At 47.2% G+C, this 141,626-nt stretch overlaps 3 protein-coding genes across 9 annotated transcripts; 1 reads left to right on the forward strand and 2 right to left on the reverse strand.

The window, feature by feature from the left end:
• Positions 1-395: 395 nt before the first annotated feature.
• TMEM230 (transmembrane protein 230) lies at positions 396-10,096 on the reverse strand. Of its 7 annotated transcripts, none has more exons than XM_070052059.1 (5): positions 9,959-10,049; positions 7,821-7,941; positions 7,403-7,481; positions 6,105-6,227; positions 396-1,456 (listed from the first exon to the last, which is right to left on the reverse strand). In XM_070052059.1, exons 2-5 carry the CDS (start codon positions 7,838-7,840, stop codon positions 1,316-1,318), a joined length of 363 nt encoding a protein of 120 aa, XP_069908160.1. In that variant the 5' UTR covers positions 7,841-7,941; positions 9,959-10,049; the 3' UTR covers positions 396-1,315. The 7 variants fall into 7 exon arrangements, with proteins under 7 accessions (XP_069908160.1, XP_051702161.1, XP_051702162.1 ...); XM_051846201.2 differs by lacking the exon at positions 9,959-10,049 and adding an exon at positions 9,455-9,765; XM_051846202.2 differs by lacking the exon at positions 9,959-10,049 and adding an exon at positions 9,652-9,735.
• Positions 10,097-11,358: 1,262 nt separating this feature from the next.
• PCNA (proliferating cell nuclear antigen) lies at positions 11,359-16,085 on the reverse strand. The gene is made up of 6 exons (XM_017341762.3): positions 15,625-16,085; positions 14,682-14,779; positions 14,463-14,530; positions 13,394-13,588; positions 11,823-11,946; positions 11,359-11,743 (listed from the first exon to the last, which is right to left on the reverse strand). Exons 1-6 carry the CDS (start codon positions 15,843-15,845, stop codon positions 11,664-11,666), a joined length of 786 nt encoding a protein of 261 aa, XP_017197251.1. The 5' UTR covers positions 15,846-16,085; the 3' UTR covers positions 11,359-11,663.
• A 6,330-nt stretch (positions 16,086-22,415) lies between these two features.
• Positions 22,416-90,374, forward strand: CDS2 (CDP-diacylglycerol synthase 2). Its single transcript, XM_008256281.4, has 13 exons — positions 22,416-22,779; positions 69,447-69,583; positions 71,044-71,140; positions 73,502-73,599; positions 73,741-73,880; positions 74,958-75,016; positions 76,837-76,919; positions 79,401-79,488; positions 79,971-80,039; positions 80,846-80,998; positions 81,639-81,758; positions 82,690-82,793; positions 83,031-90,374. Exons 1-13 carry the CDS (start codon positions 22,723-22,725, stop codon positions 83,161-83,163), a joined length of 1,338 nt encoding a protein of 445 aa, XP_008254503.1. The 5' UTR covers positions 22,416-22,722; the 3' UTR covers positions 83,164-90,374.
• The last annotated feature ends 51,252 nt before the right edge of the window (positions 90,375-141,626 follow it).

Genomic DNA, 141,626 nt, shown 5'->3' on the forward strand with positions numbered 1-141,626 from the left:
TGATGATCTCACCCAGCCCCAAACTCTTGACATGCTGTCCAAACAGTGGTGCCCAGATTTCCATCTCCAGCTTAGACACCCTCCTGACCTCCAGATGCCCGTGTGTTGCGATGCCTCCCCAGCAGCTCACCTGCGAGTTGAGCAGACATCTAAGTGTCATCATAAAGCTGAATCATCTTCCCCCAAATACTTGCTTGACCCACAGCCTTCAGAATCTCATCTGGGATTCTCATTCCCCAGGTGCATAACCTCATAGCAAGACTGGAAAGCGGAGCCTGCCCCACCATGCCAGTTACCTAAAAACCAGAGTAGCTCTTGTATTGGGATCAAAGGTAGCAAAAAATCTTTACAATGTTTTCTGAAATATATTTAAAGTTAATTCAAAAGGTCTAGGATGGAGATTTGGACATTTTAATTTGTTTTGAAGTCACATTTTGCAAGCTAAGAAACAGAATCAACCCAAGGCAACCCAGCCTCTGCTAATGTTGGCTGAGTTTGGCCAGCATTAGCAGAATGGCATCATATAAGAGGGCAGCAACAGAGTCAGCAACTCTAAAGGGTAACCATTTATCCCTAGTTTTCATGAGGAAGCAGCCAAAAGCTCTTTCTGTAAAGGCATGATATACAAACATTCTGATCTATAAAGCACAGAATGGCCCCAAATTAGGTCAGCTGACTTACTGGGGAACCAAATCGTAGCTGGTCAAAGGCTGGTAAACAGATACTAAGTGTTTACATTCTGAAAACCTGCTGTGGTCTAAAAAACTTTCTGGCTGCTGTCATTAAGAAAAAAAATATGACAGATAGACCTTTCTTGGTATTTGATTTTGCCAAGGTCTTCCACTAGAGCATGAAGATAGAGATAAGTACCAGGGATATGATATCCAGGTATTTTAAAATAAATTACATAGTAAAAGGAAATTAGGCATACTAAATTCTTCCATTTGCTACAAGAACAAATTGGATGAAGACTACTGAAAAGAAAAGCTCAACTCTGAAGAGTGGGGGCAAACATTTTCCATTAAAGCACAACCTCCCGCGTTTCCAGGTAACACTGCTCTTCCTCCATGATCCGCATTCACATGGAAAAACTTGTCAGGAGCTTCTGCCAGGGCCAGGAGATGAAAAAGACAGCATGTCCTAATTAGCTAACTGTAAACTCAGTTGGCATTTTTGGAACAGACTCATGAAACCTGGCCATCGGCTGTTAAACATCTGCAAGCTGCAGAATCCCTTCTCCCTCAGCCAGTTTCTGCTCAGCAGCTCAGAGCTGAGTGCGGTCCCACTGTAACTCCTCTTCAGGGATAGGTGGGTGCTAGTCATCAAAGTCTGGAATGTCATCGTAGGAGTAACCACGGTAGCCTTTGGATGCATAGTAGGCGATGCGCAGGTGGTAAAATCCTGGCAGGAACACCAGAATGCCAATGATCAGCACGGGAATGGCCCGGTCTGCCCCCTGGTGGCAGAAAGAAGCAAATACATCAGTACTGGATGTCCTGGGTACACTCCATGGATTAATATTTTATAATTTTCTGAAAATTTTCATTGGGTAGTACACCAGAAGAAAAGGTTTATATCTCTTTTACTCTTGATCATAAATGGAAGAAAAATGGTTAAGTGCTAAAAATTATAAGGAAGAAAAATTATGCATTCTCATCCTGAGATGTACTTTGGTTTATTCCTCCTGCTCCTTTTTTAAAGTTCATGGTTGTAAACATACCACACTTCATGTCCTGTCTCTTTCATAGCAAGCAATGGCCAGCACCATTATAAGCTCTTCACAGGTTCAGCTGTAATGGTGTGCAATATTCCAATGAAATGGATATACCACAACTTTAGTTAGCTACTTCCAGCCACGCTGCTGGGCATATTAGTTCTGCAGTTTCTGGAATACATTATGTTGCAATGCATTTTTTTCCCAATAAATATTTTATAGACCTATAATTGTAAATACTTATGGGGTACAGAGTGATAATTCAATACATGTACCACAATAAACTTCTGTGATTTTCTTGGCCTTTCAGACTTTCTCTTTTTTTAAGATTTATTTATTTGAAAGTTTTAGGGGGTGGGAGAGGTCTTCCATCCGTTGGTTCACTCCCCAAATGGCCACAATAGCCAGAGCTGAGCCGATCCGAAGCCAGGGACCAGGAGTTTTTTCCAGGTCTCCCATGTGGGTGCAGGGGTCCCAGGACTTGGGCCATCCTCCACTGCTTTTCAGGCCCATTAGCAGGGAGCTGAATTGGAAGTGGAGCAGCCGGGACTCGAACTGGCACCCACACGGGATGCCGGTGTTGCAGGCTGGGGCTTTAACCCACTATGCCACAACGCTGGCCTCAGATTATTTTCTTGGAGTGGATTCCCAAAGCACAATTTACAGGTCAAAGAAAGAGGGCTGTGTTCAGACTCTAACAGAAGGGTTCCCATTCTGGGGGTGGGATGGTGTCTAAGAGGGCAGACTGTATTCATCCCTGTATCTACGATTGTGCATAATGAGCAACTGACAGTAAATGCGTTCAAAGAATGCATTTTCCTTTATAAAACTGTCTGCCTTGTTTCCTAGGCGTTGAAAAGATATATACAATTTATTTTCCCTATTCTTTCTGATTTTTCTCCATTGATTTTTTTTAAGATGATTTATTTGAAAAGCAGAGCTGCAGAGGAAAGAGAGAGAGAGAGAGAGAGGTCTTCCATCTGCTGGTTCACTCCCCAGATGGCTGCAATGGCCAGAGCTGAGCTGATCCGAAGCCAGGAGCCAGGAGCTTCTTCCAGGTCTCCCATGTAGGTGCAGGGGCCCATGCGCTTAGACCATCTTCTACTGCTTTCCCAGGCCATAGCAGAGAGCTGGATCGGAAGTGGGGCAGCTGGGACTCAAACCGGCATCCATATGGGATGCTGGGATTTTTTTACCTGCTACACCACAGCACTGGCCCCAACTGTTTTTTTTTTTTTTTTAAACATTTATTTATTTATTTTGAAAGTCAGTGTTATACAGAGAGGGAGAGACAGAGAGAGAGAGAGATCTTCCACCAACTGGTTAATTCCCCAGACAGCCCTGAGCTTCAGCGCCTCCCACGTGGGTAGCAGGGACCCAAACACTTGGACCTCTGCTGCTTTTCCCAGGCCATTAGCAGGGAGGTCAATCAGAAGTGGGGCAGCCGGGACTTGAACTGGCTCCCATATGGGACACTGGCTTCATAGGCAGCAGTGTTACCTGCTATGACATGATGCTGGCTCCTCTCCACTGTTTTTAAGTTTAGGAAGACTTCCTTATCCAAAGATTTAAATCCAATTTAAAAAATCTTTTAGTAAGGATATTTAAACAATGTAGATTAATACATTACCTAATCATTATAGTTTTGACTGCTTCATCCACAAACAGAAAAAGGAGTATTTACTTCACATGGTTATTGTAAAAACCAAATGAAGTAAGACATGGAAAGCAAGAGGTTCCAGGTGGTACAAAATGACTCAAAACATACAAGCTTACAACAGAGGGAAGAGAATTTAAACAGACTCCTTTGGGTCAAAGACAACGTGAACGAAAGATTAAGTCTGTGAGTCACAATCAACATACTTGAGGCTGGTTCAGAGAATTTTACATTTTCTGCTTCTTTATATCTTTGGCATGATTTTAACTAGCACATCCCTAATATAGTCTAAGAATTAAAAGAACTGCAGAGAAAACTAATAGTGCATTCAGCCTTCTTATATGCAGCAATACTACTGCTTTTTTTTTGTTTGTTTTTGGCTTTTTTTAAAGATTACTTATTTGAAAGTCAGAGTTACAGAGAGAAGTAGAGACAGAGAGAGACAATCTTCCATCTGCTGGTTCTCTCTCCAAATGGCTGCAACTGCCAGGGCTGGGTCAGGCCAAAGCCAGAATTTTCTTGATCTCCTAGGTGGATGCAGGGGCTCAAGTACTTAGGCCATCCTCTGCTGCTTTCCCAGGCATATTAACAGGGAGCTGGATGGGAAGTGGAGCAGCCAGGATTCGAATGAGTGCCCACATAGGATGCCTGCACCACAGACACTGGTTTAACCTACTGTGCCACAGTGCTGGCCCCTATGCTGTTATTTGGAAGCTATTGTATATGTAATGTGGAATAGGCAAGTAATTCTATGGATAGTATTAGCATTGACATATATAAAACAAAACAAAAAATATAAAATCAGGGGCAGGAATTTGGCCCAGTGGTTAAGAGGCCCATGTCCTGTACCAGAGTTTAAAACCTGCCCCCTGGTCCTGACTCTGGCTTCCTACTAACACAAACCATCTGAGGCTGGGGCGGGGGGGAGAGGGTACTGTGGGGAGCAACTCGGACTAGACTAAGTTACTGGAATTAAGACTTATTCTATGCATCTGCTCTCCCACAATATGGCGCTGGGAGAGGAGTAAACAGCTTCTATGCAGCTGCCTCCAGTTAGACCAATAACCTGCAGGAGCTGATCCTGCTCCTGATTGGAGGAGAGCAGTGTACTCGGCGTGTGGGTAGCAGAGTTGGGATTGGTGGAAGAGGACTATAAAGGAGGAGACAACATGCACCAGGAACATCTGAGCAGCCCCCGAGAGAGCCAGCCGGCGGTGTGCCGCTCCCCCGCGGAAGTGGGGAAAGTGGCAGGGGGAGCCGCCCTTCCACGGAGGTGGAAGGATCGGCAGCCCACCCGGGAAGGACCAGCAGCAAACCCGGGAAGGGCCGAGCAGACAAAAGAACAGCGCAGGGTTTAGTGTCGTTCCTCCGCGAAATGGGGGAGCGACAGGGTACCGCAAATAATTTGAGTTCAACCACACATGTAGATGTGGACTGAATTCTGTGCTCCTGGCTCTGGCCCTGCCCCAGCTCCAGCCAACATGGGCATCTGGGAGAGTGAACCACGGGGTAAGTGCTGTTTCTTTAAATAAATAAATAAATAAATAAAATTCTCAACAGTAAAATCATAAACATTTTAGGGGCTAGTATTATGGCACAGTAGGTTAAGCTGCTGCCTGCAACGTCAGCATCCCATGTTGGAGTGCCAGTTCAAGTCCTGGCTGCTCTGCTTCCAATCCAGCTCCCTGCCTTCTCGGGAAGGCAGATGATGGCCAGGGTGCTTGGGCCCCTGCCACCCACGTAGGAGACCTGGATAGAGGCCCTGACTCCTGGCTTCAGCTTGGCCCAGCCCTAGCTGTGGTGAAAATGAGGAATAAAATCAGCGGAGGGAAGCTTGCTTGGTCTCTCTGTCCTCTCTCTGATGCCCTGCCTTTCAAATAAACAAGTAAACAAACAGAGACTTGAAAAAAATTTTAAAATCCCCAATCTTTAAGTTGCATTTGAAATGTTGATATGAAAGTATTTTTCCTTGTTTCCTAAAGGCCATCTATTTTCTCTCGGTGAAAACTCCTAGAAACACTAACAATCTAACAGCAATGAGCACCATTAATGCCCAGACTGTGATCTGCAAATCTGAATTCCAATGGAAAGACAGCATGGCTCCTTAGAGAAATGGCTCTCATATCAGGAGCAGGATGCATGGAGGTGGGCCTGAGATAAATTGCTGATTTAGGAAGCCTGGAAGTTATCAAAGGATGCGGGTTTTAAGACCAAGTTTGCCTACCTGCTACCACCCACTTCATAGGAACAAAGGGAGAAATTTGTTGCTCGAAGGAAGAAAAACATGTTTTGTAACCAGAGAACAAAACATAAGAAAATCTTTTTGGGGCCGGCGCCATGGCTCACTTGGTTAATCCTCTGCCTGCAGCGCCGGCATCCAATATAGGTGCCGGGTTCTAGTCCTGGTTGCTCCTCTTCCAGTCCAGCTCTCTGCTGTGGCCCAGGAAGGCAGTGGAGGATGGCCCAAGTGCTTGGGCCATGCATCCGTGTGGGAGACCAAGAAGAAGCACCTGGCTCCTGGCTTCAGATCGGCACAGCGCTGGCCGTTTGGGGAGTGAATCAACAGAAGGAAGACCTTTCTCTCTGTCTCTTTTTCTCACTGTCTATAACTCTACCTGTCAAAAAAAAAAATAATCTTTTCTTTGGCTGTACTAGATATAAATATGAAACACTAGCGCTCTGGCTGCTACTTGATGGCCCTCAGACCTCAGCCCCACCGGACTGAGCACGTACCCCTTTGCTGATGTAGCCTGACAGCAGGAGAGAGCCAATGATAATCAGAAAGGCGCCGATCAGGAACAGCACGGTGGCGAGAGCGATGGCCTTATATGGGATCTTAGGAGGGCTTTTCTTAAACTGAAAGAGAAACAAAAACAAAAAAGACAACTCTCTGAGAACAATATGGAATTATGAAGGTTAAACATTTGAAAGCAGAGAGGATAATTAAGAACCAAACTGGATGCTGCTGTTGTCGTGCAGGATGTCCTACCACTCAGGGCAGCTCTGGGAGAGAAAGGGACAGGCAGGAGACGAACCTCTAGTTGTTGCTGTAACAGCCACTCAAAGGAGTCCCGCTGGAATGTCATCCTTTCCAGTTCTAACCGCACTCCACGGACCATTTATTGTAGCACAAGAAATTTTTTTTATGCAAAAGCAAAAACTACTTTATGGTCATTTGTTCACCAGATATATTTATTAAGTGCCTGGTACATGGATCGTGTACCATTAAATGGACATTTAAGAATGAACACTGTGCTACGGAGAAGAAAATTCATGATTTCCGGAGTTCAAAATTAAGTTAGCACACAAAGATTTCAAAAATGGGCAAGGAACCTGCCTTATGAACAAGCTTAATTCAAGGTTAAGATTCAGAGACAAACTTCCTGAGGTTTGGCTCATGGTTCCATCTGACCTAACTGGCTGGAAGCTATTCAGATCTATTTTTTCCTCTCCTTCAAGTGCAGGTCCACACAGTACAAAGAATAATTTATTTATACTTAAAAGGATATGTTCCTGTGACTTCCTTTTTAGTCCTAGTTCTACCTACAATATTCTGTCCTAAGAAGAAGTGGGCAGCCGGCGCCGCGGCTCACTAGGCTAATCCTCCGCCTAGCGGCGCCGGCACACCGGGTTCTAGTCCCGGTCGGGGCGCCGGATTCTGTCCCGGTTGCCCCTCTTCCAGGCCAGCCCTCTGCTGTGGCCAGGGAGTGCAGTGGAGGATGGCCCAGGTGCTTGGGCCCTGCACCCCATGGGAGACCAGGAAAAGCACCTGGCTCCTGGCTCCTGCCATCGGATCAGCGCGGTGCGCCGGCTGCAGCGGCGGCCATTGGAGGGTGAACCAACGGCAAAGGAAGACCTTTCTCTCTGTCTCTCTCTCTCACTGTCCACTCTGCCTGTCAAAAAAAAAAAAAAAAAAAAAAAAAAAAGAAGTGGGCAAAAAGAGATGCTATTTATTTTATAAATAATGCTCATGGAAGGATACAAACTTACAAATATGCATTGTTGTACTTACTGTTTGTCACAAAGAATACCTTTAATAAATTGGATCGCATGACATCAGGAAAGAAGGAAGATCCCCACAATCTGCTGGCTTTAGCAGTTAGTTTCTCCCTTAAAAGATGAACTGACTTTGACTAAAGTGTAAATAGACACGATCTTTTAAAAAAAATCCACTTAATAAAACATAAGCTGCTTATTTTTTGATAAATTAAATAAAATTAGCAACTATAGGGCTCTGGAATTACAACTATAAATTGTTAGAAATGGATAATAACAGAATCGGTTTCAAAGTGCCCTTCTGTGAGCTGTGGCTGCAAGATCTCAGAGCTGAGCTGCTTCTGCGGCTCCCTCTATAGTCCTGGGAGTTAGCAAAACCTCCACATGGAAGGTCTTCCTGGTAACTCAAAAGAAACAGGCAGCCAGCTCTGTCAGCCCCCTTTCTGCATTTACCTGAAGGTCAATGTAGCCATCGTCGGTGCTGGAGAGCCTTGAGTATTTCACTTTACTACTGGGGATTCCAGCAGCCAGGTTGGTGCGAGATGGCATCATAACACACTGACACAGCTACGCTCTGCAAACAAACAAAAAGCGCTGTTGTCTGTGAAATGCATGCTGGGGCACTGTGGCCAGTGTGTCCTGGGCTACTCTGCCACAGCGGCAATTCAGGTTTTACTGCTCTTCCAGTCTGACACCCCTCAGATCCCCTAAGTCATTCTCATTACATATCTACTCTGGGCGAGAAATTCACCAAGAGTCAGGCCACCGCTTGTCTTGCTGCCAGCGTTCTCTGCCTCCTCATTTTTCTAAAGTCAGATAGACAGCAGGTAGAAGAGGTGTCTTGAATCTGGGTGGACCTCACATCCAAGTCCACACTTTCAACCACCCTGCTACAGCCTGACCCATGCCGAGCTGCTTAGGAGAATCGATTTTCCTGTGATTGGCAGGGAGGCAGGAAAGGGTGGGGATAAAATAAATGCTCACACCAGCATGTTGCCGATTCCTCCTGGACGTAGCTTTGCTGCCAATCTGGACAAGCTCCTGGCTATCAGTACTATTCCAGTGCCTTCAGATTTGACTCTCTGCCCCCACCTTGCACACTGAACGACTTATTTTTCAAATTATGTTTGTAGCTACCAAAAAAAGTTTTATTGTTCAAGATATTTAAAGCAGATAGTTATGAAATCATGGGTATTTTGTCACCAGTTTGAGAAACGGGATATGATTTTAAAACACTGATTTTATTTTTATAAATTTATAATGTGTACTCTTTACCTCCATAAAGTGATAAACTTATATGAACAATGTAATTAAACCTATTTTGACCTCAAAGCTACTTTTATTCTGAAAGTAAAAATGTATCCTTAAAGAGAGAAAATTAAGTATTTCAATAAAGGTGACATAAAAAAACAAACAAACAAACATAAAGACTGCCCTTTCTCTGGTGTGTGAAGTACCACCATCATCACAGTAACGGCAATACTTACTCAGTCTTGGTTAGGTGCCAGGCACTGTTTTACACATACTTAATTCTGAAAATTAGCAGGCTGCTTTAAATGGCTTATAGGACAATGTAAAATAACTAGCATTGTGGGAAAAAAAAAAAAATTTGTGCTACGTGTTCATGTCTCTCTTTATCAATGACATCCTGGTCCAGAAACCAAGTATTGAGAAAATCAGAGTAATACTAACCTATATGCTTTTCTGGGAGGGTCAGATCTAACTGCATCCGTTTTTAGTGTTTTCTTCCTAGTTACATGATAGTCTACGCTCAGTTTTACAAGACTGAGTTCAAACGACTGGAGTGTGGGGGCATATCTGATTGGAGTGTCTTTAACTACTCGTACACCCATAACAAAGTACTTCAACAGCTCGCACAGCGCAGGGGGAGGGGAGCACGGATTCGGAAACAGCAGCACAGCACTGTGAAACTCTCTGTCCGGGTTTCGGCAGCCTCGTCGCCGGCCCCGCCGCAGCCCCGCCGCCCTCCGCACCCGGCCGCTCTCACAATCACCGAGGTATCACTAAAGCGACCCGCACAACGCGCTCCTACAGTCGCTACTTTCCTGCTCGTCTCCAGACCTTACCAGGGAGAGAAACAAGAACGGAGGCGAATTTGGACGTAAAACAAACAAAACCGGATTCTGGGAAGAGGCCAGGCAGGCCCGGGCGGGGAGCACGCCCCACGCCGGGGGCTCGGGGCTTGATTTCGGCCTGGAGCGCAGGCTTGGCCACGCCGACGGAAGGGCGCTTCCGTTCCCACCTCGCCGCACGCACGCCTTACCGGAGCGCCGCGCCGGGCCGCCCGCGCGCCGGGAGCTCGCCCACGCTCGGCAGCCGAGGCGCCCCAGGCCGCATGGCACTGCCCACCTAACGGCCTCCCCGCCCGCTCCGCCAGAGCGCCCGCGCCCCGCCGGAAGTGGGCGCGCCGGAGGTGGCGTCACCAGGAGCGACGTCTCACGCCGCTTCCTGAGCGCTCCCGAGCTCGCTTGGCGCCTCCCATGGGGTTTCGGGAGGCGGCGCAACCAGAACCAGTAGTCGTCCACGCACGCAGGGACAGACGGGTGGATACCGGGAGGGCCCCGGCCCACCTGGGTCATAGTCGGATGCAGGTCGAGCGCAGTGCGCGGGTCCTTCCCTGGCCCGCCTGGACCCGATGGCGTCCCCGGCAGCCGGAAGTCCAGCCTGTCGCGCCCTCTGGATGGACAGTCTCCACCCACTGCCCAGGGCCCTGTCCTTCCAGCCGGACGCGCCGACCAGGGCGGTGTCCGCCCCACTGCTGGTTACAGACGCACGTCTTGTAAGTCAGCCTCTCCTGGCCATCACGGGCCTTGCCCAGGAGGTCGGTCCATAGGGATGCTGAGCAGCATGAGCCGAGTAGCTTTTTAGAAAGATTAAAGTGTGATTTACACACAGTAAGGAACATTCCTGACGATGTAGTTCTGTCCCCGTCACCGGCCTAGATAAAAATATTCTCATCACCCAGGGGTCCCTGTGTAGTCAAGCCTGCCCACCCACAGGCACACAGTAGGTAATGGACACTAACTACAGAGTGGAGTTCTAAGGTAGTAAACTGGGACTCACTACGACTAAGTAAGCCACTTAACCCACCAAAGTGGACTGTGGAAAGGACTGTAATGAGAAAGTCACGGCCGGCACCGCGGCTCACTAGGCTAATCCTCCGCCTTGCGGCGCCGGCACACCGGGTTCTAGCCCCGGTCGGGGCGCCGGATTCTGTCCCGGTTGCCCCTCTTCCAGGCCAGCTCTCTGCTGTGGCCAGAGAGTGCAGTGGAGGATGGCCCAAGTGCTTGGGCCCTGCACCCCATGGGAGACCAGGATAAGCACCTGGCTCCTGCTATCGGATCAGCGCGGCGCACTGGCCTCGGAAGCCATTGGAGGGTGAACCAACGGCAAATGAAGACCTTTCTCACTGTCCACTGTCAAGAAAGTCACCCTCTGTATGGGGTATGTCAGTGAACTCACAGCACTGGGCAAATTTGACAGCTGTCCACAACCACAGGCCTTTTCACTTCTCTGGGTTGAGTCCCACACCCATGAACTGAAGCCATCTCCAGCCCTTAAGTCCCTAACAAGGCTACTCCTAGCAGAAGTTTGCGGACACCTGGGGCTCACAGACCAAAGCTTCCAGGACACCTGTAGTTTGAGAATTTAGTAGGGGCAGGTGTTGTGGACCAGTGGATTAAGCTACCATCTGAGACACCAGCATCTCAAGAGTGGGGGTTCAAGTCCCAGCTGCTCCACTTCCGATCCGGCTCCCTGGTAATGTGCCGGGGAAAGTAGAAGATGGGCCAAGTATTTGGGTCCCTGCCACCTATGAGGAAGTCATGGATGGACTTTCAGGCTGCTGGCTTCAGCATTTTAGGGAGTAAACTAGCATATGGGAGATCTAACTCCAATCTTTAAAAAAGGGTCTAATTTTAAAATATTAGGACACTTGCAAATGGTAGTTTCCAATAAAGGCACTGCTGTGTGGCATTTGAAATTCAGATAACTTTATTTAAATTGAAAATTATTAAAATTGCATTTAAAGAACGTTGTTATAAAAATCACGAGTATTTAAGTAAGGCAGAGTATTCCTAGGTTAACAAGACCAGATTTAACTTTGGACTTTATTCTTTAAACAAATTGTAGACAATGGAGGGAAACAGGTTATTTACAGAAAACAGTATCTACATATGTACTCAGAAAGGTACAAATTTGGTGAAAGACTTCAGTACACACTGGCATCTCCGAAGTAGTTCTTAGAGCTTCGTTTTACTTCCTTGGATTTAATGCCTAAGATCCTTCTTCATCCTCGATCTTGGGGGCCAAATAATACTTTAAATGTCCCATGTCGGCAATTTTATACTCAACAACTGAAAGAAGACAGGAAGAGTTAATTACATGCAGTACTACATGTTACCCACAAATCAAGGTTCAAATGTGTTATCTTACCAAGAGGTACATCTGCAGACATACTGAGCGTTACTGTAGGAGAAAGCGGAGTGGCTTTTGTAAAGAAGTTTAGGTACCTCAGTGCAAAAGTTAGTTGCACTGGCTCATTCATCTCTATGGTAACCTGTTAGAGAAAGATGAATCATTAAACAAGCTGCAATCTTAGTTTATAATATACATTTTAATTTGTATTGATCACTTCGGAAGGCGCTATGAAACAGTCTGGTAAGTTAAATCAAAAGAATGTAGTATTTAGCCATCTTTCCTATATGAACTGTATTTTAGTTGACCATTTCATAGGATATGGGAAAGATTCTCTTTAAAAAAAGTTTTTAATGAGTTTTTCAACTCTGCAAACCCTACCTAGGAAAGTGACTACTGGCGACTGTCAACATCACAAAATGATGTCCAGACACCTTGTGCCGCCACTAGGACCACCACTTATGAAGTACTCATGTTCTCCTATCCCGAAACAAGTAAGACCAAACCCCGAATAGCATCAAGCCTCTACAGCTGTAGTTACCAGTATAGAGCAAACACTAAAATGTTTAGGTTGAACACATATGGAAGCAATCTGCAAGATCCAGAACTGGAAAGTTCTGCGACCAGTTTCTTCAACAGAAAAGGGAACCAGGAGGTTGAAAGAAATTTAAGGGGTATAACAGCCAATTTCAATGTATGAACTCTACTGAAATGTCTTAAAATTAATTTTGAAAACACTGGCAGAAGTTTGGAATATAATTCAAGACAGATGTTTTAGATATTTAGGTTTTACACCTTCATTTAAACTAAGGAAGGACTATGCAGGCAAGGGACAGGAAAATACCTAACATTTACTGTAACCTTAAAATGCCAGACATTGTGCTAAGCACTTAGAATATGGCAAAAATTAAAATAATCCCAGGAAGATCTTTAATTGTTGATTTACAAAGAGTTTTAACTGATGCTCAGGCTAGCAAATAGTTTAATTTTAGTTGACCATATTAGCTCAAACATTTAAAAAATGCTTAAAAACATGATTGTCTACTTCTCTACCTTTAAAATGGGTTAAAATAGCAGCTACAACACATGTAACCATTATATATTAGCTTTATAAGAGCTCATACTAGCTAGACTTTTACCCCAACCACTGAACTGTCCTGTGTACATTTGGCATAAACAGAGTGAACATCTCCAGAAACCTAGGGGACAGATGCCTACTTTCCAAATCTTTTGGGAATTCCTATTTTAAACCCACAAAGCCACAGTTCAGTGCATTCCGTTTTCAGATGATTCTACACTGGATGGCACTTAGACATGGGCAGTTTACAAAGTATGCAGGAAATGGAATTAAAAGATAAGTTTTGGTGCAGTTTTTAATCCATGTAGTTTTCATAATACACATTTTCCATAAAATTTTGAAGATCCCTTAATGGGATCACTTGCAGATTTCAAATAGTAGCAATATTTTCAATTTTCACAAGTAACCTGGAATGCATTTTTATTTTTACCTTTCATAATTAACCTAATTTGTTGGACATTACAATTCTCCAAAATATTTGAGAAATGCTAAATCTAACTTTACTACTTACAGCTTCCTCTTCTTTATCAACATTGCTCGTTTGTGACAACTTAATGTTTCCATTTCCCAGTTCTCCACTGGCGGAAAACTTCACCCCATCTTTTGCACAGGATATTACAACGGCATCTCCAATATGGCTGAGGTCTCGGCATATACGTGCAAATTCACCAGAAGGCATTTTTACTACACAGCTGTACTCTTGTTCCTATAAAACAAACTTAACATTAACTGCTGGAAATCTGACATCCTCACTCTTAAGCAAACGTCTAAACTCAGATCTCAGGTTTTTCTGATTTCTTTAAAACATTACTAGAGACCAGTATTGTGGCACAGCAGGTTAAACTCATTTGCAGACACAGGCAGCCCACACTGTAATGCCAGTTCAAATACAAGCTGCCCTGCTTCTGATGCAGCTTCCTGCTAATAATGTACCTGGGAAAGCAGCAAACGATGACCCAAGTGTTTGGGCCTCTTTTACCCTTGTGGGAGACCTAGAGGGAATGCCAGGTTCCTGGTTTTGGCCTGGGCCAGGCCTAGGTATTGCAGCCATTTAGGGAGTGAACTAGTGAATGGAAGATCTCTTTTCATCTGTTTGCCACTTTGCTTCTCAAATCTTTAATTAAAAACTGGTTAGTATATGACTCACACTCCAACTAAAAGTAGTATGGCATAATAATCATACAAGAACCTCTTAATGATCCTCCAGAGCCAAATCAAGAGGATATTAGGGTTTCGAACAGTAGTGATGGGGCAGACTTAAAAGTGAAAACACATTATGCATTTTACATTTTAAACATTCCCAACAGCTGTTCTCATTTAATGGTGATAAGCCCACCCTTAATTAAAAAAAAGACGCACAGAGGCTAATGCAAGTAAGCACTCCACAGCAAAAAATGAATTCACCCCACAGTCAGTTTTAGGCTGCTACAGTTTAGTAAAATGACAACTGTCATACAAATATACAAATCTTGCTTTGAAAAAAAAAAAAGAAAATCTAGATATATAGGCAGTAGGCATTAGGTTATATTAACACATCTTAAGTAACTGATGACTATGTGCAATCAGAAGCTGATACTCACTGGAATTCCAAGCTGTTCAACATCTAAGTCCATTAATTTCATTTCATAGTCTGAAACTTTCTCTTGATCTACGAAAAGAAAGCAAATGTTAAGAAAAATGTTTTATAATCATGATGTAAATTTTTACGACCATCACAAAAAATTTAAAATTCTCACAGCTGAGAATCAAGAGAGATTTTAGTTCCCTATAGCATAACTCAGTACAAGGTTATGACTTACTTGGTGCTTCAAATACTAGCGCCAAGGTGTCCGCATTATCTTCAGCCCTCAGTGTAATGATGTCTTCGTTGCCGGCACATTTTAGTATTTTGGACATGCTACAACACACAAGATACGGTTTGCAATCAACACCATCTGCTCTAAATCTAGATTCCGAGCGCAATCAGGAGCTACCATGCCCACCCCTCAGGCTGTGTGATAGACAGGTGAGGGGAAACTGGCTGGAGGCTGGGTTCAGGGGTCCAGCACCATTCAGGAAGGCAACCCGGTCCTACTAATACTTAACACCGGAACACACCAGCAATTTCAGCTCTGGGTGTAACACATAAACAGCAGTATTTTGTGCACTGTAAATCCCTCCAGTGGGTTTAGTAAATTAGTGGGCCACGACGACCGTTATTAAGTGAGCTAACAAACCTGAAACACGCCCCACGCACTAGGAGTTATTTCTCTCGAGCCTTTTAAAACTTAACCGTATACACGGACCAGACAGGGAGCAGTCAGGAAGCTGAAAGCCAATGCCCCGGGGAAATGTCCCCAGGACAAATCCAGTTTAGGATGCTCAGTGCGACCGTGTAATAAAGACCCAGAAACATCATGTGGCCCAAGAAGGGTGACACAGAGCCACACGTTGCCACGAGAGCACGTAACAACGCAGTGCGAGTCAACACGACCACAGGTTTCCCCATTCCGGGCTGCAGAGCGCTCCGCGACAGGCGTTTTCCCGCCACCACTCGCTTTTGTGACGTTGGCGCGGAAAAGAGCCGGTTCGCGCGGCGGCCAGCGCGGGCTTTTCGGAACCGCGCGCTCCCCAGGGTCCCGCCTCCCGCCGTGGCAGGCCAATGAGAAGGCGCCGGTGGCCCACCCCAGCCAATGAGGGCCCGCCTCGAAGGCGCTCCCGCCAAGAGCCGGGGATGGCGGTGGGCCAGAGCCCCGGGCTTACCTGGTGAGGTTCACGCCCATGGCCAGGTTGCGGTCGCAGCGGTACGTGTCGAAGCCCTCGGAGCGCAGGGTGAGCTGCACCAGGGAGACGTGGGACGAGTCCATGCTTTGCAGGTTCACGCCGCCCGAGCTGATGTCCCAGCAGGCCTCGTTGATGAGATCCTTGAGTGCCTCCAGCACCTTCTTCAGGATGGAGCCCTGGACCAGGCGTGCCTCAAACATGGTGGCGGGGTCGCAGTGTCGCGGCTGCAGGCGAGTAAAGGAGAAAGTTCTGGCTGAAACTTCTTCGCGAGGCTCAGGACGAGCGGACGAATACAGCGGCGTGTACCCAAGACCCCCCGAAAGACGACGACTGGTTCGCAGCGCCGGCTACCGTTTAATGCCGCCGCGTCTGTAAGCGCGCGCTCTCCGCCCCTGCGCCCCGTGTTAAGGCGTCACGACGCTTCCCCGCCCACCGGCTGGGCGGAAGGGATCCTGAGGACCAATCGTGTTCCTGCTCCGCGCAAAGCCCGCCCCCGAAAGGCAGTCATTGGAGGCTGCTGAAGCGGGGGCGGGGCAGGCGCACAGCGCGCCTTCGGAGGCCGACAGGGTGACGCACTGCCAGCCGCCCCGCGTTTTTCTTAGTTCCTGGGGCGGACGCCAGACATGTCTGGGCGACGAAGCACCGGGTGACCGTCGAGCTTGGTGCGCTGTGTTGGTTTCTAAGCCTCTCGCTTTGAGGGGAGAATCACTGGCTCCCAGCACACACATACCAAGATCATATAATCTCTCAACTGTTTGCTGTCTACAGTTTTCTACACTTTCTTCTATAAAAAGATATTTAAAAAGAAATACGTTCACGTTCCAACAGAGTATGTCACGAACATCTTTTCGGTATTTACTTAATAAAGGTTCCGTAACGTCCCATGTATGCGACCTAATGACCAATTCCTGTTATTAAGAACACCTTTGGGCATTTGGGTGCTTTTGTGAGTTCAACTCCCTGAAGTAGCAGTGATGAATGAAGAGTATACTCATTCAGATAAATTACTAGTTGGCTTCTAAAGATCGTGTGTGTAAGCGTGCTCATCTCCTATGTTTTCTTGACTACAGATACTGAAAGTCTCATTTTTAAATCCGTGCTCAGTTGTGTGAAAAGTTTAGTGTTACAGATCGGTATCTTTCAAATGCTTGTATTTCTTGACGATGTGTGTGTGTGTGTGTGTGTGTGTTTAAGAGTTATTTATTTGAAAGGCAGAGTTATAGAGGCAGAGGCTGAGAGAGAGGTCTTCCATCCACTGATTCATTCCCCAGATGGCCACAACGGCTGGAGCTGCGCCAATCCAAAGCCAGGAGCCAGGAGCTTCTGGGTCTCCCATGCCAGTGCAGGGGCCCAAGGACTTGGATCATCTTTTACTACCTTCTCATGCCACAGCAGAGAACTGTATCAGAAGTGGAGCAGCCAGGACTCAAACTGGCGCCCATATGGGATGCTGGCACTTTAGGCCACAGCTTTACCCCCTTTGCCACAGCTCTGGCCCCAGATAGAAGATTTTATTTTAGGGGTCAATACTGTAGCATAGTGAGTAAAGCCGCTCCATGCAGTGCTGGCATCCCATATGGGCGACCCGGCTGCTCCACTTCCGATCCAGCTTTCTGCTATGGCCTAGGAAAGCAGTGGAAGATGGCCCCAAATTCCTGGGCCCACACACACACATGGAAGACCTGGAAGAAGCTCCTGGCTCCTGGCTGTGTATTGGCCAGGCGCTGGATTGACCAAGCTCCAGCTGCTTGTGGCCATTTGCGGAGTAAATCAGCGGATGGAAGACCTCTCTCTCTTTCTCCCTGCCTCTGTCTCTATCACTCTGACTTTCAAGTAAATGAAAGGATATTGAAAAAAAAATTATTTGGGGCAAAGATTTCAAAAATCCATTTATATCTGGGATCCTCAAAAAGCTTATGGAAAGTGTGTAGCATGTATTTCCATTTTTGCACCAAGATATATTTTAATATCATTTTGCATGATCTTTACTTACAGATTTATTTGAAAGACACAATGACACAAATGAACGCACTCAGGTCGTCCATCCGCTGGTTCACTTCCCCAATGCATACAATAGCCAGGAGCTTGGTACGCCATCCAAGTCTCTCATGTAGGGACGCAACAATCTGGACCATCAGCTGGATCAAAAGCAGGGGAGACAGGGCTTAAACTGGCACTCCAATATGGGCTGCAGGCATCTCAAGCCACGGTTAGCCTGCTGGGCCACAGCGCCCACACCCCCACGACTTTCTGAAGCACCCTCATCTATGAGAACAAATCCCTTGCTCATTTCTCTTGTGTTTTTTTTTTTTTTTCCCAATAGCATTTCTCCTTAGAAGCTTTGAATATCTACCTGTAGAATTCTTTAGCTTGTTGTTACCTACCTAGGTGTGGGTTTAGTTATCTTTATTTATTTTCATTGCATTTCAAAGGCAGAGAGACAGAGACCTTCCATCTGCCTGGGCCGGGCCAGACTGAAGCCAGGGGCCAGGAACTTAATCTGAATCTCTCACATTGGTGGTAGGGTCCCAACTGCTTAAACCATCTTCTGCTGCCTCCCAGGATGCATGAGCAGGAAACTAGAGTGAAAGTGGAGTAACTGGGTCTTGAACAGGTACTCTGATTAGGGACATGTGGTTTTAGTTTAAGTGGCAGCTTAACCCACTGCACTACAACATCTCACCCTTGGATTTATTTTTACTTATTCTGTTCAAAGCACTGAAGATTCATTTATTTCTTCAAGTCTAGAATATTATTAGCCATTAAGACGTGAAATATTGTCTCTTCTTACTCTGTACTCTTCCCCTGGAATTTCTAATTAGGCATATCTATTTGAGATTTCATCAATTGTAAAATGTATTGTTATTTTATGTAGCATAGCACAAGAAAGAAAATAGCATCTTTAAATGATCATATAATACTTTGTTGATTAGACTTTCTATTTTATAATTGTAAAATATCTTTGTGGATGTTAAACACATTTTTATCCTATATTACTCTTGTGCATATATTAAAAAATATATAAACAAAATCGAGTTAGGCATTCCTACTATTTCTCCACCTTCAGAGTTTCCTACTCAGTTGCTGACATTGCTGCTTTTCCATATAATGCCGTCTTCTGTCTGCTTAAGCGCTGTGTTGATGATGCAGTGTTTCTCAAGGCTGCTCCTCTATTGTGTCTGGAATTTTCTCCCAAGCCTTGTAAGCTTCGACGCTGGCACTTTCTTGCTTTATGAGTGGATTTCCTTTCTCACCCATCTTAGCGCAAAAACATAATCCAGTCTCATCTGTTTGGGGATATTTCCCTTTTTGGGGTCTGTTATAGTTTCAGCTTCCCTGAAAAAGATTTTTTTTTTGCTTCACTAATAACAAATGTTTAAGTTCTGCTACTCATTTTCAGAGTGCTACTCTTTGCTTACCTAATAGCATTTTGATTTAATGCTAAATCAGAGTGTAATCAGTTTGAAAACATTTTAAATGGCAGTTAAATTCCTCCCATGTAAGAATGTTTCCTACAGAATTATTAATAATTCTCATAAAATTGGAAGCTTTCAAGTCTAGCAAAATTCGCCTTTGGAAGGTAAATTATAGTAAATCTGTAAGACAGAATGCTACATGACTTTTAAAATAGCGCTTCATGGGGTGCAGCGGGCTAATGCTCTGGCCTGAAGTGCCGGCCTCCAATATGGGCGCTGGTTCAGGTCCCAGCTGCTCCTCTTCCGATTCAGCTCTCTGCTATGGCCTGGGATAGCAGAAGATGCCCCAAGTCCTTGGGCCCCTGCACCCGGAAGAAGCTCCTGGCTCCTGGCTTAGGATCAGTGCAGCTTCTGCTGTTGTGGCCATCTGGGGAGTGAACCAGCAGATGGAAGACCTCTCTCTCTGTCTCTAAACTCTCTCTGTAACTCTGTCTTTGTTATATCTTAGACACATTTGGGAAAATTAAGAAAAAAAAAAAGAGAAGAAGAAGAAACTTATCCCCACTCAGGCCTCATCTCCAGAAATTCTTCTTTGATTATTCTGGTGGGTTCTCTCCATTAGCATACCTTAGAAGCTGCCCAGATAATGCTAATGAGCAATCAGGACTGAGACCTGAGACACACTCTCACAGCGTGTGTGATTAATAGTTCTGCTTATAGCCACTTGTGCCCTCATGGAGACTATTAATGCTTTGAAAAAAGACCTTTGCTTGTTAGAGGATACTGACATAGTTTAGATGGAATGACTAATGATGTAAAAAGTAAGTTCACAGGAGTGCAGCTTTACATTATTTGGAGTTTACAAATTTTGACAATTCCGCATATTCCAGTCCCAATTCTATTTTGTTTGTCATCTTATGAAACTGAGTCAGAAGAGAACATTTGTCAGACTAAGAAGTAGAAAGGCAAATGAGGGATAAACCTGTTTTTGACAGTCCTTTAACAAATTTATTCCTTTTTTGTTTAAAGAATTGCTCATTGACAATTCTCTAAAGAAGGGAAATGACTATTCAGGGAATTGAAGAATTTTCATGCCATTTGTACTGTTTACTGCAGTTTTCAAGGATCAAGATGAGGGGCAGTGTTTTAATTATAGAATAATAATTGCAGCAATAGCTGCCTGCTTAGAACCTGCAGTCAGCCTGCATATTCTAGGGGACTAGGAATCCCACGTTAATGACCTCTGTTAACCAACATAGCATCTAAAACCAATGGAACCAACTAAGGAGTGTAACGAAAAGAAATTGCTGTCCCAACCCTGGAAGAAATGATCCTAGAAGACAGTTCACATAAGGAGCAACAGGGAAGATCAGGTAGACAGGAGGTGCAAAGTGATGGAAAGCAACAAAATTCTTATTTGGGCAAGAGGTGGAGGGAGATTTTAAGATTTCATTCTACAGTTGAGGGAAAGGTCTTAGAGCTGTCCTAAAAGCCCATCAGCATCAGCATGGCTTTCAGACATGTCTGAGTACCTGATCCCTGCTCTTCAGACACTGACTTCCGGGATGTACTTGTTCTGAACTCTGCCTGGGAGGGCTGAGCATGAGGAAGGTCACCACGGGTCTGTTTGAGGTCATTGTCCTTCGTGGCAATCACACAGGCATTCTGACATTGGTTTAGGCTGGGTTTGAAAGGAGACAGCTGAGCTTCTGAAACGGCTCTCAGGCTCACTCACTCCCATGTGAGCTTTCACAGTGAGGTGCGGCTCTGGCCACTAACACCTCCACCTGTTCCAGAAGATGAACTTTCAGGGCCTGCAGCTGATAAACCTTGAAGCTTCATTTACTCAAGAGGCGACCTGGGGGCTGGTGATGTGGCATAGTGGATAAAGCTGCCGCCTGCAGTGTCCGGCTGCTTCACTTCTGATCCAGCTCTCTGCTATGGCCTGGGAAAGCAGTAGAAGATGGCCCAAGTGCTTGGGCCCCTGCACCCATGTGGGAGACCTGGAAGAAGCTCCTGACTCCTGGCTTTGGATAGGCACAGCTCTGGCCATTGCAGCCATCTGGAGAGTGAAACATCAGATGGAACACCTTTCTCCCTCTCTCACTCAGCCTCTGCCTGTCTGAAACTCTTCCTTTCAAATAAAATAAATCTTAAAAAGCCAACTGCTCTCCAGGTCAGGAAGTGATCACTGACATTGGTCAAAGTGGTGGTCACAGGGTTTTCAGATTAAAGGAGTTTTCAAATTACCATCAGTATGTTGTTTACTTTTATCAATAATGAAAGACCATGTAGGACTCAAAAAGCAAACTTTCTTGTAATAAATTATGGCCCAAAGGGAGTGGTATCTTTCAAAACAAACAAAAACAAAACTGAAGTGTTTGGGCAATGTCGTTAAATAGGAAACAGGGTTCAGAGTTCAGTGCTCCTTCCAATCTATTTAGACTGTTACGGGAACATGCAAACATGCTCCTATAGAAATCAGGAATATCTGATGCCCTTCTCGAAATTCTCACTCCTTTCCCCAAAACGCACAGCTTGGGCCAAAACTGGTGATAGGAACTAGCAACCCCTCTGTGTGCAGATGTCTCTCTGTGTTAGACTCCAACATGGTGAAGGGTAGTTATCCTAACTTTGCATCCCTGACGCGGCAGTGAATCGGAGGCACTGAAGGCAGTGCTGGAACAGAGGCAGCCGTGAGTCCGGGCAGGCCACAGGCAGTACAGGACAGTAAGCAGGTTAAAGGGGGAGCTCGCTGATAGATATCTCCGCGTCCGGATTCCTGTTAGCTCGTTGCTGCCTAGCCGTGGGGCTGTAAGCGAAGTCACTTTCCCCTTAGGAGCTTCACACCCATTCAACAAGCACTTGGGACGTGTACTAGAGCAACTAAACAACCAAAGCTACGCCTCCGCTCCGCGCCTAACGCACAATCGGCGCTCCGTGCGTGATTGCTGGAGACCGCTTGGCGAAGCCACGCAGTCCCAAGTTTCCTTATCACGTGATTCCCTTCTCCTAGGCAGGCTGGCCGACCTGGGCTCTCCAATTAAGGCCGCACAAATGTCCACAGGTGTGAAAAGCAAGAGCCCTGGCCACTGAAGACCCGAAGCCGAGGGCCATGAGTACCAAGCGCGCGAGAGCCCTGGGCAGCGCCTCTAGCCCTCAGCAACCCGTTACCTTCCGGACCCCGGGCGTCCCGCCAGTCTACCACGGTCAAGAGGCAGCTCCCATTGGTTGATCTCGCTCGGAAACGCACGCCTCTTCCCGCCCCCTCACGCTGCCACCCAACGCTCGCCTCTCCGCTCCGCTCGGCTCCGCCCCTCAGCCCTGCCTCCCTGGCATATTCGCACCATTGGTGGATCTCGCCGGCTGTGATGGCGGCAGTGCGCGTGCGCGCTCGCTCCGAACCCTCTTCCCGGGAGGAGGAGCGAGCCAGCCGGGGCTGGGGCAGGCAGACCGTGCTCGGCCGGAGTGGAAGGGCTGCTGCTGGTGCGGCGGCGACGGTGCTGGGCGGGGCCGAGCTCCGGAGCTGTCGGCTCGGCTGTGGAGGGGCCTGTGAACCGCTGCGGAGCTGTAGAGCGCCGGGGCTGGACTGGGCCGGCCGAGAGAGTCCGCGCGCGCCCGCTCTGAGCTGCCCGCTCCGGCGGCCGCGCTGCTCACCAGCATGACGGAGCTGAGGCAGAGGGTGGCCCGCGAGCCGGACTCAGTTCCCGAGGACAAGGTAGCGGCAGCGTTGTGGTGGGCGCGGCCGGGCCGCGGCGGCCCCCGGTGGCCCAGCGTGGGGCGCGCACCTAGGAGTCGCCTCGCTGACCCTTTTGTCGCGGCCGGCGGCGGCCCCGGGCCTGGGCAGCGCAGAGGGTCCTCGGGGCCCCCGCGCGTCGCGGGTCAGCGGACCGGGGCCCGGGACAGGGCTCCGAGTCTACCTGGGGGGCGCAGGAAGGAGCACGCCGGGGTTGCGAGCAAGGCGGCTCCCTCGCAGGGCCGGTCGGGGTCCCTTAGCTCCCCGAGGCCTTCCTGGGAGGCGCGACTTAGTCTCTGCGCCCCCTGTAACATGTTATGTATTTATTTTGAGGCTGAGGGAGTCAAGACAAGGCCACAGGGCATTGCCTCCTGGGAGATCGAAATCTCTCCCGGGGAGTAAAAATCCGTTGGCTTTGAGCAGAGAGGTGTGTTGATTCACGCCGTGGAGCGGCTCGGCGGTCAGCAGGTGTTGCAGGGTGCACCTGGCCAGGCTTGTTTGCTGCGCCAAGCGTGGGCACTGATGGGGTAGAGGAGAAAGGTAAGGAGGAGGCCATCTTGGCGGGGACACAGGTTGTGAGGCGGGGTGAGGATGGGGAGCGGACTCCTCTCGTTTAGGGGGAAGGTGGGCAGGGGCTGATATTCTGTGGACGCTGGATGGCAGCGGAAGGGTTGGGACTTGGCGGTCGGATTGGTGCTTTTGTAGTTAGCAGTGTATTTGGAAGTTGATCTTGCCCTGGTGTGTGGAATACACTGAGGGAGCCTGGGCTAGGGTGATGGGGACTGGTTAACGCTGGGGGGTTGCCCACAGATGATGTTTTGTCTTAAAAATCAGAAGATCCTCCCAACACTCTGAATTTCTTACCTGCCTTGGGTAATTGGAGGGTCTGGCATCGCATTCTCACCTGAGCAGCAGTAGGCTGGACTTGGCGATCATTATTGCACTGTCCCTGTTGCCTTATACCAGACCCACAGCACCGACTTCTGTGGCCTGTACTTAGATCACTAGAAGAAAGGGGCATTAGGGAGACTTCAGGAAGCAAGTAGTGGCACCATGTGGTGATGGATGTCAACAGAGCAGTTATGGTTGGAAAAATGCTGTTTCAGATAGTTTTTTTTTTTTAAAGATTTATTTAGTTATTTGAAAGGCAGATTCGCAGAGAGACAGAGGGGTCTTCCTTCTGCTGGTTCATTCCCCAAATGGCCCCTGGAGCCAGGAGCTTCTTCCTGGTCTCCCATGGGGTGCAGGGGATCAAGGACTTGGGGCCGTCTTCCACTGCTTTCCCAGGCCATAGCAGAGAGCGGGATCAGAAGTGGAGCAGCTGGGACTTGAACTGGTGCCCATAAGGGATGCTGGCACTGCAGGCAGCTGCTTAACCCACTATGCCACAGCACTGGCTCCAATAGTTTTTTTTTATTTATTATTTATTTTTATTTTTTTGACAGGCAGACAGTGAGAGAGACAGAGAGAAAGGTCTTCCTTTGCCGTTGGTTCACCCTCCAATGGCTGCCGCGGCCGGCGCGCCGCGCTGATCCGATGGCAGGAGCCAGGTACTTATCCTGGTCTCCCATGGGGTGCAGGGCCCAAGCACCTAGACCATCCTCCACTGCACTCCCTGGCCACAACAGAGAGCTGGCCTGGAAGAGGGGCAACCGGGACAGAATCCGGTGCCCCGACCGGGACTAGAACCTGGTGTGCCTGCGCCGCAAGGCGGAGGATTAGCCTAGTGAGCCGTGGCACCGGCCTCCAATAGGTTTTAAACACCTTTTTTGTTTTTGCTGTTGAAGGTGGTTCATTCGGGAGAACCGTCCATATTGTTTTTTAGAACATTTTGAAGAAGATACAGGGCTGCGAGTGCAAATTTAGGAGTCTATTGTAGGGATAAGTCTATTGCCCTAGAATGTCTTGGTTCCTCTTGAAAGAACTCCCTGCTCATTCTGCGTAGCTGGTGAGAGTTCAGCTCTCTGAAGGGCGCTGTCATACTTGATGTTAATGGAACCTGGTGGGCTAGAAGGTGTGAGGAAGGAGAAAGAAGGTATGATAGCTGGTGGGCCGCATTTTTGAAAAGCTAGCTGTAATTATTAAACCTGGTTAGAAAAAAGTGCCAAGTAAGAACAACCTCAGGATTCTAAGGTGAAGCAAAGTTTTTAGCCCCCCAAGATAAAGTGTCAGTGATTCCTGCTTTCCTGTCCTGTGTTTTAGGTAGGGCTGGAGGAGCTGTCCAGCTAACGGTGCTTTATTAGAACTGCATTTACACTGTGTATGCAATTCTGTGACAGGATGCCTGAGGCTGTGAGGACTACTAGTTGCATGTCGTTACCTAAAATATAGCAGCTATGCATTCTATTAAGAACATGGTAAGAGAGGCCAGTGTTGTGGTGTAGCGGGTAAAGCAACCGACAGCAATGCCCGCATCCTGTGTGGGCACCAGTTAGAGTCTGGGCTGTTCAACTTCTGATCCAGCTCCCTGCTAATGGCCTGTGAAAAGCAGCAGGGAATGGCCTAAGTGTTTGGGCCACTGCCACCTCCATGGGAAACCTGGAAGAAGCTCCTGGCTTTGGGCTAGCTCAGCGCTGAGATTATGGCCATCTGGGGAGTGAACCAATGGATGGAAGATCTTTAACTCTTCTCTCTCTGTAACTCTGCCTTTCAAATAAATCTTAAAAACAAAAACAAAAAACACTAAAATTGGGGCCGGTGCTGTGGTGCAGTAGGTTAATCCTCTGCCTGCGGCGCCAGCATCACATATGGGCACCAGTTCTAGTCCCGGCTGCTCTTCTTCCAGTCCAGCTCTCTGCTGTGATCTGGGAAGGCAGTGGAAGATGACCCAAGTGCTTGGGCCCCTGCACCCACGTAGGAGACCCAGAAGAAACTCCTGGCTTCAGATCAGCTCACCACTGGCTGTTGTGGCCATTTGGGGAGTGAACCAGTAGATGGAAGATCTCTCTCTGCTTTTGTCTCTCTGTAACTCTGCCCTTCAAATATAAATATTTTAAAATAAATAAAGTGTAGTCACAGGGAAAGAGGGAGAAACAGATTCACTATCTGCTGGCGCATTCCCCAGATGACCACAGAGTCCAGGAGCCAGCAGCTTTATCTGGGTCTCCCACATAAGAGGCAGGGGCCTATGCACTTGGGCCATTCTCCAGTGCTTTCCCAGGCATGTTAGGAGGAAGCTGGACCAAAAGTATAGCATCCATGCCTATGTGGGATATCAGTGTTGCAGGAGGTGGTTTAACCCACCATGCCACAATGCCAGCTGCAATAATTAAAATTTCAAAAAGTCCAGTTTTATTCTGTTTTATAATCTGGGGGGGAGAACCTACTTCCATAATTTTGTCTTTTCTAATATCCTTGTGTTGGAATCATAGGATAGTAGAAATAACAAAACAACGATGTCTTTTTAGGGAAATGAATTGTGAAATAGGAACTTATTTCATTGTAGAAGAATCTCAAAACAATTTTAGGTCAGTTCTTTAAAAGATCTGTAACACAGTTGAAAGATTCCTGAAAATGTTAGTTGCTTAACTGCTGTGGCAAACTTGTCTTGTCAATAGACAAGCATTGGTATCAAAATAATCTGGAGAATGTGTTTGTTTATAAAGGTCTGAAGGTATTTTAGCATTTAGTTATATTTAGCATCCTAGAATGGAATTTTCAAAGCCAATTTCTAATAAAGGAAATGTCCTCCTCTGGGAACTGTGCTTATAATTTTAAAGTCCCAATGCACAATAAGGTTGCCAAATTAAGAAACTTGGAATTTCAGCTTTGGGAATTGTTCTCTTCCTGCCCAACCATTCCCCACCACCACCAAAATGGAGCTTAGGAGAGAAAAGAATAAAACTTGGGCCAAAAGATTGGCATCTGAAGATTTAGGATTGGCTTGGGATTTCAGGAGATTTTGGTTTTGGAAGTTAGATTGAAGTTTCTGTGGTTTTCTGCTTTACTTAGATGCTGAGGTGCTATTTGAATGAGAGCTTTACTGGTTTCAAGGTTTCCTTTCTAGGTAGGTGAAACTGTTAGGGAAAGGAAATAGTGACATCATTTAGAAAGGGTAGTTTAACTTTTAACTGAAGATAGTGGTTAAGATCAGGGCCTTAAGAGTCAGCTAGATTCATTTGAGCTTGGGCTGTGCCACTTATCAACTCTGTAACTTGGAGCAAGTCCCTTAAGTTGTATAAGCCTCAATTTGTCCATCCCTGAGATGGGGTGATAAAATTGCTTGTGTGTGCTTCATAGCTTATATGTGTCTCATAATAAGTGCCTAGGGCACACCTTATCACAGTATAATGAGTTAGCTGTTGCTGCTACTGGTTAAAGTCAGTTTTTTTTTTTTTTTTTTTTTTTTTTTTTTTTTTTTTTTTTTTTTTTTTACAGGCTGAGTGGACAGTGAGAGAGAGACAGAGAGAAAGGTCTTCCTTTGCCGTTGGTTCACCCTCCAATGGCCGCTGCGGCCGGCGCATCGCACTGATCTGATGGCAGGAGCCAGGTACTTATCCTGGTCTCCCATGGGGTGCAGGGCCCAAGCACCTGGGCCATCCTCCACTGCACTCCCTGGCCACAGCAGAGAGCTGGCCTGGAAGAGGGGCAACCGGGACAGAATCCGGCGCCCCGACCGGGACTAGTGAGCCGCGGCGCCAGCCTGGTTAAAGTCGGTTTTTATAGGCAAAAGCTTTAGTATTCACCTTCTAGTCTTGGAAAGTGATAAAATCTTCAATTTTTTTAAAAAAATATTTATTTGAGAGGTAGAATCACAGAGAGAGGGAGAGACAGAGAGCAAGGTCTTCTATCTGCTGGTTCACTCCCCAAATAGCAACAGTGGCTAGAGCTGAGCTGATCTGAAGCTAGGAGCTTCTTTGAGGTCTCCCACATGGGTGCAGGGGCCCAAGCACTTTAGTTATCTTCCAGTGCTTTCCCAGGCCATAGCATAGAGCTGGAACGGAAGAGGAGCAGCTGGGACTAGAACTGGCACCCACAGGGATGTTGGCGCTGCAGATGGAGGCTTAGCCCACTACACTACAGGGCTGGCCCCAAAATCTTCATGTTGTCTTTGAAGAAATTTCATACTCATCACCTTTTAAGGAAAGTTTTATAGAAAGGGCTTGGGCTTTTATGACCTCTCCAGTTCATTTTCTTGCTGATGGTTTCAGTACTTAGAATTAGTCAAGCTTTAACTGTTGAAGGAGCACTGGGCATTGCTGCATGTAATTCTCTTCTTTCATAGCACTCACTATGATATATTTTAGGGCCTTGGTGAATAATTAAAATAGTTTTCTGATAGCCTTTGAGAGTGAAATACTGAAATAAAATATTAAGAGCTATAACTCCCTTAGGTGTAGGAGGAATGCATTATTTCTTTCAAAAAAGTTTTACATCAAGAAATAATTTGGGATTTGAAAAGTCAGTAAACCTTAACTGTGGTTTCCAGATTTAATTAGGGAGAGGATGTGAAAAAGATTTTTCACATGACCCAGCTTTCATTTTTTTTTTTTTTAAAGATTTATTTATTTGAAAGGCAGAGTTAAAGAGAAGGAGACCCATAGAGAGAGACTTCATATGCTGGTTCATTCCCCAGATGGCTACAATGGTCTCCCACATGGGTGCAGGGGCCCAAGCACTTGGGTCATCCTCATCTGCTTTCCCAAGGCATTAGCAGGGAGCTGGTTAGGAAGTGGAGCGTTCAGGACTTGAACTGGCACTCATATGGGATGCTGGCATCGCAGGCGGCAGCTTGGCTTTGTGCCACAACACCAGCCCCATTAACAGCAGTTTAAATTTATTTGTGTTGATTAAACACTATAATTTTATTTGAAAAACTCAACTGCTTTTCAATTTACAATATTAGTTTTATTCAGAATGTTAACTTTGTTAAAATATTTTGTTTGCACAAATTAATATATTTTATTAGAAGAATTTAATATCTTAAAAATGTTCAGTTGCTTGCCTCATATGTTAGGATGAGAAGGGATACTGGAGGATCCTCAAGAAGAGGATGCCATGGTCCGGGAATTGAAGTTCCTTGCTTAGGGCCGCACAGCTGCTTAGATGCAGAATGGCTGAGTGTGTGAATGTATTCTGCTTCCTCCATCTTCTCATCCTGTTGCATAATGATGCCTTCAAGGGTACAGGATTAATTTACAGGTATTAAAAACTTCTATGTTGATTACCTTCTGGGGCAAAAAATGCCCAAGTATCACTTGTTTCCCTCATGTGGTTACAAAGTTAGAAAAATAGCAAGATATCTCTTTTACAATGTCAAATACAAAGGAAAACAAGCTCAAGAGTTGATTAGGTCAGATTCTCTGGGTTATTGTGTGACTGGTGATTTATGCACTTTGAAGCCCATACCTGGGCCTGGCCTATAAAGGAATTCCCCACAGGGTGCTTGGGCCCCACTGGCTTCTCTGAGCAGTCCAGGTGGCTGTGTAGAAGTGCTTTTTGGCTGTTGACCCTTGGTGTCAGGACTATGTGTCTGGCAGTGGTCATTCAGTATTCCACACCTCTCTGAGAACAGGGACAGTCTGTGGTTCTGAGGGAGGCTTGTGTGAGTGCTCGTGAGGATGAGATCCAGAACATTCTTTTTGATGATATATTTGTTTATTTGAAAGGCAGAGTGACAGGGTGTGTGTGTGGTGGTGGTGGGGGGGGAGCATGCATGTGTGCAAGCTTCCATCCAATGATTCACTCTCCAAATACCCAGAACAACCAAGGCTGGGCCAGGCCAAAGACAGGAGCCAGGAGCTCATTCCAGGTCTCCATGTGGATAGCAGGGACCTATGTACTGAGCCATCAACTGCTGCCTCCTGGGTACATTAGCAGGAAGCTGGATTGGAAGTGGAGTAATGGGGACTTGATTGCAGGCTCTCTGAGGAAGGATGTGAATTCAGTGTGACTTAACCTGCTACACCACATTGTGTGCCACTTTCTACCAGTTTCGACTCCCAGCAATCCATTCTTGTACTGATTTAAATAAATCATATAATTTTTTGGGCCAGCATTGTGGCATAGTGGGTAAGGCTAACAGCCTGCAATGCTGGCATCCCATATGGGTGCCAGTTAGTCCCAACTGTTCCATGTCCCATCCAGATCCCTGTTAATGGCCTGGGAAAGCAGCAGGAGGTAGTCCAGTTACTTGGACCTCTGCCAGCCATGTGGGAGACCTGGAGGAAGCTCCTGATTTTGGTCACCCAGCTGTTGTGACCATTTGGGGAGTGAACCAGCAGATGGAGGATATCTGGCTGTCTCTCCCTCTCTTCTCTCTAACTCTGCCTTTCAAATGAGTTTTTTTTTTTTTTTATCCTGTACTTTTGAATGTGTCTGAAAAAAGCTTCTAGGTGAATCTTTGTACCTAATTTCACAGTATAAATAATCATCTTTTAAACTGCTGGAAAGAGTATGAGTGTCCGTGTTTGTCTGTTTCATACTTTTCCATCTTTTCTCGAATCTACGTAGGTGGAACGTGTCCCCTACACGGCTTGGTAACCTGTTTTTTGTGCTGTGTCAGCCTCCTTGGCCTTCCAGACTGGCACCAGAGGTGTGGGGTGAGAAAATGCAGCCATTTGTGTATCATATGGCCTCTGGTTCTGAAAAGGGGCAGACACTGGTTGGTGACTGTTAGTTTTGCCAATCTCTTTGAAAGAATACTGGTTTGTTCCTGGCATGGGGCAGGGTTTCTGCCTTCCAAGTCTTGTCACGTGGTGGTTGCCTGGTAGTGGGAGTAATGAGGAGCCCTCCCCCAGGTGCCCATTAGCCAGTCACGGATCTTTGTTCTCATGTTTGCCCAATGGTAGAGATGGTATCAGGCCACCAGGTTGAGTGACCTCTTAAAGTTTATTATGTTATTTTGACTAGGCCATGTGTGGTTCAGAGTTTGAAGGGAACAAAGGGTATCCTGTGAGGCCTCTCCTCCTACCTGCTTCTCCCAAGAGGCAGCCCCCATGCCGGGCTGTGGTGCCCAGGAGCGCAGCTGTCTGTGTGGAGAGACTTGCCCTGTGCTGCTGAGCTCAGACATCCTTTTCAATTGCAGCCTGTGGCATCAGCTCTTTTGTATTAGGATCTCCAGAGGCCCAGCCTAGAGCTTCTCTGTAAAGGCTTTGCCGAGGTGGTTTTTTTTTTTTTTTTTTTTTTTTTTTTTGCCAGGCAGAGTTAGACAGTGAGAAAGAGACAGAGTTATAGACAGTGAGAGACACAGAAAGGTCTTCCTTCTGTTGGTTCACTCCCCTAATGGCCACTATGGTTGGCACTGCGCCGATCCAAAGCCAGGAGCTGGGTGCTTCCTCCCGGTCTCCCATGCGGGTGCAGGGACCCAAGCACTTGAGCCATCCTCCACTGCACTCCCTGGCCACAGCAGAGAGCTGGACTGGAAGAGGAGCAACCAGGACAGAATCCGGTGCCCCGACCGGGACTAGAACCCGGGGTGCCGGTGCCGCAGGCAGAGGATTAGCCAAGTGAGCCACGGTGCCGGCTTTTGAAAAAGCTTTTGGGACCTGGGATTTTTGGGCAACCCCTTCTGCTGCTGAGTGTCTGACATTGAGAAGACCTCTGCTATGGATGCTGGATCCATCAGAAGGTGACTGTCAGAGCCCTGTCCCCAAAGTCTGTATCCTGATAGTCCTGTGGATTCAGTGGTCCCTGAGACTTTTTAGGGACCCTCAGTGCATTCCCTCAGTCATCGTAAACTCATATGGCCTCAGATCAGACTCTCTTGCTTCCTTTGTTGACCCTCTCATGTGTGCGCTGTTGTAAACTCTGAGCTGAGTACCATCCCCAGCATTTCCCTGCACCTTCTGATCTATCTGCCCTTTGCACCTGTTAGCGTCTCTGGACCTCCCTGTGAGTTACAGAAAGGAGGATAGATAGAATTCTGTCCCCTTTTTCATCTTTTTTTTTTTTTTTTTTTTGACAAGCAGAGTGGACAGTGAGAGAGACAGAAAGGTCTTCCTTTTCCGTTGGTTCACCCCCAATGGCCGCTGCGGCCGGCGTGCTGCGGCTGGTGCACCATGCTGATCTGAAGCCATGAGCCAGGTGCTTCTCCTGGTCTCCCATGTGGGTGCAGGGCCCAAGCACTTGGGCCATCCTCCACTCTACTCCCGGGCCACAGCAGAGAGCTGGACTGGAACCCAGGGTGCTGGCGCCGCAGGCGGAGGATTAGCCTGTTGAGCTGCGGCGCCGGCCTCCCTTTTTCATCTTTTAAGCAGCCCCCCATCCCTCATGGTGCTTCTGTGTCACCTATGCTCTTGTTACTTAAAAAGCCTGAAATGTGCACTTCCTGTGTTCTGTGGCTCCTATTTGTACCTGTTTAAAAAAAAAAAAAGTTGAGACTAAACCTTGACTTTTTGAACTAATCGGGCGTTTAAATTGTTTTAAATTTTTTGCTATTGTGAAGAACACTATAGGATGTAATTCTTTTGAAAAAGCCTTTCTAGACACATGTTGTTTAGAACTGCTAACTCAAAAAGGGATGTATGTTTAGCCTTTTGATACAATTAATAGATTTCCTTCTGCAGTAACTTTGTAGCCTCCGTAACTGTATGAGTGTCTGTCTTTGATCTCTTTTCCCTGAAAAATTATACTGTATGCTCACTTATTTCTTGATTTTTTAAAAAAAATTATTCCTTAAATATCCAATATTCCTAAGTATATTCTTTCTCTCTCATCCTCCCTCTCTCTCTCTCTCTCTCTCTCTCTCACGCACACGCACACGCACACACAGTGCTGTTTCACTCCCCAGGTGCCCGCAACAGTTTGGTATGGGATATGCCTGGAACTTGCAGGTCTTCCAGGTGGGTGGCAGGGACCCAGCTGATTGAGCCATCATCTGCTGCCTCCCAGAGTGAGCATTAGCAGAAACCTGGATCAGAAGTAGAGGCAAAATTCAGTGCCAGGCACTCCGAATATGGGATGTGGGTATCCTAAGAGACAAGTTTAACCCACTGCGCCACAACGCCTGCCCTACTTGTTTCTTGATTTTAGGAGAGGTGTTCTAGCTTAGCGATCACAAGCAAACTCAGGAGCTGGGCTGCCCGCGTTACAGCCTAGCTCCACCAGTAATTTGCCTCGGTGTTCTCATGTGGACAACGGGGATCTGCCTTGTGGGTTTTTTCTGAGATGTTCTTAGGTCCTCACACATGAATTGTACCTTAGAGTAACCAAATAGTGGGTGAAGGAGAGTTTCTCCTATAGTGTAACTGGTACATGAGAGAGAGTATTCATGTTTTCCACGCCCCAGTGAATGAGTGGAATGTGGCAGTAAGCATCACCGCTGCTGCCGTCACAGAGACAGCCAGGTCCTGCGCGCCTCCCAGCGGAGCAGCCTTGTCAGAGACTCCTGTCTTGGCCTAATCAGGCTTTAGTGCTAAGTGCTAATTTATAACAAATGGAAGAGATGGAAGAATGCATTGAAAAGCACTACTGGGCAGATGAACAGGTTACTTTAGTAAGTAAAGGGTGAGAAGGACCTTTCCCTCCATTAAAAAAAAAAAAAAAAAAAAAAAAAAGAGATGGAGATACCCTGAGGGCAAAACCTCCCAGGTAAGATCCTTGAGGCAGATTAGTAATTCCTGGACCATATTTGGATTCTGATTCAATCTAAGAGAAAGCCTAGAAATTATTAGGTAAATTTGAATATTGGGTATTTAAGGAATTACCTTTTAAAAGATCTCATTAGTTCACTGTTCTTTTTTTTTTTTTTTAATTAATTAATTAATTAATTTATTTGAAGGGCAGAGTTACAGAGAAGCAGAGTCAGTCAGTCAGTCAGTCTGCTGGTTCATGCCCCGGGTGGCTGCAACAGCCAGAGCAGTGCCGATCTGAAGCCAGGAACCTGGAGCTTCTTCCGGGTTGTTCACGCAGGTGCAAGAGCCCAAGCACTTGGGCCTTTCAAGTAAATAAAATCTTTTTAACAAAGTCTCTATACATAGAGTACTAGCTATGAAGGAGAAAACAATTGATAAATTGAGTTATGTTTAAGTTAAGAACTTCTGTTTAGCCAGTGCTGCAGCTCACTTGGCTAATCTTCCACCTGTGGCACTGGTACCCCGGGTTCTAGTCCTGGTTGGGTGCCGGATTCTGTCCTGGTTGCTCCTCTTCCAGTCCAGCTCTCTGCTGTGGCCTGGGAAGGCAGTGGAGGATGGCCCAAGTGCTTGGGCCCTGCACCTGCATGGGAGACCAGGAGGAGGTGCCTGGCTCCTGGCTTCGGATCGTTGCAGCGCGCTGGCTGTAGTGGCCATCAGGGGAGTGAACAACGGAAGGAAGACCTTTCTCTCTGTATCTCTGTCTAACTCTGCCTGTCAAAACAAAACAAAACAACAAAAACTTCTGTTTATTGAACTATTAAGAGAATGGGCAGATATTTATAAAAATCATATTTTTAAAAGATTATTTGCAAGTCAGAGTTACACAGAGGAGAGGCAGAGAGAGAGAGAGAGAGAGAGGGAGTGAGGGAGTGAGGGAGGGAGGGAGGACTTCCATCTGATTGTTCACTCCCCAGTTGGCTGCAATGGCCAGAGCTGTGCCAATCCAAAGCCAGGAGACAGGAGCTTCTTCTGGGTCTCCCACAAGTGTGCAGGGGCCCAAGGATTTTGGGCCATCTTCCACTGCTTTCCCAGGCCACAGCAGAAAGCTGGATTGGAAGTGGAGCAGCCAGGTCTCAAACTGGCACCCATATAGGATGCCGGTGCTTCAGGCCAGGTGTTAACCCTCTGCGCCACAGCGCCGGCCCCTAAAAATCATATTTGACACAGGGCTTATTTTCAGAATCTATAAAGAATTAACTACAAATCAAGTAGATAAAAAAGACATCTCAGTAGAAAAATGGGTACCCCAAATGGTTAATAAACGTGAAAAGGTACACGATATCATTAGTTGTCAAGGAAATGCAAATTAAAACACAGGATAAGATATGATTGCATATCCACTAGAATGGCTAAAATCAAGAAGGATGAAGTGCTTAGAGTTGTCAAGCATGTCGATCAAATGGAACTTCCACGTAATCTGCTTATGGAAGTCTAAATTGATAGTAATCACTCTGGAAAACTGTTAGACAGTACTCACTGAAGTTAAATATACACAAACTATCTACATAAGCACCTCTTGGAATCCTTGGGGTCCAAAGACTGCTGCTTTATGGAACTGTGGGACTTGTCAGGGAAGACCGGGTTGAAGTAGTCATCGTCAGTGGGCATGGAAAGTGCTGGTGTGGACCAGTTGGGTGACCACTTCAGCTCTCAAGTGACCCAGTTTGGGTGATGCATTATGTGGTCACTCTAATGATGGGGCTGTGTCAGGCAGATCGTGAGATTTGGTAACTGAGATGATATGTGTATATTTTGATTTTCCTCCACGGTACCTGGTTCATTACTTCGGTAACTATTGTTATTTCCTAAGTGACTAGAATAATGTTGGGGTGTGTAAGGTCTCTAACCGGCCTTGGAAAGCAGTCTCTTCTCTCTCTAAACTTCTCCTACTCTCTTTTTACCTGTTCCTTTTCTCGCCAAGTCAGGTCATAGAAACAATTGCTGCTTTTCCCCAAGTGGATCATAAGAACCAAGGATACACTCTAATCTTCCCTGTTCTGTTTTGGAGCTGGCCATGTAGAAATTCTCTGACATACTTGGTCTGATAGGAGTAGGTCCTGAGACCTCCTTTTTTTTTTTTTTTTTTTTTTTTGACAGGCAGAGTGGATAGTGAGAGAGACAAGAGAGAAAGGTCTTCCTTTTTGCCGTTGGTTCACCCTCCAATGGCCGCCACGGCTGGTGCGCTGCGGCTGGTGCACCGCGCCGATCCGAAGGCAGGAGCCAGGTGCTTCTCCTGGCTGAGACCTCCATTCTAGAAGGGGAGATTGCCCCTTATCTGGAGGAAGGAGTGCTGCACACAGAGGCCAAGAAGAATCCAACAGAGACAAGCCTTTGGTTTCCCCACCTGGTCTGTGGACTAGATTCCACTTTTGTTGTCCAGACACATTTTGACACAGCTTTCCATGTTCTGATCATGCTTATACAATGAGGACTCCATAAAAACCAAAAGGCTGAGTTGGGAGAGCTTCTGGACAGCTGAGCATGTGGAGGCTAGGAAGGTGAAGGTGACTTCCATCCATGTGCTGGGAGGGTGGCACACCCCATCTGCTCAGGGCAGAAGCTGATGCTCTCTGCTCCCTTCAAAACCTTGCCCTGTGCATCCCTTCATCGGGCTGCTTAATTGTATCCTTTAGAATTTCCCTTATGTAAACCAGTAAATATATGTATACTGTTTGTGAGTCACCCTAGCAAATTGACTGATGGTGAGGCAGGAGCCTTGGGAAACTCAATTTGTAAAACCAGTTGGTCAGAAGTTCTGGAAGGCTAGACTTACTTGTGTCTAGGTCCAAAAGTGAGGGCATTTTTGGGGACAGAGTTCTCTGCCTGTGGGATCTAATGCCAGTTCTGGACGTAGAATGTCAGAACTGACTTGGATTGAGGACACCAGCTGGTGTCCATGGCCACAGCTTAGTTGCTTCCTTGCTGGTGCAGAGAAATCTCCGTGCCTTTTGAAGTCCTGGAATTCTTCCATGTTGATTGTTGTGTGCGAGCAGAGGAAGAGTGGTTTGTTTTTCCTGTAAGTGCAGTACCAGCGTCATCTCTGTTGGTGCCTCTGTAGGGCTTCCTGTGCTGGTAAGCGTTAATCTTCTGGGGACCATAGTGGGCGGACCCAGAGTTTGGAAGAAAACACCCCAGTAAAGCTTTGTAACATTAACATTTTCTTTGTATGGTGCTATAAAATGTTTTGTTAAACTTCAGGCTACTTTCTGAAAGCAAGCTCCTCATATTATCACAGAGTGTTGGAGATCACATATCCCTTTTGAAGTTTATTTTCCAACATGAGTTTTTAAAGAATTCTTTTAAAAAAGAGATTTATTGTATTTGAAAGGCAGAGTGGCAGAGGGGAGAAGGAAAGGGAGAGGAAGAGAAGAGAGAGCTTCCATTTGCTGGTTCCCTTTTGAAGTGGCTGCAATAGCCAGCTCTGGGACAGGCCAAAGCCAGGAGCCAGGAACTCTATCCAGGTATCCCACATGGGTAGCAGAGACCCAAGTGCTTGGACCTTCTTCTGCTACCTTCCCAGATGTGTTGGCCGGAAGCTGGATTGGAAGTGCAGCAGCTGGGACTTGAACCAGCACTCCAGTTTGGATGTCAGCATCACAAGTGGTGGCCTAACTAGCTGCAGCACACTGCTGCCCCTTCCCCCGCAATGATTGTTATCCTCTCCCAGTGTAATTTGAAATTCAATGTGAAACTGCCTACCTGTTTTGTTAAAAATGCTGAATGGAAGAGCACAGCGAGGTAAGCCGCTCCAGCATCCCATATGAATGCCGTTCCAATCTAGCTCCCTGCTAATGTACTTGGGAAGGCGGTGGAAGATGGCCCAAGTGCTTGGGACCCTGCCACCATGCAGGAGACCCAGGTGGAGTTCCAGGTTCCTGGCTTTGGCCTGTCCCAGCCACAGCCATTGTAGCCGTGTAGGGAGTGAACCAGCAGATGAAAGATCCCTCTCTCTCCAATAAATAAATCTTAAAAAAAAAAAAATTGAATGGCTTTTGAGACAAAATATACATCTTTCCTGCATAAACTGTGACTGAAATCATCATGTTGAGGATGATGTGCATATTTTGAAGGTTGTGTATAAAATTGTGTAGGTTTTCCTCCTAGGAAAGTGTTAACTGGGGAAGGTTTGTGGGTGTGCAGGCTTAGTCTGGTCCTCGCCTCTTCTGGCTGGCAGCACATCTCCCCTCCTCCCTGGTGGTGCCAGCACGGAGCCCCATTCAGTCACTCAGCAGTTGTTGTGCCTGACTCAGAGCTCAGTACTGCGATTTGATGCCCGGTGTGGTCATCCGAGCAGTTGTGAACGAGGGGCAGAAGGGAGAGGGCAGGGAATCCAAAATGAGCTTTCCCGTTCTGACCCAGAAGGAACCAGGGAGACACCTGGCAGCTTCTTGGCTCACCTCTGTCCTGAGTGGAAGTTCAACTGGAACCCTGTGTGTTTAGATGGAGCCTGTTGCTCAGTAGACTTCACTTCAGGTTGAGTGGATAGGGAGCAGAATCTCCAAATCCAGAATGAGCAGGGTACCACCATAGGGTCCAGTATTCACACTGGGAACTTAAATTAATCCTGATGATGTGTTCTGTGTATTTGTGCTGGGGGAATGGCCACGTACTCGGCAAATGAGTCAGTAGTGGAGCGTGTAATTTGCAGGGTTGCTTCAGGGTCCAGACCCTCAATTTCTGTTACAAAACCTAGTTCTTGCCTTCACCCACCATCCGGTGTGTCAGATATTGATTCAAAGCCTCTTTAGGGTTTCAGAGGGCAGAAGGCTCCTATTTCCCCCTCCCCACCCCCCTTCCCGAGCCTTCCTGAAGTACACTCTGGGCTACACTTTCTGTTCTATTTCAGCCATCTCAGCTCCTCAGTCCATTTTGTCATCCAGGAATTTGTTGAAACTGCATATCCACTGATGACCCCTGTCCCCTTCTATTTCTGTCTAAAGCCATAGTTTCATTCCTTACTGCACTCACTGACGTTCATTTCACTGGGATATTGGAGGTCTAAGCCATGGGCTGTGTCTGCTGTTTATAAAAGGAAGTTTTGAGTTTTAAGAAACCAAGCTGATTTTACAACATAGAAGCAGCTAGTTGCAACACTTTCTGTTTTCTTTCTTTTCTTTTTTAAAAGATTTATTTACTTGAGAGGCATAGTTACAGACAGAAAGAGGGAGAGACAAAGAGAGGTCTTATGTCCACAGGTTCACTCCCCAAAAGGCCACAACGGCTGGAGTTGAACTGAGGAGCTTCTTACAGGTCTCTCATGTGGGTATAGGGGCCCAAGTACTTGAGCCATCTTCTGCTTTCCCAGGCCATCACCAGAGAGCCATATTGGAAGTAGAGTAGCCGGGACTCGAACCAGCGCTCATATGGATGCAGACATTGCAGGTGGATGCTTAGCCTATTATGCCACAGCGTTTGCTCCTCTTGTTTGGCTTTGTTTTGGGTGGGGTGTGAGGTATTAAAAATTATTCTTCTTGATTGATGACATTTGTGAATTTTGGGCTTCTGCTCTTGGCATTATTAGGATGGGTAAGAGCTGGAATTAGGCATTTGGCTCAGAGGTTAAGATGCCACTTGGGCTGCCCACATCCCATATCAGAATGCCTGGGTTCAAGTCCTAGCTTCATATCTGATCAAGCTTCCTGCTAATGAGCACCCTGGGAGGCAGCAGGCGATGACTCAAGTACTTGAGTCCTTGTCACCCATGTGGGAGACCTGGATGGAGTTCTAGGTTCCTGGCTTCTGCCTGGCCCAGCCCTAGTTGTTGCAGGCATTTGGGCAGTGAAGCAGCAGATATAAACAAGTGTGCACACATTCTCTCTCTTTCAAATAAAAAAAAATTTAAAAAATTGTGTGGAAATGCCCTGAAGATTGCCAGAAATGCTGTTATCAAACATGGCAACTTTGGATTCAAATTATCATACATGCACCTTACATTGCCAAAGAAATATACTTTTCCTGGATGTTGAAACAATAACTTACCGTGGGCTGACTCTGGCACAGCCAGTAAAGCTGCCACCTGCAGAGCTGGCATCCCATATGGGTGTCAGTTCAAGTCCTGGCTACTCCTCTTCCTATCCAGCTTCCTGCTAATGCACCTGTGAAAGCAGTGGAAGGTGACCAAAGTGCTTGGGCCACTGCACCCACGTTGGAGACTTGGAGGAAGCTCCTGGCTTTGGCTTGGTGTGGCCCTGGTAGTTGTGGCCATTTGGGAAGAGAACCGGTGGATAGAAGAGATCTTTCTCTCTTTACCTCTGCCTCTCCTTCTCTGTAATTTTGACTTTGAAATAAATAAATCTTTAAAAAACAAAACAGTAGCTTGCTGGAGGGGAGCACAGGTATCCACAGGGCTGGGATTGAAATCTAGGTGTTGTGCTGCCTGAAATTCCTCACGATGATCCCATGTTAGGTCCTAGCAGCTTGATGGGGCTCCTTCTCCTAGGAAATGAATTAGTTATTTAAAAAATTTATTTATTTGAGTGGTAGAGTTACAGACGGAGGGAGACACAGAGGCGTTCCATTTGCTGGCTCACTTCCCAAATGGCTGCAACAGCAGGAGCTGGGCCGATCTGAAGCAAGCAGCTTTTCTGGGTCTTCCATGTGGGTGCAGGGGCCCAAACACTTGGGCCATCTTCTACTGCTTTCCCAGGCCATAGCAGAGAGCTGGATCGAAAGAAGAACAGCCGGGACTTGAACCAGCGCTTATATGGGATACTGGCATGCCACAGGGGGCAGCTTTACCTTCTACACCACAGTGCCAGCCCCATGAATCAGTTATTGATAAATGCTCTTCAAAATAAGAGATCTTTTTTGGAAAAGAGATGAAAGGATCAAGTTGAGAGGTGTAGTCCCGACTTGTTACATTTCTGAGGCTCACAAAGATTGGCCAGCATTCTGATTGTATCTGGCCTGTTTTGTTCCATGGCCTTAACTCTGAAGGCATGAGGCACAAGCTGTCTCTATCCCCTTCAGCTGTCACTGCTGCTGTAGTGAGGGAAGCTTCAAGATGTTCTGGGGCTTGCTTAATTGCCAATCTTTTGGCTCCTTTGAATCTCTTGCTATGATCTGGTCTGCCACAATCTGATCTGTGTTGTGTTTGGACTGAGGCTGTCCCCTCCTGTAGTCTGGGGAGAGTGAGGACCATGTGAGCCTTATCTTCTCTTTTCTCATAGGGATGTCATCCAGACACCCAGCTTTCTCTGGCACAGCTGCCATTCCATCTTCTGCCTGTACCCCAGGATTCTCTGTACAGAGAACTTTCAGTCTGCACCTAGTGCTCTGTTAAAAATACAACACTGGGGAGTAGCTATTTTGTTAACTTCTGGCAAGAACTGTTTCTTCCGGAGATAACAGCTTTTCCTTGGGACTTCTTACCATAAGTGACGTTATTATCGGGTGGGGAGTCGGGGTTGATCCTATTTGAGTCCTAGTGATGAGGCATCTTGTTTCCTAGATCTCCATTAATGGATTTGCTGTCCTAACAGATGACTCCTATTTCTCATTGGTCTTAAAATACCCAAAACACTAGAATGAGCCACCATTCAAGAGTTGAAGAGGCAAAGGCTTTTAGTGTCCTGAGGGTCAGATGGACAAGCGGGAGGTGGTTTGAGTGTTCTTCAGGGCACTTGCATTTCCAGGGAAATTCAGCTTCTAGCCTTCATCACTTGCCCACTGATCTCCATCAGCTTTGAGTCCACTGTGGTTGTGGAAGCTGGCCCTTGAGGAATATGGTGCAGCCTCCTGCATTCACTTGTGTGTGGCTTTGGGGCCCAGCTCTTTAGCACTGCCTGGGTAGGACCCGCTACAGCTGCTCAGGAAAAGGAAGGTGCCTGGAAGGGTGAGTCTGGGGTCTCCAAGTGTGACAGGGCGGCTTTGCAGGCCATGCCAGAGTCCGTGGGAAGCAAGTGAGCATGTCAGCACAGGGGAGTCAGACACTTGAGAATCCACTTTGTTCTTTTTTTTTTTTTTTTTTGACAAGCAGAGTTAGACAGTGAGAGACAGACAGAGAGAAAGGTCTTCCTTCCATTGGTTCACCCTCAAATGGCTGCCACGGCTGGCATGCTGCGCCGAACCGAAGCCAGGAGCCAGGTGCCTCCTCCTGGTCTCCTATGTGGGTGCAGGGCCCAAGCACTTGGGCCATCCTCCACCGCCATCCTGGGCCACAGCAGAGAGCTGGCCTGGAAGAGGAGCCACTGGGACAGAACCGGCACCCCAACGGGGACTAGAACCCGGGGTGCTGGCGCTGCAGGCAGAGGATTAGCCTAGTGAGCCGCGGCGCCAGCGCACTTTGTTCTTAAAATCTTGAAAGCAATGCTTGTTTTGTGGAAAAGGTAGAGGTGAAAGAAAGGTATGGGAAAATTTAAATTACTTTTCATTTCATTAACCAGAATATAACAATGTATTTGTGTTTCCTGCTAATCTTACCTGTGTTTTTAAAGTGGCTCCTAGGTATTCCTCTGCCTTTTAAAAATTGATCTTGGGGCTGGTTCTATAGCATAGTGGGTAAAATCGCCACTTGCAGTGCCAGCATCCCATATGGGCGCCGGTTCGAGTCCCGGTTGCTCCATTTCTAATCTAGCTCTCTGCTATGGCCTGGGAAAGCAGCAGAAGATGACCCAGGTCCTTGGGCCCCTGTACCCACGTGGGAGACCCAGAGGAAGCTCCTAGCTCCTGGCTTCGGATCGGCACAGCTCCAGGCGTTGCAGCTATTTGGAGAGTGAAGCAGTGGATGGAAGACTTTCTCGCTCGCTCTCTCTGCCTCTCCTTCTCTTTGTGTAACTCTTTCAGTTAATAAATAAATCTTTTTTTAAAAAAAATAGATCTTGGCAGAATCTTCTGTTAGACCCAGAGTGTTTTCCAGTTTTTCATTTTTATATAGATAATAATGTGATGAACATCTTCATAGAAGTGAGGTGTGTCTCCAGATACTTACTCTGGGTATTTTTCTCAACATGGAACAACTAGGTAAGAGATGGGAACCATTTGATTAAACACCTATAATACCTGTTTCCTAGGTACCTTTCCAGAAAGTACTTTTTCTTGACTACCATTTGCGTGAGCTGGTTTTCACCAGCCCTGGGCCACAGGGAATGTTATTCCTTTTGTCCATTCATTCAGTCTGATAGGACAAAAATGGTTTCTTAAGGCTATCTTATTTTTTGAATCATTGATTATTATCGAGATTAGTATTTAAATATACAGGCAGTTTAATTTGGTAAATTGTCTTTTTCCATGCACCTGTTCACATTTTTCTTATTGATGTGGAAGTTTTTTTTTTTTTTTTTTTTTTTTAAATTTTTGACAGGCAGAGTGGACAGTGAGAGAGAGAGAAAGGTCTTCCTTTACTGTTGGTCCACCCTCCAATGGTGCACCGCACTGATCCGAAGCCAAGAGCCAGGTGCTTCTCCTGGTCTCCCATGTGGGTGCAGGGCCCAAGCACTTGGGCCATCCTCCACTGCACTCCCGGGCCACAGCAGAGAGCTGGACTGGAAGAGGAGCAACTGGGACAGAATCCGGCACCCCAACCGGGACTAAAACCTGGTGTGCTGGTACCACAGGCGGAGGATTAGCCTATTGAGCCATGGTGCTGGCCAAGTGTTTTTTTTAATAGTCAAATTAAATGCTTTGGTGTATGCTTTTGGTTTTTCTCAATTTGTCATTTTTAGTGTTTTTTCATTTGAAGTTTTGTTATTTGGCTAAGCCTGTCAGGTTTTTTTTTTTTTTTTTTTTTTTTTTTACAGATTTTGAGAGGTAGAGTTACAGAGAGGGAGAGACAGAGAGAGAAATCTTCCATCCGCTGATTCACTCCCCAAATGGCCACAATGGCTGGAGCTGAGCTGATCGGAAGCCAGGAGTTTCTTCTGGGTCTCCCATGCAGGTGCAGGGGCCCAACAACTTGGACCATCTTCCACTGCTTTCCCAGGCCATGAGCAAAGAGCTGTATCAGAAGTGGAGCAGCTGGGATTGGAGCCGGCGCCCATATGGGATGCTGGTGCTGCAGGCGGAGGCTTCCCCCATTATGCCTCAGCGTCGGCCCCTGTCAGCTGTCTTTTGTATGACTTTGATAATTGGCTTAGAATGGGCCTATTTGGCTGGCGCTGCGGCTCAATAGGCTAATCATCCTCCTGTGGCGCTGGCACCCCGGGGTTCTAGTCCCGGTCGGGGCACCGGATTCTGTCCCAGTTGCTCCTCCTCCTGTCCAGCTCTCTGCTGTGGCCCGGGAGTACAGTGGAGGATGGCCCAAGTGTTTGGACCCTGCACCTGCATGGGAGACCAGGAAAAGCACCTGGCTCCTGGCTTTGGTTCAGCACAGTACGCTGGCCGCAGTGGCCACTCAGGGGTGAACCAATGGAAAAAGGAAGACCTTTCTCTCTGTCTCTCTCACTGTCCACTCTGCCTGTCAAAAAAAAAAGGGGGGGGGGCTATTCCTGCCCCCCTCCACAGTAGTTAACTGGTATGTTCTATTAGTATTTTTATATAATGGAATCTTTACACCATATGGAATGTACTTTACAATGTGAAGCAGAGATATAAATTGTGGTATTAGAGGATTTTTAAAAATGGTCATCTATTTTTCTTTCTTGCCAGTGTAATAGCTGTGGGCAGGGCTGGCTTTGTGATGGTCAGTGGCTCATTAGATTTCTCATTAGAAACCCAAGAGAACCAGAAGGTCGTGGTGTTGCTACATAGTCCAGATATGGAAGGTTAAATAAGTGTCAGCCGAGAAAGCCACATTCTCCAGAATCATCCATTGAATAGTAGGGAGAAACTGGGGCATTTCCAGATGTCTTGGGCTTTTTGGGCTATTGGCTACTGTAACAAAAAAAAAAAAAAAAAAAGACAGAAATGTGTTTCTTAGTGTTCTGGAGACTGAGAGTCTTAAAATCAAGGCACCAGCAGATTTGATGTCTGGAAAGAGCTCACTCTCTGCTTCTAAGGTGGTGCCTTCTTTATTGAAAAAATAAGCAAATGGAAAAGCTGGTGGCCTGGTATGGTCAGTTCAAGCTATGTCGATGTGTTGAAAAGTTGCATTGTAGCCCTTAAAAACTGTGCAAGTACTACCTCTTAATCCAAAACTCAAAAGTAGTTTTTTTTTTTTTTTTTTTTTTTTTTTTAAGATACTGCTTGCTTGAGGTGTCCTCAAATGATAGAAGGAAGGCACTCACCCTTTAAGCCCTTTTAGACAGTCACCCATCCTGGGGCTGGTGTGGTCGTTCAGCAGGGATAACACCTGTCGCCCGACGGGCATTTGATACGCCAGTTGTAGTCCTGGCTGCCTGTTGATGCTCCTGGGAAAGCAGCAGATGGCTTAAGTACTTGGGACTCTGCCACCCACATGGGAGACCCAGATGGAGTTCAGATTCCTGGCTTCAGCCTGGCTCACGTTGGCTGTTGTGGCCATTTGGAGAGTGATCCAGCAGGTGGGAGATTTCTCTGTCTCTCCCTCTCTGTAACTGCCTTTCAAATAAATCTTTTTTTTTTAAAGTGCCTAGAATTTATTAAATTAAAAAGATAGTAGATGGGAGGGTGGTTATGGGTGAGAAAACCGCTATAATCCAAAAGTTATACTTTTGAAATTTATATTTATTAAATAAAAGTTTTCTAAAAAAATAAAAACATACTGAAACTTTTAGCATGAAGAAATAAAACTAACTCTCACAGCTAAAAAAATAAATAAAAAATAGTGAAACCAGGTGGTTCAAATGCAGAAAGTTTGGACACAACACAGGATATCAGGCAAAAATCTAAATTCATAAAACTTTAAATGCCAAACGTAAATTTTTTCTCTATGGGTTAGTATATAAAACAGATAAAATTTAAATTGTATTCAGACATTTGAGTTTTCTGAAAAGTGCTAAACTACATTTATTTCCTTTACTACATTTAATTCAAAATTAAAACCAAGATTTAAATTCAAAGATCTTTTAAAATGCATACCAACGATGACATTGATTTAAACATTTTCACTAAGTTTTTCCCTGTACTGAGAAACTAGCTCTAGGAAAGGGGGAATAATGAAACCATTTCTTTCTCTTCATCTTTCGTCTGTAAATAATGCCACCCCACCTCGTGTTTGACATCTTTGAGAAGTGTCCTGTGGTCTTGGTTTCAGAGGCAGCCTTTATTGTTCATCATGGTGTCCTGTAGTTTCATTATTGGAAAGTCTTTGCACTGGTGTAAGAATTATCTTCAGGCAAAAGCTGTGCTTCACTTTTTTTTTTTTTTTTAAGATTTATTTTATTTATTTGAAAGGGAGTTACAGAGAGATGTAGCAACAGAGGGAGAGAGGTCTTCCATCCGCTGTACCCAAATGGCCGCCACGACCAGAGCTGAACCTATCGCCCACATGAGATGCCAGGGCTTTAAGCTGCTGCACCACAGCTTTACTGGATTTCTTTCTCTTGAGGGCTACGCAGGGAAAGAAGGCAACTTCTACATGAGGGCACCTCTGTAGGGGTAGGTCTCAAGTATAGTCGGGTAGCAAGAAAGTAGCATTCCTACTACTCAGGTGCGGGGTTCTCATCTCTAGTTCTCCTCTGTGGAAGGGCTATAGTACCCAGTCTCCTGTCCTTCTCTTCTCTTTACCCCCCAGTAACAGCATTTGTGTGGTGATTCAGTTCACAGCATATTCCTGTGCCTTGCCTCAGGGCCTTTAAGGCTTTTTTTGGACCTTGGTCCATGTAGGTAAATACACTTTATTCTGAGTCCTAATGCCAGCTCAGATGTGTTGTCACTTTTGTAAACAAACATCAGGAGGCAGTACTTTTAAAGTTATTTTTGAAAAATTTATTTATTTTTAAAGATTTATTTGAAAGTCAGAGTTACACACACACATGCACTCACACACACACACACACACACACAGAGGTCTTCTATCTGATAGTTCACTCCCTGATTGGCCACAATGGCCGGAACTGCGCCAGTCCAAAGACAGGAGCCAGGAGCTTCCTCCGGGTCTTCACATGGATGCAGGGGCCCAAGGACTTGGGCCTCCTTCTACTGCTTTCCCAAGCCATAGCAGAGAGCTGGATGGGAAGTGGAGCAGCCAGATCTCAAACTGGCACCCATATGGGATGCCAGCACTGCAGGCCAGGGTGTTAACCTGCTGCGCCACATCACCGACCCCAAAAGATTTATTTATTTGAAGGTAGAGTTACAGAGAGGCAGAGGCAGAGGGAGTTCTTCCATCTGCTGGTTCACTCCCCCAATAGCCCCAACGGCTGGAGCTGAACTGATCCAAAGCCAGGAGGCAGGAGCTTCTTCTGGGTCTGCCATGCGTGTACAGAGGCCCAAGCACTTGGAACATCTTCCTCTGTTTTCCCAGGCCATCACAGAGATCTGGATTGGAAGTGGAGCAGCTGGGACTTGAACCGGCACCCATATGGGATGCCAGCACTGCAGGTGGCAACTTTACCCACTATGCCACAGTGCCGGCCCCAGAAGGCAGTACTTACTATCTGGTACATTCAGAAACTTTCTGTTCTGTTCGATTCTTCTTTTTTGTCCAACAGTTTATTTCTTTGAAAGGCAGAGCAACAGAAAGAGGGAGGGGGAGAGAGAGAGAGAGACCGTCCATCTGCTGGTTCACTCCCCAAATGACTGCAACATCCAGGGCTGGGCAAGGTTGAAACCAGGAGCTGGGAACTCCTGGGTCTTCTATATGGGTGACAGGGACCTAAGCACTTGGGCCATCTTCCACTGCCTTCCAAAGTGCATGAGCAGGGAGCTGGATTGGAAGCGGAATAGCCAGGTCTCAAACTAGCACTCTGATATGGGATGCTGGTGTCACACACCTGCTATGCCACAACACCAGCCTCAAATCTATCTTACTCTGCTTTTTGTGTAAACGTTTTATTGAAGTGCAGCACACGTATAACGTTACAGAGACTTCTCATAAAGTAAGCACATCCTTGCAATCAACAGTTAAGACAGATAGTTCTGGGAAGACTCCATCGTGAGAGCCTCTTAGTGCTGTCCCTGCCCCGGGGTAGCCACTGGCCTGACTACTGGCACTGTTTTTTCTATTTCGTTAGTTATGACCCCCTGAATTGATCTCAAGACCAAATATGTCTTAACTCATGGTTGGAAAAACACAACTTTATTTTATCTTCCCAGTAACCCTTGAGAAAGGAATTGTTTGTTTCATCGATCAAAAAGTTGATGCCCAGAAGTGACTTGATTGCCCCTGAGGTCACCCAGCATTACTGCTTCCCTTTTCCCCTTATGTGACCCATACTTCTCCCCGAGGTGAGGAATGACTTGCTTTGGAACCTCAGAGGTAGCCCTTGTTGTTTTATGTCTAGTTTATCACTTCCTCTTAATGTTTTTTGCAAGCTTGATATTCATTATTAATGTAGCATTAGTGAAATCCTGATATTCTTAAGTACTGAGTGTGTTTTTGTGAATCTGAGTCAGATGTGTTTACTCAGTGTTCTTCAGGTTGTGTGACTTGCAATCTTCTATGACATTTGTCCTCTGGCCTCTACCTAATAGAATGAAACTCTGCAGGGCTGTAGGTGGTAAACAGGTGTCACAGCTCCCCACCCTGCTGACCTGTAGTTCCTCCCCTGCCTGTAGGCTTTGCCTGTGGAGGGATTTCTTTCTATTCCTTCGTCTTCGTCGGGCTCCAGAACAGCTACCTGGAAGTTTAAGTGCTGAGTGAGGTCACTTCTTCCAGCCAGCATCCCCGGGAGTAGATACTCTGAGAGCTGCTGAGACTGATGCCCAGACATTCCTGCCTGACCCCAAGGGCTCGCTCCAGCTATGAAAGTTCACTGGCTGCGTTAATTCTTAGGAGCCTCAGCCTTCTGGGTTTTCTGCCCTTAGTAGAATTCTTTGTGAAAGATGCAGCTTGGAAACACTGCCAAGACAATTTTTTGCAAAGCAGCATTGCAGGGCATGAGAATATAGCAATGACTAACCAAAGGCTCTTCCACCATGAGTTTATGTTGCAGTGGGGGAGACAGACACATGTGTAATCATTTTGGGTGGAAATGGTGCTATAAAGAATAAAGTACATGTTTCTTTATTTTTATTTGACAGAGTTAGACAGTGAGAGGGAGACAGAAAGGTCCTCCTTCCGTTGGTTCACCCCCCAAATGGCCGCTATAGCTGGAACTACGCCAATCCGAAGCCAGGAGCCAGCTGCTTCCTCCCAGTCTACCATGCGGGTGCAGGGGCCCAAGCACTTGGGCCATCCTCCACTGCCCTCCTGGGCCACTGCAGAGAGCTGGACTGGAAGAGGAGCAACCAGGACTAGAACTCGATGCCCATATGGGGTGCCGGCGCTGCAGGCGGAGGATTAGCGCAGGCGGAGGATTAGCCAAGTGAGCCACGGTGCCAGCCCCCCCCCCCCTTTTTTTTTTTGGCCATAGTATTTTGGCTTTCCATGCCTGAAAATGGTGGGCTTTTCAGCCATACCAGAATACCTTAAGTGCTGCTTCTGAGGTCAGAGTGCTATTTAAAGCAGTTGTCATTCTATGAGTCTGCTGTGTGGACTGCTTCCCATGTTGAAGCATTCCCTCCTTTTTAAAATTCTATTATTACCAGACACTCAGTCCTATCCATATGATCACTTTAAAACTTAAGATGCTATTTTTACCACCCAGCCTAAGGGGATTTGGGGTCCCAGGCAAGTTTTTTTTTTAAATTGTACCCTTAGAAGTAAGTTGGTAGGAATGTGTGCAGAACTATACAGCTTTACACTTACAAACTTTTTTTTTTTTTTTTTGACAGGCAGAGTGGACAGTGAGAGAGAGAGAGACAGAGAGAAAGGTCTTCCTTTGCCGTTGGTTCACCCTCCAATGGCCGCCGCGGTCGGCGCACCGCGCTGATCCGATGGCAGGAGCCAGGAGGCAGGTGCTTTTCCTGGTCTCCCATGGGGTGCAGGGCCCAAGCACCTGGGCCATCCTCCACTGCACTCCCTGGCCACAGCAGAGAGCTGGCCTGGAAGAGGGGCAACCGGGACAGAATCCGGCGCCCCAACCGGGACTAGAACCCGGTGTGCCGGCGCCGCTAGGCGGAGGATTAGCCTAGTGAGCCGCGGCGCCAGCCCTACACTTACAAACTTTATATACTTCATAACTACAACTCTAGGAACATGGTGATTCTTTTTTTTTTTTTTTTTTTTTTGACAGGCAGAGTTAGAGAGACAGAGAGAGTGAGAGAGACAGAGAAAGGTCTTCCTTCCGTTGGTTCATCCCCTAAATGGCTGCTACGGCTGGCGCGCTGTGCCGATCTGAAGCCAGGAGCCACGTGCTTCCTCCTGGTCTCCCATGCGGGTGCAGGGCCAAAGCACTTGGGCCATCCTCCACTGCACTCCCGGGCCACAACAGAGAGCTGGACTGGAAGAGGAGCAACCGGGACAGAACTGGCGCCCCAACTGGGACTAGAACCCGGTGTGCCAGCGCCGCAGGCAGAGGATGAGCCTAGTGAGCCGCGGCGCCAGCCCATGTTTCTTAATAGGAGGATAGCATTTGGAGTGTTAGCATCCTAAATGGTCTTCTAGGATGTGGTCCAGTTGGCTCAGAGAACAGATGTATCCTGACTCTGCCTAGAAAATTTCCCGTTACTGAAGGAAGCATGTGGAAATGTCCACAGACTTAGTCATTCTGTAAGATGCGATGAAACTGTTTAGGGCTTTAAACCTTTTAGGCTTCACTTGTCTACTTCTTCATTGTCTCTGGCACTGCATTAGCTGCTGTTCGGAAATACAGGTCATTATCTCCCTGGAGCTCATGGTTGCCCCTGGAGGCACCCCCAAATCTCTTAACCTTTGGGAAGGGCTAAAGTGCAGTGATTTTAGTCATAAGTTGCATTTATGTAACTGTGCCTATATGGTTGTCTTTCCCACAGAGGTGCTGGCAAGCAGTTTTCTAGGCCTTTTAAAAGGTTGATGAATTTGATTTGTTTGCAGAGCGGTCTTGAGCTTCTTACAGATTCAAGGTGAGACGCTCTGAAGGTAAAAGTTGAATAGGCACTCTCTGCTTTTGATTTTGAAATGAATGTAAATGGTCTTGAAATTAATGTAAATGTACATGAAAGCAAAACGAGTTCTAAGTGGGGGAGTTTCATACATCATTCTGTGGGACTTTGTCAGAAGAGAGATCAAGTTGGTGAGAAGGATGGAATTGTAGTTTTGTAGGGCTTTTGTAGCAAATGACCACAAACTGGATGGCTTAAAACAACAGAAATGGGCTGGTGGCTTGGTGCAGTGGGTTAAGCCTGTTGCCTGCCCTGCCGGCATCCTGTGTGAGTGCTGGTTTGAGTGCTGGCTGCTTTGCTTCCAATGAACCTGGGAAGGAAGTGGATAATGGCTCAGATACTTGGGACACTTGGATGGAGTTCCAATTTTTTGGCGTTGGCCTGGTCCAGCCCTGTACCTTGCAGCCTTTTGGGGAGTAAACCAGCAGATGAAAGATACTTCTCTCTTTTTCTCTGTAACTCTGCCTTTCAAATATTTAAGAAAACAAAACAAAGCAACAGAAACTTATTTTTAGTTCTGGAGGCTAGAGGTCTGAAATCCAGATGTTGGCAGGGCTCTACTGCCTGGAAGCCCTAGAGTGGGGGTGGAGATCTGTGTCTTGTTCATTCCAGCTTTTGGTGGCATTTCTTGGCCCTGTCTCCCTCTCTGCTCTCTTCTCTTGCTTCTGGTCTTTTGCCTTTTCTTTTTAGATTTAGGCTTAACCTACTATGCCACAGCGCCAGCCCCTTGCCTCGCTCTTACAAGGATGCATGTGATTGCGTTTAGGGCTCACCTGGTTAATCCAGGCTATACTTCCCCCTTCAGACACTGTAATTTAGTCATATCTTTTGCTCTACATGTGAGGCAGTATTCACAGTTTCAGGGGTTAGAAAGTGAATTTATTTGGGGTGTGGGCATTTTTTTCTTGTTACCCACAGACAGGAATCATGGAAGATTTTCCTTAATGGCTTTTAAGATAAGAGACTTAAAGGGCAGCGCTGTGGCTTAGTGGGTTAAGCTGCTGCCTGCAGTGCCAGCATCCCATATGGGTGCTGGTTAAAGTCCTGGTTGCTCCACTTCCAGTCCAGCTCTCTGCTTTGACCTGGGAAAGCAGTAGAAAATGACCCAGGTCCTTGGGCCCCTGCATCTGTATGGGAGACCTGGAAGAAGCTGCTGGCTCCTGGCTTCGGATTGGCCCAGCTCCAGCCATTGTGGCCATTTGGGGAGTGAGCCAGCAGATGGAAGACCTCTCTCTCTGCCTCTGCCTCTCTGAAACTCTACCTTTCAAATAAATAAATCAGTAAATCTTAAAAAAAGAAATGAGATTTAAAAGGATGAACAGGGAGGAGCAATGGGGGAGAGGAGGGCAAGGTGGAATATGTAATCAGAAACAAGGAATCATGTGGGATGAGCGGGGATGGGCTGCAGAGGACCTTGAGTGGGAATATTTGTGTGTAAGTCACCAGGGAAAACAAGTGGTGGAAGGGGCTGAATTGGCTGTGTGTGGAGAATAAACCAGAAGGAGGAATTCATGGAAAAACCAGTGAGGAGGCCAGCGCAGCAGACAGATTGAAAGCAGACGTCAGCAAGGGCATCAGCAGTGAGGACAAGGGGAAGGGCTGGTGAGGAAAGGCTCTGCACGGTGTGAGGATTGCTGGAGGGGTAGGATAGGGACTCATGGTGATGACGATGTTTCCCATGGGCTGTCTCTGGTAGATTGGAAGCTTGAAGGAAAGCAGGAGAACGAGTTAATGTGGATGAGAAAAGAGGGGAATAGTTTGGTTTTGGGCCCATTGAGTTTGAGGTACCTTATTGGTTGATTGAAATTCCACTGGAGCTTATGTATGACTAGTGTTAATCAGGGATGGGTCCAGGGAAGAGAGGCTGAACCTCTGTGTCAGCTCACAAAGGGTGCGGTGCCTTGAGGGTACTGACATTTAGGAGGTATGGAGAGGAAGAACTGAGAAGATGTGGTTAGCTGTACATGTGAAAGCCACTCAGGAAAACAATCCATTGGCTCATGTGACTTGAAAGAAAGGGAATTCTAGCATCAGGTCTGGTTTAATACAAGGGCCCAAAATGCTACCAAGTTCAGATCAGTTGGACAGTTTATTCCTATCAGTGATATTCTTCAACTGAGCAATATTTCCCTGCCTGTGGGTTCAATTCTTGGAGGTGGAAACGTGGGCTTTTGGTATCATAGATACGATCCATCACCCAACTGTTGGTGTTTTGGAAATTATTGGATACTATCTGCCCAAATTTAACTTTGTTATCCAATGTATAGTTCAGCCTAGTTCTATCATTTGCTCTGACTCGGGGGCTGTGTATAATGTCATCCAGCTTCTCCTTGGTTTCCAATATGCCCGGGAGAGGCATAAGACCCAGCTTCAGTTTCATGTCAACTCTTGATGTGCACACCCAGAACATCAAGTCCTGTTGGGACTGATCTAGAACAAAGTGCAAGACCATGAGAAAAGCTGTCACAACGAACTCATGTTTGGCTGAATTTATGTGGTGTCATAATTTGGAAATAATGCTTAATTCCCTTTCACTTCACGTATTAGAACAATTTCCTATTAACTAAATTTTTTTTTTTTTTTTGAGACTTAGAAACATCCATTGGTTTACTCCACAAGTACCTGCAGTTGCCACTGGGGTGAAGCCAGGAGCTAGGAACTCAGTCCAGGTCTTCCATGTGGGTGTCAGGGATTCAACTACTTGAGCCATCCCTTGTCTCCCATGGTCTGCATTAGCAGGAAGCTGGAGTCAGCAACTGAAGCCTGATATTGAACCAAGATACTCTGATGTGGCACAGTAACCAGTGTCCTGCTAGGTTAAATGCCCATCCGCAATATATTTTGACTTTTAGTTTTAGCATGCTTTAGTAAATATCTGGGGACAAGTTCTTTAGTTGAATACAACTGAGAGACATTGTTCATTGATCCACCAAACTTTGTTCTCCCTCCATCTCTTGACTTTCAAATTAGCTTTATTTTTAGGCTTTTAAATCATAGGAAGATGTCTGCCAGCAGGTAAAGTCTCATGGAAAAGGTCATGCCTCCCTCCTCCTGGCTCCAGAAGTACAAGAATTTGCTGTGATTGAGTCTGTCTTTACCTTGACCTCGTCATTTTGCTTAAGAGAGCACAGAGCACTGATTAATCAGGTCTAAATTATATGTCCATGCTGGGAGTTGGGGATGGGAGGAGCACCCAGAAGCGAAATAAGGGAAATCCAGTTGCTGAAAGGAGAACCAAAGCTGGGTAGTAAAACACTGAATGTCCAGTATACCAGGGGTCTGAGTGGGAGGGGAAATGGTGGTCACTAAGCAGGCATGGGTGAGTGCTGCAGAGATGGCTGTGAGCCTGGTGATGGATATCAGTTTTTCAGGTTCCACAGATGGGCTGAAGCAGTTCCTGAAATCCAGTATAGGCTGAAGCCAGGTTTGGGAAGTTTGAAGAGTTGGTGGGGAAGGGAGAACACATGGTGAGTGGGAAATTTTGTAAGCTGGCTTATAAGTGAAGAGAGAGGTGGACTGGTAGCTTGGGGTGGAACGGAGTCTAAACAATGGTTTTAGGACAGAAACATCTGAAGAGTGGATAAGATCTGAGAGAAAAAGGGTCGGTCAGTCAAGATAGTAGAGGGTGAGCGAGGATGGGTTGTTTGGTCTAGGAGGACTCTAGAAGACATGGGGTCTGGGTCACGGGAAGACAGGCCAGCCATGTTTTAGTCTGCTTGAGCTGCTGTAACACAATGCCATGCGTGGGTGGCTTTCAACAACAGAAATTTATTTTTCAGAGTCCTGAAGCCTGGGAAGTCAGAGATAAAGGTGCTGCTGTAGACCAGAGCCTGCTTCCTGGTCTCCAGATGGCTTCTCCCAGTGTGCTCACATGGGGGAAGAGGGGTTTCTCAGGGGCCTGTTTTATGAGGGCATCAGCTCCTGTCACCTGCCGGGGGCCCCGTCTCCTAATACCATCACTTTAGGGGTTGGTGTTTACTAAATGAGTCTTTCCGGGGGACACAAACATTCAGACTTCAGCATGCAGGGACTTCAGACAGAGCCTTGGCCAGGGCCCAGGCAATGGAACTGACCCAATCATTTTACTTCTTTCTGACAGAGTATGCTACGGACAGCCTTTCCGTCATAATTTAAAAGAACCTGAAATATCACACCAGGATTCTTCAGTCGCTTCCAGGTTACAATAGAAGCTGCATAGTTTTATATTTGGACCTTGGTCTCCAGGTCACTAGATGAAGTATCTTCAGCTTATAAGATAGGTAGACTTTCTATTAAAAGTAAAGCTTGTAAACCTTAGGTTGGCAGGTACAAACAGAACTAGTAGTTTCTTTCCCAGTTTCCTGTATTCACAACAGAATGAGAACACAGCACATTCCTTAGCAGCTGGCTGTTTGGGGGTACCACAGGAATTTGGTGCCTGGATGATGCGTGTGTCTCCCGAGGTGCATCTGTAAGTAGTAGTGACTGACTGTCAGGGATATGGGGTGTCCTGCAAGGAATGTTCTCCACAGCTGTGCCAGGGCCTCTCCGAGCAAAACCTAAAGGTGACCGTGAAGATGGACTAGGACTTTAATTCACACTACCTAAGCACAGGGGAGGCTGCGACACTCGATACTTTAACCTGTGTGGTAATGGAACAGAGGGATAGGCAGACTGCTTTGAAAATCAGATTGAGATTTTTGGGTCAGATACTGTAGAACAGAGAAGAATCAAAGAATGGCTCCTAACCATTCTGTGAAGGGTTGCCCCAGGGCACTGGGAAAGTCCTCCCCAGCTCTGTCCAAAGATGCAGGTCACCTGCCTGGGAAAACCTGTTGGAGCATGGGGAAAACCTCACGCTAACTGGAAGGATACTGCAGTTCCAAGTACATCTTTCAGGTTGTAGTCCATGTCGCAGCAGATGGCCTCTGGCTGTCCTACCCACTGCTCCCTTACAGCCTGTGGCAGCAGTCCTGCCTGCCTGCTGCTCCCTCACAGGGTGTTCAAAAGATCAACTCTGCTTGCTCTCTCTACTCTAGAAAACTCCTCCACTGCCCACGTTGGCATCAGTTGGGTGCTTCCTGCCACACATTCTTGCCTAATTAATTGAAGAAATTATGTTGAGTTTTTACAATTGTACAGTGTTAAAAATATAATTATCATAGTTTTTATTTTCCTTTGCTTGTTTTTTAATATCCATGTAGGCAAATGTAAGGATCTTCATAAGAGAGCAGATTTCAGGTTTTGATTTTTTTTTTTTAAAGATTTATTTTATTTATTTGAAAGAGTTAGGTAGAGACAGAGAGAGAGGTCTTCCATCCACTGGTTCACTCCCCAGATGGCCGCAACAGCCGGAGCTGTGCCAATCTGAATCCAGGAGCCAGGAGCTTCTTCCGGGTCTCCTACGTGGGTGTAGGGGCCCAAGGACTTGGGCCATCTTCCACTGCTTTCCCAGGTCATAGCAGAGAACTGGATGGGAAGAGGGACAGCTGGGACTAGAACTGGCTCCCATATAGGATGCCGGTGCTTCAGGCCAGTGCTTTAACCTGCTGCACCACAGCACCGGCCCCAAGTGTTTTGATTCTTGATTAACAGACCATCAACAGGTTGTGATGCCTGTACAGGTACCAAACTACATCTTTCTGAAACATGTTTCTTGTATTTTTTAGATTGTTTGCAAATGGGTTGACCTGAAAATCTGAAACTCAAAATGCTCTGAAATCTGAAACTTTTTATTTTTATTTATTTAAAAAAATTTTTTTGACAGGCAGAGTTAGAGAGACAAGGAGAAAGGTCTTCCTTTTCTGTTGGTTCACCCCCTCAAATAGTCGCTATGGCTGGCATGCTGCGCTGATCTGAAGCCAGGAGCCAGGTGCTTCCTCCTGGTCTCCCATGCGGGTGCAGGGCACTTGGGCCATCCTCCACTGCCTTCCCGGCCACAGCAAAGGGCTGGACTGGAAGAGGAGCAACCAGGACTAGAACCCGGGGTGCTGGCGCCGCAGGCAGAGGATTAGCCAAGTGAGCCGCGGCGCTGGCTATTTATTTTTTAAAAAGATTGCAACAGCCAGAGCTGGGCCATGCAGGGTCTAGGTCTTCCATGTGGGTGGCAGGGAACCAAGTACTTGAGCCAAAATCTGCTGCCCTCAGGCACATGAGCAAGAAGCTGGATCAGAAGGCAGAGGTGGGATTTGAACCCAGGGAATATGAGAGGGAATGCAGGTGTCCCAATGGCAGTTTAACCCACTGTGCCACAATGCCTACCTATGAAGTCTGAAGCTTTTTAAGTGCCCACATAATACTTAATAAGTTTTGGATTTTGGGGAACATGTTAGATTTCAGTTGGGGAAAGCTCAGCTGGTAAAGTCTGTGCAGATACTCCAAAACTCCCCAAATCTGAGGCTCTCCTGACCCTTCAGACAGAGGATACTCTGTGTGTATTAGAGTGAAAAAAAAAAGCAGCGACTTAGGCAAATCAACCTGAGTTTGTTAAACTGTTTCCCTGTTTTTATTTAAAAACCGTGGGTCATGTTTCTGTATAAAGTTTGTACATCTAGCAGAGTAAAATACTGACACATTGGAAAGAACGACATAAGAACTTAGAGGCCGGCACCGCGGCTCAATAGGCTAATCCTCCACCTAGCGGCGCTGGCACACTGGGTTCTAGTCCCGGTCAGGGCGCCAGATTCTGTCCCGGTTGCTCCTCTTCCAGGCCAGCTCTGTGCTGTGGCCAGGGAGTGCAGTGGAGGATGGCCCAAGTGCTTGGGCCCTGCACCCCATGGGAGACCAGGAGAAGCACCTGGCTCCTGCCATCGGATCAGCGCGGTGCGCTGGCCGCAGTGCGGCGGCCGCGGCGGCCATTGGAGGGTGAACCAACAGCAAAGGAAGACCTTTCTCTCTCTCTCTCTCTCTCTCTCTCACTGTCCACTCTGCCTGTCAAAAAAAAAAAAAAAAGAATCTTGGCAATTCAGTGTTCTTATGCTTTTTAAAAAGAGGAAGAAAATAATGCAAGCCAGAGTTTTCGAGTGATTGGTGTGCTTCTCTTGGTTTGTCTTTTAGTATGTTAGCTGTATGCAAGTGATGATGAAGCTGAACTGTTTTTACTGCTGCCACCATAGCCATCTGACGCTGCAGGAATCACAGCATTGCTGCTGCTGTGGAAAGCAGACAGAGCTGGGATCTCTGCCGAGCAAGGCCATGCTCCAGTCTTTTCTCAGGCTCGTGGCTGCAAAAGCTGTTCACGCTTGCTGTCAACAGGCTTCGAACCTGACACCTCGCTGTTGAAGACTAGATATTGTGGGTTGTTGAGTGGTGCGCAGCAAGCGGTGGGAGAAGTGGACTGGGATCCATAAATCGTCCCAAGGCCGTGAAGGTCATGAAGGAGTCTGATGGAGGAGACACATGAACTGATACACATTTAGTGAGGAAAACAGGTGGAATGGGGATGACGACGGGAGGAGCAGCTTGGAGGACATTGCACACGAGGAGGTAACTGAGATGAACCTAGTGACAAAGGAGACAGGAAGGACAGACTTGATGTGTTTTGGCTGTAGAACCAACAGGACTTGAGTCAGTTGTTCTTATTGAAAGGAACAGCTTACATAAACCATTGGTTTCAATCAGTGTGGTCATTCCACTTTGCCTTTCAGGTGCTGGTGTCATCTGAAGGCTTCTGTGGAGATGCAGGCCTGTGCCAGAAGCACCTGGCCCTCTTCCCTCCTGCTGCTGGGGAGAGTGTGCCGTTTATTACCCCTCCCCACCAGCCTTCTGACCCAATTCCAGAACTCTGCTCCCAAATAGTCATGTTGCGCATTGGCTTTGTCTGGAATTAAATGCTCTTTGTGAACCTGTCATCCTGGCAGAGGGGATTGGATTAAAACTAATCTGTCCAGGATACAATGAAGGAATGGAATGGATTTTGGGAGGGAGCAAACTGCAGTGTCCAGGACCTGAGGGAAGATGGGGAGAGAAGAATTAAACATGACTCACAGGTTTCTGGCAGATGCAGGGTATACATGGTGGTGCTGATCACCTGGCTGGCTAGGCAAGACTTCAGGATCAACACTTTTTCAGGCACCATAGAAAGTTCTGTTTAGAGATGATCTATTTGAAATGCTTGCGAGTACTTTCTTGTTGATGTTAGTAGGTAATTGGGAATATGGATTTGGCATTGGGTGAGAGGTTGGGGTTGGAGATAGAAATGTTGGGGTCATTGACCTGGAATTGGCAATAAAGCCAAGGGCTGATGGTGGTATTTAGGGAGAGAGTATAGTGGGTCCAGGTTTGAGCTCAGGGCCAGTCCCACGCTTTGAGATCGGGTAGGGGGAAAAACAGCACAGGAGACCAAGAGTAAATAGCCACTTGGTAGAGTGAGAACCTGGAGACTATGGTGTCATGGATATTTTAAGGAGGAAGTGGTTACTGAGAGATGTGATAAGATAAAGGCTGGACAATCCATTGGATTTGGCAGCATAGAGCCTGTTTTGTTTATTTTGTGTGTTTGAAATTGGAGATGCTTTTGTGTCCCCAGAGCCTGTGCCCACACCCTGAAGCCACATTGAGTTCTCAAGCTGAGGTAATGGATATTTGAAAGTCACTGTGGTTCAGCTGCCCAGGCGGTCCTTTGTTCATTGGAGATGTGGTTAAACCTCAAAAACTAGAATTGAAAACCTTTCCTTTCATCCTTGCAGAGATCACAGTCTGCCTTATTGGATGATCTTGATTTGAACTACACCCCCCCCCCTTTTTTTTTTTTAAAGATTTATTTGAAAGTCAGAGTTAGATAGATAGAGGAGAGGCAGAGAGAGAGACGGAGAGAGGTCTTCCATCTGATGGCTCCCCAACTGGCCACAATGGCCTGAGCTGCGCCAATCCGAAGCCATGAGCCAGGAGCTTCTTCCGGGTCTCCCACGTGGGTGCAGGGGCCCAAGGACTTGGGCCATCTTCTGCTTTCCCAGGCCATAGCAGAGAGCTGGATCAGAAATGGAGCAGCTGGGTCTTGAACCGGCGCCCATATGGGATGCTGGCGCTTCAGGCCAGGGCGTTAACCCGCTGTGCCACAGTGCTGGCCCCTCTTCTTGTATTAAAGGAACTTTTCAAACATGAGAGAGACACATTTTAGCCAACTCCTTTGTACTTACTATACAGGAAAGGTGTAAAAACACTTGATTTTTCCTTTCCTTTAGTGATTAAAAAAAGGCAACAAAAATTTGATGTCACAGCACCCATCAAAGATGGCTAGAGTGGTTTCTTACAGTTATCATTATGAAGTCAGATTTTCATGTGCTTGTGCTTAAGTCATTGTTTCTTATTTATTTTTAAATATTTATTTTCAGGGCCGGCGCCGTGGCTCAATAGGCTAATCCTCCACCTTGCGGCGCCGGCACACCGGGTTCTAGTCCCGGTTGGGGCGCCGGATTCTGTCCCGGTTGCCCCTCTTCCAGGCCAGCTCTCTGCTATGGCCAGGGAGTGCAGTGGAGGATGGCCCAGGTGCTTGGGCCCTGCACCCCATGGGAGACCAGGAAAAGCACCTGGCTCCTGGCTCCTGCCAGGATCAGCGCGGTGCGCCGGCTGCAGCGGCGGCCATTGGAGGGTGAACCAACGGCAAAAGGAAGACCTTTCTCTCTCTGTCTCTCTCTCTCTCACTGTCCACTCTGCCTGTCAAAAAAAAAAAAAAAAAAAAAAAAAAAAAAAAAATTTATTTTCAGTTTTTATTTGGAAAGCAGAGAAATGAGACTCAAACCAGGCATTCCAACATGAGATGTGGGTGCCCTAAGCAATGTGCCAAATGCTCACAATTTATTTTTAAAATTTTATTTTTATTCGAGAGGCAGAGCAAGACACACACACACACACACACACACTCACACTCACACTCACACACACAGACACATAAGACAGACATAAATATAGAGAGAAGTTTTCCATTTGCTGGTTCACTCCCCAAATACCTGCAACACTCAGGGCTGGGCCAGGCTGAAGCCAGGAGCCAGGAACTGCAATCCCTAGATTTTACATTAGTGGCAGGAACCCAACTTCTTGAACCATCACCTGCTGTTTTGTGGGCATTGTACAATGGGTTAAACCACCATTTAGAATACCTGCATCCCATATTGGAATGCCAGTTGAGTCCTGACTCCTTCATTTGCTCTCAGTTTTCTGCTAATACATCTTGGGATGCAGCAGATGATGGCTTAAGTGCTTGGGCCCTTGCCATCCACATGGAAGATCTAAATGGAGTTGTAGGCTATTGGCTTTGGCCTGGCACAGCCCTGATTGTTTTGGGCATTCGGGAATTGAACCAGCAGATGGAAGATATTACTCTGCCACTCTGTCTTTCAAATAAATTAAACATTAAATACAAGAAATGAAAATATCATAATTGTTTGGGCCATTAAAAAATATTCCAGTACAGTAAACAGCCCAGAACATTTGCCCACCTGTGGGAGCAGGAGAGGTCAGGACACAAGATGCTGGGGACATCAGCTGTCAGGGAACTGGGCAGCACCTCCTGGTTCTACTTCCTGACAAAAGGCTAGGGAGTACCCTGAATGCAGTTTCTTTTCCATTTTCTTAAATCTTTTGGCAATAATTGGCATACTCCCTTCTTTAGAGGAAACTGGGGAAAAATTACTTCATCCCACAGTAAGACTGAAGACTCATTTTTCCTTTGCTTCTAAATAGAGATGCCTAATTAGGGACCTGGTAATGGGAGGAGCTTTTCATTTTTGGTGACTTTGCCCTGACCCTGGAGGACAATGGGGAAACAAGTGATGTCATCAGAACCGAATGAGAGCAGAGCCTCTCAGGGGAGCTAGGTGATTTTTTTTCTTCTTGCTCTAGGAATCTCTGTTCTGCATTAAGTGATGTCTTGTGATGGAGGCTGGTACTTCCTGCTGCTGTTCTGATTATAGTTGTGTGTGTGTGTTCTTTAAGTATACGGATGCATCTATTCCAGAGAGAAAGCTTAATGGCCAGAGTGGGAGAGGGTGTGGGAGGATTCCTTTTCATTCCTTGTTAGGCACATTCTTGGTTTTACATATGAGACTGGCAGTTGTGAGGAAGGTGAGACCTGGTATAACTGAAGTTTGAATTGGAAAACCTTCACAAGAGTCCTCTTACTTGATTGAACTCTTTCTCAAACATACAAATCTCTATTTTAATGCTCCTATACTATTTAGGATATATTTGACCACAAATACGTATGAAAGAAGAGGAGATGAACAGGGGGACCACTGGCTACAACTGTGAAACGCCTCTTATATTGCTATTAAGAGAGCAGTAAATGAGAGTGGGCATTTGGCCTAGCAGTTAAGATGCTAGTTGGGACTTATTCATGTTGGAGTACCTGGGTTTGAGTCTTGGCTCTGCTGCCAATTCTGCCTTCCTGCCAGTGCAGCAAGTGATGGCCCATGGGGATGATCTCAATTGAGGTTGTGGCTTTATTGCATGAGAATTTTGTCTGTCTCTCTCTCTACCTTTCAAATAAATAAAAAATTCAAAACAGCAAAAATGTTGAATTGATGACATAAGCTAGATGTAGCCCAGGTGTAACTGCCATGTCAGTAAACCCTGGATTCTCCCTGAATAAGAGTCCGATGTGGTGAGGCCTGCTTCCAGTCATCTGTGTTCTAGGTGTCATGGCAGGTGCAGTGGTGAGGACATTGATTTGGCTCTGCTTTCACTGCAATGTGGTCAAAGGAGGAGACCCTGCGGTGTGGGGTATACATGTGAGGAAGGATGGGGTGGGGGCACACAAGCAGTTAAGGAAGGTTCCTGGAGAAAGGGATCTCTTAGAGGATAAATCAGAATTAGCTGAGAAGAGTGGTAGGTCTTAGAAGAAGGTGGTTTGCAGAGTGTTCTAAGCAGGAAAACATGAGCAGAAAAGCTAAAAGTGAGGGAGTACAACCTGTCTTAGGAATTGATTCTCATTTAGAGCAGCTACAGGAGACACAGCTAGAAGGGGCTTGTATGCCATTTGAGAGTTTGGAATTGTCCTGTGAGAGCTGGTGCTGTAGCATAGTGGGTAAAGCTGCCAGCATCCCATATAGGCACCATTCAAGTCCTGACTACTACACTTCCAATCCAGCTCCCTGCAAATGAGCCTGAAAAGCAGCGGAAGATGGCCCAAGTCCTTGGACCCCTGCTCCCACCCGGCAGACCTGGAAGAAGTTCCTGGCTCCTGGTTTTGAATTGGTCCAGCTCTGGCCCTTGTAGCCTTTTAGGGAGTGAACCAGCAGGTGGAAGATATCCCTCTCTCTAACTCTTTCAAGTAAATAAATTAATTAAAAACATTTATTTGAGAGGTGGAGTTACAGACAGAGGGAGAGACAGAGAGGTCTTCCATTCTCTGGTTCCTTCCCCAAATAGCCTCAATGGCCAGAACTGGACTGATTCGAAGCCAGGAGCTTCTTCCGGGTCTGCCGTACGGGTGTAATGACCCAAGTACCTGGGCCATCTTCTGCTTTCCTAGGCCATCAAATAAATGAATCTTAAAACAACAACAACAACAACAAAAACTGTCCTATGGGTACTAGGTAGGGTTTAGGACGAGGAGTGACCGATTAGATTTTCTGGGAAGTTCCTCTTGCTGCTCAGTGTCAGGAGTGGGAGTGAAATCTGGACTTAGAGGCAAAGTATGCTATTAGGCTGCTGCAGTACCCAGCGGAGAGATGGTGTTGGCTTGAATTAAGGGACTTGGGGGATGGGGAGTAGATGTGGCTGAAAGCTGCTTTGGAGGTAGAATTAAGCATGCTGATGGGTGGAGCTAAGGAAGAGGTAATGAGAGTATGAGATGTGTTAGTTTTTTAATTCATTTCCCCTGAACTTTTTTTTTTTAAGATTTATTTATTTATTTGAAAGGCAGAGTTACAGAGAGGCAGAGAGAGAGGTCTTCCATTCGCTGGTTCACTCCCCAGATGGCTGCAACAGCCAGAGCTGTACCTATCTGAAGCTAGGAGCTTCTTCCGGGTCTCCCACGCGGGTGCAGGGGCCCAGGAACTTGGGCTATCTTCTGCTTTCCCAAGCCATAGCAGAGAACTGGGTTGGAAGTGGAGCAGCTGGGACTCAAACCAGTGCCCATATGAGATGCTGGCACTGCAGGTGGTGGCTTTACTTGCTAAGCCACAGTACCGGCCCCTCTCCTCACTTTTTTAAAGTTATTTATTTTATTTAAAAGGTAGAGAGAGAGATAGAGGTGTCTCCCATTTGCTGGTTCATTCCCCAAATGCCTGCCAATAGTCAGGGTTGGACCAGGCCCAAGCTAGGAGCCAGGAACAATATTTGAGCTACCTGTCACCTGTTTTCCAGGTTGTTCATTAGCAGAAAGCTATATCCAAAGCAGAGTACCCAGGACTCAACCAGCCATTCTGATAAGAGATGTGGACATCCTATCCTAAGCAGTGCCTTAACCCACTGTGCCAAAGGATGTTTGATCTTTTGTTCTGACAATTGAACTCTTCAGATGTGGTTAACATTAGGAAGGGCTAGGAATACCTTTGTTATTATCAATACTGCACAGACACACACATACACATACATATTTATTCCAGTAGGATCTCAGACTTGGCTCTGAGAGGGATATTTGAGTCTCCGGTCCTTATTAAGGACCCTCCTGTCTCTGGCAATTTCTCTCCAGAGCCCTGTCTACTTGAGTGGGGGAGTTGACTGCCTGGACATCTGGCCACTGTCCTTGATTAAGAAAATGGCAGATATTTAGTAGAAAGGTTAGACTCAGAGTAATGGCTTTTCTCCAGCAGGAGGTTTGTAATTTGCATATAAAGCTGTGTAAGAAATAGTTTGTAGTATGTGTTACATATTAATGTTAGCCATCTCAAAACACACCGGACACTGGAGTAAGGGAAAAGGTTTATTGGGGAACACCCAACAGACCGGAGTGAAGGGGCAGTGAAGGAAAAAGAGAAAGTTTGAGAGAGCCAGAGGAGAGGGAGAAGAGACGAGAGGAGGAGAGGAGCCGAGAGAGAGAGCCAAGAGACCAGAGGAGGCTAGAGAGAGGAACCGAGAGAGAAGAGTCAAGAGAGAACCAAGAGAGCACGTGTTCAGGAACAGGCCCTTTTAAAACTTTGCCTGAGGGCGGGCAGGGAAGCTGGAGCAGCGAATCCCATTAGGATGGGGGTGGAGCCTGGCTCAGGTAGCTGGGCCTTGCAGCCATGTGGCTAAAACTGCACCAGTTTCCTAACAGTATGCAATGCCAGTGAAAAGGACAGAGTCGTTGGAAAAGTAACCAACCCGGGCCTTGAACACCACTTTTTAAAGCGGTTTCTCAGAAGATGAAAGAAAAAAAGCAGGGAAACCTAATGAATGGCACCACTTATTTTCTTTCCCTAATTATTAGCTCCTTTTAGGCAAACATGAACAGAATATATATATTATAAATTATATGTTATTAGTAAGGTATAAAGCTGAGTTGGCACCAGTAAAGAAATGGGGTGTGGGGTGTCCCCTGCCTGGAGCCCGACTGGCGGGTTGCCAGGGTTCTCTGTCTAGCCCTAGCCACAGCTTTTTGGTCAGGTGGTGTCACTGTGCCATCTTTAGAGGTTCTGAGGTAGGAGGATAGGCCCCTGACACCAACTGATAACCTAAAGGGAACCTCAGAATGACACTTTGTCAGCCCAGGTCAGGCCTTCAGGAAATTCTGAGAATTAGGAGGAGGTGAGAAGAGGCGGGCGGGACATGAGCCCATGAGGTGTCCACCTAGAGAGCCGCTGGAGTGGAGGCCTGCCCTGAGTGCAAGGAGCCTCAGAGCCTGCCCCCGGCCCTGCTTTCCTGGGCTGGCTGCTGTCTCCCTTGCTACACACGCTGTGCTGGACTGAGCCAGGTCCCGGGCAGAGCCACACCTTGACACTAGGAACTTCCTCTCCCATGCTCTGCTTCTCTTGCCTGTGTTGAAGGCAAGGTCCATGCTGTTCTGGACCCCACAGTGGGGTGAGGTTAGAGGGGCCCTGGAAAGCTGGTTGGGGGAGCTTTTTGAGCAAAAGTTTCTCCAGAAGTGCGGACTGCTGTCACCAAGCCCTTGTACCAGAACACATCACCCAGTGCCTCTGCCTGTCAGGAGGTGAGAGTCTGCATGAACGGAAAGGAAAGGGGCCTCCAGAGGAGCTTCTTTCCCTTTCCTTTTAGAGCAAGGCTCTTGTTTCCTGTTTACATCAACGCCACAACCCTAGGGGAAGTGCTGAGGAACTGTGGGAGGATGGGCGGTGTTTTTTTGAGATAGTCCTCTGTTCCGGGCCAGAAAGGAAGGAGGAGGGGCCGCCTGGGAGTGGTGAGATAGCCTGAAGGGGGAAGTGCTGCCCCCGGGCTGGGCCTTCACACCCACCCCCTACCATTGAGGTGGCAGTGGACACACTAGTCTGGTCCTGCTGCCAGAGCCTCTGCAGAGGCAGGGGAGATGGGGGAGTATGTGGGGCTTGTGAACTGGAACTCAGGGGTGCCAGCATATTGTCAGTGCAGATAGACACTTTGGTCCATGGAAATTCAAGTTGAATGGATGAGCTCATTAATTCAACAAATCTCTGGGTGCCCACTGTTCCAGACACTGCTCAGTGCAGTGGTGAACAAGTGCCCACAGCCCCTGACAGCACCGTGCCCAGCAGGTGTATATTGTGTTCAGCGTGTGCCCCTGTTTACAGCTAACTTATTAAGGTATCTGCATGCACTGATATGCATGAAAAGCATGCACAGGAAAGAAGCAGAAGTAAGCTCTAGAATGATCTCCCACCTTAGTGGACTGTGTGGTGCACACACTCTGCTGTGGAGAGCACTGACAAGTACTGTTGCTTTAACAGGTAGCCTTTGCATTGCAGATACCTTGGGCCTGCAGATGAGAGAGAGAAAGGCAGGTAGGCAAAAGCTGAGCTCAAATAATTTATTAACAACCAGGCCCCAGCAAGGCTGATGGCCACTGTCCCCCTCAGCTCCCTTGGGAAGGGCGCTCAGGTTGCCTGGGTGGGTGTTGAAGGCACTCATGCGCCTGTGTAGTCAAATTCCTGGTGGACTGGGATTGGGAAGGGTGGTACAGCAGAACCCTGTTGCCAGGGAAGCAGTATCCGGCTCCTACCGAGTCTTCCTGCTGCACATCTGCCTGTCTCGCCATCCCCTGCAGGAGCAGACTGACAGATGTGCTCAGCATCTCTGATTCTTGGCCCAGCGTCTGCCACTTTTCTTCTGGGCAAGAACTTAGGCCTGAGCACCCCCTCCTTCCAGGTCCACCGTGGAAGCTGCAACCAGCACTTGGCTTCCTTCACCTCACTTTGGGGATGGTATGAGAGTGAGTTAGGAAGCTGCCAGCTTGCAGGTTCTTAAAGGTTTCTACTCTGCTGTGATGTCCACACCTGGGGGTCAGGAGAGCTAGCTGACTTCCCCCACCTGTGGTCCCATTTCTGCCTGTGGGTGTGTGGTGGTCTCTGTAGGGCTGGTCTGCTGTGCAGGCAGCGACTCCAGATCTAGCTCCGAGAGTGCTTGTTCTGCAGGCTTGGGTGAATCCTGATGTTCCTGGCTTATAGGCAGGTACAGCCCAGAGAGTGATTCTTCTTTAGGCTTGTCCTTTCTGGGCCCTTCCTTCATTTCTTTGTTCATCCCAGTCACCTTGAAATCTTGGTAGTAAGGACAGTCACAGTGTCTGATAGTTCTCTGTCTCCTCTACTAGTCTGCCTCAGGATACCTTTCTTCTCTTCACCTCTTCCTGCAAGAAGGGAGCAGTCAGGGTTAAGAGAATACAGTGCTGGGCTAAGGTTCATGAAAGGAGGCCGGATGGCCCTGCGAGACTCAGCACAGGCCTTCCCCTGCAGGCCGCTGCTGGGCTCTGTTCCGGCCCTTCCCTGCCTGGGAAGCCAGCAGCCTTTGAGAGTCTCCTTGACAACAGGATGCACAAGTTAAAAATAACCCGGTGTGGGGCCTTCTCTGAGTAGGAGCAGCGAGTGCCCTCTTGCCTGCCTGCCTGCCTACTGTGCTTGAGCTCAGTGGTTGTGGCTTCGGAGAGCCTCTGTCTGGCCTTGTCAGAGCTGGGGTGCTCACATTTCGATGGCCCAAGCTTCAGCGGTCAGAGCCAAATGGTCGCAGGCCTTGTATTACAGGTGGCTGCCGCCAAGTGCCGGTGTAAATGTACCCTAAAGAATGGGAGCCATGGCTCTTGTTGTCTCTAATAGAGAGGGACAGCACCGGGGTGGTGCAGTATTTCAGAACCTCTTGGGGCAGTGGAGTACAGCATAGCCCTGGGTGGGAGTGTGCTGTAGCTCTTCAGGGCATCGCCACAGGGAGGCCTTTTTTATGAGGTGAGGACACCAACGCAGGCCCCCGCAGTGCTTGTCCAGAGGCCCCTGGCTCAGCTGGACAAAGTAAGGAGCAAGTCATGTTGTCAGGAGCTTTGGCCCTACTGACTAGGCCATCTCTGTGGGTGCCTGTCTCTGTATGCACAGTCTGCACTGTTTGTACCACAGCTGTCAGTGAGTGGAGAAATAGCTGTCACCACGCGGCAGGGGCTGAGTATCTCTTAGCCATACCTGGAATGAATTCCTGTCTTTCCCTCTCTCCTGTCTTTGCATCCATTAGTAAGTGTTTTTCTGTGGGTCAGGCATGGGGCTGTAATGAGAAGGTATGTGGAACCATTTTTAGGGAGCTTCTGGGTAACTGGGGAAGTGTTTATTAAAAAAGGCCCCATCATGTCAGTGCTGGGAGGGAGTGTTGGGAATAACAGTGACTGGGGTGAGAGGTTTGCAGAAGGCTGGGGGAAGACAGGAGTGCATAAAAACACCCATAAGCCAGTCTAAAGGAAGGCAGAAGATAGCAAAAAAACTGACCAATAATCTGATAAAACTGTTGGGCCATTAAACATAATATGAAATCCCATTCAATTTCATGTTTGTGTTCATTCTTCGGGGAAATTCAAATTGTTAGTGCAACTTAAAACTGCCTGGCTGTTGCTGGGCTTGCACACGTATGTAACACAGTCTCGAAAGAGGTGATGTGATTGTTGTGATTCCTAGTTTGCATCATTCTGAGTTTCTGCTGAAGAGTAAGATGGGCTCCAGAAAGACAGGTTAGTAGGAGACATGCGGCCATGTAGCTTCCCAGCACCCCCGTGTCCTGCCACTGCTTTCCTCCCAGTGCTGCTCCGCAGGGGCTCTCAGGTGTGGGGAACGCTCTCTGGAGGGCTGTGCACACATTCAGGAGCTTGTGACTGCAGTACTCAGTGATTCGGTTTCTTCTCTATCTCTTCTCACAGCATCTGTTTGGAATTCCCCGAAGAAGTAAAATTTCTAAGTAGGAGCTAGGATCCAGAATAGCCGTTTCCTTGACCTTTGGGTAAAGAGTTTGTTGCTGGCCTGGTTCTGGTCTCCCTCCCCAGGCTGGGTCAAGGTGTGTTTCTGTAGGTGTTTTCTTCTTGGCTAGGGCCTGGATGGCAGCTCTGTGTGAGTGGCATTGCAGGGTCTGCTGATGTCCAGGCCTGGCAGCAGAGAAGGGCCAGGCACCCAGGCTCAGGTGTTGACTGGAATAAGCTGTCAAGTGTAGCCTCCTTTGCACAGGGTGCTCTTGTGAAGTCTGGAAGTGATGATCTGGACTTGTGGGGGGTAGGTATGGGCATTGACTGGCCCACGGGGGATAATGACCCACACACTGGCTTCTCCTGAGAGCTCTGGAGGTTCTGAGCATTTGTAGGGTGCTGTGGAGGAGCAGGGGCTGTGCTCTCTGCTCGATTCAATTGTTGGGGAAGAGTTTTCAGAGCTGGATGGCTCTTCACGGGAGCCTGCAGCCAGCCCTGATGGCATAAACCTGGGATGCATGGGCAAGGGCTGGCTCCGGGATCACCGTGGAGAAAATGAGCCACAGCCTCCTTTTTGTGTTCTTTGAATACAAAAAGAATCTCTCTTCTGGATTGGGCCCCTCCTCTCAGACCTGGCCAAGTGAGCAGACTGCTCTTCTAGCAGAGTACACCACTGCCTCACACATCAGAGCAGTGTCAGGATTGCTGTGCGTCCCGACTGTGCCTGGTTCTTGTGCCCTGTTTGGAGTCTCTCCCCACAGATATCCCAGGACAGCCACGTGCTGCTCAGTTGTCTTCTGATCATTTTTGACCCTTTTCTCTTCTGTGCTTCTCTCATGCAGGAGTCGGAGTCAGAAGCAAAGGTCGATGGAGAGACTGCATCGGACAGTGAGAGCCGAGCGGAACTTGCTCCTCCTCCCGCTCCGGCAGATGACACCCCGGAAGTTCTCAATAGGGCCCTTTCCAATCTGTCTTCCAGGTAACCTGGCTTGGTGGTGTCTGAGTGCTATGGAAGACCCAGGACCCTCAATGTTAAGGGGTGGGTGCAGGGTGCCCACTTGCCTTAGTGCCCCATCTCTGCCCTGGGCTCCACTAAGTGTCATCTGGTGCTTAGCAGTGACAGCATAACAGAGGGTGCTCAGGATGGAGGGCAGCCCCGCCTGCAGGGAAGTGGCCCTGGAAGGCTGCTCTGGGCTGGGATAGGCTGGGAGGTGCAGTCAGAGGAGGAGCAAGAGTGTGGACCAAGGCGTGGGGTGGGTGAGGTCAGCAGACACAGCACACTTGTGCTGGTGACTAAGGAGCTGGCTGCTTTTCACTGGCAGCCCACATTTCTGCCTCAAAGATTAGTTCTCCTTCTACCATATACCTTTTTTTTCTTTTTAATATTTATTTGAAAGGCAGAATGACAAAGAGATATCTACTATCAATTCAGTCCCCAAGTGGCCACAACAACTGGGCAAGGCTAAAACCAGGAGTCGGCAACTCTATCCTGGTCTCCCACATGGCTGGCAGAGGCCCAAGTACTTGGGCCATCTTGTGTTGCCTTCCCAGGTGCATTAGCAGGGAGAAAGATCAGAAGCTGAGTAGTTGAGTCTCAAACAGGCTCTCTGACATGGGATGTTGTCCCAGCAAGCAGCGGCTTAACCTTCTGCCCTGCAATCCTGGCCCCTAAAGGAAAACTTTTGGCCCTTGAGAAGCTGGTCCTTCTAACACCAGCTCTCTGGGTAGATTAGAATTGCAAATTATAAGGCCCAAAGCTTTATCTAAAGTGTTGCTCTGTGTATCTCCTGGCTGTTCTTTTGGGAGACTGTATTGTGCAGTGGCTAAGGGCAGCCTCTGGAGCCAGAGCCCTGGATGTTAGTCTCAGCTTCTTCATGGGCCAGATGGATGACCTTTGTCTCCATTTCCTCCTCTATAAAGCTAGTGTGCTGAGGGTTGAATGGTGTAGTGTATGTCAAGTCCTTAGAGAAGTGCCTCATGCATATCTGGGATAGCTCCTGTTATCATTGCTTAATATTCTTTCCATCACCATGGTGGTACAGGGGTAGTGCATGGTAGGATTCTGCTGTAAGAAACATTCATAATTTTTTCTTAGGGAACAGCACTGTAGAAACCCTCCAAGTAGACACAGGACCAAAGGACACTACCTTTCCCTCAGGTCTCTGTTTTTTATTTTGTTTGATGCCTGCCTTAAGATGTAAGCTGAGTGTGTATTTTTCTGAAGTTCTTGGAGCGCCTGCTGAGTATGATTGTAGGTGCCAAGCGGCCCTGCTGCCACCAGCATGTGGCTGCTGCCTCTATCAAAGTGACAGAAATGCTCAGGAAAGGACTGAACACAAAGCCCCCAAATCTCAGGAAGAGCCAGAGCCCTGGGTGTGTGTTTTGGTTCTTTTTGGAATCCTAACTGGTGTTGTCTTCTTCCCCTACACTCTAACCTAGGTGGAAGAACTGGTGGGTGAGAGGCATCCTGACTTTGGCCATGATTGCATTCTTCTTCATCATCATCTACCTGGGACCAATGGTTTTAATGATGATTGTAAGTGTCATTTACATGCTATATTTAAAAAATTATTTCCATTTTATTTCAGAGGTAGAGAGGGAGAAAGAGGGAGAGGCATTCACACAGAGATCATCCATCTGCTGATTCACTCCCTAAATGGCCACAAGAGTCAGAGCTGGACCAGACTGAAGCCAAGAGTCTAAAACTCCATCCGGGCCTCCCACTTGGGTGGCAGGGTCCCAGCTCCTTGAATCATCATATGCAGACTCCCAGGGTACACATAAGTAATAAGCTAGAATTGGAAGCGGAGCTGATACTTGAGCCTAGGCACTCTGATATGGGATATGGGCATCCCAAGCCACTGCCTTATTGCCCCTTCATGCTCTGCTATTTTATTTTTGCCCTGAGTTTTTCCTGCAGGACCTGTTGCCTTGTGTGCCACATATTGGGTTGATTTTGGGAACTGCTTAGGATCCAGGCTCCTGAGAATACTTCTACCTGCAAACCACTGGACTTCTACCTTTCACTTTTCAGCAGCCAACTGGAGGTCATTGGCAGTGACCAATTGTTTGTGGTTAAAGATTTCTTTCTTTCTTTCTTTTTTTTTTAATGCTTATTCAAGAAGCAGTGAGACAAAGTATATACAAGAATGTGTTCTCAGTGCTTCACTCCCCACATGTTCACAGTGGGCAGGACTGGAAGCTGAGCAGGACTGAAGCTGGGATCTGGAAAGTCAGTTGGGGGTCTCCCATGTGTGTGGCAGAAACCCAATTACTTGAGCCATCACTGCTGTCTCCTGGGTCTGCATTAGCAGGAAGTTAGAGTCAGGTGCTGGAGCCAGGAATTGAACCTAGGCAGGTATTACGGTACAGGATGCAGGTATTTTTTTTAAAAACTTTTTATTTATTTGAGAAGTAGAGTTACGACAGTGAGAGGGAGAGACAGAAAGGTCTTCCTTTTGTTGGTTCACTCCCCAAATGGCCGCAACAGTCAGAGCTGTGTCAATCCGAAGCCAGGAGCCAGGTGCTTCTTCCTGGTCTCCCAAGTGGGTGCAGGGGCCCAAGCAGTTGGGCCATCTTCTACTGCTTTCCCAGGCCACAGCACAGAGCTGGACTGGAATAGGAGCAGCCGGGACTAGAACTGGCGCCCATATGAGGTGCTGGTGCCGCAGGCGGAGGATTAACCTACTATGCCACAGTGCTGGCCCCAGGATGCAGGTATCTTAACTGCTAGGCTTTATAAAGGTCTGTCCCACTCTCTTAATTTTTTAAATTGACTTTATTATTCTAGCTGTTTGATTAAACTATGACCCTAGGTATGTCTAGTTTGGTTTTATTTTTCTGGGGCCTTCCTCAGGGGCTTAGAGCTATCAGTAAGAAGTCCCAGTCCACAGAGCTGCTCTTTATTTTCTCATCCTCATAGACAAGGTCAGATGACCAACAGCTGAATCTGCAGTGGGGGATTTTCAAGGATTGATACTGAGTCATAAGAGGAAGGGATTGGTTGAGTCCTGGGAAGTTCTGTAAATAAAAAGGTAATGGAGAGGGCAGGCATTATGCTGAAGCAGATTAAGCTTCCGCTTAGGGTACCAGCATCCGATATCAGAGTGCCTAGGATTGAATCTTGCCTCTGTTTCTGGTCCAGTTTCCCGCTAACATAGGTGGGAGGCAGCAGATGACTCAAATACTTGGGTTCCTATCACTCACTTGGGGGAGACCTGGGTAGAGTTCCTGGCTCCTGGCTGTGGCCTGGCCCAGCTATGGCTGTTGTGGGCATTTAGGGAGTGAATTAGTGGATGGAAGATATCTTTCTGTCTCTCTGCTTTTCAAATAAATTAAAAAAAAAAAAATTTTTTTTTAAAAAGGTTAGTGGAGGGCTAGCATTGTGGTATAGCAAGTTTAAGTCTCCACCTGTGATGCTGGCATCTCATATAGTGGATGGTTTGTGTTCCAGATGCTCCACTTCTGATCCAGCTCCCTGCTAATGTGCCTAGGAAAGAAGCGGAGGATGGCACAAGTGCTTTGAGCCCTGCACCCATGTGGGAGACTCAGATGAAGCCCCTGGCTTCAGCCTGGTCCAACCCTGTCTGTTGTGGCTATTTAGGGAATGAACCAGCAGATGGAAGATACCCTTATCTTTCTCTTTTTCTGTAACTCTGTCTTTCAAAAAAAAAAAAAAAAAAAAGTTGATGGAGCCATCAGGAGTGTGCATTTTATTGCAAGAAATTAGATCTGTCTGTGACACTGTGTGGGATAGTGAGAGAAAGGGAAGCAGAATCTTTGTGGGAGGGAGGTTTTTCTTAAGTAGAATGACTTTTCTTGAAGACCCGTGAGCTGCTGGTTTTGTAAGCTCATGAGAATTGGGCAGGCAATGAGTGTCTGATGCTCTGTCTTGCAGGTAATGTGTGTTCAGATTAAGTGTTTCCATGAGATAATCACTATTGGCTACAACGTCTACCACTCCTATGACCTGCCCTGGTTCAGGACCCTCAGTTGGTAAGCCCTTAATGGATTTGGGCGGTATGCTTTGTGGCAGGTGTTCACAGGGAGGTCAGCACAGGCTCCCACAACACCTCCAAGACCTGAGTGTCTTGTAGGCCCAGTTGTGTTGCCGCACTGCACCATCTCTGCTTACAGGTACTTTCTCCTGTGTGTCAACTACTTCTTCTATGGCGAGACGGTGACAGATTACTTCTTCACGCTGGTCCAGCGAGAAGAACCTTTGCGGATCCTCAGTAAATACCACCGCTTCATCTCCTTTACTCTCTACCTGACAGGTAGGCCGTGAGCATCTTCCCGGTGCTTGTGTTTGTGTTGTTGCCCTGTGTCTGTGCCACGGGACTGTGGGGGCTTCCTGGTTGGTGTAAAGCTGTGTTGCATGAACTCTGACTCCAGTGGGAATTGGAGCTGATGCTGTGTCCTACGTCCTGGGGCAGCTCTTCACTAAGTGGACACTGAGAGGGTTGTGTGCTGTGGGGGGCCACAGTCTGTGCCACCTCCCTTGGAGGATAGCAGAGCATGGCCGTGTCCTAAATTTCATGATGGTAGAGATTCTGCCGCATGACCCAAGCAGAAATCGTCCTGAAACTTTGCCATGCTTTTAGGAGACTGCCTTGAGAAACATTGCAGCCTGGGGAAAGTTAAGTCTCTGGCCTCAGCAGGGCTAGGATTTTAATCTTTCTAAATTGCAGTGAGTTTTTGTTGTTGTTAAGATTTATTTATTTATTTGAAAGAGTTACAGTGATAAAGGGTTGAGGGGGGAGAGAGAGAGATCTTCCATCTGCTGGTTTACTCCCCAGGTGGCTGTAATGGCTGGGACTGGACCAGAAAAAAGCCAGGAGCTTCCTCCAAGTCTCCCATGTGGGTTTGGGCCATCTTCCACTGGCCATTAGCTGGGAGCTGAATGAGAAACAGAGCAGCCGGGACACAAGCCAGTGCCCATATGGGATGCTGGCATTGCAGACTTTACTTCATAGGGTCTTCCATGTGGGTGGAAGGCACCCAAGTACTTGGGCTATCATCTGCTATTTTCCAAGGCTCATTAGCAGTGAGCTTGATTGGAAGCAGAGAAGCTGGGTCTTGAGCTGGCACTCTGTTGTGGGATACCAGCATCACAAGCAGTGGCTTATCTCACTGCACTACAGTGCTGGCCCTGCCTTTATTGTCTTGAAGGAGTCAGTTTTTCTTGAAGACTGTTATCTGAATGAATAGTTTGATCTCTTCTCTGACTTTTGAAATTGTGCACTAGTTAACTGCTGTGAAGAAATCAAAGAACCACTTAGTGGAATATGAGGAGAAAGATAAATGTGGAATGTCATGTATTTTGCCCTTTCTCCCCTCCCTCTTGAATCTAGGTTTCTGCATGTTTGTGCTGAGCCTGGTCAAGAAGCATTATCGGCTGCAGTTCTACATGGTAAGGGGCTGTGTCAGGAGTCTTGGTGTGACTGAAGCTCTGCAGAAGCTCAACTCATGCTTTCTGCAACAAATCAGAACTCTGGAACGCAATGTGTTCTGCATGCGTGTGGAGCCTAGAGCATGAAGGAAGGGTGCCTGTTCATGTTTGGCGACTCTGCATCCTCCAGGGCCCAATCACTGGTACTGAACTTTAGTCCTAAGTGGTCTGTCCATTAGGATCCTGCAGGTCGGTTGTGGGTAGGACTCAAGCTGAAGTGTTAGGTATTTCCCACAGGTGTCCTGCCTGGTACATTCCTTTGGTCATTCCCTGTCTCAGCTTGAGCCTGTCTCCTCTCTTGAGTGCCCCAGGTGCTCAATGAATACTCAGAAAGTGAACCATACTTGGACTTTTAAAGCACGGATGGGCCTGCTCCCTAGTAGACCATGGAGTCCCTATTTGAGAAGCAGAGAAAGCTCCTATCCACTGGTTCACTTCTCAGATGCCTTCTTATAGTCTGGGTCGGGCTGCAGCTGAAAGCTTGGAACTCAATCCAGGTCTACCATGTGGGTGGTAAGGACCTAGCTACCTGCACCATCACTGCTGCCTCCCAGGATCTGTGTTAGCAGGGAGCTGGAGTCAGGATCCACAGCTGGGTGTTGTATCCAGGGCTGGGTGTAGAACCCAGAACTCTGATGTGAGACCAAGGCTTGCTTGCTTGCTTTTTTTTGTTTGATTTATTGACAAACAATAACTGTACAGATTTATGGGGTACAATATAATATTTTGATGCATACATTTTAATGATCATATTAGGATAATTAACATCCATTGCTTCATATATTCAAGGTTTCTTTGTAGTGTGTGTGTTCAGAAGTCTTTCTTCTAGCTATTTAGAAAAGCACAGTGTGCTATTCTTAACTATTATTACCCTACTGTGCACTAGAACACCAACAGGTTTGTTTTTACAATAATGGAAGAAAGTACTTTTTAATTCAATAAAAGTAAACCTTTCTGAGATTATCTATTTTTTTTTTTTTTTTTTTTTGAGGGAGTTAACTTTGGAGACGAACTCCAGAATGGTGTGTCTTTTGCGAGCACTTAGACATTACTATAGCTTAGGAGACATAGATAATGTCCTCCATTTAATACATTAAAGCAAGGTAAATCTTTGTGATCAAGTTTTACTATTAACTCTCATAATCCAACTCTGAGGAGAGAGGTCCTACATGGGAAGTTAGTGCACAGTGACTCCTGTTGTTAACTTAATGCTCTTATGTATGACGTCAGTGATCACTGGAAGCTCTTGACATGAGCTGCCTAGATTGTGGAAACCTTTTAAATCCACTGACTCATTCCATATTTAGACAGAGCTGTGGGCAAAGTGGAAGTTTTCTCCTCCCTTCAGAGTAAAGTACACTGCTCTTTGCTCATCACTTCTTTCTGTTGGTGTCTCACCCACAGAAGTCCTTCAAGTGCGACACTTTTTGCCACAGTGTTTTGGCTTTTCATGCCTGATGTGCTCTCAGGTTTTTCAGGTAGACCAGAATGCCTTAAGGTCTGATTCTGAGGTCGGAGTGTTATTTGAAGTGATTGAGACCAAGGCTTTCTAACCAGCTTCTTAACTACCAGGCTAAAGGCCTGCCCTGGTGCCTACTTTTGATGGGATTCTTAACTAATGGGATTAACTGCCAGAGGCCTGTTCTGTGTCTTTGTAAGCCAGGTATAAAAGCAGATATTTTTCCTACCTGTGTCTCAGCAAATTTCTGTTTGGTATTGATTGTTCTCTGAAGCTACTTCCAAGGTAAACTTGATAGGTTGAGTTTATTTTTCTTTTGCAGTTTGGCTGGACACATGTTACATTGCTGATTGTTGTAACCCAGTCACATCTCGTTATCCACAACCTGTTTGAAGGAATGATCTGGTGAGTGATGTCAGTGGGAGGTGGTTCCCTTTTGTTTTGTGGGTGTTTCCTAGGCGTGGGTCGGCTGAGAACCAACCCTACCTTCCCCTTTAAGCCGCTGGTTCTCACCTGCAGGTACCTCAGAATGCCTTGCAGGTTAATTCCAGTACAGATTGCTGGGGTGAGGCCTGAGAATGTGCATTTCTAGTACATTCCAGGTGATGCTGCTGCTGTTGGTCAGCTTAGACCAGCAGATCAGGCATGGGAATATTTAAAGAAGCAGACAGTGCAGCCATATGTCAACATGCTTTAGAACCTTGAGGAAATAGTGTGGTTTCCTGATAAAATATGCAGTACTAAAAGTCATAAAGAAAAACCTGAATAGATTAGTAACTATAAAAGAACTTTGAAAGTTGTATAAATTCTACATCTGGAAAAAGAAAAGAACAAATGGTTTATCTAATACCCATATGATTAGAAGCAAGAGACAAGATTAGTAAACTGATTCCTTTTATGATTACAGATAAGCCATTTTAAATAAAACATTAGCAAATAGAATCTGGCACTGTATTAAAAGAGTAATATGCTGGGACCGGCACTGTGATACACCAGATTAAATTAGTGCTGGGGAAACCTATATCCTATTTAGGAGCACCCTTTCAAGTCCTGCCGCTCCATTGCAATGCAGATTCCTGCTAATGTGTCTGGGAGGCAGCACAAGTACTTTAGTCCCTGCCACCCACATGGGAAACCAGGATGGAGTTCTGGCTTCTGGTTTTGGCCTGGCCCAGCCCAGCTCTTGTGGCCATTTAGGGAGTGAACCAGCAGGTAAAAGGTCTTTGTCTCTCCCTCTCTCTGTCATTCTGCCTTTCAAATAGATAAATCTTAGGGGGGGGAAAAAAAGTAATATGCCATTACTGAGTAGATTTCAGATATGCAGTGATTTCAACAGGAAGTCTGTCAGTATTGATAGAAATTAACAGGTTGACTGAAGGAGCTAGATCCTAGTGAGAAGGTAGAGCATGACCTGGTGTATGTAAGAGAGAGGTCGTAAGGATTATAGTTCAGACCCCAGATGGTACCTGTCTCTAGACCTCAGCATTAGGATGCACTAGTACACACTTTCTGGGAAGTGAATCAGTAAATATGTATAAAATGCTTAGAACTGACTGGCTCAGGCAGATGTTTGCCTTGGTGTTACTACATTTAAAACAAACATAATGGCCTGGGGAGGCATTGGCTCCTTGCCTTTCTCTCTGTTTTTGTTGGGTGTTTAAGAATGGCATGGGCCAAGTCTTCCTCTTTAGGGCAAAACATACCATATACTTGGTTCTATAGTGATTAATGTTAAGACTTATAATTACTAGTTTTCAACCTAGAAGACTTAGTTACAGAGCAGACTGCTAGAAGCATTGACAGAGTAAATGCCTTAGGGATTGGGAGGTGGATGGAGTATGGTGGGAGGGTACAGATGCTCTGAATCCCCCCTTTACAGACAGACAGTGCTGGCAAGATTTGTGTGTTAAGTTAAGCCGTAGTAGGTGAGTGTAAGGAGGTGTGTCAGAGGAGAAAAGAGACGGTCTGCGTGTGGACACGACCCCTCTTTGGTGGTAGGGATGCCCAGGTCATCAGGGGTGAGGATGAAGAACTGCAGATGTTCCTATTGGGATTTTTGCCTCCAGTGCATCCTGGGGAAAGATAAGGTTCATCAAGCCTTGTGACAGACAGTAAAAGCAATGAATTATAGGCAAAGGTATGTTTAGAATTGTAGAGATTTGACAAAAGACTAGCAAGGCTTAATATGAGTATTTTTGCGAATGGGGATAGAGATAGGGGAAAGAAGGATATTTTGTTATTTTTTCTTTACCCTTTACATTTGTATTATTGTGTGCATGTTACTTTATAATGAAAAGAGCAAATGACATTTGATAGACTGCCACCTCCATTTATTCAGCAGTTACTCAGTAAACACTTGAATGCCTACCGTGTGCCAGGTGCCAGATACAGCTTGTGTGGTATTTTCTTCCATTTTTAACTTTTTTTATTTTATTTTTTTCATATAGCAGTGGTTTTATTATAACCTTGATTTCACATACAAGATAGCTTCATTTATGATGAATTCACTGAAAAGTTTTATTTTTTATTTTTAAAGATTTATTCAGTCATTTGAAAGAGCTACAAAGAGGGAGAGACAGAGAGAGAGAGAGAAGTCTTCCATCCACTGATTCACTCACCAGGTTGCCACACAATGGCCAGAGCTGAGCCCCTGTAAAGCCAGGAGCCAGGATCTTCTTCCAGGTCCCCAACATGGGTGCAGGGGCCCAAGGACTTGGGCCATCTTCTGCTGCTCTCCCAGGCCATAGCAGAGAGCTAGATCAGAAGTGGAACAGCTGGGACTCAAACCCATGCCCATATAGAATGCTGGCACTACAGGCAGTGGCTTTACCCACTACACCACAGTACTAACCCCTGGGTTGATCCTCATCTTGGTTTATTTCCTAGGTTCATTGTCCCCATTTCTTGTGTGATCTGTAATGACATCATGGCCTACATGTTTGGCTTTTTCTTTGGCCGGACCCCACTCATCAAGGTAAATGGATTGCCCTAATGGGATCTGTCACTGTGAAAGAAGGGTGATGCTTTCCATCTAAGTGGAGTAGCATGTGGGAATAGGGAGGAATGGCAGCTGGGGTTGACCTTGTGGCCATGTCTTCATGTCACCTTGGAGAAAGGTTGGTATTAAATTATTTGTGAGAGAAAAGCTAAAAGAAAACACTCACCACTACTTATTAAAAAGAAGAGAGGGGCTATTAAAATATTTTTTCAGATTATATATGCACACTTCTGAGGCTTTGATCTGGATTTGAGTGTTATTTAAGTAGTGTGTGGTATTCTAATGTAGTACATTTGTATGATCAGTTGAAACAGGGAACTGAAGGGTCTAGAAACCATATTTGAGGGAAGTTTCAGACAGTGACATGGTTACCAGTGCTCTGAGTCACAAGGACTCGTTGTTCCCAGAGCCAGTGTTGCTGAAGTGCCCTGTGCTAAGAACTTGCTCTTTGTCCACAGCTCTCCCCAAAGAAGACCTGGGAAGGCTTCATCGGGGGCTTCTTTGCTACTGTGGTGTTTGGCCTTCTGGTAGGTGGTGGCTCCCAATGGGATGGGGGAGTGGATAGAAGCCCCTACCACCTTCAGGGGCCTGTGTAGGGCTAAAGGCGGTGTCTTCCAAGGCCAGTGTTCTTGCTGAATGGTGACCCTGTCCGAAGGCAGTTGTGAACATGGCATACTTTGTAACTGGCATATCAGGACCAGCCTCCTCCGTCACCAGTGTTCGGGCAGGGTCATGTGCACCTTGTGTGTCTCTCAAGCTTAGCTGTGGTGACACTTAGTAGGTGCTGTGTTTGTCAAGCATCTGATATTCCAAGATCAGGGTGAGGTGAGCTATGTAGTCCAACCCAGATTTTCTCCCACAAGTGACCTGCCAAGATGTGGATGCCTTTTGTTTTTGCTTCTGACCCTCAGGCCAGTTTTCCTCCTTTCTTAGGATTGTCTGTCCTTCTGTGTTGGCCTCTCTTAGCTTTATTGTATGCTAGCCATCTTTCTCTGGCTGGCTGCCTCTTGCTGTACCACCTCCTCACAATCTGCCTCCCGTTCTGTTAAGAGCAGAATGGACTGTGGCTCCCCCAAAGTGGGAGAGCTAAACTTCTCAAAGTTCTTGGTGTAGATTCCTTCAGGTCTTCCCTGCGCTCCTTCGGGGCCTGTGTGTTTGGGCACAGATGGATGAGACCTCAGTGGTCCATGAACCTGTTCTTTTTTAATTCAGGTAAAATACATGTGTGGTGCAACGTGATCCTCTGATGTAACATGTAGTCAGTTAGCGGGGTTCTGGGCACTGTGGGGAACATGGCCAATCCAAGTGTCTGCTGACTCTTCCTCCTCCTCAGCTGTCCTACGTGATGTCTGGGTACAGATGTTTCGTCTGCCCTGTGGAGTACAACAATGATACCAACAGCTTCACGGTGGACTGTGAGCCCTCGGACCTGTTCCGGCTGCAAGAGTACAACATTCCTGGGGTGGTCCAGTCTGTCACTGGCTGGGTATGTGCCAGTCACCTGGGGTGAACAGCCATAGGTGCACCAGGGACTACAGAAAGCCTCTCCTCTGCTACCTTCCTTCTAACAAACAACCTTCATCCCTCCCAGGAGTGTAAGCCCAAGAAATACATGTGCGGTTGTTTGAATTTTGAGCTGGATTAGCTGCTTCTAACTGGGAACTTAACTTTTACTGGACAGCAACTAACACATGAGCTTTTCAGATTAGGATACTTAGCCAGTCGTCTTATTGAGAAGAATGAAATGTCCGACAGTAGCTGGTACCAGTGATAATGTTTGGCGTCCAAGTGCAAATTAGAATTTTGGAAAGCCTGTGCTCACCGTTGTGAATTTGACAGCTTTCCGATACTTAGCGTCTTTTCTCATGAGCTCTGTGGTGATTTTAATGTGATATTTTGACGCTGTATAAAATAGACTTTTTTAAACTATATATTCTTCCACCAAAACAACATACTGCAACCGATTAAATACAGAGTAGCTTTATGTCTCCCATTAAAGCCAGGTGTTAGAGATTTACAAAAATCGAAAAAAATCTTATTTTTCTGTGTATATAAATTAGTTTAATAAGTTATTTGCTCAACATGTAACAAAGATGGGCTAATTTTCCTTCATTTCTTGTTATCAGAAAACTGTCCGGATGTACCCATTCCAGATTCACAGCATTGCCCTCTCCACCTTTGCCTCCCTCATCGGCCCCTTTGGAGGGTTCTTCGCAAGTGGATTCAAACGAGCCTTTAAAATCAAAGTAGGAAAACCTTCTTCCCTGTTTTCTCGTTCTCCTCCTTCCTTGCCCATCTGCTGCCCCTCTCTGCCAGCCCCCACCCCCGTCACATCACTAGGCTGTTCACGCTGGGGTGAGTGTGTGCTCTTCTTGATCCATACACTGAATTTAGGTGGATTCAGTAAAAAGATGTCATTTCCAAGAAAATTCCATCATTGTTTTTTTTTTTTTTTAAAGATTTATTTACTTATTTATTTGAAAGTCAGAGTTACACAGAGGAGAGGCAGAGAGAGAGAGAGGTCTTCCATCTGCTGGTTCACTCCCTGATTGGCCACAATGGCCGGAGCTGTGCCAATCTGAAGTCAGGAGCCAGGGGCTTCCTCCAGGTTTCCCAAGTGGGTGCAGAGGCCCAAGGACTTAGGCCATCTTCCACTGCTTTCAGGCCATAGCAGAGAGCTGGATCGGAAGAGGAGCAGCTGGGACTCGAACTGGCGCCCATATGGGATGCTGGCATTGCAGGAGGCAGCTTTTATTTGCTATGCCACAGCGCTAGCCTCCCATCATTGGTTTTTAATTAATTTGTTAATATATAAGCATACCTCAAAGTACATGGCAAAACAGAATAAAAACATAAGCTTAACTTTGATTTCTGGTGGAAAAATTTTTAAATCCATTCATAGCTCTTTTTGGTACTATCTTTTCCTGTGAACTTTTTTGTAATAGGTGTTTCTCATGATATGCATGTCCATACATTTTTAGAGCCCTTTCTTAAGAGAACATTTTGTAATTTATAAGATTATAATCAGAGGCCGGTACAGCCTTGGCATCTGATCCCACACTTCTTGATTTCATTGCCTTCAGCTGTTTGGGGTGGTAGCTGGACATGGGGTGAGCCCTTAGTCTGGAGTCTGCTTGTAGGCCAAGGCCAGGCTCAGCCACTGCTCCTCTCTTATAGGACTTTGCCAACACCATTCCTGGCCATGGAGGCATCATGGATCGCTTTGACTGCCAGTATCTGATGGCCACCTTTGTCAATGTGTACATTGCCAGCTTCATCAGGTATACTGCCTTTCTGTCTGGTATGTGGGGCAATTCCAGAAGCTTAGCCTCTCCTAAGTTCCAGTGAGAAGCATCTCAAATGTGAGTGCAGCCTTCAGTTGTGGCCGTTGAGGGGCTCTCTGAGGCCCCCTCTTGTCCTCCATTATCAATCCAGACATCAGCGTGGCCACTTGGGTATTCAGGCCTCAGAAGCCGCTGGGCCTCAGCTCAGCACTGTTTCTTCATGTTCTGTTCCAGGGGACCCAACCCAAGCAAATTGATCCAGCAGTTCCTGACCCTGCGACCAGATCAGCAGCTCCACATCTTCAACACACTGAAGTCCCACCTGACCGACAAGGGGCTTCTCACAGCTGCCACGGAGGACGAGTAGGGGCCACCCAGGGCAGAAGAGCAGGTGCAGGACTGAGGGGCAGGTCTCCAAGGCAAGCCCAGCTGGTGTGACTTAGACAATGACAGGGCTTCGACTCACTGTCTTTTCTCTTTTTTTTCCCCCTGTAGAGTGTTTTTTATTTGTGGGTTTAAAAATCTGTATATACAGTCTCTGTGTTTTTGATTTGGGTTGTGAGTAGATTATAGCTTTGAGTTGGGAAGAAGTCACAGGAGGAAAACCATTTAGGTTTAAAAAAAAAAATGTTTAACAACCAGGAAGACAGTGTTGTGTGGCTCAGGGTGTCTGTGTGGTGGTCCCATCAGCTGAACAGCTTGTAGACTCATTCAGAGAATGGACGTTCTTCTGTGTCCTGCAGCTCAGGGGCCTCTCCCAGGTGCTGGGGTGCACGTCCTGATGTCTGTGCTCCTGGAGAGCTTCCATCTGGGCTTCTCTAACAACCCCGCAGTGGAGCAGTAAGAAGGTCGTCTTCTGTAGCCCTGCCCTGCGGGAGGGAGGTTTAGCCATCAGATAAGCATTCTGTCCATGCTGATAGCCTGCAGGGTGTGAGTTAGCTCTGCTTTACAAGTAAGTAATGCTTTCACCTTCATCACAGATTGAAAGGAGGTTTCAGTTTTTACTTTTTTCAGAAAGCACGAGAAATTATTTATAATAATCTGGAGAGAAATCCACACTGTAGTAGTTCAAGTGTATGCAATAGAACGCCCGCAGAGCCTGCTCCCGTGTTGGGTGGGATCAGGTGTCTCCTGTAGGGCGGGCCAGCTCACTGTGTCTTCTGGGCTGGCACTCTTCATGTTGTGCTGTAGACTTGCTGCTGCTGAATCCCTTCTGGGGTCTCCCTGTCTGCGCACCCTCGGCCAGGACACTGTGTAGCTGCTGTGTTGTGTATATATAGTTCTTACAGCCAGAGTGTGTCTGTGTGTTTTAAAGAAGTCTCGTGTGCCATGCATTCTTCACTGAAACCACAAAGTCCTGCTTAAAACTATGGAGACCCTAAGCTGATGAGAGGCTTGACCGCTGTGCAGGTTAAATGTACACTTTTTATATAATGTGACCAGTTTAAATACAGTGTGTATTTTCCTGGGGGACCTTTTGTTCAAACTGTGATTTATTTTTCCCCCTCCCTATTGGTAAGGGGTGAGAATTGACTTTGGGAAGACAGATGAGTTCTCTGTCAGGCCAACACACAGCAGAGTGTGGGAATGGGAAACTTGGTGGCCAGATGTGTTAAATTACCTGGTGCCATGGATCACCTTGCTTTAGCCCCTGGGTCTAGTGTGTGGTTAAGTTCCCCCTTCCTACCTCCCCAGAAGGCTCGGCCAGCCCTGATTGCCCAAACGTCCAGTGGAAACCGAACCCTTACAAGTTTTCAGCTCACATCGCTGCCTGACCCTCCTCATGCATGTGGAGTTGAAGCAGCTTCTTTCCCTTAAACTTTGACTTCCATTTCAGCCTCATGGCCTTTTTAAAAAATTTCAGGTCCAAGATCCCCTTCATAACAAAACTGCAAAGGGTTCGGTCCTGGCTGTGACCCCAGGCAGGGCGCGTGCTCTCAGGGCCTTCGTTTCCTGAGCTGTCCTCCAGCTCTGCTCTCTGCATCCGAAGGGCTCCTGTGGGTATTGAGTCACGTCCTGGGGCACCCCGAGGAAGTGCCTTCAGGCCTCTTCTAGCTGCGCATCCTCTTGAGTCGGGGTTGCAGCAACGGGTCTTACACAGAGGAGAGTTCAGGAATGTAATAGCAGTTCTCTGAAGAGTGAACCTGCATCATCAGATCCTCGTTTGTCTTGTGTTCCATTGTGGGTGTCTGGTGGGACCTGAGAACAAGGAGACTTAGCTGGGGCTAAGTGAGAGAGAGGTGAGACCTCTCTGTGATAGGGCTGCCTTTAGGACAGGTGAGGCTCGCGCTGCTTGTGGCACTGGTTGCTCACAGGGGATCTAGGCCTGAGAGGGTTTATTTTCTAGGGATTTCCCAGTCAAGGAGCTGGGAGGCAGCGCCACCTTGTGTCTCTTTAGCACAATGTTCCTTTCCTCTGTTTTACCATCCACCCATGTGGGTCCTAATGAATGGCATACCTTGTTTTACAAAAATCCATTTTTTTGGTCAGAAATAAAATGTGAATGAAATGCTGTATATTCCCTTTCCTTGAATCCGGTGTTTGTTGACCCCACGCATGGTTTTGTTTCGCACTTGTTCATGTGTTCATCAGTATTGGTTGTATAGTCCCGATTTAGAAGGTTTTGTTTTGTTTTTTTTCCAACTCGTGTGCCATACATTCTCACTGCAGCCTTCTGAGAGTCCTCAGGTGAGAGTCAGAGCTGCCCCAGGGCCTCCCGGCAGAGTCGGGACTCATTCTGTCTCGCGCTGCACCTGTGGCACGTGGACTGCAGGGGCCTCAGCTCCCCGCTTCTGTGGCCGTGGCGCCAATGCACTGGAAATGTTGCAGCGCTCCTCCCTCAAGCTCAGGAGGCCTCACTTGAGCCAGAGGTGCATCAGTTGCTGTTAGCACACAGGTGAAGTCAGGAATTGAGGAATGAGGGAGACACAGCCTGGGTGTCCCCTGGTGAGTTCCTGCCACTGCTCCCAGGTACCCAGTCTCCCTCTGAGTGTGCCCAAGCCACTCCTCCGTTTCCAGCATTGGGAGGTACACATCTGTGTTTTGCTCCTTAAAGTGAAACCCTCTAAGGCAGCCCAGGCCCTGTTCATGTTGGTTACTTTTTTGACTGTTTCCTATCCTGAGCATTTTAGTGCTCTGTTTAAAATGTATTCACTCTTAGTGTTGTGCAGTTCTGAGGTGTATGTGAACTAGTTTGTCTGTAGAGGCATGGAATATGACTTTTTCCGGGTGGACTTTGAAATCGTTTTTATGGTATTTTCCCCACTCCTCCCCCTACCCTGGGCCTTTCTCCTGTAACTTGACCTTATTAGGCAATAACATTTCAAACATACATTTTAAGGGAGACTACACAGACTCCATGACTGAGTCTAAGCCAGTTGCTAAGTTGGCTGGAGCCTAGTGGCAAGGGAGCCCTGTGTTCAGATCCTCACAATGTTGGTGAGCCCCTGGCGGGTTCCGGTCTCTCCCCACTGTTGACAAAGTTGGGGTGTGAGAGAATGTGAGTGATTCAGGGCAGAGCGCGCCTTAGCCCAGAACCCTACACAGCCATAGCCATTTCCAGAGTAGATGTGGGATGTGCTGCTGAAACCCCTTCCTATTTAGTAATAGCCTGGGCTCCACTGGCTCTTGTGTTTCAGAGTCACTCACATGTGGGCCCAGCTTTTAAAGATTTATCTGTTCACCTGAAAGAATCATCGAGAGGGAGGGAGGGACAAAGAGATCCTCTATCTGCTGTTTCACTCCCCACATGGCTGCAACAGCGGGAGCCGGGTCCTGGAGCCAGGAGCTTCCTCTGGTTCTCCCACGTGGGTGCAGGGGCCAAAGCACCTGGGCCATCCTCCGCTGCTTTCCCCAGCACATCAGCAGGGATCTGGAAGTGGAGCAGCAGGGTACGAACCGGTGCCTATATGGGTTGTAGGTGTTGCAGGCAGTGGCTTACCCCACTTTGCCCCAGTGCTGGCCCTGGGCCCAGCTTTCTCGTACACACTGTGCTGATGTGCTGAGGGAAGGGTAGAGTGGGATGGGGGCGGCAGGGGCAGTTTCACGTCACCTGACCAAGGTCAGGATGGGGAGGAAAAGATGAAGTGGAAGGTGTGTGAGTGATTGTTGCAGCCACATCACATGGCAGGGAGCCACGGGTAGACTCTTCACTTGTGTTGTCTGGAGCACAGGGTTCCAGAGAGCAGCTGGAGCGTTCAGCTCCTGAGACACAGCTAAGTCTTGGACAGAGCCTCCTGCTTGTCCTTATCTTGGTCAAACCAGACTTCCTTTTCCCTTAATCACCCTCCTATACAGGCGCCCTGCTTCCTGACTTGGTTTCCCTTGTTGGGTGGGGGTCTTGTGGCCTGACCTACGTAGGTGCCAGGCTTTGGTGGCAAAGAATCCTCACTGAAAGGTCCGGCTGGCTGACCCCTCTGTCCTGGGCTCTGCTCACATCCCCTTGTGGGTGGGCCCCGTTCTCAGGAGGGGGTTCCTGGCTGCCAGCTGTTTTCTTCTGAGCAGCTCCCCTTCCAGGTTGACCTGCAGTGGCCTTGTTCACCTGAGCTCTCAGGTGGGTGGGGCAGGGCTTCTCCTTCGGGGCTGCCTCTTGCTTCAGCAGTGGTTTGTGTGGGGACCTCGGCTCTGAGGGCAGTGTAGGAGGAGGTGTACTGTGGATGCTGATGTGCTGGGGCTCTCAGAACACGTGATGATCTGTGAAAACCAGAAGGGCAGAATGTGTGACGTCCAGGGTTCTGTGGCCAGTGGGGTTCAAAGCTCTTGGCTATTTGGAGATCCCGTGCCTTCCCCTCTTTAGCAAATGCCTCTCTGCTGAGGTTCTCTTTTTATTCTTGAGCCAATGAAATATCAGCAGGTGTCGATTAGTAATGATTGCAATCACAAAGTGCTTAATATGTGCCAGGCACACTGCTAGGAGTTTACATACATTATCTCTGTTATCCAGAAGGTGAGGTATCATTGTCATGCTCATTGTATCAAAGGAAACTGAGGCCAAGAGTGATGACCAAGGAGACAGACGTGGGCTCACATAGCCCTGGGTCTGGGCAGGCTCCTAGGCTGCCCTCACCCTGCCTGCACCCCTGACCCAGCTGGGGCTGGTATAGGTGCTGCCTTCTACAGGCCAGTTGTGGTATTGATGGAGATAATGCATGTCAGTGTTCAGCGTGCCGCCTGGCACATCGTAAGCACTCAATAAATGGTAGTTACTTGCGTGGAGCTCTGCTGGTCCTTGGACCCTCGCTGTGGTAGTGCTAGAGACAGGGTTCTCAGCCACCTCGCTGCTGCTACCCTGCACGCCAGCGGTTGCCAGGCTGCGAAGTGAGCCTGCTGCCCTTCTGAGAGAAGCAGCCCCGCCTTAGCACCTCCGTGGCACCTTGGTGCTTTGCACGGCCTCTAGAAGGCCAACCTGATGGAGCTTGGAAGAGGACGTGAGGAGGCCCAGAAGTGCTCTCCCCTGAGGGTCCTGCAGCTTCCTGTGCCTGTGGTCTGGGCTGCCCCTACCCAGAGTTGGCTTCCTCTTGCCTGGTGGTGCCTCTGCTCCATGGGCAGGGAGGGCCTGTGACTGCCCCGGATCCTACTTCCCTATGTGGCCGGGAAACTTATCAGGCATAGGCAACACGAGTGCAAATTTTCAGGGTCCGGGGGTGGAGAAAACAGACCTGCTGTACAGCAGATTCCACTGACTGGAAGCCTGAACACAGCTCTGCCTGCATGCGGCCTTGCAACATGGCCAGTCTGGGGCCTGGTGTTTTTGTTCTTCCTTAAAAGAATTCACGGGACGGAAGCGGCAGCCTGCCTAGGACATGTGGCCTGGGGTACTGCTGGCGGTTCTAGGTTAGCCAAAGGCTTGACTGGGTGACTGACAAATGAGGGGTAACAGACACTGGATGAGCAGACAGTTGCCTCTTTAACTTAGCTCCTGAATGAAGACAAGGGTCGTGGAGGAGGGAGAGGTGAAGTGGAGGATTCTTGGCTTTGAAGCACTGGTGGTGGCTCCTGGGACCGCTGGAATTCTGAAGCCAGTGGAATAATCACCTAGAAGACTGGCTCGAGTGTGGGGTAGCTCCTGCGTGTCAGTGGAGCCTAGATGCCATTGCTAGAATTTAAATAATGGTCTCTCCCCTTCAGTTAAGTAATGAATCAGGAGACATATCAGGCTGACCCTGGCCCTGCTTGGAGCTCCCTTGTGCTGTTGCACGCACCCATGCAGCCTCTGATCTGCAGAGAGAGCCGGTGAGGACCCCCTGGAAGTACCCCAGCAGGGCTCTCCCAGGCTCTGTGCAGTGCTCAGCAGGGTGTGCCATCTGGTGCTGTTGTCCTAAGTGGAACCATTCGTTCATCCACATGGCTGTGTCTGTCCTGGCTGCTGGGGTACTGTTTTCTTACCCCCGTTAGGCTCATACACCGGTTTTGCTGGCTTTTCTCAAAGGAACACCAGTTTAGAAAAGGGGTCAAGAATGTTTCCTAGTGGGTAGAATCTGCGTAACTGTTTTTATGAGTGTCCTTCCTACGCTGCTTTGTTCAGCTCCTCTATACACAGACAGCAGCCTTCAGTACACCCAGTGCTCTGTCTCATGTCACCCAGGCTGGGCGTCGGGGGGCCGAGCACGAAGCAGAAGAGCTGAGCAGACGTCAGGAGCCAATAAAACAGAAGGCCTCGGAGCCAAGGGGCCCACCAGGGCCTGGGAAACAGCCTGTTGTCTGGCCACAGCAGGAGCCACAGGGGCAGCAGCAGGGGGAGCACAGGGTAAGGGAGGCGGCTGGGAATTTCACAGCTGAGGACAGGCGCGCAGCAGGCCAGCTGAGGGCTTGCTGGTCCCAGCTGCCTTGTGGGTGGGGGGCCCGAAGATAGCTCAGAAAACCTGTGTAGGGAGATTTGAAGCTGGGGATTATCTTTTGGAGGTGGTACTGATACCAAGTCTTCATGTGGTTGATGCTCAGTACCTTTCACAGCAGGAGAAGAGCAGACCAGACCCCTCACCCCCACTGGAGAGTTTTGGGAACCCCAGCTGTGGCTGTCTTTTGAATTCACTCCACTTGGGATTTATTTAATCAGGAAGTTCCCCCAAATCTAACAAGGGTCCTCCTGCCCCTTTAGGGAGTGCTCTGTGCTGGCAGTGCCAGGAAGTCACATATGGCCTATCATTGCCAGCGTCTATGCCTCCTGGGGGTCTTCCTGGGCCCTGCCTCCTCCGTGACTGGGGTGGCTGGTGGGGGGCAAAGCACCCCTAGGGCAGTTCTTCAGCCCCCTCCCACTTTGTGTGGAGGGACACAGATAGGCTGGGTGATGGGGGTAGAGTCCACGTGACAGTCTGATGGCCTCCCCTGGGAAGTGTGTGCCTGTACAGCTGCTGTGCCATTGACCCACTTGGCTGGCGTTTGACTAAAGCAGTGTTTGTTTTGTTTTTGTTTTGTTTTTGCCACAGCTGATCCTTCTCTGTATACTTCTGATCAATGTTGAACACTACATGTAGATTCTTAGCACAATGTAAGAACTCGATATCCTGTACATTGGAAATATTTACCTTATTTATATACCCGATTGTTCCTACTACACAAATAAACACATATTACATGCTAGATCACGTGTGGTTCTTCACTTGGGGTGGGGAGTGCATTTTGAACGCCAAGGGTGTGGAAGGGGCAGCTGACCTGGTGTGAGTGTTGGGAGTCGCTAGTATGGAACCAGCCATGGTGCTGCTGGCCCCTCCCTGTTTCCAGAGACACCTTTGTGCTGGCAGGCTGCCCTCCCGGCCTGCCGCCTGCCTCAGCCGGCTTCTTTGTCTCTTAGATCCTCTTCCTGGGGATTTCCACCCATTTGCAGGGCTCCACTGACCACACTCACCTTCTGCAGTGCCTAGGTCCATGTCTCTGATCTGCATGGGCCTGAATCTGTCTGTGAGCCTCTTCACTTGCCGACACCTGCCCCGCATCCAGTAGTATTGATCTCACCATCTGTTTTGTTGCACACGCCGGGGATAGGGAGTGATCTCCTTGGTAACTAAGGCCTGCCCACTCTACCTTCTGAATATCCCTGAGATTCATCCTCACTGCCCAACCTCTGGGCCAGGCCTTTGCTTCTGCCAGAATTTCGGTGGCAACCCCTGGCCATCTCTCTGTGGTTGTGCCAATTCTGCTAATACATTCCATGCATGAGAACTGGGAGAGGAGCGCTCTCTCTGTTCAGAACCCTTTGGTGCCTTTGGTTAAACTTGAGACTGGTTAATGGGGGTTCTGGGGCTGTAGTGAGCTGGCCAGTATGTCACCCATGCTCTCGGCCCTGCCCTTTCAGTCACTTCCTTCTTAATCCATGTACTATCCTGCCCTGGCTTAGCAGGTGCCTTTCTCTCTTCCCAATTTCCTTCTTTCTCCTGGCTCGCCCTTAGTCTGCCTGACTCCTAGCTTTCCAGGTCTTGCTGTCAATAGCACCTGCTCTGGGGAGGCTTGTGCACCTCCATGCTGAGTGCTTGCTACCCCAGGGCTGTTTTCCTGGGAGTTGGTTGGCCCTGATGGGAAGGTGGAAGGGTCCTTAAGTCTTTTCTCCAGGGGCCAGTGGGCTGCTATTGTCTGGGCTAATGCCTTGGGCTGTGGGACTTCCAGATGCTTTGCCTCTTGACAGGAGCCTCTGACTTTCTCACCCAGAGGGACTCCAGCATTGGGACTTCCGGAATGAGTTGCCTGCTAGCACTCAAGGTACAAGTAACCCTGCATTTAGGTACTTTCCTAAATCTGACAAAATCTGACTCTAGGCAAGCAGTTTCCAAGATTGATGAGAAACCCAACCTTAGTCATTTGCCTTGCCTACTTTGCTCTCTTTTATCTTGGGAACCAAGGATCTGTGTAGTGCTAGAGAAGTGGGCGGGGCAGGGGTTCCTGGTCTCCAGTCGGTCTGCCAAAGGTTCCGTTGTTCAGACCTGGGAGTTCTATCCATTCACTCCGACACGGCCCCAGCAGCAGCACCAGGGTGTCTGGTGTCCTTCCTGGGAGCCTGGTGGGTCTCAGTGGTCTCCATACGATCAGCAGACAAGTGGAGTGCCACTTCATCTAGGTGCCATCGCACACGGGATGCAGCCACAGATAAAGTCCCGGGAGGAACTTTATGGGAGGAGGGTAGTAAGGTGATCTGTTGGAGAATAAGTAGGAGAGGAAGACAAGGAGTGCTGCTGGGGAGAGGTTGCAGTTCTAAATAGTGTGGTCAGAGAGGGCTTTGCTGCCATGGAGAACACCTTTGTGTTGGGTAGAGAGCCATGCGGATATCTGGGACAGCGTGTCCAGGCAGGTGCGCAGCAAGTGCAAAGATACCTGCAGGCAAGTGAGGTGAGAGCAGAGGCAAGAAACAAGATCCCAGATAGTATATAAGCACCCTGGGCCTAGATTGTGAGTTTTTTTTTTTTTTTTTTTTTTTTTTTATAAAATGTATTCGAGAATGACAGAGGGTAAGAGACACACACACACACACAGATTTTTCATCTGCTGATTCACTCCTCGAATGCCTGCAAAAACCGGTGATGGGCCAGGCTGAATCCAGGAGCCAGGAACTCCATCTGGGTCTCCCATATGGGTGGCAGGGACCCAAGTACTTGGGCCATCATGTGCTGCTTCTCAGGTGCATTAGCGGGGAGCTAGATCAGAATCACAGAGTAGCAGGACTCAAACCGGGCTCTCCAGTGTGGGGTGCAGATGTCCGAAGTTGCAGCTTAATCTGTTATGGCACCGCACTTGCCCTGGCTCCACAAGCTTTTACTCTGAGCCAGATGAGAAGCTGTTGGAAAACACGGAGTGACAGTTTGACTTGATCTGATGTTTGTTTTCAAAGGGTCACTTGGCTGCTCTGGTAAGAAGACTAGAGGCCGGCGCCGCGGCTCACTTGGCTGATCCTCTGCCTGCGGCACCGGCACCCCGGGTTCTAGTCCTGGTTGCTCCTCTTCCAGTCCAACTCTCTGCTGTGGCCTGGGAAGGCAGTGGAGGATGGCCCAAGTGCTTGGGCCCTGCACTCGCATGGGAGACCAGGAGGAGGCACCTGGCTCCTGGCTTCGGATCAGTGCAGCGCACCAACCGTAACGGCCATTTGGAGGGTGAACCAATGGAAGGAAGACCTTTATGTCTGTCTCTCACCGTCTAACTCTGCCTGTCAAAAAAAAAAAAAAAAAAAAAAAAAAAAAAAAAAAAGACTAGAGAGGGCAAGGGCAGAAGGAGAAAGACCAGAGAGGAGGACACAGCAGCAGGACAGGCACAAGAGGATGGGCGCTCGGCTCAGTTGGCAGAGAAGGATGATCGGATTGTCAGAACCTGTCGATGTGGCCCGGCTTCCACCCACAGCAGGAAACTGTTAACTTCCTCCTGGGAGGGAGGCAGAATACTGAGGCCTGGGTGCCCTTTCCTCAAGGAGGAGGTCCACCTTTGGTCTTGCAGGGAGGGGAAGAGGGGAAGGGAAACAGCAGGAATGACTTCTGACTTGATTATTCAGAGAACAGGCAGTCGGGTGAGCAGCCACATAGAGCGGATGATGGCCTGGCTGTGCCATGCTAAACCACAAGCTGTCACTTCCCTGGAGTTACCAAAGGACATCGCCTGCTCCAAAGTCAGCCAAAATTCAAGAAGTTCTCAAGGAGGGTAAAACCATACTGGTGCTTCCCTTCATGTTGCTTCCCAATTTTAACACCAATCTTCAGCACGGTTTTGATGTAAAACACGTCTTGTAGACTGACATGAGGTCTAGCATAAATCTGATCTTGCTTGACAAAAGCAGTGGGAGTTTCTTGCAGCAAAGATGATGTCCCTGATCTTGTCCACAGGATCCCTATTTCTCATAGATTCTAAGAGCCATAGAGGCAGGGATTCTCAGACTAAGCTGTGAGTTGCAAACAACTGAAGAACTTAACACCCAGGGCCTCAGCAGCACTTCAGACCCAATTAAGTCAGAATCTTTGAGGGTGGGAAGTAGGGTTCAGTGTTTTAAAAATAATTCTCCAGGGCCGGCGCCCGCACACCGGGTTCTAGTCCTGGTCGGGGCGCCGGATTCTGTCCCGGTTGCCCCTCTTCCAGGCCAGCTCTCTGCTGTGGCCCAGGAGTGCAGTGGAGGATGGCCCAAGTGCTTGGGCCCTGCACCCCATGGGAGACCAGAAGAAGCACCTGGCTCCTGCCTTCGGATCAGCGCGGTGCGCCGGCCGCAGCGCGCCGGCCGTGGCGGCCATTGGAGGGTGAACCAACGGCAAAAGGAAGACCTTTCTCTCTCTCTCTCTCTCTCTCTCTCTCTCTCTCTCTCTCTCTCTCTCCACTCTGCCTGTCAAAAAAAAAAAAATTCTCTAGGAGATTTCAAGGTGCAGCCAAGGCTGATTGAAACTCTCTCAGATGAGCCCAGCCCTGATTCCCAAGAGGTGGGTACTCTCTGCTGGAGCATCCCCATGGGTGAGTGACAGAGAGGGAAAGACACACACAGAGATCTTCCATCTATATATATATATTTTTTTTTTGATATGCAGAGTTAGACAGTGAGAGAGAGACAGAGAGAAAGGTCTTCCTTCCATTTGTTCACCCGCCAAGTGGCCACTACAGCCGGAGCTATGCCGATCCGAAGCCAGGAGCCAGGTGCTTCTTCCTGGTCTCCCACGTGGGTGCAGGGGTCCAAGGACCTGGGCCATCCTCCACTGCCCTCCTGGGCCACAGCAGAGAGCTGGACTGGAAGAGGAGCAACCGGGACTAGAACCCGGCACCCATATGGGATGCCGGCACCACAGGTGGAGGATTAACCAAGTGAGCTACGGCACCAGCCCCACAGCTCTATTTTTGATGCAGTTTTTAAGGGGCTATTCAGTGGCTTTTGAAGAAGAAATACCATCCTTCCCCCGCCCCCATAACCCCCTGCGCCGACCCTCATCTGTGGCCCCTGCTCTAAGGTCCTGGTAAAATGTGGTCCCCAGCTCAGCACAGCAGTTCTGTCGTGGGCCGGCAGGGGGCAGCAGAAGGCCATGGCTGAGGCTCAGGGCTTCTGCATGGCCCACAGCTGGGTGGGGTACCCGCCTGGCCTGTGACCTTGAACAAAAGCCTCAACAGCTCAGCCTCCTTTCTGAAACAGGGGCAGTTGAGGAAATATATAGCACATCTGCCTAGCTCCTAGCTCCCATTAATCATTTAACGGAAACCCCTACTTGTTATGGTAACACGTTGGTCTGAGAAGTAGCTTTCCCAGGGGTGCACCTGCCATTGAAGGCTAGGGTAGGGCTGGTATGCAGGGAAGGGGGAAGAGCCAGGGAGATGAAGTGATTTCTGTGGCTTGGGGTCCCCAGGCCAGCAGGAATAATGCACCCAGGAAGGCTGGCCGAGCATCTTGGACCCTTGTCCAGTTCCTGCCCCTGTACATGTCCTCAACAAATCCTTAAAGGAGGACTTGTTGGTCTCCTGTTCCGTGTTGGTTGAGGGAGTGCCTAAATTCAATGCCCGACTCCATCCCCTGTTGGCTGTATGGCCTTGGGCAGGTTAATTAGCCTTTCTGGGCTTCCGTGTCTTCATCTGTATGATGAAGCATGATGACAGCATGTACCTGATGCGGTCACTGGGAGGATTCAGTAAGCTCATACATGCCAAGAGCCTGGCCTGGCTCCTGGCACACGTGTCTGTAAACATTAGCTCTTACTGTTTCAGGGTCCCCACAGCCTGCTGTCCCCTTTCCTTTCTGATCCTCATGCGTGGCCTTTTCCCATCCCTCCCGAGACAGTCCCATTGTGGCTGGGGGGTTACTCCTGGGTTGGGACCTCCCTGCTCCAGAGCACAGCTGGAGCTCAGTGGCTGCTCATGCTGACCTCTCCGTGGCCACCATTCAACCTTGGGGAATGCTTCTCCGACCAAGGGCTTTCTGTCCGTTACTGATGGCTCCAAAACATCAGAGAGCAAGGAAGCTGTAAAAGAACAGGAGGGCTGTGTCTCAGTGACTCAGCCAACAAGAAGAGGCTCCCAAAGATAGGGCATTCAGAATGGCCGTCAGGCTCACTCTCTCGCGTTCTCCCCTTGGGCAGGGGGCTGCCTCCCCCAGGGCCTTGCCCCTCACTTGTGGACTCTGCCCCTGAACTGCTAAGACTTTTCTCTAGCTTTGCCACACCAGCCTTTATTTGGAGTGTGGTTTGGTTGCCACAGACCAAGAATGAGAATGGGAAGGGACCAGAAAGGCCTCTGCATCGTTGAGAGCTGATTTCTGCGCTCAACGTGTTAAGCTTGTGAGATTGTGCATCAGTGGTGATTAAGATTCTCTTGGCGTCCTGTGGGCAGGAGAAGGGAGGTGGCTTCTGAGAGCACAACCAGAAGGCATTAGGGAAATGGAAAAATCCAGTGTACAGACCTTCAGCCCGGTCATTCACTGAGCTCAGAGGTGTTCCTCCCTGCCCCTCCTCTGCCTTCCCTTCTCTTTATACGTGGGCTCAGTATGAGGAGCCTGGGGTCTCAAGTGTTGATAGGAGTCAGAGAAGATTCAGTGGCCTGGGGTTATTCTTTGATTCACCCACTAAAATGCTGTACAAAGACAGATCACCACCTGTTCTTGTTAGAGAGGCTGACACTTAAAGTGGGGCATTACTGATATGACATTTGGAGCAGCAGCTGAGCTGCCACTGGGTGCCTTCCTCCCTTGGCTGAGTGCCTGGGTTTGAGTTCTGGCTCCGCTTTCCATTTCAGCTTCCTGCTGATGCACACCCTGGGAGTCAGCTGGGAGATGGCTCAAGTTCTTGGGTCCCTAACACCCACGTGGGAGACCTGGATTGAATTCCTGACTCTTGACTTTGGCCTGGTCCAGCTCTGGCATTTGGGGAAGGAGTGAATCAGTAGATGGGAGCTCGCTTTCTATCTGCCTCTCTGCTTTCAAATAAATAAAATGTATTAAAGAATAATTAAAATGGGCCACCATAACACTATGTAAGGACGTTTATTAGTAGTTAATTATTAGTGACATTTGTGAAAGCTTTCCATGAAACAGGTATTGTGACTGACCCTTTCTTTGTACCATTTCCTTTCATCCTCACAACATTCTTATGAGCTAAATGTTATTCTGCCCATTTCATAGATTATGAAATTGAGGCTCATAAGATTCATCAACATGGTTTGCCCTCAAGATAAGTAATTACTACGGAATTCTACTTCATGAAAATTGGCCTTAAAAAGCATCTTCCCTTATGACTTCTCTTGTTTCTTGTCTGTGTCCTTGCTGACTGATGGCAATGCAGTCACTCTTCCTTTGGTGGTGGGCAGGGGTTTCTGCAAAACTGAGGTCCTTCGAGGTCCTTTTCAGCTTGCAGACCCATCATCGCTCTGTCATGAGAAGAGGCCTTTTTCATAATGAGGCTGAACAGTCGAGGGGGGATGGCCTGCCTGGACAGTGAGGCTCTCCCAGGGCTCACATTCTTTTCTGGAGCTGATGGCTTGCTTTTTATAAAATACATGTTAGGTAGAAAAACTGAGTTAAAAGATATGGGGTTACTTGGTACAAACATTTTTGGAAAACCATGTGTAGTTTTTCATTTGTGCTTTCATGAACTTTTTGAAGACCTGTTGTATGCATGGGTTTCAAAAATGTCTTTGTGCCAAAATAAACTTACATTTAAAATAAACATTCATTCATTTGCTTGAGAGGTAGAGTGAGTGAGAGAGAATGAGAGAGATCTTCCATCTGTTGGTTAACTTCCCAAATGGCTACAACAGCTTGGGGCTGGGCCAAGACAAGCTAGGGGCCGAGAACCTCATCCAAATCTCCCACTTGGGTGGCAGTAACTCAGTACTTGGGTCATCATCTGTGCTTCTTACATTCATTAGCAGGAACTGGATCAGAGGTAGAGGTGGACCTTGATCCCAGGCACTCTGATATGGATGTGGGCATTCCCACATCTGCCCCTGAATTTATCATTCAATTCCAGTTTCCACGATCTTTTAAAAATCCCCTCTTTTTTTTTTTTTTGGATAGGCAGAGTTAGAGAGAAAGGTCTTCCTTCCGTTGGTTCACCCCCTAAATGGCCTCTACGGCCGGCGCGTTGCGCCAATCCAAAGCCAAGAACCAGGTGCTTCCTCCTGGTCTCCCATGCGGGTGCAGGGCCCAAGCACTTGGGCCATCCTCCACTTCCCTCCCGGGCCACAGCAGAGAGTTGGACTGGAAGAGGAGCAACCAGGACAGAACCGGCTCCCTAACCGGGACTAGAACCCGGTGTGCCAGCGCCGCAGGCAGAGGATTAGCCTAGTGAGCCGTGGTGCCGGCCAAAAATCCCCTCATTTTAATGTAAGACAGTGGGCTTATGTGCATGAGTTGTGATTGAGTAATACAGGTTCTAATCCTGCTTTTCCCTTCACTGTTTCTTGATGGGTCATGTATCTTTTCTACTTTCATTTACAAGTTGAGATATTTGATGCATCTTAGTAAGTTACCAATTTAATCACATCTTTAGAAAAGTCAAAATAACAGTGACTTTAGCAAGTGGCTTAGCAAGACAGAACTGTTTATCTTCATGCAATAGAAGTGCCAAGGTAGGATTGTCATGGTTTTGGTGCTACAAAATTGTCAGGAGCCCAGGTTCCTGCCAGCTTTTGTTTCTGGGATGTGGCCTTTGATATTGTGCTCCAAGACGGCTGCTGGAGCAATGATCATCATCCCTACATTCCAGGAAGCAGGAAGAGGAAGGGAGAAGATGTCTACTAATCAACTGCCTTTTCAGGTTTCCCAGAAACCTCATGCATACCGTCTGTTATAATCCACTGGCCACAGTATAGCTCTCTGGCAAAACCAGAGCAAGTGTGGCAGGGAAAGGAGATAGGAAAATAGCCTTTCTTCTGGCCAGCAGTGTGCTGAAATAAAACAAGTGGAGATCTGTTATTAAGGAAAAAGGGGAAGAATGTATATTAAGCAGCAACTCTGGTTCTGGATCCTAGTGAGACCCTGCTCTGAGGAGACAGTGATGGGAGAGCACCCTGGGTGCTTTATCAGTGCCGCTGGCACAAGCATCGTGTCACAGCCAGCGTGCTCTTCCAGCAGAACAAATCTGTGCATCCAACTGCTGGTCTTTAATGCCTTTACTTCTAACGTGTGTGTGTGTGATGTGCACACATACATACAGGGGAAGGAGGAGGAGGAGAGGGAAGCAGAGAGGAGGAGGGAAAGAGGGCTGACTCTCTGACTGTCTTCCTGAGCTCGCTCGCCTTATCTTGAGAAGCCGCCGCAGGGTCCAGTGTTGTCTCAGGGCTGGCGATTTGTGTCCTTGGGAAATAAACAGAACCAGTGAGCACTTAATGCCATTTCTGCTGTAACATCTTTGCTAAAGACCTGTTGTTCATTGAAAAGCAAATTAAGTTTCCTGGACTTGTACATGGGTTCCCAAAATTGTTCACGTGTAATGAAATTAAAAGGTGAGTTTAGGGGCTGGTGCTGTGCACAGTAGGTTAAGCCACTGCCTGCAATGCCAGCCTCCCATATGAGCACTAGTTTGAATCCCAGCTGCTCTACTACCAATCCAGATCTTTGCTGATGTGCCTGGGAAAGCAGTAGTAGATGAACCACGTGCTTGGTTCTCCACCACCCATGTGGGAGACTCAGATGAAGTTCCAGGCTTCTGGTTTCATTTTGGTCCAACCTTGGCTATTGTGGCCATTTGGGGAGTAAACTAGAGGATGGACGATATCACTCTCATTCTTGCTCTCTGTCTGTCCCTCTCTTTGTAACTCTGCTTTCCAAATAAATAAACCTTCAAAAATATGAGTTTATTTTGGCACAAAATAATTTTGAAAACCATGCATATGAGGAGGCTACAAAAATTTCATGAAGGTGTGGGTGTCATGTTGCAGCAGGCTAAGCTGCCGCTTACATCTGCCTCCCATATGGAAGTGCAGGTTCAAGTCCTGCCTACTGTTCTTTTGATTCAGCTTCTTGCTAGTACACCCAGGAAGGCAACAGATGATGGTCCAAGTACTTGGGTTCCTGCCACCCAATAGGAGACTTTAGATGGAGTTCTGGCTGCTGCCTTCAGCTTGGCCCAGCTCTGGCTGTTGTGGGCATTTGGAGAGTAACCCGGCAGATAGGCTCTCTCTGTCTGTTACTCTCTGCCTTTCAAATAATAATAGTAAAAAAAATCATCTAACTAAAATTTTAAAAGTTTTGCCAGTTATTGTAGGGCAGGACTGTTATGGAGATGGGGAGAGACTCGGTGGGTTGGGAACATAACTGGGTCATGTTCCTCAGTTCTCCTCCTCTCTACACCCTATAGTAGCACTTTACTTATTGGGAGTTGATAGCATTGGCCAGGGCCGATTGCCTTGCTGTGTTTGTTTCTGTTGTCTTGTTCTGACATCATCTCTTTCTCTGGCTCTTGGTGGGCATGGGTGTAATTCGACTGGTAGAAGTAACAGTAGCCCTTACTCTGCCCACTGAGTAGGATTTGAATGCCATTTGTGTATTTAAAATTCCCCTGTGAAAATTACTACCCTGGAGATTGGAGAATGAGACTTAAAGACCTAAAGGACAGATCAGCTTCAGTAGCCCAGGAAGCAGCAGCTGTGGGTTGGCTTTGGACCCGAGGCAAGGATCTGAGTGGAAATGACTTACATGGAGGGGAGCCGGGGCAAACCTCAGGGGAGAGAAGTGAGACCAAGATGGCTGTGTTAATGAGCTGAGTGCTGCCAGGGAAATGGGGCTTAATCCCATGCAGAAACTTGGCAGACTGTAAAGAGCACTTGTCAAAGTTGTCACCATCAGGACCTGCGGCAGTTGCTCCAGCTGAAGAGAGCTTCTGGGAGCGTTTAGCACATCCTACCCGCTGCACCTGTAGGCTGAGAATATTCCCGCAGTCAGTGGTAGCTCTCAGGCAGTGAGTCACAAGAGCCCACTGACGGAAGGCATCACATTCTCTAGAACGGTGGGGACCGTGGGGACGTGGGCAGGGCGCTGACTGCTGCTAAGACAACTGTTAGGGAGGAGCTGGGCTGAGGGACCTGAGTCCCTGATGGGAGGGCGTGGAGACTGTCCTTCCATGGATGACACGAAGGATGCCATTGCTGGCATTTTCCTTTTTAAAAGAAGTTCAACATTTAAAAATTTTAATTAATGTTTTTATTGTAAAAAATAGTTGCATATATTTGTGCAGTACAAAGTGATATTATGACTAAGATAATTAACATTCATCACTTCCAGTGTTTAACATTTTTTTGTGATAAGAGCATTTCAGATTCATATTAAGTATACAGTATTTCATTATTAGCTGTATTCACCACTGTGTGCAGTTGATCTCAAGAAAAGAAAAAACAACAAAATTTTATCCTGCTGTTTAACTGAGGCTTTGTACCCAGTTTGAGATTCTCATAACCATAAACAATAGAAAAAGAATTTCCTTGATGGGTCCGTCTCCAAACCATCTGATGAATTCCTGATCTTTGAATCAACTCATCTATTCTTTTAAATAAGTAGCATGTACCTATCCCACCCAACTCCTTTCTTAGAGGTTATGGGCTTGGGGTGATAGATTTTCTCCAAGAGTGTTGTGAAAGGTATCTGGATCCTTGTCTGGTTTTAGTTTGTTGATACCTGGTGTGCAGGGGCTCAGTTTGCCAGTTTGCCACAAGGCTGCTGGGTGCCAAGGATGTGGGACCAAAACATAGCTCAGCTCCTTGAGTAAGTCCTGTGTCACACAGGAGCCATGTCTGTAGGATGCATCTTTTTTCCCTGATTTGTACAAAGTTGCCATTTGGGTTAATGGATGTGCTAAGTAGGAAAAGTGAATTTAAGAGAAGAATTATTCATGCCCACAGGATGTCATTAGGGCAACTGTCTGGCACAGTGAAGGCATTGCATTGGCCTTTGCTATGGATATGCAAATGAGAGTCATAATTAGTTTTAGGAGTTGCCAGATATCTCCCCAAATTTGTCCAAATACAGACTGGTCCTTCTGAGGGCATGTAACTGTTGACCTGAGAATGACTAAGTGGAAAATCGTGTCAGTTGCCTTTACTTAACACCTTGTCCTTGTAATATTAGAAATAGCAAGCACCAAATAGACACTGCCGCCGCACCCCCCCCCCCCCCAAATAAGAGTAGAAGGAAACCCAGGAAAACCCAGGAATCAACAAGTTTGGCCAAGAAAGGTCTTGCGGTTAACAGCTTTGAAAGGTGTGTAGAAGTACTTGAGACAGTGTTGACTTCAGAGCCCCTTGCACTTCAATATCCAGTGAACACAGACCGAGTTAGTTGACTTCAAGTAAGGGAATAGGGAGGTTGTGATCTGGGGCCCAGTTTTGGGCACTTTAGGAATGGATGCCCCGTGGGCAAAACAGTGAAAGTTCAAGAAAGTATTTTCAACAAGCGAAGGAGCTAACAGGAAAGGACGAGACACTGGCCGAGCGACTGGACACTGCCCCTTGCCTCTCTGAGCTCTCAGCTCACCTGGCAGTGTTCTTGTCTGGCTCACTTCTCGTTATTTAGGTTTGTAGTGACATGGATAGCTATAACATCACTTCCAGGACAAATCCACTTAGATTTTCCCTTGCACATACCACTCTTCTCATGTGATACCTCTTCATCATTTCCCTCTCTACCATCTTGGAATGTGCGACTCACCTGATGTCTGGATTATGATGTCGACCTCCTAACTGGTCTCACCTCTATATTGTTCCTGTCTTCAACCACCAGAATGACCCAGACCCTGCCCCTCCTCTGCCCGGATCCCTGCTGAGAGCCTGAGTCCTCATGATCTGGCTTCATTCCCTTCTCATATCCCCTTCATTCACTCTGTGCCAGCTGCACTGGCCCTTGGGGGGGAATCATGTTACTCCAGGCAGGTCCCACCTCTGAGTCATTGCCCCTTCTCCTCTTCTGCCTGTATTGTCTGCACTGGATATCCAGGTGCCTCGCTACCTCACCTCCTTCAAGTCTTTACTCAGAAGTCTTCTCCTTAGCAGTCCTAATCAGGCTGCCCATCTAATAATGCAAATGCCTCCACCCTCCGATCACCCCTTTCTACCTTTCCTGCTCTATTTTTTCCCCTAGTACTTGTCACACTGAATATTTTACTTATTTTCTGGCTTATCATTTGTCTTCCCCTCTAAAAAATAAGATTCCTGAGGATGATGATTTTTTTTAAAGATTATTTTATTTGAGAGGCAGAGTTACAGAGGGATAGACAGAGAGAGAGGTCTTCCATCCACTGGTTCACTCCCCAAGTGGCCCCAAAGGCCAGAGCTGGGCTGATCTGAAGCCAGGAGCTTCTTCCAGGTCTCCCACATGGGTGCAGGGGCCCAAGCACGTGGGCCATCTTCCACTGCCCCCCCAGGCCATAGCAGAGAGTGACATTGGGAGAGGAGCAGCTGGGAAATATCCTAGTGCCCATGTGGAATGCCGGTGCCTCAGGCAGAGGCTTAACCTACTACTCCACAGCGCCGGCCCTGAGGTTGACAGTTTTGCCTGCTTGGTTGTTGTGTCTCTTGTCACCTAGGTGCCGGGGCCACAATAAGTGCCTTGCAACGATTTATAGAATGAATATGAAGGTACTTCAGAAAGTTTGTAGAAGATGGAATAAAAATATAAGTTTATTTTGGTGCAAAAAGATTAAAATCAATGCATAGTTTTTTCATGATATGCATTTGTCTTGAGCTCTTTGAAGCCATGTGAAGTGCTCACTCTGAATCTGCCAGCAGCCTTTCCAACTGCCCACTGAGATCCCCTCCCTTGTGAATTCCCAGATGTGTGAAGCTTGAGTGTTCTGGTCTCCCCTAGTCCCCTATCTATCTGGCTGTGTGGACAAAAGCGTGCCAGTGAATCCTCTGGGTTTTGATTTCCTATAAAGTAATGTGTTTGAACAGGATGATGTGAGTCTCCCTAATTCCTCAGCTTGTTAATAAGTCTTTGATTTTTTTTTTTAATTTCTGTCTTCAACAAGTCACACTCCAACCAGGCCATTATATTAGAACCAAGCTATATTATCAGAGCAATTGATGATTTCCTTTGATGAGTCCGTTTCGGCTTCTTGTGACAGGCACCACCTGTGACCAGCCCAGACACTCGGAACTAACCATTCCAGGATGTGCGAGTGACTTCCCTGCTAACACCTTCGTCTTCCTGCCCAAGAGTTTTCTGTCCCTCGGGGAGGGGCGGGCTGGAAGCTCTGGGGAGCACGTGTTCCAGGGGGCGGCCCTCAGCCAATGCTCTGTGGGAATTGCTGGATAACTTCCTGAGCTCCTTGGCCCCTCCAGTGGGCTAACTGAGATGTGTTCCATGCAGTCACCAGAGTTTCCCAGCAAGATTGAGCCCCATATTCCCTGTATTCCTCACTCTAGTGCCTCCTGAGATCACCTCCCTGATAATCTTGTGCCTGACTCTGTGTCTCAGGCTCAGCTTCAGGTCTAAGGCACCATTCTTCTGTGCCAGTCCCCTCACGCACGTCCTCAGTGAGTTCCCCTTTCTCTGGGACTGGTTGTGGCATTGGCTCCCTTTCCTGCTTTATTTCTGGACATGTCCTTTGACAGACCCTTCCTCCCATCCTCACTTCTCTTGCCTAACTCTGCCCACGGGGATTTGGACCTTCTTTCCCAACATCACCTATTGAGACACTTGGACGAACAAAGCGATAGACCTCTCCCTGCACAGTTGGCTTTCTCCTCTGAGTTGCTCAGACTGCTGGCAGGTAAAAGGTGTGTTTTCCTCCTCACATCTGATTTGTGAGCTCAGGATACACTGAGAGGGCTGGATGCCACAGCTGGAAGGCGCTCTTCATTCAGAGAGCATCAGGCAAAGACACGCTGTGCTGCTAGCATGATGACAAGCAGAGATACAGACAAATTATACAAGAAAATGAAGTTTTTTCTTGCTGGAAATTTCGCCAAATGGGTAAGGATGAGGACTCTGAGTCTTATGATTTAAAAAATTGGTGCATAACTTCAAATTGTCAACCGACCCCAAGCATACGCTTGGACTCCGACTTTTTCTTGACTCTCCAGCATACAGATGTGAGCCTGCACATCCTTGATTAAGCTGGCATCGTGGACAGACCGTGGAAATGCTGTGTTCCTGCTTGGAGACATGTTGGGTTTGGAAAGGAATGCATTCCACAGTGCTATGCCACGTCATGGTCCAAGGAACCCTGAGAGGGGTCAGGTGCCGGCATCTCTTGGTGTGTTTCTAATTCACTCAAGGGGCAGGGGCCCCTGTGTGGGGTTGAGAGAGAGCTGTCATGAGGAGGGGAAGCACACTCCAGATCAAACCAGTTTATTCCACCCATTATGGGCACCCAGACCAACTCCTTGCCTCAAAGATAAGGAAACAAAATGAAGCTCAGCAGATGGCAAGGCTGCCCACCTACACATCTAACCCTGGGGTCCAGCCAGGTGATCAAGATGTGAGAATCTGATGAATTATTTCACACCCTTACGGCTATGTTCTGAAGAATTATAATTTCTAGGGATAAATGCTCACAGAGGATTGGAAACTGCAAAGCAGAATGTAGAGGAGGTCCCCATGTCAATTAATTATATAGGCAGGTAGGAATTGTAAGTGCATTTGTAAATTGCCTCCATTCACAGGCTTAATTGCATATATGTGTAAACTCTGTGTAAAAATTATATACACACACAACGCAGGGATAGTAGACACAACTACATTCATAGCAGGTATACTGGAAGAAAGGGTGATGCAGGATTTTGGGGAATATACTATTTGTGCTTTTATAGTGTTCTGCATTTGCTACATTCCATGGCTGTCACTGGAGACGATGTCAATGATAGATATTGTTCTGGTTTCTGACTCTTCCAGCAGATTTTGCTTCATCCAAGCCCAGGCGGGTTGGGTTCTGGCTGCTGAAAAATCAAAATGTGTGACTGCAGCCTTCAGCCATAGATCTCTGTTCCAGGACGGCTCCTCTTCTCTGCAGAAATAACTGATGTTCCCAAGAAGAGCCCAGTGACACTGCATCATCTCGAAGCATCTTTTCCTCTTCCCTTCCCTCTCCTTCCCTCCCCTTCCTGACTTATTATTTGAAAGGCACAGTGAGAGAGGGAGATAGATCAATCATTGATCAATTGATCAGTCTTTTATCCACCGGTTTGCTTACAAAGCTGGGCCAGGCTGAAGCCAGGAGCCAGGAACTCCATCCTGATCTTCCACTTGGGTGGCATGGGCCCAAGTACTTGGACCATCTGCTACTGCCTTCCCAGGCACATTAGCAGGGAGCTGGATCCAGAAGTGGAGCAGCCAGGACTCAGACCAGCTCTCCAATATGGGATGGTGGCATCACAAGCTGCGGCTTACCTTTGATGCCACAACAGTAACCACCATATCTTTCTTTTATATATTGAAAGATACTTCAATATATAATACCATCTTTTCTCCTGGCTCTGTGATATTGACACAGATAGTTGGAGTAAAACTCCTTCTTCTGGTTGCCTTTCCATCGGCCTCAGATGGGGCTCTCTTGTTTGTACTAATGTGCTTCCCCTGACCTGGGAGTAGTGGTCAAAGGATGGGATGCTGTTAGAAGGCTATAGACCTGGAACCTAAGCTCCTTGCCCTGAGACTCCATTCCTGTGAAGAAACTGCAATGTACTCTGTATGTTATATCCCATCAGACCCCACCACTGCCAGTAGTTCAAGTGGACCTGGCCCTTCACCATACTGTGTATCTGCCTAGATAATTGGGGGACTGCTTTTAGTTTAAAGATGGCCCCTGCCAACAGCAGTGTTGCTGTGGTTCCCCCCACAGATGGGGCCATCTAATGATCTAACAAGGGTTCAGCGTTCCTTATTGAAAAGCAAGCCATTGGCATTTTGAAGAGTGGATGGTAAAATCCTAGCAATATCTTTTCCCACACAAGATAGCAGAAATCAATAGCTATTTGAGTACTTCTCTCTCATAATTCAACCATCAATATGTCTTTGGGCAAGACTTGTTATAAAGCATTCACCCATCAATGACATTTTAATATCCCCACACCATTACCAAGTGAAGACGTTCCATAAACAGAAGACAATGAACGCGTCTGGTCTGATAGCTTTTCTTCCCACTGTTGTTCAAATCACTCCTAATGCAGGAGATCTCCAATTTATAATTCTTAGCAAAATGCAGCCCGATTCCCGGCTGCACAAACCACGCTGAGATTGTTGTGGGAAATACACTAATGAGATGAACGAGCATTAGCCATGCCTCTATAAGACATCAGGCACCAGGGGAACTCATTTTGTTGGTGGCCTCTGGACGTGGGGAATGATTTTAACTGTGCCCAGGGGTTTCCAGCAGGGTTAGGATATGAGACTTTCAGGTGGACACCTTGGCCTGTGGAGAGCTGGTCAGTGTTGATGATTATGGCCAGGTACATAATCTTTCTTCCACAAACACATTACCAACTGTAGAGGCCATTGATGCTCCACTTAGATCCCTCTTATCAACCAGTGCAGCTGTCTCTCAGCTGCTGTGAGTGTTGGTTGCTAACAGCTCACTGTTTCCCCCTCCCTGGAGATATTTCCTTGTGTGTGATCTTACTTGTTCAGGAAGTTCTGCCCGCTGCCCCACAGCAGTCTACAGCTAGAGACTGGCTGTTATAGGGGTATAAAGGGCCAGCCCCCTTGCCTTCAGATGGGACCAATTCTGTGATGTGGTTCATGCTCCAGAGTCCCCCCCACCCCATGAATCAGGCTGAGGCTGGATCCAGGTGGGACCACATCCTTGCTCCTCTTGCGTTCTCCCCTACTCTTCTCATCCATTGTCTTAGAATCACCCTCAATAAATCACATGTACCTGAATCCCATCTCTGCTTTCAAGGAACTTAACCTAACATGGCAAATTGCAAAGAAATCACTGAAATGCATCAACAAGAAGACTTCTGAAGATAATTTAGTTGTTCCTTGTTGATGTAGAAGATGCTTCGAGATGATGCAGTGTCACTGAGCTCTTCTTAGGAATGTCAGTTATTTCTGCAGGGAGGAAGAGCCATCCTGGAACAGAGATCTATGGCTGAAGGCTGGAGTCACCGTTTTGATTTTTCAGCAGCCAGAACCCAGCCTGCCTGGGCTTGGATGAAGCAAAATCTGCTGGAAGAGTCAGAAACCAGAACAATATCTATCATTGACATCGTCTCCAGTGACAGTCGGGGGCTGTAGCTGTTGTGTGGCTTCTTACTTTTTAGCACTTCACATTGGCTGTCTCATTTATACACACACAGCACATCAGTGCTGGGAGGACCCAGAGTCATTTCTCCAACAGGTAGTTGTTGAGCTGTCTTCTAGGTCGAATTGTGTCCCACAAAAAGGTCTGTTGAAGTCTTAACTCCTGGAAATCTGAGAATGTGATTTTGACCTTGTTTGAAAATAGGGTCATTGAAGATGGGTTAATTAGAATGTGGCCATACTGGAGTAGGGTGGGCCCTAATTCAACATAACAGGTGTTCTTGAGAGAAGGGGAGGGAGATGCACAGGGAGAAGATGGCAGAGAACAGAGGGATGCAGCTACAGCCAAGCAATGCCAAGGATTGCCAGCAAGCACCAGAAGCTGGAAGAGGTAAGGAGAGGTCCACCCTACAGGTTCCAGGGGTACAGGTTTCTGGATTTCAGACTTTTAGCTTCCAGAACTGTGAATTCTTGTTGTGTTAAGTCACCCAGTTTGTGACACTTTGTGACAATAGACTAGGAAACGAATACAAGCCCCCAGTCCATCTTTATGGCTCTCTCTCCTAACTAAGGCAAGGACATACCTTGGTCCCATTTCATTGTAGCCCAGCAGAGGGAGCTCCAGGTTGACTGAATTTTACAACCATCGCATCCCACCCTCTCCTTCTGGATTGCTTTGTTTTTGTTGGTCAGAACAGCAAGCAGCACGAGATTTCAAATGACCTAGAGCCATTGTGGAGAAAGCCAGTGACGCCTCGTGTCTCATAACCTTTGGCTTCGTTGGTGAAAGTCAAGGAGAACATGACAAGTGGTGCTTCTGGAGGATTCTCAGCCCATCTACACTTGGTATGTCGACAGAAGTCTCCTGCTGTGTAGTGGAGACAGTCATGGTGGCAAGACCCGCATACTACTACTCTCATTTCCTTCCTCTGCTTCTTCCCCTAGCCAGGACAGTTCCTGACAAAGTTCTTTATCCTAATTGTAACTATTACTGTTACCATTGATTCGAACCCTGGAAACTTGCTCTATCAGTAACCAAGTATGAGGCCAATGAACAGACACGAAGACAATTAGCAGAGAATATTATTGAAAAGAACAAGGAGACAGACATCCTACACCTTATACCAGGAGGGTGTCTCCATAAAGGACTGAGAGCTCTAATTCACACTGGGGTTTTTATGTGTGGGGAGCAACTGGGAGCAACTCGGACTAGACTAAGTTACTGGAATTAAGACTTATTCTATGCATCTGCTCTCCCACAATATGGCACTGGGAGAGGAGGAAACAGCTTCTACACAGCTGCCTCCAGTTCAACCAATAAACAGCAGGACCTGCTCCTGATTGGAGGAGAGCAGCGTACTCGGCGTGTGGGTAGCAGAGTTGGGATTGGTGGAAGAGGACTATAAAGGAGGAGAGAGACAACATGCACGAGGAACATCTATCTGAAGGAACACCTGTGCAGCCCCCGAGCGAGCCGGCCGGCGGTGTGCCGCTCCCCTGCGGAAGTGGGGAAAGTGGCAGGGGGCCCGCCCCTCCACAGAGGTGGAGGGACGGTAGCCAACCCGGGAAGAACCAGCAGCAAACCCGGGGAGGGCCGAGCAGACGAAAGAACAACGCAGGGTCCTGTGTCGTTCCTCCACGAAGACGGGGAGCGACATTATGGACATGAGTGTGGGTTCCCCATTTCTTCTCCCCTCCTTCCTCTTCTGGGAAAGCCTGGGTGGGGGATTTTTGGATGTGGAATTCCCCTAAACAAACCCCTCTGGTCAATACATCAGGGTTCATATCTATTGGAGGAGCCTATGATTCATTCATGCCAGTGATTATGACCTTGTTGGACCAGCTGTGTATCACTCCTGCAGTTCAGTGAATTCCTTCTGATAAAGTACAAGCAAGGACACCTTAGGCTACGGGAGACAGACAAGAGGCTGGGTCCTGCTTTCAATGCTTGTTTCCTTGTTCCGTTGCATATATATTTATTTTCTTTAAAACTTTGTATTTTCTTTGGCCCCTCTTACACACATAGGCTAATATCTACCCAGTTGCCTTAACATTATCATTTATTATTTAATTTATTTGAGAGAGAGAGATCTCATTAACTGGTTTGCTACTCAAATACTTGCAACAGCTGGGGTCAGGATGGGCCAAAGTACAAAGCCTGGAACTTAATCCTGGCCCCACTTGAGTGGCAGGGACCCAACTACCCTGAGGTATCACCTGCTGTCTCCCATGGTGCACATTAGTAGGAAGCTAGAATCAGGAACAGCAGGAACTCAAACCCAAGCATTCCAATATGGGATGCAGTGTCCCAAGTGACGTCTTAACTGCTGTGCCCAGCGCCTTTCTGCCACCCCCCCCCCCATTTTTTATTGTTGCACAGTTTCCAAAACCTTTCTAGAAACTGATCTAGAGAAAATTTACAAAAATCAAGCCTGGTGTTTGTACAGTCCTGGCTGTCTGCATCTGGACTGTTCACTGGAGCAGAGAGCACAGCCTCAGCTCAGGCTCACATCGTCCAGAATGTCCTCCTTTCCCAGCTTCTGGCACTGCATGGATATATGACCCAAAACCATTTCTAGAGACAAACACACACTCCACGGAAGTCCTCCCCTGTGGGCCCACATGAAGCAGTCTAACACAGTCACTACTTAATTTCTCCAAAACATAGTCACCTAAGACGGGCTTCAGAACCAGTGAGAGTGGATTTAAATCCATAGTTCAGAAAGTTTTCTCAATAATTTTGCTTTGTGAAAACAGAATCCTTCCAGCTTTTTGAGAAGAACAACAAAATCACAAGTCTTCCCTGGCTTCAGCTCTGGACCTCTGTTCTTGTTCTTCTAGTGTTCACACAGTCCTCAAGCCCAGGCTTAATGCTGATTTCCTCCCAGCCAAGCAGTGCACGAAGTTACCTTCCTCCCAGAGGAATTATTCATTCGATAAGTGTTATGCTGGTTACATGGCTTTAAAAAACAGCTCTTGTTATTTTTAAACATTTATTTGAGAAAGCAAGGCAGAGAGAGAGCAAGCGAGCTCCCCATCCATTCCTTCACTCCCCAAATACCTGCATTAGCCATTGGAGCTATAGACACAATCCAGGTCTTCCATGTGAATGCCAGCGACCCAATTACTTGAGCCATCACTGCTGCCTCTTTGTTTACATCAGCAAGAAGCTGGAGTCAGGAGCTGGAGATGGGAATCAAATCCAGGCATCCTGATGTGGGATGTGGGTGTCCCTAACTAGCATCTTAACCACTAAGCTAAATGCTCACCCCTAAGTCCCCTCATAATGAAGGATGAAATTTCATGCATCATTATTAGAATTTTCCTAAATATGGATGGGCAGGTAGTGTGAGTCTGACACTGAAGTTCTGAAATCTAAGTGCACATAGTGCCAAAGCAAGTAAGAAACTTAGTAAACATGCAGGTTTCCTAAGCCACACACAGCTACTTGGATCCATGTTAGTTTAAGAATACAGAATATGGGGCTAGCACAGTGGCACAGTGGGTGAAGTCTCAGCTGCTCCACTTCTGATCCAGCTCCCTGTTAATGCACCTGGGAAAGCAGCAGAAGATGGTTCGAGTGCCTGGGCTCCTGCCACTCATGTGGGAGACCAGGAAGGAGTTCCTAGTTCCTGGTTTTGGCCTGGCCCAGCCCTGGCTATTGTGGCTATTTGGAGAATGAACCAGCAGAGGGAGGATCTCTCTCTCTCATATATATATATATATATATATATATATATATATATATATTTAATATATACTTAATATATAAATCTATATTTAATATATATGGAACACAATATGAAGTGAAGACAGTCTAGGAAGAGCAACAGAGAAAGGATAGCTTCTTGTTAAAGTGGCTCTGAAGGGTGGGACTGGGCCAGCCACCCCAGGCTGGGTCTGACTGTTGCTGGTGGGTGCTGGGCAGCCAGCTGGGGAGGGTGGACTCATGATGGCAACCTTCTAGAAGAAGGGTACTTGTGCTGGATGAGGTGCTGGGTGGCAGGAATGAGGTGGCAGAGGCCTGATGTTATTGAGGCTTTGCTGCTGTTCTGTGGCTCAGCAGACATTGACTTTCTCGCTGAGTCATTTGGTATGAGGCAGCTGTGGGCTGGACTGGGGTCCCAAGGCCTTCGGAGAGGGTTTCCGAACACATAGGGGCTGCCTGTAGCATCCCCACCTCTTCCCTGTGGTTTCAGTTTGCTTGCCAGGTAGATCCACAGGCTCTACTACTTTGTAGCAAGCGGCTTACAAAGATTCCTGCAAGGATTCCCAGTGTGAGTCCAGCAGAGGCAAGCAAATGGGGAGCTGTTTCCCACTCCAGCTTCAGTAAATTTTTAGGTTAAAAATAAGGCAGCCTGCTCACACCCAGAAAGGAGTTGATAAAAAAAAATCAAATTGTTAATAAATCTTTCTGTATTATCCACTTATAGCCACTTTTTACCAGTTCTGAACCTTACCTATGTGTATATGTCTTAAGAAATTAAGTATGTATTGATTTAGGCTGAGTCACATGAAGTTGATACAATTCAGAAATATATATATATATATTTAAGATATTTATTTATTTGAGAGGTAGAGTTACAGACAGAGGGAGAAACAGAGAGAAAGGTCCTCCGTCCTCTGGTTCACTCCCCAAATGGCCACAACAGCCGGAGCTGCACGGATCCAAAGCTAGGAGTCAGGAGCCCCCTCCAGGTCTCCCTTGTGGGTGCAGAGGCCCAAGGACTTGGGCCATCCTCTACTGCTTTCCCAAGCCACAGCAGAAAGCTGGATGGGAAGAGGAGCAGCCGGGACTAGAACCAGCGCCCATATGGGATGTCAGTGCTGCAGGCAGAGGATTAATCCACTGTGCCACAGCGCTGGCCCCTCAGCTATATTTTTTATATAAAATTTTCAATTCAATTCAGTTACAGCCAACCAAAAGTAGTCATGATTAATATTTTTTTTAGAAAACATATAGAGGATGGCAAAACTCTACATTATTCATTGTTTTATTTTTCTCTTTCTGCCCTCCTTTTCTCCCTTCCTCTCTCCCTTCCATCTTTTTCTCTTTTTCTTTCTTTTTTGAGAGGTAGAGAGATCTGCTGGCTCACCCACCAGGTGCCTGCAACAGACAGGACTGGACTGAACCAAAGCTGGGAGCCAGGAACTCAGTCCAGGTCTCTCGTGTTGGTGGCAGGAACTCTACTGCTTGGGCTATCACTGCTATCTCTCAGGGTGCACATCAGCAGGAAGCTGGAATCAGGAGTGGCTCTTGAACTCAAATATTCCAAAAATGGGATGCGAGCATCCTAAGTGTCATCTTGGCCACTAAGCTACACACCTGCTCCCACTGTTTTGTTTCTAAAGTCATGGGAATTTTGATTCAGAGATTTATAAAATTTTATTAAATTTAATACTAAACACAAAACATCTTTTTAAAAAAGTTTACTTGATGGCCGGCGCCGCGGCTCACTAGGCTAATCCTCCGCCTAGCGGCGCTGGCACACCGGGTTCTAGTCCCGGTCGGGGCGCCGGATTCTGTCCCGGTTACCCCTCTTCCAGGCCAGCCCTCTGCTGTGGCCCGGGAGTGCAGTGGAGGATGGCCCAGGTGCTTGGGCCCTGCACCCCGTGGGAGACCAGGAAAAGCACCTGGCTCCTGGCTCCTGCCATCGGATCAGCGCGGTGCGCCGGCCGCAGCGCGCCGGCCGCGCGGCCATTGGAGGGTGAACCAACAGCAAAAGGAAGACCTTTCTCTCTGTCTCTCTCTCTTACTGTCCACTCTGCCTGTCCAAAAAAAAAAAAAAAAAAAAAAAAAAAAAAAAAAAAAAAAGTTTACTTGAAAGGCAGAGTGAGAGAGGAGGTGTGAGAGAGCTTTCATCTACTGGTTCACTCCCCAGATGCCTGCAACAACTGGGATTGGGCCAAGTCAAAGCCAGGAGCCAGGAACTCCATCCAGGTCTTTCACATGGTGACAGGGACTCAAGTACTTGGCCATCTAGTGCTTCCCAGGCTCCTTAGCATGAAGCAGGATCAAAAGCCAAGCATCTGGGGTTCAAACTTGCACTCCAGTATAGCATGCAGGCATCCCAAGTGGTGGCTTATGCTGTTGCAACACAATGCCCTCTCCACAAAATCTCTTTGATATTTCTTGTAAAAGCAAAAAAATTGGCAATATACACACTACTGTGTATATTAAAGTTGTCTCATCCTGATGGCAAAAAAGCAATTGAAAGAACACAGCAGCATAATTAAAGTACAATTTTCAGTGGGCAAATGTATGTGAGATACATAGAAAATACTGCTGGAAATTTACAAAAGCATTAAAACAAATTACACGGGTGGGAAGTACAAATGTTCCCAATATGTCCCAGCTAATGGTGCTTGTTAGGCCATGTCTGTAATAAGATGAAATAACTTTTTTTTTTTTTTTTGACAGAGTGGACAGTGAGAGAGAGAGACAGAGAGAAAGGTCTTCCTTTTGCCGTTGGTTCACCCTCCAATGGCCGGCGTGCTGCGGCCGGGGCACCGCGCTGATCTGATAGCAGGAGCCAGGTACTTATCCTGGTCTCCCATGGGGTGCAGGGCCCAAGCACTTGGGCCATCCTCCACTGCACTCTCTGGCCACAGCAGAGAGCTGGACTGGAAGAGGGGCAACCGGGACAGGATCCGGCGCCCCGACTGGGACTAGAACCCGGTGTGCCGGTGCCGCAAGGCAGAGGATTAGCCTAGTGAGCCGTGGCACCGGCTGAAATAACTATTTTTTAATGAGCCATGAGATGAAAGATGAATGAGAGAAGTTATAGTCTCAACAGTAATGGATTTTAGGAACAAGAAACAGTATTTGGCAGGGGAAAAAAAAAAAGCTAGCAGCTGGCGCCATGGCTCACTAGGCTAATCCTCCGCCTTGTGGCGCCGGCACTCTGGATTCTAGTTCCGGTTGGGGCACTGGATTCTGTCCTGGTTGCCCCTCTTCCAGTCCAGCTCTCTGCTGTGGCCCGGGAGTGCAGTGGAGGATGGCCCAAGTGCTTGGGCCCTGCACCCGCATGGGAGACCAGGAGGAAGCTTCAGATTGGCGTAGCGCGGGCCGTAGCGGCCATTTGTGGGGTGAACCAACGGAATGAAGACCTTTCTCTCTCTCACTGTCTAACTCTGCCTGTCAAAAAAAAAAAAAAAAAAAAAAAAAGAAAAGAAAAGAAAGAAAAAAAAAAAGAGAAAAAAAGAGCTAGCATTACTGTATAGCTGATCAAGGCACCACCTGTGATGCAAGCATCCCATAATCAGAGTGCCTGTTTGAATCCTGGCTGCTCAGCTTCTAATCCAGCTCTTTACTAATGTGCCTGGGAAGGCAGGGAAAGATGGCCCAGGCGCTTGGACCTCTGCCATCTGCATGAGAGACCTGAGTGGAGTTCTGGGTTCCTGGCTTTGGCCTGGCCTAGCCTCAGCTGTTGTGGCCATCTGGGAATGAACCAGTGGATGGATCTTCCCTTCTCCTCTCTCTCTGTCACTCTGCTTTCAAATAGATAAAATAAATCAGGGGAAAAAATAAAAAGAACCATAGCTACCAAGCTTTGATTTGAGAGGGGGCAGAAAGGATTTTGGGAGTAAGATTATTATGCATCTCATAAAAAGAAAGGTATTCACCATCTCTGCATGGGCCAGGTGTTGCAGCCAAGAGGCAGAAGCTGGAAATGCTTTGTTAATGGAGCTGGCTGTGTGAGGATGTTTTATAGGGACAGGCATGACATTATTTTGTGGGAGTTCTTCAGAGCGCTTCTAACAAAGATGAGTTCTGCAGTTTTCCTTTACAACAAAGCACGTTTCCAACTTGGGAACCTCTTCAGAGAACAAGTGAATGTGCATAGAATTGACAAATGATAACAAGGGCTCAGGTTTTGGAAGAAAGTCCAGAAATGCACACTGATGAGGAAACAACAAAATTCACTTGTGAACATGTTGTGCAGGGGAGGGAGTTCAGCGTAGTTGGAATTCACAGCAAAGATATGGACCACACAGTTAATGTGTGCAAACTTGGGCACTAAATCTTCCAAGGCTACCTAGTATCAGGACGATAACACCAGATTCCCTCAGACCTTTTGGAAGCTTTTCTCTCTGGCTCCAGATTTCTGCACGAAGGCCAGGAGTCCTCATCGCTTTCTGGGTTTATGATAATGGGCCAGCATTGTGGGGCAGGGGTTAAGTCACTGCCTGTGATGCCAGCATTCCATTATCAGAGTACTGCTTCTGGTTCTGACTGCTCCACTTCTGATCCAGCTTCCCTACTACTGCATCTGGGAAAGCAGTAGAAGCTGGCTTTGAGTACTTGGGCCCCTGCTACCCAAATGAGGGACCTGGGTGAAGTTCCTGGCTCCAGGCTTCAGTCTGGCTCAGCCCTGGCTGTTGTGGCCATTTCGGGGAGTGAACCAGTGGATGATTCGGGGTGCGTGTGTGTATCTCCCTCAATCTCTAACTCTGCCTCTCACATAAATAAATATTTTTATTTATTTATTTATTTATTTGACAGGCAGAGTGGACAGTGAGAGAGAGAGACAGAGAGAAAGGTCTTCCTTTGCCGTTGGTTCACCCTCCAATGGCCACCGCGGCCAGCGCGCTGCGGCCGGCGCACCGCGCTGATCCGATGGCAGGAGCCAGGAGCCAGGTGCTTTTCCTGATCTCCCATGGGGTGCAGGGCCCAAGCACCTGGGCCATCCTCCACTGCACTCTCTGGCCACAGCAGAGAGCTGGCCTGGAAGAGGGGCAACCGGGACAGAATCCGGCGCCCCGACCGGGACTAGAACCCGGTGTGCCGGCGCCGCTAGGTGGAGGATTAGCCTAGTGAGCCGCAGCGCCGGCCTATAAATAAATATTTTTTAAAAAGACCAGTATAAGAGACATTCTGCTGACAATTGGAGTAATTTGAATATGGATTGGGTACTAGGGAATATAAAGGAACCATTGTTAGTTTTGTTAGAAATGATAATGGTATAGTGGGTGCTGTGGCCTGAATGTGATCTCTAAACATTCCTGTGTTGAAATCTAATCACTGGGTGATTACTGACGTCATAAATAAGAGTGTCAATTGTTAAATTAATAATGAGAGTCATTGTGCACCTACTCCCCATGTAGGATCTCTGTCCTTAATGTGTTGTACTATGCGAATTAACGGTAAAACTACTACTCAAACAATACTTTATACTTTGTGTATTGTGTGGGTGCAAACTTTTGAAATCTTTACTTAGTATATACTAAGTTGATCTTCTGTATGTAAAGATAATTGAAAATGAATCTTGATGAAGAATGGGATGGGAGAGGGAGTGGGGGAGGGGATGGTGGTGGGTGGGAGGGAGGTTATGGGGGGAAAAGCCACTTAAATCCAAAAGTTGTACTTTAGAAATTTGTATGTATTAAATAAAAGTTGGAAAAAAAAGAAATCTAATCACCAAGGCAATGGCGTTGGAAGGTGAGGTCTTTGGCAGGTGATTAAGTCATGAAGGATCTGTCTTAGTCTTGGACTTTGCAGCCTCCAGAAGCATAAGAAATAAATTCTATTGTTTATAGGTAGGAAAGCTATGGCATTTTGTTACAGCAGCCCAAATGAACGAATGATACAGTGGTGATGTAAGAAAATGTCCTGGGACCAGTGCTGTGGCATAGCAGGTAAAGCCACCGGCTACATTGCTGCCATCCCATATGGGCGCCGGTTCAAGTCCTGGCTGCTCCACTTTCATCCAGCTCTCTGCTATGGCCTGGGAAAGCAGTAGAAGATGGCCAAGTCCTTGTGCCCCTGCACCCATGTAGAAGACCCAGAAGAAGCTCCTGGCCTCTTGCTTCGGATCAGCTCAGTTCTGGCCATTGTAGCCAATTGAGGAGTGAACCAGCGGATGGAAGACCTCTCTCTGTGTGTAATTCTGACTTTCAAATAAATATATCTTTAAAAACAAACAAAATGTCCTTATTTTTAAGAGGCATGTGAAAGCATAAAGAGGTGAAATGTCACTGCCTGTAATTTCTTGTAGATACTTTGACAAAAGTTAGGTGAAACAAAATATTAAAAATAATTAACTCTAGGTAGTTGGTATGTTGGAGGTATTTATTTCATATTTTATACTTTTCTGTGTGTTTGAAAATGTTTTAAAATAAGTAAAGAATAAAGACTTTATAGTAAATAATAAATTAATATTTTTTCAGATTTATTTATTTGAAAGGTAGAGTTACAGAGAGAGAGAGAGAGGCAGAGAGAGAGAGTCTTTCACCTGCTGGTTCACTCCCCAAATGGCCACAGTGGTTGGAGCTGGGCCAATCCAAAGCTAGGAGCCAGGAGCTTCTTCCAGGTCTCCCACATGGGTGCCACCTTGGGCCATCTTCTGTTGCTTTCCCAGGCATATTATCAGGGAGCTGGATTGGAAGTGGGGCAGCCGGGACTCGCATAGGTGTCCATATGGAATGCCAGCACTGCAGGGGGTGGATTTACCTGCCATAACGCACACCCCTAAATTAGCATTTTTATAGTAAACAATAAATTGTCAAATTTTGTACCATCAAGATTATATTTTGCTGGTGCTATGGTGTAGTAGGCTAAGCCTCTACCTGTGGTGCCAGCATCCCATATGAGCACAGGTTTGAGTCCTGGCTGCTCCATTTCCAGTCCAGCTCCCTGCTGATGCACCTGGGAAAGCAGTGGAAGATGACCCAGGTGCTTGGAAGAAGCACCTGGTTCTTGGGTTCAGTTTGGCCCGGCTCTGGCAGTTGCAGCCATTAATGGGGAGCGAAACAGCGTTTGGAAGACCTCTCTTCTCTTCTCTTCCTCTGTCTGTAACTCTGCCTCTCAAATAAATATTTAAAAATATTATATTTTAAATTTGAGGTAGAAAGTAAATACACTTTTTAAAAATTTTTTAAAAAAATTTTTAAAAATTTACATGAAAAATTATACATATTATGGAATACCATGGGTATTATAATACATGTATACATTGTGTAATTTTCAAATCAGGGTAAGTAGACCTGATCCCTCAAATATTTGTCACTTCTTTGTGGTGAAAGTATGCTTTTTCCTAGCTTTTTGTAATTACCTTTGACATGAAATATATAGAGATATAAAAAACTTTCCATTTTTATATTTTATTGTCAAAAGAAATGCAAGTGGGTCATCTGCCAGCTTTCCTTCTTCCATTCTTAAAAATAATTTTGGAAGCCGGCGCCGCGGCTCACTAGGCTAATCCTCCGCCTTGCGGCGCTGGCACACCGGGTTCTAGCCCCGGTCGGGGCGCCGGATTCTGTCCCGGTTGCCCCTCTTCCAGGCCAGCTCTCTGCTGTGGCCTGGGAGTGCAGTGGAGGATGGCCCAAGTGCTTGGGCCCTGCACCCCATGGGAGACCAGGAGAAGCACCTGGCTCCTGGCTCCTGCCATCGGATCAGCGCGGTGCGCCGCTGCAGCGCGCCGGCCGTGGCGGCCATTGGAGGGTGAACCAACGGCAAAGGAAGACCTTTCTCTCTGTCTCTTTCTCTCACTGTCCACTCTGCCTGTCCAAAATAATAATAATAATAATTTTGGAAAAACAATGAATGACTTGGAAAGGAAACTAAGAAAATAACTTCATGTACAACAGCATTAAAAGGAATACTTATATGTAAGAGTTAAACCTAACCAACAAGGTGAAAATACAATGAAAACTACAAAGTATTGCTGAAAGAAATCGAAGAAGACACAAATAAATGGAAGGACATCCTGTGTTCGTGGACTGGAACACTTAATGTTGTCGAGCTTTCCATGCAACCAAAAAGGACCTACAGTCAGTGCGATTCCCATCAAAATACCAGTGGCGTTTTCTGAAGATAGAAAATCTCATCCTAAAATTCATATGGACTCTCAGGGACCCCCAATAGCTAAATCAATTTTGAAAAGCAAAAACAAATGGAAGACTCATACATTTATTTATTTATTTATTTGACAGGTAGAGTTATAGACAGAGAGAGAGAGAGAGGGAAAGGTTTTTCTTCTGTTGGTTCACCCCCCAAATGGCTGCTACAGCTGACGCTGTGCTGATCTGAAGCCAGGAGCCAGGTGCTTCCTCCTGGTCTCCCATGCGGGTGCAGGGGCCCAAGCACTTGGGCCTTCCTCCACTGCCCTCCCAAGCCACAGCAGAGAGCTGGACTGGAAGAGGAGCAACCGGTACTAGAACCCGGCTCCCATATGGGATGCCGGCGCCGCAGGTGGAGGATTAACCAAATGAGCCATGGCACTGGCCCAGAAAACTCACACTTCTTGATTTCAAAGCATATTATAAGCCACAATAATCAAAACAGTATGGTACTGTCATAAAGACAAATAGAGCAATGAAACAGAATAGAAAGCCCAGAAATGAGCTCTCGTTTATATGAGCAAATGATCTTCAACAAGAATGTCAAATCCTTTCAATGGGGGAAAAGAATCTATTCAACAATAGATTTGAGGTGCTGGATATCCACATGCAAAATGGATACCAACTCAATATGGATTCAAGGCTTAAATTTAAGAACTAAAACTAGAAAACTTACTGGACTTGGCAATGATTTATCAAATATGGCATCAAAACACCGTTAACAAAAGCAGAACAAACAAGACCATATCAGACTTAAAAACTTTCGTGTATACAAGGACACAATCAACAAAGCCAAGAGCGTCCTGCACATCCCACAGCATGGATGAGCCTTGACCATCTCTGCCAAGTGAAAAAGCCAGTACACAAAGACACATTTTCCAGTCTCACACGTGGAGGTCAAATTCATGGAAAGCAGAATGGTGATTACCAGGGCTGGAGGGAGAGGAGCAGGGGAGTTGTTTAATGAGCGTAGAGTTTTAGATTTGCAAGATATAAATGACTGGAGATCTGTCTCACAACCACCTGAATATACCTAACACTACTGAACTGCCCACTTAAAAATAGTTAAGGTGGTTAAAGATGATTTTAAAAAATAAGAGGAGGGTCAGCGCCATGGCTCACTTGGTTAATCCTCCACCTGCGGCACTGGTATCCCATATGGGCGCCGGGTTCTGGTCCCGGTTGCTCCTCTTCCAGTCCAGCTCTCTGCTGTGGCCCGGGAAGGCAGTGGAGGATGGCCCAGGTGCTTGGGCCCCTGCACCCGTGTGGGAAACCAGGAGGAAACACCTGGCTCCTGGCTTCTGATTGGCATAGCTCCAGCCGTAGTGGCCATTTGGGGGGTGAACCAATGGAAGGAAGACCTTTCTCTTTGTCTCTTTCTCTCACTGTCTAACTCATCTGTCAAATTTAAAAAAAACCTTTGGGAAAAGAAATGTTGATGTGTTTTACAAACTTCTCTATAAAGTGTCTCAGTGGATTTGGAAGTGAAATATATTTTCTGAAATATATAAAAAATCCACAGCCCTCTGATTAGTCTGCAAGAAGATCAGGGAACACAGTGACTCATTCACCAGGTGCCAGCAAGAAATTTTGCATAATTAGTGGTGGAAGAGATGAAAAAAATGAGTATCACAATTTAAGGAAGCATATTTGATGATGTCCTCACTGCACTAACTTTTTTTAAAAAGAATTTATTTATTTGAAAGAGTTTCACAGAGAGTTTCAGAGAGAGGGAGAGAGAGAGAGAGAGAGAGGGAGGGAGGTCCTCCATCCGATGGTTCACTCCCCAATTGGCCGCAATGGCCGCAATGGCCAGAGCTGTGCCGACCTGAAACCAGGAGCCAGGAGCCTCCTCCAGGTCTCCCATGAAGATGCAGGGGCTCAAGGCCCCAGGCCATCCTCTACTGCTATCCCAGGCCACAGCAGAGAGCTGGATCAGAAGTGGGGCAGCTGGGACCAGAATCGGTGCCCATATGGGATGCCGGCACTTCAGGCCAGGGCGTTAACCTGCTGCACCACAGCACTGGCCCCTGCATTAACTTTTTGTAAGAAGACTTTCATTGCATTACAATGGAATAATAATGGAATAATGGAAAGTAAGGGCTTTGAGAACATATCTTCAAATTATTTTATCACAAAATCTATGTCATATTTTTAAAAAAGATTTATTTGAAAGTTACAGAGAAAGGTGGAGACAGAGAGAAAGGTCTTCCATCCACTGGTTCACTCTCAAATGGCCACAACGCCTGGAGTTGAACTGATCAGAAGCCAGGAGCCAGGGGCTTCTTCCAGGTCTCCTACATGGGTGCAGGAGCCCAAGGATTTGGGCCTTCCTCTGTTACTTTCTCAGGCACATAAGCGAGGAGCTAGATTGGAAGTGGAGTAGCTAGGACTTGAACTAGCACCCATATGGGATGCTGGTGCTGCAGACAGGAGATTTAATCCACTATGCCACAGTGCTGGCCCTGTAAGTTATTATTTTTTATTATTATTATTTTTTTTGACAGGCAGGAGTGGACAGTGAGAGAGAGAGACAGAGAGAAAGGTCTTCCTTTGCCGTTGGTTCACCCTCCAATGGCCGCCGCGGCCGGCGCACCACACCGATCCGATGGCAGGAGCCAGGTACTTATCCTGGTCTCCCATGGGGTGCAGGGCCCAAGCACTTGGGCCATCCTCCACTGCACTCCCTGGCCACAGCAGAGAGCTGGCCTGGAAGAGGGGCAACCGGGACAGAATCCGGTGCCCCAACCGGGACTAGAACCTGGTGTGCCGGCGCCGCAAGGCGGAGGATTAGCCTAGTGAGCCGCGGTGCCGGCCCAAGTTATTATTTTTTTAAAAATTAAGGAGGTTGAATTATGTTGGATTCAAAGTAGTACTAATAAATATTTTAATTCTGTCCTAATAAGAATGATTAGTTATAATAAACTATTAATAATTGGCATAAAATCTATTAAATGTTTATTTCCTATTCAATCTTCAAAAATTTTCTGATTGTAGCTTAAGATTTTTTAAAAATGGTGGCATGTACAATATAACAACTTGGGGTAATTTATGTAGAGTTTGGGCATTTCTTCTTATAAACTCCTGAGAATCTTTGTAATGCCATAAAGAAGTGATATGATAAAAGTACTGTTTTCCCCAAATGAGCTATAAATTCAATGTGATTCCAGTAGATATTCCAGTAATGTTATCCTGAAACATGATAGACTGAAGTAAGAATTTATATGGAGGGGCCACGCTGTAGCATAGAAGGTTAAGCCTCCGCCTGCGTGTTGGCATCCCATATAGGTGCTGGCTTGAGTCCCAGCTGCTCCACTTCCGATCCAGCTCCCTGGTAATGCACTTGGGAAAGCAACGTGGGAGACCTGGAAGAAGTTCCTGGCTCTTGGCTTCAGTCTGGCCCAGGCCTGGCCATTGCAGCCATTTGGAGAGTGAACTAAAGGATGAAAGATACTCTCTCTCTCTCTCTTTATATATAATTATATGGAAGAATAAGGAGCCAAGAGCAGCCAAGACCCTCTTGATAGAACAGTTTAGTGATGAGCTTCTGCTCTTCTAGATAGATATCAAGATTTATTAAAAGGTTGGAGTCATTAGGGCAGTGTGATATTGCCACACAGAGATAGGATTAGACTGATGGAACAAAACAGAGAGCCCAGAAACAGTAGTCCAGGTCTGCAGAAACTTACCATGTGTCATGGTGAGCTTGGAGAGAGGAGGAAGTAATGATTGTCGATCAATGGTTCCATGGTCCCAAAACAGAACTTGTGGGCTGTGCTTTTACTTCTATCCACCCATCACTCTAGAAGATCATTGCTTGTTTCTCTTTCCGTTCCTCCTACAAAACTGGTCAGCACTGACAACATCCTTTTCTTCCTCTCTGCGTTACATAGCATGGTGTCCAGCACACTGTAGAGCCTTCCCAAGATTCAGTTCCATCTTTAATGAAAACTTAGTATTTACTCTCCACAGCGAGAAATAAAAGGTAATCTGAGCAAATCTGCTAGGGTATGCTTTGCGTGGAGTTGGTGGCCCCAAGTGCTGATTATAATTTTTATAAAGATTTATTTATTTATTTGAAAGAGTTAGAGGAGAGGGGGAGAGAGAGAGAGAGAGAGAGTGAGCTTCCATCCGCTGGTCCACTCCCAGGTGGCCGCAACGGCTGGAGCTGCACCAATCCGAAGCCAGGAGCCAGGAGCTTCTTCCGGGTCTCCCACGTGGGTGCAGGGGCCCAAGGACTTGGGCTATCTTCTACTGCTTTCCCAGATCATAACTGAGAGCTGGATCGGAAGTAGAACAGCCAGGACTCAAATCAGCACCCATATGGGATGCTGGCACTGCAGGTGGCAGCTTTACCATCTATGCCACAGCGCTAGCCCTGATCATAATGTTTTTAAAAAAACATTTGTCTTATGTTTTTTAGCATTTTTCTTTCTTTCTTTTTTTAAACTTTTTGCTTATATAAAGAGAACAAAAAAAGAATACAAAAAGGACAATATAAGAAACTATTGTCAGGGATGTGAGAACAAAGGACAGCTTTATGCTTTGTTGTGGAAATCTGAAGTATAAACATCAATCTCTCAACATACATTATAACTAAAATATATAAACATACAAATAATCCTTGAAAAATTCATTGAACCATGCATGTTCACAGTTTGTAAATTACTGAATAAAAGGTAAACAAGATGTAAAAATACATCTACCCTTGGGGTTGACGCTGTGGTACAGTTAATCCTCTGCCTGCAGTGCCGGCATCACATATGGGCGCCAGTTCTAGTTCCGGCTGCTCCTCTTCTGATCAAGCTCTCTGCTGTGGCCTGGAAAAGCAGTGGAAGATGGCCCCTGCACCTGAGTGGAAGACCTGGAAGAAGTTCCTTGCTTCTGGCTTCGGATCAGCCCAGCTCCAGCTGTGGCGGCCATCTGGGGAGTGAACCAGTGGATGGAAGACGTTTCTCTCTGTCTCTCCCTCTCACTGTCTGTAACTCTACCTCTCAAATAAATAATAAATAAAATCTTAAAAAAAAAGCACATCTACCCTTGACCCAGGAGCACCCTCCTGGAAATCTATCCCATGAATTAAAACTTTTACCACTGACACATAAGGACACTGATAGTTATTGCAACTTTAATATTTATTTATTTAGAGATCTTCTATCCACTAGTTCACTCCCTAGATGGCTGCAACAGCCAGGGCTGGGCCAGGCTGAAGCCAGGAGTCTGGAGCTTCTTCCAAGTCTTCCACTTGGGTTCAGGAGGCCAAGCACTTGGGCCATCTTCTACTGCTTTTCCCAGGTCACCAGCAGGGTGTGGATTTCAAAGTGGAGCAGCTGGGACGCAAACTGACACTCATATGGGATGGTGATGTCACAGGTGGGGCCCAACCCCCCACATCACTGGCCATGGCTGAATATTTTCTATTCATGGTTGGTAGAATGCACACATGTGGAACCCTGGATACAGAGAACCACTGTTCTTGAACTTGTATTCCCTCATTGAATATCTGTAAAATTGAGAGGGTTATGCAGTCCAACCTCCCGTGAGTACAGAAGATTTATCTGGACCATTATCTGTGCTATGCATTCACACTCCATTTGCAGGCTTAGCCAATTGGCCCCACTCATGTCAGTAACTCCGTAGGCTTTTGGGATCCACAAGTTAGTAAAACTTCCTTGGCAGCCCATGAAAGTCTGTGTTAACACCACCCACTTCCCTGTGGGTAAAATGTGACAGCTTCAGTGACTTAATACCACCCCCATACAGCAAAGGGATCCAGGATGGGGCTGTGTTGTGTTCTGAGTTGTCTGCCACCCACCCTCACCATGGCGTCTGTTTTCACTGTCCCCTTGTGGAGCCACCCCCTTCTCAGTCCAACTTAAAATACATTGAGTTTCTATTTAAAGTTGTCTTCAAACAGTTGGAAACATTCTGGGGCAATGATCCAATAAGCATATATAATGTCTGTTGGGTCTGGCACATGGCAGGCCTCATAAGCACTGTCTGTGAGTGGCAGGTGTCGGAGGGGAGGAGATGACAGGAAGGGTGGGCGAGAGGCCAGATATCAGGAGGCAAGAAGTGGAAGAGGGTTGAGATGTGGTCATTCAGCGTGTAGATGATCCTGTTGTCAGTATTGTACCTCCTTCCCTCTCCTGTCCCTCGTGGCTCCACTTTGCTCTCTGTGGGGAGACAGCCTCCAGTCTCTGGATGACACTGGGCAGGAAATCTGGGTGTCTGTAACCAGACTCAGCCTCATTCTGTTTTCAACATCAGCCTCAATCTTGCTGCCAGTAAAGCCAAGACTTTTATTGATTTTGTGAACAAAGCAGATTATTTTTGGGATTTCTGCACTGTTGACCTTGCTCCACTTTCTCAAGTCTGTTAATTCATTTACTACTCACTCATTTTGGTACCCAGGCTCCAAAAATGCAGTGACTGCCAAGGCCTCATTAATTTTTGTGGTTACATCATCTAAAAAGTCTTTTTGTTGCTGTTGGGTAGAGCTCAGGAAGATTAGGAGATAATTTGTGTGTTCAGTCCATAATTTAATAATTGTTTTAAAATATTTATTTGAATGGCAGAATTGCAGAGAGAGAGAATAGGAATCTTCCTATTCCCTATCTATGGGTTCACTCCCTAAATGGCTACAATGGCCAAGGCTCGGCCAGCCTGAAGTCAGGAGCCTGGAACTCTATCCTGGTCTCCCACATAGGTGGCAGAGGTCCCAGGTACTTTGGCCATCTTCTGCTTTCCCACGTGCATTAGCAGGGAGCTGGATTAGAAATGAAGCTGCCAGGACTTGAACCAGTGCTCACATGGGATGCCAGAGTGCAGAAGGTGGCTTAACCTGTGCCACAAAACTGGCTCCATCAGCCTATAATTTTAAGTTAGAAAATTCCACTTACTGCTCCTTACCGAATATTTCTTAGAGCTGTTCAATATGGAAGTTGGCCATAGCCATGGTGTGGCTTCCTGCCTTCCATTGCATTGATTCTCAATCCTAGTTGGGTGTTCATAGTCTCCTGGGAGGTTAGCAAAACATCCAAACCCTGGGCCCCACTCCCAAACTACTACTACTACTACTTCTTCTTCTTCTTCTTCTTCTTCTTCTTTTTAAGATTTACTTATTTATTTGAAAGGCAGAGAGAGAGAGAGAGAGAGAATGAGAATGAATATCTTCCATCTGCTGGTTCACTCCCCAAAATGCCACAATGGCCAGAACTGGGCTGATCTGAAGCCAGTAGCCAAGAACAGGTACAGGGGCCCACAAACTTGGGCCACCTTCTACTGCATTTCCAGGCCTTAGCAGGGAGCTGGATCAGAAGAAGAGCAGCCAGGACTCAAACTGGCACCCATATGGGATGCTGGCACTGCAGGCAGCAGCTTTACCTGATATACCACAGAGCCAGCCCCTCCCTAGACTTCTGATTTCAGCCATACAGCAGGGGCCTGAGAATATATATTTTAACAGTGATATGCAAAAGATGCTTAAAGACTACTGCAACAAGAGAAGCTCCTCGTACAACTCAGTGGCAGATGGTCACACAGATCTTAGTTCACACCTTCAAATGCAGGCTGTGTAAATAAGTGACTCTGGATATTAAGAAGTGATTGTAATTATATATATATAATTACAATCACTTCTTAATATATATATATATATATATATATATATATATATATATATAACTCAACTCTGTTTGGAGAACCTTCTGCCACTTCCTAGTTCTACTCTTTGAGACTGTGCGCCTCAGGCATGGTTCCTCTCTGAATGACCTTGAAGGAATCTACTACATTCACTTCTCCCTCTGGCCCTGTGGGTGAGCTCTCCTACTAATTGTTGCCAGATCATACTTTTCAGACCCTTCACTACCCTGGGTAGCTGCTTCTGGCAATCAACTCCTGTTTATTAACATTCATCAGGGAATGCTCCAAATGGAACCTCAAACTCCAAGTGTCTGAACTTCAGAGTTCGGGATAGTGGTTATGTCCCTCGACACAGACTTCATATCCATGATGTGGTCACTGGTTGCACTGTTTTGCTTCACTTTTGTTTTTAAGGCTCATCATTACTGATGGTTCAGCTTACTATTGGAACCACATGTGTTCCCACCATGAGATCTTACATCTAGACCCTTTAAGTCACATCTCCCATCACTACACTCAACAATAATGGGCTCTCTCAAAACATATTGAATGAATAAATGGATAAGTGAAGGAAAGAAGTTGAAGGAGTGTTTCTTGATTTTAGTAAAATCTCAATGGTAAGGATAGTAAGTGAAGTTACCCTCACTTTCCAAAAATGGACCAGGTGAGACATCACCCCCATTCCAACGAGAGTTGTTATACATACCTCTACTAGAAAATGTTAGAACAGATTCAATGCCCGTTAACCCCTTGTCCTATCTCCAGCATTCATAAGAAGACTACACACTGTATATGAATGATTATTGGAAAGCATTGGGAAAGGATAGCTGAGCCTCATGTGGCTGCTGTGGGATTTCCCTCCTCTCTCCGTGGTTCTTCCACACTTTTCTCACACAGCCTATTATGTCCTGGCTGGTGGCCTGCTGAGACGCAGAATCCTGTGGACCCCTCTTGAAATAACCCCCAGGAAGAGGAAACGAGAGTGCTTGGAGGAACCTCGATGTAGGGGACTTAGTTAACCAGTGTCTGGTTAACAAGCTCATGCATTTTGCCAGCTTGTGCAGGAGGCAGAGTGTTAGTTGGCACTGCCTGGGTTAGCAGGGTGAGGAGGTAAAGACTCCTTGTGTGGCAAGGATGAGTGAGGGGACAACAGGTGTTCATCAGGTTTAAGTGGTCTTGATGAGAACTCGCCCAAAAGGTGAGGGGATTCCAGCAGGAAGAGGGTTTGGAATGGCGTGGTAGGACACAAACTCAGAAAGAAGGGGACACGCGAAGTTATGTAGGGGAGACACTGCTCACGCCAGAGAACTGCACGGTACAGAGGCTCATGCGGGGACATTTTCAAAGGACACATCAATGCCTCCAACCAGGTGGAAAGCCTGTCCTGGTTTCTCTAATCCCTCCTTCTGCTTTGTCCCAGAGGAGGGAAGAAGTGAAGGCACAGAGCTCGAGTCACTGGTGGGGTATGAGTTGGGAGGAGAATCGATGCTTTGAATTACACGCGAGATTGGAGTTTCTATCTGGACTGGACTGGACTTGCTTTTCAGTAGCTGAAAAAGGAATCAATATCAGAATGAGACTGTTCTTATTATTGGAAGAGATCGATCCATCTCAGATGGTTTCTAGGGGTAGGGCAGCAATTTTAAAGAAAGGGTTGGGAAGATAAATGAAGCTGTTTCCTGCGTGGACCTCAGCAAGCTCAGCATATTTAATATTCAATGAGTGAATGTGTGGACTCAGGACTGGTGATAATGGGTTCCTGCCATTGTGTACTTCAAATCCCAGAGAGCTGATATTTTCTTGGGCTCCTGATGTCCTTGTGGTCAGACCACTCATTCATTCATTCATCTATTCATTTTTTAAAGATTTATTTATTTATTTGAAAATCAGAGTTACACAGAGAAGGAGAAGCAGAGAAAGAGGTCTTCCATCTGCTAGTTAACTTCCCAAATGGCTGTAATGGCCTGAGCTGCACCAATCCGAAGCCAGGAACCAGGAGATTCCTCTGGGTCTCCTACATGGGTGCAAGGGCCCAAGGACTTGGGACATCTTCTACTGCTTTCCCAGGCCATAGCAGAGAGCTGGATTAAGGATTTTCGCTTTGTGTCTGGCTGTGGGCTAGGCCCGGGCTTTCTCAATGAGTGAACCAGACCCTTGACAGGAGGAGCTTGCCTGGATCTTGGAGGAGGAAGGGATTCTGCTGAACTCTGAAGGATGGCTCAGGCCTGGGCTAAGAAAGCAGAGAGGTTGTCTGTTCTGGACAGGAGTATTGTCTCTTGGAGACTGCACTTCACGCCACCCTGCATGGCCCTGGCATGCTCACTCACTCATTCTTTACAAGAATATGTTTTGAGGTCCTCCCTCCCTACTTGCAGATAATCTGCTCAGCATGTTTTTGAGAGAGCCAATCCCAGTAGGCGGACTGTCCAGCATGCCAACTCCATTTCTTCCTCTCAGAGATTCAGATGGCAAAGCAGTGGTATCACTTAGATGTTTTGGGATCTTTATTTTCCAATTATTTGCTTCTTAGACTTCACCAATTGCTCCTTGATGCTCTGTGGACTTCCAACTGAACCTGGAAAACAGGGCAGGGTCTCCGATTCCTGGTGTTCCCTAAACAACCCCAGGGAAATGGAGAAAGGTAGTGGCAGAGTGTACCCTCCCCCCAAATCTGGGCATTGGGAATAGAGTCATCAGCTAGAGTTGAGATATTTAGAAACACTTGTTCACCCATTTATCTGAAATTCAAATTTAACCAGGTGTCCTGGTTTTTAATGTGTACATCTGGCAGCCCTACTTGGGAGAGATTCTCCCTGGCATAAGAATCATGGCTGATTCCCATCTCTGTGGCTTTTAAGCAGCCTCTTCTAACCTGGCAGGCAGGATGTAGCTGGACTTGCTCTTGGCTGTCCTCGCCCAGCTCCCTGGAGCCATAGGGAGTGTGATTGCCCAACATGAAGTCCTTGAAGCAAGGATCAGGAGAACTGGGCTATAGACCACCCTCTGCCAACAACAAGTTCAGGGACCCTGCATAGGACAGTGTGCCTCTCTGGGCCCCATTTACCTATTTAGATCATGAGATTCTATGGACTCTTCAAACACATGTGGGTTTAGCTTTAGAGGGCAACCTGGGCAGAAGCATTCATCTGTGCCCCCAGGGCTGTGTGTGTGTTGGCAATGGTTGAGAGATGGAACATTCCTGGAGAAAATGCTGGAAATGATTTGCTAAGAGCTAACGGCCATGCTTTTTGGTTCTGTAGTGTGGAAATGACTCCTGTACTCACAGTGGCAGTGGCAGATGAAGGGGCAATTAGGGGCTCTGCCCCATTTCTGTCTCAATCTCCCCCAGTGACCTCCACTCCCTCTATCCCTCCTCGCTCCCTGGAGAAAACAAAAGTCATTTCTGCTGTTTCTGGAATCCAGCAGGCTGGCAAAAGGGAACAAAGACATGGTGGCTGGTCATTGAGTTGAGCTTGAAAAGGGCCAGCCACAGGGAACCTGGCTCCTGCCGCAGGTGTCTGGGCTCAGGTCGCCTCATCAGGAGGCAGCTCCTGGCTATTCATTCATTCAGTTTTGTTCCAAGACACAAGGCTATACAGAATCTGAAGGGGAAGCCAGAGAGATGACTTCAACAGAAGAGAAAAGTACATCCCGGCAAGCTCTGCTTTTAAACCTAACTCTAGGATCATGGCCTTTGGCAGAACAGAGACACTTACTGAGAGGAGTTGGACGAAGCTCACAGCAGCTCTGGAAAGCAAGCCAGTGCATCTTCAGAACTGCTAGGAAGAGCGGAGCATCAGGAGGGCTGCGGGGGTGGGGGTGCCGGTCTGTCGCCCTGAAGCAGAATGGTGTTGGCTTTTTGTTTTAGGAGAGAAGTTGGTATGTGTTCATGTCAGTCTGTTTGTGCAGCTGTAACAGAATACCACAGGCTGGGCAATTCATAAACAAAAGAAATCTGTTGCTCATTGTTCTGGAGGCCGGGACCCTGGCAGGTTGGGTGTCTGGTGGGGACCCAGACTCTACTTCCAACATGGTGCCTTGAACACCACTTCCCCACATGGTGGAGGAGTGGAAGAGAATGAACTCAGTCCCTCAAGCCTTTTGGATGAGGACTGTAATCCCATCCACAGGGTTCTGCCCTCCTTTGGATCTCATCTCTTAATATGTCACTGGTGATTAAGTCTCAACAAGTGAATTTCGGGGGACATATTCAGATCAGAGCAGTCTGGACACTGTTATGCCTTCCAGATATCCTGGGGTCTCCTTTACCAGCTCTCTGTGTGCCCCCAGTTCTGTTGGCATGGCTGCTAATGCTGGCACCTGTGCCTTCAGGAAGACTGTGTCTTGGGCAGTGCAGCCACCTGGTCTGGGAGTTTCATGAACTTCTCCCCAAACTTCTTCATTGGTAGCCCAGGACAGGTGTAGAAACACAGAAGCCTAGCTCACTGAGGTTAAGACCAAGTCTGAGGCATAACACATGTTCCAGGGCTCCCCATGGGGCTGGGCTGAGGGATCCTTTACCTGGACACTGCTTCCTACACTTTCTTTCTGGGTTCTCCTTAATTAATTATCTAATTCACTAAGGAATTGTTCATTTTTCAGTTGACCACTACAGCTGTGTCCTTGTCTTAGGTTCTGCTGTAACTGTGACAGTGGGCAGCCTAGTGTTTGATCCCCAGAAAGACATTCTGGTTACAGCCCCAGGTTCTCTCTCTCTCTCTCTCTCTCTCTCTCTCTCTTTAAGATTTATTTTAGTTATTTGAAAGAGTTACAGAGAGAGAGAGAGAGAGACAGATCTTCCATCCACTGGTTCACTTCCCAGATAGCCTCAACAGCCAGAGCTGTGCTGATCAGGAGCCAGGAGCTTCCTCTGGGTCTCCCACATGGGTGCAGGGGCCCAAGGACTTGGGCCCTCCTCCACTGCTTTCCCAGGCCATAGCAGAGATCTGGATGGGAAGAAGAGCAGTTGAGACTAGAACCAGCGCCCATATCGGATGCTGGCGCTTCAGGCCAGGGCTTTAGCCTGCTGCGTCACAGTGCTGGCCCCAACCCCAGGTTCTCAAGAAGGAAGAGAACCAAAGTATCACCAGCTCCCACCAGCCATGCCTCAGTAAAGAATTATCTTTTAGAAAAGACCCTAGGTCACTGATTCTGGGAGGGGTGGGAGTTAGGAGAAGGGGCTCCTGAAGGTCAACATCATAATCTCCAATGATTGTGTCTTCACCTGGGGACCTTTGAAGAGATTTACATGGAAGGTTCCCAATGTATTGAGCAAAAACATGTGTTGCAGACTTCAGAGGGGGTGATAAAGAGGTTTAGTGTACAAAGATATGTGCCTGCCATGGTGAGTGTATTGGTTCTGGTCCTTGAGTCTGTGTGGACATAAAATAGAAGTCCATCTTGGATTTTAGAGGATGTCTCCCAGGTGGGACATGCCAACTGCTAAATAATGCAGCTAGCCCTTAGATTTTGCAAGTGTTGTTATGGCAACCATATTTTTAAAAGTCACTGGCAAAGAACATGAAATTAGAACTATGTGACAATAAGAAGTGACAGTGATGACATAAATAAACCTACAAAAAGAAGAGAAAGGTGCTAAGGATACAAGAATCAGTACAGAAACATATTAAGGGTGGGATAATTGTGCGAAGGTACTTCAAAAAATTGGTGGAAAATGAAATTCAAAGATGAAAGTACAAGATAATGGATAAAATGCCTATTATAAAAATATGCATGGGTTTCAATTCTATTTTTCTATGAACTTTAAAAATTTTTGAGTGCAAGAGAGCATCCCTATCTATTAGTTCACTTCCTGAATATCCCCCAACAGATGGAACAGGATCTCCCATGTGTGTGGCAGGAATCTAATTGCTTGAGCCATCACCACTGCCTTCCAGAGTCTGCATTAGCAGGAAGCTGGAGCCCGGAGCTGCAGCCAGGAACTGAATTTTGATGTGGGACATGGGCCTCTTTACTGCTAGGTAAAATGACTGGTTTTCCACTAACCCTCTGATGTATACATTTATTTAAAGTGACACTTTCAAGTTTTAGAATTTACTTATTTTTATTTATTTTAAAAGTAGAGGCAGAGAGAGAGACAGAGGGAGAGAGACAGGGGGAGGCAGAGAGTGAGTGTGTGCATGTGTGCACACATGAGGATATTTTCCATCAGCTGGTCATTCCCCAAAAGCCTGCAGCAGCTGAGGATGGCAGGAGTCTGTTACTGAATCCAGGACCTCCATGTGAGTGGCAGGAACCCAAGTACTTGAGCCATCCTCTGTTGCCTCCCAGGGTGTGCATTATTAGGAAACTGGAATTGGAAGTGGAGCTGTGACTTGAATCCACTCACTTCAATATGGGATGGGAATCCCAAGTGGTCTTAACAACTGAGCCAAATGCCCAGCCCATAATGTATCCTTGTATGTGTCCAAATAGGGGTTGGGAACCTGTCCTGATCTGAGTAGAGTGAGGATGTGAGCTTGGAATGAGCTTTGTTACAGGGGCTTGTTCACAGCTCTCCCTATCAGGGTTTCCTGAGCCATGCTGCTCGTTGGGAAACATCCCCTGGAAGGAGAGGAGGGACCATCTCCCTTTACTGTTCCTTTACACAGGGTCACAGCTTAGGCTTTTTAGTCCTGTGGTCTTTCTTTCATTTGTTTCTATCCAACCTGTGTTTCTATTGAGAGGCCCCCAGGATTGGGGGCAGAGGAGACATGCTTTTCCTGTCCTATCTTATAAGTTTGTAGTAACTGTTAGTATCAAGAAGTGCCAGGGGGGCTGGCGCTGTGGCACAGCAGGTTAACGCCCTGGCCTGAAGCGCTGTTATCCCATATGGGTGCCGGTTATAGTCCCAGCTGCTCCACTTCTGATCCAGCTCTCTGCTATGACCTGGGAAAGCAGTAGAAGATGGCCCAAGTCCTTGGACCCCTGCACCCACGTGGGAGACCCAGAAGAAGTTCCTGGCTCCTGGCTTCGGGTTGGCGCAGTTCTGGCCATCGCAGCCATTTGGGGAGTGAACCATCGGATGGAAGTCCTCTCTCTCTCTCTGCCTCTCCTCTCTCTGTGTAACTCTGACTCTCAAATAAAATAAATAAATCTTTTTTTTTTTTTGATAGGCAGAGTGGACAGTGAGAGAGAGAGACAGAGAGAAAGGTCTTCCTTTGCCATTGGTTCACCCTCCAATGGCCGCCGCTGCAGCCGGCGCACCGCACTGATCCGATGGCAGGAGCCAGGATCCAGGTGCTTTTCCTGGTCTCCCATGGGGTGCAGGGCCCAAGCACTTGGGCCATCCTCCACTGCACTCCCTGGCCATAGCAGAGAGCTGGCCTGGAAGAGGGGCAACCGGGACAGAATCCCGCGCCCCGACCGGGACTAGAACCCGGTGTGCCGGCGCCGCAAGGTGGAGGATTAGCCTATTGAGCCACGGCGCCAGCTCAAAATAAATAAATCTTAAAAATAAAACAAGTGCCAGAGATCTCCGTTATCTGAACCTCACCCCCAGGGTGGAGGGCGTCAAAGTCATGGTCTTACTCATAGCTGAGTAACTAGAATCATCTGCATCATGGGTGCCATGAGGCCAGGTGAACATTTCACCAAGGACCTAAGAGAATCTCTCCTATCAGGAGACCAGGAGAACCTGAATCTAGGCTTGGAGCTGAAGCTATGAGGGTTGCTGGAGACTTGAAGGGCCTGCCATGAAAGGTGTCAGCTGCCTATTATCTTTGCTAACCTCACAGATACATTATCTGCTCTTGTCTGCTCTGCTGTGTGCCTCAGAGCTTGACCTTATGGATAGTAATTTTAGGTTCCTTTGCCACCTGGCTTCTTATGGGTTTGGCCAGTGGGAGATACCAGAAGTTGGAGCCCAGATGGAAAGAGAGGTCAGGGTATTCCAGGGCCCACTCCCTGCTTTAACAGTGGCACCATCCCTGCAGGAGCAGCCCCTCCACCCTGGCTCCCCAGTTGACGCCATTCCTTCTCTTGCCCCTCAGTCCCAAAGAGAGTAATGGTGTCTTGTTCTGTTGATATCTGGGACCCCAATCACCCCTTGTACGTTCGTTCCTTCAGTCCCACTCATCCTTCTGTGAGTAGCTGTTTCATTCCCATTTGGACCAGCTGAGTTAAATTCATCCCTCACTAAGACAGAAATGATCCAAATTTGGGGGGGGGATGGGTTTTTTGAGACAGCAGAGATGCAGGTTAGAGGGAGAAGGGAGAAGGAGAGTGGCAAAAATTGGCAGAACCCAGGGATTAAGCCCAAAAGTAGTAGAGCTGGACCTCGTAGGTCTAAATGGAGGGTCATTGCTACTGATCTGGGCCGGTGCTGAAGCCCAAGAGTCCTCTGTATTATTCAGCTTTTCATCACTATAACAAATACACGAGAGAAGCTACTCAGGACAAAAGAAGGTTTATTTTAGCTCATGAGTTTGGAGGTTCACAGTCCAAGATCCATTGGTCTGGTGTCTGGTAGGGATGGTGGATGGGCAGAAGGTGTGCAGAGGAAGGACCATATGGTGAGCCAGGAAGCAGAGAGATATGGAGCATGCTCTGCCTCTGTATCCATTTGTCTATGATTTCATTATGGGGCTCCATCCAGCTGCTTAAGCCAGTCTAATCCTTCCCAAAGGTCCCACTTTCAGACACCACAATGGGATTAAGTTTGCACCCTTTCAACACCAGCAATGTTTGACTTCGGTACTGAAACATCTGCATGAGTTGGGGAGCCACATCCTGTTCAAACTATAGCAAGCTCCTCCTGGTGAGGGTAGGGAACCAGGTCTCTGGGCACAGGAGATATCCCCAATGGGGGCACAGCTGCATCTTCACTCTAGGGAATCCTCCTGCATAGAGCAGGGCTTGGTCCCAGTGAGGTGGGGAGCACAGAGCTGGGTATGAGACTGGAACAAGCCAACATGCTTAGTCCTGAGAGCTAGTCCTGCCACAGAAACTGGAGTAGAGAGGGTGGGGGTTACTCTCATGGTCTTGGGAACTGAGTAGGGACAAGACTAGAGTCAGGCAGAGTAGACACAAATCAACCAGTGATAGATGTGGGGTGTTGGAGCCCATGGGTTAGGCTGCTGTGGCCTGCTCTTTGGAGTGGGTAAAACAAGGTCGGGATGATTATGACTGAGATTGGGGAAGACACCTGAAAACAGTGTCTCCACCCCAGGAAAGTGGAGGAAAGCAGTTGCTGGTGTGCTGTGCAGAGTAGAGGAATTCTGTTGGTAATCACTGTGGTTTGAATGTCTCCACCCAAACTCACGTTGAAATTTAATTCACACTGTGAGGTATGAAGAGGTGGGACCAGGTAAGGTCCTCGGGAAGTTTTAGATCATGAGGACTCTGCCCTTATTAATAGATTAATGGGTTAGTGGGCTAATGGATTATCTTGAGAGTGGCTCTGTCACAAAATCCAGTTTGGCTCTTACTCTTTTTTTTTTTTTAAGATTTATTTTATTTAATTGAAAGAGTTAGAGAGAAGGAAAGGCAGAGAGAGAGAGGTTTTCCACCCACTGGTTCACTCCCCCATTGGCTGCAATGGCTGGAGCTACGCCGATCCGAAGCCAGGAGCCAGGAGCTTCCTCCGTGTCTCCCGTATGGGCGCAGGGGCTCAAGCACTTGGGCCATCTTCTACTGCTTTCTCAGGCCATTACAGAGAGCTGGATCAGAAGCAGAGCAGCCAGGACTAGAACCGGCACCGATATGGGATGCTGCCTCTGCAGGTGGCAGCTTTACCTGCTACGCCACAGCACCAGCTCTTTGGCTCTTATATCTCACCATGTGATGTTCTGAGATACTTCGGGATTCTGCAGGAAGTCCCTATGGGTGAGAAGGACCTCCCCAGATGTGCCCCTGCCCCCTGCTGCCACCACTAACCTGGCCTTGGACTTCCCCACTTTCAGAACTGTAAGAAATGAATTTCTTTATAAATTACCTAGTCTTTGGTATCCAGTTATTGCAACAGAAAACAGACTGAGACAGTGATATATGATATTTGACTGGGTTTGGGTAGGGTCAGCCATGGGCCAGCCTTCTGACAGGGGAGCTTCTGTGACATGGTTTATGAGGTGTGTACCTGGCATAGCCAGGCCACAAGGCTCCATGCTGTATGCCTGCTATTTATACTGCTGGTGATCCATACGCACATAGCTCTCCTCTCAACTCCCAAACACTGCTGCCTCTCTCCAGGCTTCAACAGGGGGCAAAGATGGGGAGGGGGTGCAGCTCACAGTTTTGCTTTCTTACCCCTTCTAGCACCTCCACGTGAGAGTGTAAGGGCAGGTAGGAGGGGGTGATTTTTTTATTTCATTATAACTAGGAATAAATTAGCTCTTGGGTCTTAAATTCCATGTTTTGGAGAAAACTTGATTTTGTCTATTCATATCTACTGTCTTCTATCATCCTAGCTGAATCTGTAGCTTTATATTCTGTTTCATTGATCTATTTGTATGTATAAAAAATGAATACCTCACTTTTTTACTTAATATGGCTTATAATAAATATTGCTCATTGATAGAATAAGTCTCTTCAAAAATTTATCTTGGCTTGACTTTTGCTAGTCTGCTGAGGTCTCTTCTTTTGTTCTATTAGTTTTTATTAGATTTTCTTATGTTTCCTGTATAAATAATCACATTACCTACAAATAATGACAATGGCATTCTTCTTTTTTTTTTTTCTTTTTTTTTTTGACAGGCAGAGTGGGCAGTGAGAGACAGAGAGAAAGGTCTTCCTTTTGCCGTTGGTTCACCCTCCAATGGCCGCTGCAGCCGGCGCACCGCCCTGATCCGATGGCAGGAGCCAGGTGCTTCTCCTGGTCTCCCATGGGGTGCAGGGCCCAAGCACTTGGGCCATCCTCCACTGCACTCCCTGGCCACAGCAGAGAGCTGGCCTGGAGGAGGGGCAACCGGGACAGAATCCGGCACCCCGACCGGGACTAGAACCTGGTGTGCCGGCGCCGAAAGACGGAGGATTAGCCTAGTGAGCCACGGCTCCGGCCTGCATTCTTCTTTTCTAATTGTCAAATCTTTTTTTTTGGCCTGTCTTATTGTGGTGATTTCTAGTACAGATTGAATGGAAGGGATGGGCGCAGATGTTGGTGTCTTGATCACTCCTCTAATGGAGCAGTGACTTCTCTATAATTCTCATCATGGTGCTCCCCACTCACGCTTTCAGGAGTTGCACTGCCCACCCAAGGGGTGTGTGCTTCCCCCGGGATGCACCCATCTCCCACAGGCCACAGCTTCCCCGGTGCTGAGAATGCCCTGGGGACTCCCGGGGAACAGGGACTCTCACCGGGCAGCCCAGGAGGAGCTCCTCCTGCCAGTGCTTCTCTACATCTGCACACCTTGCAGGCGAGTCTCTTCATCCCTCAGTTTCCCAGGAGTGACTGTCGGATCAGGAGGAAAAGCATGTGACTGTTTGCCGCCCCACCTCCTCTCTCCAAGGACAAATGGCAGCTGTCAGACAACTGAAGCACAAGGGAGGCAGAATATCATTTTCCTCACGCCCCATGACTTTCAAGGCCACATGCCTTCAGTGGAGTTAAATTTCTCTCTTATGTGGAAGAGCACCGTTTCCTTTCTGTTGTCTGACTCTCTCCCCTTCCTGATGTGCACCTAGGTGCTCAAGAGCAAGAAGTAGCACCATCTGTTAATAACTGTTCACTCAGCTCCGCAGAGGTAGACTTTGAAAAGCTTTGAAACGGCCACATTTCAATTGAAGTCTTAGCCCAAAGCTACGCTCCTTTTCAGTCTGGGATGGGGAGAGTGTGTGGTTTTCTTCCATCTATTCCACAGCAACACTAGAACAGATGAGCTGTAGCTTTCAAGTTCAGTTTTTTCCTCTCAATGGTTGAAAAAAGCCTGCTCTCCTAGACATGTGGTCCCCAGAAAGTGTGGGCTGTGGTTTGTTTAATTGCATGAATTTTCATTGCAGACCTGGCTTTCCAAGGGGTTTCAATTTGCATCAAAGTGGGAGGGAGGGGCAGAAGGGAAGCTGTGCTAAGTGGCAGCTGGGCCAGTTATCAGCTTGGACCCTATGGTTTTGTTCAACTAGCACCCAAAGTTATGTCTTGTGATAAAGAAGCTTTGGGTTCACAGGCTACAGTTGATTCTCACTGTTCACAGAATCTGTGTTCTATAAAGCCATCACGAGTGCTGAGTTAGTGATGAACCTCTGCTCTCAGAGAAGTGCGAGATTAGATTCCTGCACACAATGGTCGCGAGACTTTGGACAATGGATCAGTATATTATCATGTGTTTCTGTTTAAAGACACCTTATGGAATATGTATTTTTGGTTCATCAACTCCGAACTCACGGCCAACAACGTCATTTGAGCCTGTGCAAAGCTTGTCTAACACACGTGTTTCCCCAGTAAAACCCATCCCAATCTTCTTGTGCTTTGAAATACTGTACTGCGCTTCTGCCCTGCACTTGAGGGCCATGGTAAGCAGTGAAATAACCAACAAAAGACACAGAAATGTAAAAGATGTACCACTAAATAGACCTTGAAAAGGACACTCATTTGCTTTAGGAGAGCTATAAAAGAAGGCACCGTGGCAGCTTGTTCAGCCTCAACTGGGATCATGTGGGTTGGATTACTCAGATTTTCCACTAGTTTGTGCATGTACAGGAACAGCTGTGGTGGCTGCCTGTAATGCCAGTGGCCCATGTGGGTGCCAGTTTGAGTCCCAGCTGCTCCACTTCTGATCCAGCTCCTTGCAAGTGGCCCAAATATTCAGGCCCCTGCCACCAACATGAGAGACTCAGAGGGGGCTCATGGCCCTGGACTTTGGCCTGGCCAAGCACTGGCCATTGCAGCCATTTGGGGAGTAAACCAGCGGATGGAAGACCCCTTTCTCTCTTTGTCTCTCCCTCTCTCTCTGTTGCTCTTTCAAATAAATAAATATTTTTTAAAAAATGACTGTGAAAGTATCATGTATACTGATTTTTGGGGTTAAAAATAAAATTTAGTCCATAATAAGCAAATTCACAAACATGGACTCTAATAATGAGAGAGAGAGGAGAGAGAGAGAGAGAGAGTGTGTATATATATATATAATGAGTGTGTATATATATATATAATAAGGATATATACATAAATCCTCATTCTCAACTATATATAGAAAATAAATTACATATTCAAAAAGTATATTTTTAATAAATCAATGCTAATGGGCATGTGCTTTTTAAAAAATTTATTTATTTATTTGAAAGTCAGAGTTGCAAAGAAAAGTAGAGGCAGAGATAGAGAGAGAGAGAGAGGTCTTCCATCTGCTGGTTCACTCCTCAGATGGCCACAGTGGCCAGAGCTGCACCAATCCGAAGCCAGGAGCCAGGAGCTTCTTCTGGGTCTCCCATGTGGGTGCAGGGGCCCAAGGACTTGGGCCAACTTCTACTGCTTTCCCAGGCCGTAGCAAAGAGCTGAACTGGAAGTGGAGCTGCTGGGACTCAAATCAACGCCCATATGGGATGCTGGCACTGCAGGCGGTGGCTTTACCTGCTATGCCACAGTGCTGGCCCCAGGAAGGAATTTATGCCCATCAACTGAAAATAGCCAAGCATTATATCAAAGATGCCTCCACTTACGTGGCAGGATGGCTATCAGGATGGACCCATAGAAACCTGTCCAACAAGCACCCCCCTACCTCCCCTTTCTTCTTTTAAAGCCCCTGATAACCTGCAGATGTGGAAAGAACACTTTTGGGACTGAAGAGGTTTGCTTTGTTCCCCAAAATACTGACCTCTTGAGTAAACCTGTTTCCTTGCATCAGCTCTTGTCTCTGGTGAATGGACCATCCAGTGCCCAGCAGCTTGGGCCCAACTTTCCCTGGATGGCTTCATCACAGAGCCATCTTTTATTCTGGCTGAGGAAGTGCATCTGTCTTGCTAATGAGATTATTTTTTAAAAATGCAACAATAGGTATAAATGTGTATATATCTTAATTAGACTTGAGAAGAAAAAAGTAAACACAAGTACAATTAACTTATTACCTTATTGCTGGTTGGAGAGATGAGTGGAGGCTATTCAAACAGCAGCTTCCACTTAAGAAACAAGGCCATTTCTTAAATGAAAGAGTGACAATGGCGCAGTAAAGTGGTTCCCTGCTTATTTGCAGACACTAAGCTTCAGGGATATTATAAAATGAAGCTAAGGGCTGGTGCAAGCTGCCAGAATTCTGAAATGTCTTCTGTGTTTCAAGGTTGAACTATTGAAATGGCTATTCATGAACATCCAAGTACATTGA

Source organism: Oryctolagus cuniculus, chromosome 11 (assembly GCF_964237555.1).
Source record: "Oryctolagus cuniculus chromosome 11, mOryCun1.1, whole genome shotgun sequence".
Classification (NCBI taxonomy): Eukaryota; Metazoa; Chordata; class Mammalia; order Lagomorpha; family Leporidae; genus Oryctolagus; species Oryctolagus cuniculus.

Excerpts from the sequence above, each read along its gene's own strand:
- PCNA (XM_017341762.3), bottom strand. The coding sequence starts at position 15,845 with ATGTTTGAGGCACGCCTGGTCCAGGGCTCCATCCTGAAGAAGGTGCTG. Across the intron at positions 14,780-15,624 it reads ATGGGCGTGAACCTCACCAG|CATGTCCAAAATACTAAAAT; the intron begins GTAAGCCCGGGG and ends TGTGTGTTGTAG. Across the intron at positions 11,947-13,393 it reads TTGATAAAGAAGAGGAAGCT|GTTACCATAGAGATGAATGA; the intron begins GTAAGTAGTAAA and ends TTTCTCTAACAG.
- TMEM230 (XM_008256279.4), bottom strand. The coding sequence starts at position 7,919 with ATGATGCCATCTCGCACCAACCTGGCTGCTGGAATCCCCAGTAGTAAA. Across the intron at positions 6,228-7,820 it reads ATGGCTACATTGACCTTCAG|TTTAAGAAAAGCCCTCCTAA; the intron begins GTAAATGCAGAA and ends TTTCTCTTTCAG. Across the intron at positions 1,457-6,104 it reads CAGGCTACATCAGCAAAGGG|GGGGCAGACCGGGCCATTCC; the intron begins GTACGTGCTCAG and ends TTCTGCCACCAG.
- CDS2 (XM_008256281.4), top strand. The coding sequence starts at position 22,723 with ATGACGGAGCTGAGGCAGAGGGTGGCCCGCGAGCCGGACTCAGTTCCC. Across the intron at positions 80,040-80,845 it reads CTGTGGTGTTTGGCCTTCTG|CTGTCCTACGTGATGTCTGG; the intron begins GTAGGTGGTGGC and ends CCTCCTCCTCAG. Across the intron at positions 81,759-82,689 it reads AACGAGCCTTTAAAATCAAA|GACTTTGCCAACACCATTCC; the intron begins GTAGGAAAACCT and ends CCTCTCTTATAG.